This window comes from Xiphophorus hellerii, chromosome 23 (genome assembly GCF_003331165.1).
Source record: "Xiphophorus hellerii strain 12219 chromosome 23, Xiphophorus_hellerii-4.1, whole genome shotgun sequence".
NCBI lineage: Eukaryota > Metazoa > Chordata > Actinopteri > Cyprinodontiformes > Poeciliidae > Xiphophorus > Xiphophorus hellerii.
This window is the reverse complement of record NC_045694.1, coordinates 1201321-1331518: the sequence shown is the minus strand read 5'-3', so window position 1 is coordinate 1331518 and position 130198 is coordinate 1201321. Positions and strand designations below refer to the sequence as shown.

The window sequence follows — 130198 nt, the reverse complement described above, 5'->3', positions numbered from 1 at the left end:
TAAAATGTCTCTTGCATTATGTGACCTGAAAATGTTTCAATAGAGGAATATTTTTGTTTATTGCAATAACTTCTTAGACGATTTATCATCCAGAAACATTTGTTACCGTGACAGACCTGATCAAATCACGGTGCTGTTAGAATGAAAACATATCTTAATCTCTGCAGCTAATCTAGTATTACTGGTATTTGGAGAACATTTTAAGATTATTTTTTGAGAAGTCGGATGAAATTAACCTGAAATCATTTTGGATTCTTACCCAGGTAACAGAGTTGGAGTTAATATCTGATCCTTTTACTCTGATTGGTTTTGTTTCCACCTGCCGTCTTTCAGGGGTTTTAAAGCAAAGTTTAACTCGCTGTGTTTCTCCAGAGCGATGGAAACATCCAGCTTCTCTCCACTCAATATTAACTTGTGTTTGTTTTCTGGCATTTATTGTCCTGTGTGAGCGTGCAGCTCTGCAGCCTGAGCTCTCGGGCAGATTTAACGGCCCGGAGGTCGGCGCTGATAGCAGGTGATGGATGAAGGGAAACCTTGGACTATCCGGGTCATCCCAGATATACAGCCCAGCAAAACCAATTTTCTCCGGCTCTTTCTTCGCCGGCAGCAGAGCCGTGACCGGAGGGAAGATGAATGTGGAGTTACTCAGGAAACGTGTCAATAAGTAGCAGCGTGTTATCTGGGTCAGAGTCTCGGAAACACAATGTGTCACAGACAGAAAGATGAAATAAAACAGCTCAACGGATGCAGAACTGAAGCAGTTTATAAACTTTAGTTTTGCTGTCAACGTGTCTCTGTGTTTAAATGTGTGCAGAGAACAGAAGTCGTTCTAACATGTCTTACGTTTCTCCTCAGCCTATAAGTGCAGATGCACCAGAAAAGGACCAAAGATCAGATATAAGGATGTGCAGAAGCTGGAGATCAAACCCAAACATCCCTTCTGCCAAGAGAAGATGATATTGTGAGTTATTTAGTAAATTTACTGAAACTATTTCAGTCTTTCTTCTCCTTCTTCTCCCTGCCTCCTTCATCTGGTGTCCAAACCTTTTGCTGTAACGACCAAAGTCAATAAGTTGAAGGCAGCTTTTTATATTTAAAAACATTTTTAATGTTTTCTTTTTGTAGAAAACAGATCAATATATCATTGTATGTGCAAAGAAATATAAAAAATGTCTTGCAAGATAACATTAATATAAGACATAGTGATTTTTATTCTTATTAGGTCTGAAAGATCTACTTATGAGTAAAACTGCTCCAGAAAGCCACAGGAGGAATGAAAGGGACAGGAACGAGGGAGAGTTTCCTCTCTGGGCGCTCGGCTTGGCATGCTGAGTGGCGACGCCAAACACAAACACACACTTTGCCTCCAAATGTCTCTGTTCCCTCTGGTTCCTCCTGGTTTTGAAGCCTTCGCGTTCTCCTCCTTTCTTCTTGTCACTCAGAGTTTCTGCAGATAAAACAAGCCTCAGTGAGGAGTGAAGGCGAAGGGCAGCAGACGCATCTCTGACTTTAAGAGTCGACTCCTTTGTCCTGCTGTCATTTAGCATTCAGGCTCTGGCCTGCAGTCTGTGTTGGACTCAATGAACCACACGCAGGCCGACTGTCTCCGTCATTACCGCCGATTAGACGCCTGCAGACACACGGCTGCATTCACTGACTCATGTCACATTTTAACTGTCGGCGCCATAAAGCTGCTGGAAGACGAGGCGCTTTTAACTGTGGGAATGTTGAAGAATATTTAGAAATCTGGGCCAATAACATGTCAAGTGGTCCTCAAGTGGATCCATTCAAACGGCTTCAATGGTTTTCAGCTCCTGTGAAATCTAGTCAAAGTAACGCAAACGCCTCAGGACTCCAGCTGGACCCGGGTTTTCTCTGCATTCGCTTTTTCACTTAAACATTTTCATTAAAAAACAAAAAGAAATGCAGATTTACTTCATGTTTCTGTTTCCATTAAAGGTTATTAATTCACAACGCAGAGGCTAAGAAAAGGAGAATAATAATACCAGATTAAAGTCATAATTTTACAAAAATAAAATCGGAATAATATGAAAAAATCACAATAATACAAGAATAAAGTTGCAATATTACCAAAATAAGGTCAAAGTGTGAATAAAGTCATAATATTATCGGAATAATGTCACAAGAATAAAGTTGCAATATTAAGAGAATTTAGTTGTAATTTTATGATCCTACCTGAAAAATATTTGAAAATTAAAATGAGAATGTTGAGCATCTTTTTTTTCATCAATTTTACAAAGAAGGAAATTTTTAATCTTTTAAAAAATTAGCGTCAAATTGTAATTATTACCAGGACTTTGAAACAATCGATAGAATCTATTTCCACCCACCAGCTGAGCTGATTAGGTCAGATTTTAATAAATATTGAAGCTTTTTTCTCATTAAAACTGTTTTTTTCTTTGCAAATTTTATGTGTTTTTTCTGCTATTATGCTTTAATCTTTATAATATTCATGATTCTCATAGTTTAATGTCTGGTTCTGGCCCTAACCCTCCGCCGTATTTATTCAACCGCTCTTCAGGAGGCTGACATGTTTCTGTCCTTCCCTTTCCTCCCTGCAGCGTAACCATGGAGAACATCTCTCGGTTCAAAGGTCAGGAGTACTGCCTGCACCCCAACCTTCAGAGCACCAAGAACCTGGTCAAATGGTTCCGCATCTGGAAGGACAAACACAGGTAGCGAGCCGGCGGCCTGCAGCAACCTGCAGCAACCTGCGGCCTGCAGCAACCTGCAGCAACCTGCAGCCGGCAGCAACCTGCTGCAGGTTGCTGCCTGCAGCCTTTACATGCCTATAAGAAATGGATGGTATTCATTGGACAGAATCTAATCAATATTTTTGCAATTAATAAATATTCAACATGTATAATTCTTGCATAATTGTAATTATGCAAGAATATTCAGCCATAATAATTGTCATTTTTATCAGTTATTGTTCTGAAATTAGTCCAACAGAAAAAAATTTTTTTATGATGTTACATGACAGACTAACATGAAGACGTTTGTAACTATAAGGTGAAAGAAAAATATTTGAATATTTCTCATTAATACAAATAAAATAATGGAAGAAAATCTGATTTATTTAGTTAGCAAACTAAATATTTACTGCTGAGCTAGTATATTTAGTCATTTAGTTGATTAACTAAATATTTAGTTTACTAATGAAGTATTAAATTTGAAACTGCATTTTATAAATGAATGAATAACATGGTGAAAATATAACTTACAAAAACAAATCCTCTTTTTTTCTCTTATGTCACCAAAATTATTGCTGTTAATTTTGACAGTAACTTTACAAACGGCGCCCCCTGTTGACCGTTCTTTGTTTCCTCTGCAGGGTTTATGAAGCCTGAGTCTCTCCAGAACAACAAGGATCCAGTGAGACAGAACCAGACCCGGACAGAACCAGAACTGTTCTGTGAAGAAATGACCAGAGACCTGTTGCGAACATTAAAATAGCATCTATAGTCTGTAAATAATCTGACGGGATTGTTTTAGTCTCCTGTCCAGGTAGTCCCATTACTCACATTCCCGGCCTCCACGGCGATATTCGTCAGGTTTTATTTAAGGAACCGTCTCGGTTATTTTACCTCCTAGGATTCTACCGACGCGAAGCGGTTCAGGTTCTGAAGAAACACGGAAACCAAGAACATGTAGCGTGAGGAGAAACGTTTCTTCACTGTCATAAAATAAATTAGATTCTTTTTCTAGAAAAGATACTGACATTCTGGAAGAGTGTGTGTGGGTGTGTGTGTGTGTGTGTGTGTGTGTCCAACTAGCACAAGACTTTCCACCATCTTGTTTGTAAAATATTCTCTGGTTTAATCTGCAGGTCGTAGGTAAAGATAAGTGGATTCTGCTGCGTTTATGTGAGTTAATGCAAAATGTATAAAAATGTGATCATATCTGTTATATACGTCTGTCAGTTTAAGATTTGTGTAATGATGCGTTATTTCATACAAACTGTTTTTATAACTATTTGTTCAAAACATCAGTTAGGCTTCGCTCTACTGGTTTTGTTCCTTTAACCACAGACAGAACCTCTTCTTCAATCTTCATCCTGTCTGTATTATTCTTATAAATCATTGAAGAGGTGAAATAAAATCTTTAAGGTCTAAAATGAAATGTAGATGTGAATTTGGTATTATTTTAGTTTTTCATGAATTGTTGCCCCGTCCATTAGAGCCACAAACTTTCATGTGTTTTATCTGGAGTTTAACGTCATAAACACAAAGTAGTGGAAAAAATGAATCATTTTCTGAAAAGTGTGGTGTGGATGTATGTTCAGTTTATTAGAGTACAGTCTGGGTAAAAGGGGGTGAATATAATTTTACACATTTCAGATTTTGTCTTTGAAAATAGAAATGGAAAATCTTTAATTATTTCCCTCCCTCTTCAGTTATGAACTGCTGGATGTTTTCCTGTTTCTGCTGAATAAAGCAACATTGCAAGGCGCTGCATGAACATGGCAACATTTTCATTGATTATGCAGAATCAGGTTTTAGCAACACATTGTTCAGCTTTTTATGGAAAACAGGAAAAAGTCCAGTTTTTCTTTTATATTATTTTATATTATATTTTTTGCTTTTATTTTCCATATCAAAACTGCTGAATACCAGTCATTTGTGTAATTACACTGTATGGTTTCATATTTATAATCCGATCATGTTTTGTTGGCATTAAAGAGATTTCACACATGTGTGCTTATATATATATATATATATAAATACATATATATATCCTTACAAATATGAACATTAGCTGAAAAACAAATGTTCTATTGCAAATTCAAATATATATTTTTGGTACTTCTTTACAATAAGGCTCCCCTTATATATTTCTAATAAATAGTTCATAGACATGTTATCTATATTTACTTAATAAATCATTAATAGCTGTTTATTGTACATTAATTAAGGGTGAGAAGGAGAAATAAAACATTATTCTTATAACGAGGGTTTAAAAGCTTAACAACAGGTGAACAGACTTGGCTCACTATTTGGCAAAAAAACAGTAGCTTTTCTCCCCATCCTTAATTAATGCATAATAAACAATTATTGCTGATTTATAAAGTGTTTAGAGATGAATTAATGACTAATATATGAACTATTCATTAGCCATCTATAAGAGGAGCCTTATTGTAAAGTGGTGATTATTTTTTAAACTCTCTGTATTAATCAAACATGTAACTGTAATTGGTATTTTATAGGTAAATAATAAACCGCTATAATCTTTAATAATAAAACCATAAAGTGGTTAAAGAAGTGGAGTTGTGTAGAATGAGGCCGTTTCAGTGCTGTACCAGAGTATCTCCAGCAGGTGGCGCACTTTACTAAATTGACCAAGCTCACATCGTAAAGAACATTTTTCTGATCATTAAATATTCCAGTTAAAGTTTCACACCGATAGGGAAACATGGATAAACATTTTCTATGCATGAACCTAAAAACTACGTAGAAAATAAAGATAAATGTAAATTATTATAAAATGTTTTGCATCACATACATGCATATGGCGCCATTTCTACGGCGCCATATGCATGTCTTCTTGTGACTGACTGTCACTTTCGTTATATTAATTATTCATTGACTCGAAATCTCCATGGCAACTGTGCAAACTCTGTCTGCTAATGAGGACAGTAAGACGGAGATGAAAAACTGTTGAGCATTTTCTGTCTCGGGAATATTAATGTGCCAACAAGCAGAGAAATATTTCTGAAGGGAATTAAAGATAAGTGGATAAAATAACACCAGTAAAATGTGCAGATATTACATTTGTGTGTATGTAAAACATAAAAAGCTCCTGGAAAATGATTAATTGTGTAATTTAAGTTCTGTTATAAATATATTCCTATGTCATTAACCTCATTTCATGCATTTCAATGCATGACTTTTATATAAGAATAAGCACAGAGCATCAGTGTATCATACACTGAGGGTTTGCATTATATAATGACAACATGCTTTTACAGTATTAATGGGATTCACATATTTTTCTGCATACATTTTAACTTATAATAGTAAGGAACTGTAATGAAATCACCATTTGAATGTTTGGTACAATAAAAGTAGAACAACAAAAACTGCATTCAAACTGTTCTGCAACAATAACTAATCAGTTTTATGTAATTTACATCCCTAGTGCACCGGGAATTTTCTTCACAGCAATACATTTGTGGATTGTCTAAAAATTAAATCAGTTAAACATTTTTCATAGAATAAAAATGACACTAAAATTGAACACTTTTATTCTGGAAGTTGAATTTGATTAATTTAACCAGTAAAATGTATTTATGTTTTAATTCAAACCAAATTTTTCTGTTTTAGTTGTTAGTTTGAGCTCTTCTTGAAGGTACTGATCAACAGGGGTGGTCCAGGGTTTTATGAGGCCCTGGGCACTGTCCCAGTTGAGGTCCCACTTCCAGTTAAGCTCGTTACTTTTACACAGACATGCAACACTCACAAACATTATTGTTTGTGAGATTATAGTTTGAAATATAACGGATGCAACTTTCAAACTGCAACGTTTTTTCCAATCTGTTGTTGCAATTTTTGTATTTCTTCCAATCTATTGCAAATAAAAACTAAAGAAACACATTTACAAATAAACATTACACTAAGTGTGCAACTGATTTAGTAGAATACAGGCAGAAATTATAATAAATGGTTTATAACATGGTAATTTAATTATGTTTTTGATTGGACATTAAACTTTGTCCATCTCTGCCAGTGGAAATTTGAGCGTCAGGGAAACCTTCTCGTGTTTTTGACTATGACTTTTACAAAAATCCAGAAGTAGTAAAACAAGCCATGAATTTAATGTTTTACGTTTATTTGTATAGAACATTTCAGAAACAAAACAGTTCAAAGTGCTTTACAGCATAAAAACATAAAAATATGTCATAAAAACACTAATTTAAATACTATTGGGGTCTTAAATTATGGCTCTTAATTTTATACTTTCTGGAAACAGGGCCGGCCCAAGGCATGTGTGAGTTAAGCAGCTGATTCGGGTCCCAAGCTAGCATGATAAATATATATACAGTACAGACCAAAAGTTTGGACACAACTGTGTGTCCAAACTTTTGGTCTGTACTGTATATTTAAAATAACATTGAATGATATGACCTAAATTCTATTACACATGAAAAACTATTTCTACAAATAAGGATTAATTTCTGTAAGATATATTATAGCATATTTGTTTGCTTTTTTACTGTAAATGTAAAAGCTAATGATACTAATGTTACATTAGCTAATGTTACTTTCAAATAATTAAAAAATATGACAGTTAAATACCACTCTGTGTTTCAAAACCCAAATATTTTTTTCAGTTTGCTTCTCCTGTAATGATAAAATAAACAGCCATAATCGCACCAATATTATGTAAGTTAATTACAAATGATGCTAATTATAGTTACACACTTAGGAATGATAAAGCATCTGGTGTTGTCATGTTGGTATGAGGGGCCCCAAATTAAAATATGCTAAGGGCCCTAAAAAAGCTTGGGATGGCTCTGTTAGGACAGTTCTGATGTAGGCAGCAGCTCATTAGATTGACCTTTGACCCCAAATTTATTCTGTACTATTCTGAAGAATTATGAGGGATTAGTGCACTTGAATAAAACATCGATAAAATAGTTGTAGATGAAAATATTAAAATATAATCTGTCTACGGCTGTCTGCAAAGGCGGGGTCATTATTTGGCAGCCGCCTCCCGCCGTGCGCTCAGTGAGAGGGGCGGGGTCAGTATTTGGCAGGTTCGGCCCCGGAGGGTGTGTGCGAGAAGAGGCGAGTCTCTCTAGGCATCGACTTGCAAACGGGCATCTCAGCCAGTCCGAGCAGAAAAAGGAAAACCAGGAACCGCTGTAATTTCGAGCCTTTTTTGCGATGTTCTCGACGATATTTCTTCGTCGTCTGCTTTGATCCCGTCGAAGTCTCCGTCTGTTCGGACGCCAGCCGCATAAAGAACCGCAGAAATTGATGCGTGTTGCTCCGCGGTGCTGTTTGTTTTGACCTGGTAAGAAACCCGATTAGCTTCCCTGCTAACTGCTCTTCTTCTGCTTCTCAGCATCTCAGACGCTAACTGGTGTTAGCAGGCTAGGCTAACTGTGTCTTAAACCATTTTTTCTTAATATGTAAAACAGTCTTGTATGTTTTTAATATTTTTCCAGCTGTGTTTGTTCTTCGGTTTAAATTCTGACACCGAAGGACTCTTGAGTTTTAAACAGTTTCTGTCGTTTATTTGTGTTGACTGGGAGCTAGCCGCTAGCGGCTAGTAGCACAGAGGCAGTTCTGTCACATCTGTGGCTCCTCGAAGCTAACAGGAAGAGAAAATAAAGAAAACAATTTGAAATCATGACCAGAACAACAGGAGGCTCTGAGCGTCACATGTCCAGAGTTATTATCGGTGTTTGGTGGGATGTTCTCGGCTGAACTGTTGTGTCTTAATTGGAGGGAGCTGCAGGTCAGAATCACCTGTCTTTGCTCAGGTGTTTGATTGTGTTAAAATGCTGAGTAATAATCTAATTAAAATGTCTTATTTAAACTGATATGCGGAGCAACTAGCTGCTGGTTTCGTTTTCTGTTCCGTTTCTGGAGAGCTTCATCTCCGCTGTAGATGCTTCCTGAACGGATGTTTCGCTGTCTGCGCTGGAATGTTCTGGTTCCGAGAGGCTCCGCTGGATGTGAAGCGTTTAGATTCTGCTTTACACGCGTCTACTCAATTATTTCTATAGTTTTATCTGTTTGTTTTTAAAACCGCATTTCTTCTAGTGACGTTAACATTTTATAACACACGGGTTGAATTGACGGAATAACTTAAATGATTCAAAGATCCTGTAAAAAAACAAACACATAAGGATAATCTTCAGATTGGACTGTGGGAGGACAGGGGTGTTTAAAGTGCGGAGTATTAGGGCAATAGTGTGTTTATATATATATTTTAAGTAGTAAATTTCAACCTAAAAACTCAAAAATTTTGAACTTAATCTCAGAAATTTTCTACAAAAAAACAAAAATTTGACTTTTTTTCCTAGTAAATTTCTGAGTAATCTCATTTTCTGAGTTTTTGTCAGAAATTTACCATTATTTTTAAATCTACTATGGCCCTAATTATTGTGAAAGTTCTGGATCTATAATATCCATTTTGAAGAAAAACAAAACTCTGAATACTTTATTTGCTTGATTTTATTTTTACCCCTCAGACTCATTTTGACTCAACAATCTTGGCCCACGTGACTAAAAGTTTAGATTTCCTTGATCCTTGTTTTGCCTTTTTGTTGGTTAGATTAACTGACTTGTAATATGCATTATATTAATCCAAATGGTCTGATCTCTTCGTGTAAAATATGTCCTCCAGGTAGCGGTGGGACCCAGTTAAAACTTTTATCCAGTTAATTACTGTAATTAATTAATTGCAGTTATTGAGATTTTAGTGGAAAGCCATGCGTTGATGAAGTAAGCAACATGTCAGGACATGTTGAGGCCTGCAGAGACGCGTCTGGTTCATTCAGGATACAGAAAACCAGGAATGATTAACGGAGGACGTCAAAGTGCTCAAGACTCATTGAACATCCTGGAGTTTTAAACTTTTGAATGTTTTGAGTCAAAGTGAGGTTTGTATTCTGTAGGGAATTCACACAGAGACTGGGGTCAGTTAGTGCTAATTGTGCTAATGCTAAAATTAAGACGTTAAAAGCCAGAATTCATTGTGGAAATTCAGATAATGGCAAGATAAATTCAAACAAACTCAATAATTTCCATTTGCAACATTTATCTTTTTGGTCTTTTGTCTCTTTCTACCAAAATCTGGATGATAAAACTCTTCAGTCTGGTGCTTTTTTGTTTACACAAACTTCATAATTTATTTTATTTGTTGTTTCTGTTGATTTGTTTATTTATCTTGGATATTTAAAATGTTTTCCAGTTCCAGCGTTTAATGTTTGTTAGCATTTAAAGTTTATTGATCTTTGAGAATGTGACCTTACTTTATTATTATTATTATTATGCCATTACTATAATATTACTTGAAAATGGTCTCCAAACAACAACATTATTGTTTATTGTGATAACTTCTTTATCATACAACACATTTTATGTCAGAAGAACGGACCGACTGAATGCGTTTCATCTGGATCTAAATCGATCCGGTGATTAGAAAATGAGAAGTTGATGCCAGTTGATCATTTCAGGAGAAGGAAAATAATGGCTGAAAAATGGAAAAACATCAGCAGAAATGTTTTTGTGTTGGTCCAGTAAAGATATTCAGACTAATTGTGGCTGTAAATAATTAGAGTTTTCTTGAACACAAAGGTAACGGCGTTTTAGATGAAATGATCTTTTTATGGCGTATCTCTAATCAGAGCTGTAAACTGAACCATAAATGTTGGAGCTGATCTAGGAATATTTTTTAACCAGGATTCCTGAACAGTCGGGAAAATGTGGATTTGATTTCTGTATTTTCCAAAGCTATAGAAAAATAGAAAAACAAATTAAAGTCTGAAAGAATATTTGGAATTTCAGATGTTTATTTTGTTTAAATGATGTGAACTTTTTCTTTCTTTGCTTGTTTATTTCCCCTTCTCAGCATCTCTTCCCCTTATTAATTTCTTTTCTCATTTCTTCTGTCTGCTTTTTCTTTTTTATTCAGTTTTTTCTTTTCTTTTGTCTTTTTTCATACTTTTTTTCTTTATTTTTTTCTTTTCTTCCTTTTTTTCTCTTTTTTCCTTCCTTTCCTTTTTCCATGTAGAGGAGAACATGAGCATAAAAATAAATTATTGTAAACATAATATGAACATTATAATAATTTCTTCTGATGCTCATGTAACAGTTCCAGCCCATCAGTAAAGAAGAATTCACCGACACGCCTTATGTAACTCTCACAGATGAATATTTAATGAGTTGCACATGTCCTGTAAAATAATTATTAGTGTTATAAATTGTAATTGGTATAAAATAACCAAAAACAAAGTTGTTAAATTTAGACTTTTGTAAAGGAATTTAACTTCCATCAACCTTTAAATATTCACTCGTCTCTTTTTCTAAAGGTTGGAAACTGTGAAGTTCAAATATAAACAGAATAAAGTTTTCTTTAAAATATTATTTTAACTCCATGTTTGATCAGAAATATGAATCTGTATCAGATTTGGGAAAATGAAACTTTTTTACTTCCAGTTTAAGAGTTTCTATCAAATAAAAGCCTAAACGTCTTTAATTTAAAGCTCAGTAAAAGCTTACAGGAAGCCTCCAGCGTTTGTGTTTGGTAGTATTGTAACCCCTGAAATGCGGCGCCATTAAAGCCACTGACCTTCACACTCTGAGTGTATCTGCGGTGAACTTGTTGGTCTTTATGTGAACAATCTCACGTATGCAGAAAGCCACAGTGGGGAAGCTCTCCAGCCGCCCACCGTGTGAGATAAGACGTGTAAGATGAGAAATGGTTTTTATGTGGAAGGAAAACTGGCGTGGAATCGCAACAACTGCACCGGCGCTGTAATCCCTCAGCTGCCGGCCGGCCGGCCGGCCGGCCGTTCTCAACAGTTGGTCGGTCAATCTGTGGTTGATTTAGCCTCAAGCTAACCCATAAACAGGCCCAAACAGGAAGTCACCACATTTAATCCCTGTCTGCCACATTGGGTCCTGCGTCTAAAATAACTTTGTAACCTCATTTTTATTCCCATAAAGCATCATTTGTCTTTAGGTGTTAAACATGGATCTAGGATTACACACCTAATGTACATTTATTACCCAGAAATCTTTTAAAAATTATATCCACGGATGGAAATCCACTGATGGGAACCACAGCAAAGATGGAGATATTTTGATACTGAGAAAGAAGCTGTAGGAATCCAGAATCCTGCCAAAACTAGCCGCAGGCGGCTTCCCGCCGCGCGGCGCTGACCGGGCCAGGGATTGTGTAAATGGAGATGGGCTGTCAGGGTGTTGATATAACGCAGGCTTCCACTGGAGGAGAAAATACTCTTCTTTTACTCACATTCTGACATTTTTATCTGTAAATATTAAAGAAGGTTTAAATGTCCTTTTCCTCAGTGAACGTGAGCCTTTTGAGACTCAAGGCAGTGATGAAACAGAGGAATCTCATTCTGTCTGGGACATTTTTATTTGGTCCTTGAGACCGCGAGCGGTTCCTGATCTGAGCCTTCAGTAGAAGTAAGTAGCTTTATTTACTCAGTAATAAAGGGACTAGCTGGAGCATTTATGACCATAAACATTAGCATCAGGATTTAAGGCGGTTGTTTTAATAATTCATTCTAAACATGAATAACAATCGTCTTATTTAGAGGAAGACATTAGTAATTATCTGAAGTTCATGTTTTGGGACCAAACCTCTTCGGTTTTAAGTATTTCTCAAATAAAACAGTTTTGGACAAGAGTCACTGATTGATCCAGATGGAGGAAAAACTCTGTTGCTGTTTAAAAAGTTGCTTCATTTGTTTTGCTAGCAGCTTTAAAAAAGTTGCTAGATTTGTTGCTAGTCACTTTTTTTCAAATAAATTTCTTGATATTTTCACTAGTCACTTTTTAAAAAAACTAGTCTGATTTTTCACTACTTGCTTTTGTTAAAAAAGAAAAGTTGCTAAATTATTAGATTTTTTTTACTATTCACTTAAAAAAAAGAAAAGTTGCTAAATTATTAGATTTTTTTTTACTATTCACTTAAAAAAAAGAAAAGTTGTTAGATTTGTCACTAGTCCCTTTTTTTAAGTTGCTGGTTTGTCTCCAGTCGCTTTTGTAACGGTGTGTAAGTAACCATATTAGAAAAATCTCAAAGTATTTTTTCACAGCAGTTTATTGCAAATCATCCCAAATATTTCTAATTGATTTAGATGATTTCTTGGAACTAAAACTAAAGTTTCCAAATGTAAAATCAGCTCTTTGGGTTTGCAAACATCATCAGTTACTGTTAATATGTTTGGCTTGATAACTGAAGGATGTTCTCTAGCAGGAGAGCTGCTGGCTTTAGAACGATGAAGGTTTAAACCTTTCAGATGACGGACGGAAACCTTTCTATCAAGCAGCAGCTTTTTACTGTTTTACAGTGGAAACGGGTTTGGATGCCGCATCTGGATCCTCTCAGGTCCGAGTCTCTACGTTTTGGTGTGAGTTTCGTCTGACGGCTTGCGTTCCTGAGCAGATGGCTGGATTGAGTAATCTGGGGTGAGAACGTGTTTAAGGCGCTCAGCGTCTGCAGTTACAGACGTCACATGAATTACCTTTAAAACTCATGAGTTAGAGACGTTTAATACCGCTTTAACTTATTAAAAAATTATATTTTATCACAAACTGGGTTTTATCTCATCAATTTGATTACAAATCCTGCATTTTTGGTCAACTATGTAGCTGGAAAGATTTTTCTTATTTTTAATGTAATTATTTGTCAGTTTCCTCTAAAACACTCACAGGAATCCACATTTCTGTTGCATTTTAATTTATTCCAGAATAGCAGGAGGATGTTTATAAATTAGACCGAAACATTCAGATTGTGGGTTTGTTCCGACTGTTTTTGGAAAGTCCCTTTATTAAATATTTCCTCACACGCTCTGCCGTGTTTTCATTTTTAATTAAATAAGGGTTTCAGTGTTACTGAAATAGTTTGACCGCGGCGTAAAAGGTGCCTGCCGTTTCTTCCTGGTGACTGATTTCCTCGTTGCCCCAGCTGACACTGATTCCAACCCGACCTAATGGATCAGGCTGAACTGGGCTCAGAGCGACGAGCCGCTAAGTCGGCTTTCTGGCAGCAGATCGAAGGTTCAGATCCTGCAGACGTTTAGATCCGAGTCGCTGCGTATTCAGATCAATTACCGCAGCACAACTCTGGCTCTCATTGTCCTGAAAAGTTAGAGGAACGTTTCTAACAATCCGCAAACATGGAGCCTGACGTGTTTATTCTGAGGCTGTAGGTGTGTGTGGGGGTGTGTGTGTTAATGACAGCGACTAAACGGCTTCCTGTCGTCCGTGTGAGACGATGAAACTGCATCGTCATGGTTTGCTTGCTCCTCAATCTGCTTCACAGCTTGATTTCATCCATTGTTTACAGCAGCAAAAACTCACACAGACGGTAAAACAAGAGTTTTTCTGTTCAGCTGAAGCTCTCAGCTCTGGCTTCAGTGTTTCCTTATTTCAGTCATTATTCAGCCACATTTTGCTGTTTTCTGTTTTGAGTCCCACTTCCTGCAGGAATGCTGCTCGGTCAGCTCCTCCACAGTTTTAACTCGGAGCTAGCCTGGTTCTATCAGGACTGCAAATATTACTATTCATCACAGACTTCTGCACTATTTTCTATTTTCATTCTTTATTCTTTCATAATAAATTTGAGAACACGATGATCTAAATAACTCCACCTGGTGTTAGAAACTCAAATGTTAATTCTTATTAGATCGCTGATGTTTGTAGAATTAGAAATGCACCGATTAGAAAATTTGGGCCAATATTAATACGGATTATTTAGGTAACTAAATGACTTCAGTTATAGCCCACAAACAAAAACTGCTCCTGAAAAACATTCCCATTTGTCAGGTGCTTCTTTAGGACACCAGTCACAAAAAGACATGATTTATATCACTAAGCTGCACATGGTGACTCCATTTTCAAATTTACTAGTATTTATTAATTATTTTATTGAGCAAACAGATGAGGAAACAATAAAACTATCAATCCTGACTATAAGGACAGTTTTGGGGAGTATTAAACATCATTAATTGTAATTTATCTTGATGAAAATAAATCAAAATTCTTGTAAGAAATTTATCAATGATAATAATATACAATAAATGCCCACCGCTACCCAAGATCCTTTGCTGCATCGGTGTCACATGACCAAACCGATCCTCCTCCATCTTTTTAACCAATATGTTAAAAACTGACAAACATCGGCTGATACCGATGTTAATGCCGATATATCGTGATTGATTTTCATCCTTTGTGTTTATTTCTGTCTTCAGCTGCTCGTTTTGGCCTTTGCATTAAATTTTTTTCCACTGCTCCAATAAATTGATGATTTTCTAAATTTTTCCCGTTTGTGTTAGCTGCTAACATGTTTAGCATTGAGATGCTGTTTTAGGCTTGAATAGTTTAGCTCAGTGGTCCCCAACCTCTTTATTACCGCGGACCAGTCAAGACTTGGCAGTTGTGACTCCTTTCAGCACAACCTGAGCACCACACTAGTCTGTTCCAGGAACAATCGGGTCCGTTTGGAAGCAGAAATTAACCCCCAGTGGAAAAAGGAAGCAGCTCTGTCCTCCATCGCTGCTGTTAGTAGATGTGCGTCAGATTTATGTGCGTACCAGAAACGCAATTCAAAGGTTCCGGGCCAGAACTTATTTAAAAAATAAATGTAATTAATTGCTTTGATGTCTTTTTTACTGGTTAACATGTTAAAATCTAATAAATAAAAATGAACGCATTAAAACCCTGGCCCTAATTTTAACGTACAGTCTAAGTGTATTTTCTGCTCTGACTGAAGCTAATGATGCATAAACTGCCTCATACCTAAAAATATTTCATCTTCAAATCAGTCAGCCATGAGCTGATGTTTATAAAAGGAAATTAAAATCTAGTTCCTCTTTAAGTAGTGCAAAGATATTTTAAGATGTGGCAGAGAAAATAAGGGTTTTGTGAAGCTTTTAGTGGTTTAACCTCCAGTTTTTATGTCCGTTTGTAAAGTTAAAGCGCTGCAGCCCTAACCTGAACTCTGCAGGCCTTCTTTCCTCTCAGTGGCATCAAACCAAACCTGATGCAAATGTTGCAAACAGAGAGCTGCTTTTCCTCCACTCCCACAGAGTGAACATAGAGCTGCGTTTATGTTTCAGCTGTGGGCGTTTCTTTCTGCACAGAATGCTTCAGCATTTTACTGGCTTGACCAAAGCAACTAAAAATGTTTCAACAAATGTTTCTAACAGGAAGGTCTAGAAATTTGGCCTTCAGAAGTTTTTCTTCTTCTCTGTTTAAAATATTTCTCTGAGATTAATAAATTCAGCAACATGCTGTAGATCTAGAGTAGAGGTTTGCAAACTTTACGATCCAAAGACCCGTTTTACGCTCAGCACAGCTAAATAAAACTTGTCTTCTTATTGGAAACCTTAAAACAAAAGGAAGATGGAAACGTTTTCTGCTTTGACTTGTTGATATTTGTGGAAAATTCTGGGAAAAGCCGTGCACATCCTCAACTCTAATCAAGTATTACTGGTACTTCCAGTGTCATTTATTATGGAAATTCAGTGGAATGGTTTTTAGCCCGAGTTATGAAGATCCATTGCAGAAGGTCTGCAGGATGTAGGTCCCTGTTTTTTATCCTGCAGGACTTCCTTTAATCAGCTGTTTGGTTTATGCAGGACAAACATTTGACAAGAAAGATGAACTTTGCTGTATGTTCTCTTCATCTTTAAAATGAATGAGGGAAATGTGATGCATATTTGTGCAAGAGGGAGGCGCTGGAAGCAGCAGCCGGTTATTAATTCATCAGAGACGGGCCGGCAGGAGACGATAAAGTAGGTTAGAGCAGCCAACCTCAGACGGATTTTTCTTCCGGTTGCCGTCTTCTTACCGGCCTGTCCTCATCTTCCTGACACGTCTGTTTGTGCTGCCGCTCGTTTCTCCTCCAGTCTTTGCATAAAATTACTTTTCTTATTTTTTTGCAGCCCAACTAACAAGGTTTGCTGCGTTCTTTCTGTTTAAAGTAGAACCACAGTCATACAGACGGAAACAAATGTTGGCTCGTGAACTAAACATCTGATGTCCTGGTATCCACTAGTGACCTCATTTTTTGTTAACTCTGACTTACTTTAATAAAGTAATAAAGGTTATTGTCTTTGCTGCATCTGTGATGAACTATTTATGGGCTCATTCTGACTCATCTGATAAAAACTTACATACATGCATCCTAACAATTCTTTATCTGGTTTGTCAGAAAATGATGCAGCATTAAATGGGTCACGTTTTTAGTTCACTGGAGAAAAAGTTATTTTAGCGTTAGTTCCTCTTCTGTTTGACTGTACCAATAAGGAAGTAATTACCCCTAAGCTGCGACCTGGTGAACCAGATCTGGTGATGAGTCTTTAGCATCTTTTTCCCAGAAGTCTTCAGGAAACTGGGGGAAACCCTGGACTGCTTTGGTTATATAGACTTGATAATTAATTTTATTTGCTGTTTCCATTGTTTATGTATTTTGGATATTTAAAATGTCTTCCAGTTCCAGAGTTAAATGTTCATTAGAATTTAAAGTTTATTGATCTTTGATCATATGTTCTTGCATTATTATGCCGTTACCTCAAAGCAACAATATTATCGTTTATCGCAATAATTTCTGGGACAATTTATTGTGACAGTTACTTCAAGACCCAACAATGAGAGCAAATGTATTTTTCAGACGTAAAGGAAAGTAAAAGCAGAAAAAATACTTTTTCACCCTGTTGGGTGTAAAGTCCAGACGGTGATAATTTAACGAGGGGAATCTCTCCAACCAGCGCTGCCTGAATCTGTGGGAAGCGTTGAACAGGTGTTGCATTTCCTCTCTTTGTTTTGTTGTGACAACAGAAAGTTGACAGTTTGAGCCTCGTTGCTCAATGTTTGGATCACCGCGGATTGATACACTGAGTGAGCGCAGGTTGAGTTTAAGCTGATTAACGATGGACTTCCTGTTGTGTAGCTTACTGCAGACTGATGTCAGTCTGACGTGTTGCAAAGCATTCGTATTTGTGACATGATTGTAGTTTTGTTGAGCCAAACCGAATCCGTTCAGCTGCCGCTGACATGCCGATGTTTTTGCTCCTCCTGTGATACGGCAGCTCTCCGTCACATGCTGCATGTCGGCGGCAGAGATTCGGATCGGCATGCTTTCCTGGTCATGTGCTTCAGGGTGTGTGGTTGTTTGTGTGTGAAAAGTCAACCTTGCTCTGCTGAAAACAGGGAAGCGTAAAGATGCATGACACGCAGCAGAAATACCTCAGTCACTCTCACCCTGACGGTGTTCCTGCGTTTTAGCTGACTCTGATTCATTAATACTTTAATTTATTGTATTTGTTTGTTTCAATCAGGCTTATTTAAAAAACAAGAAGACAAGTAACCAGGAACAAAATAATTAGATTACGTTTCTGTTTGAAAAGGAGAAAAAGAAGTGAACACTTATCTCAATTTAATATCACTTACTGACTCAATAATTGTCAGAAATGTTTAATTAAAACCATTTTATAGTATTAATATGCCTGTGTTAAAGAGCCAACAAACACATTATATGACATAAACAAAATGATTACAAACTGACTCTCATAACAGACAAGAAAATCTACGGACCCTTAATAATAATTATGACAATTATAAATGACAACTGGACATACAGCATCACAGCGATTACCAGCTCCTTGCCAATGTACATCCTATAAATCCTTCATAATCTGTATTATACAACAACAAATAAAACAAAAACTAATCATAATAATGTTTATCGCTTTAATTTGGGCCAGCGCAGTTAGTTGAGTAATTCCGCTGCTGGAAATGTCATTTCCTGTCGTTTTGCTGTTCATTAATATTTAGTTTCACAGCTTTAATCCATTTTAAGTACTTGGATAAAATTAGTTTCTAAAGCTGGTTCTGAAGGAAAATGCCGGTTCAGATTAACCGTAGCAGGATTTTCCGGCTCCGTATTCACCGGTTCTGAAAGGATTTGGCTGTTTGCAGGAAGGTGACCACCTCACCGATGCGCGGACGTTTTGGGTCAGGTGTGCAGTCGCTGTTTTGCAGGTATTGAACCCGTGACCTTTGTGTTGAAAGCTGCCCCCTGCGGAGCGCTGCTGAGGCTTCACATCTGAATGTGGGCAGGTGCTGCTTTTAGAAACGAGCTGAAACCTGATATTGACTTGGCTCATTTAAATTTACTGCCTCTACCAGTCTGCAGTGGGCAGTTAATGGAAACTAACTGAATCAAGGTAGGTGTGATGGCTGACTTTTAGCTTGTTACGGTTCAGAGACGATTTCCTGTTCGTCACAACAGATCACAGCTTCTCTAAATAGCTAATAAAAGTAGACTGGAGGCGGTTAACTTTAGATGGAAGTACAGAACGAATAACTAAGTGTTTGGGTTGAGATGTCAGGAGGAAGTGAGCTGCTATCAGCTAGATGAATACAAACCCGAAACCATACAAAGACTTAAAGGTAATTAAAGATATTTAGAGTTGTTTCAGCTGTGAAAATGTTAACCGTGCTTTTTGCTGAAGGAAAACTCTTTTCATGCAGTATTCTGATTTTTTTTGTGCTCTTATTTTCAATATTTTTGACTCTGTTTGCGTTCTCCTATCATCACCATCTCAGCCTGATCTCTAAGTTTTATACACAGATTAAATCAGGTTGCATTTTATTCATGAAACACATCTGGAGTGAGAGAGTGAGTTGAAGATAAATTGGACTTAAAGGTGAAAATATTTGATTTTATTATTTAAAGTACCAAGATTCGTCAGCAGTTGGTTATTGTGTCACAAGATTTTTATTTTTTTTTTTTCTATTTTTTTCTCCGAAGAGTTTTTGCGGCGCTAGCGGCTCGTATTTTTTAGACAGTAGGCAGACAGGAAGGAGGGTGAGGAGAGGGGGGAAGACATGCGGTAAAGGTCGTCGGGACCGGGAGTCGAACCCGCGACGTCCGCGCCGAGGACCAAGGCCTCCAAACGTGGAGCGTGCTAACCCCCTGCGCCACCACAGCACGCCCCCTACGATTTGCCGCTGGTTGTTTTTTAAAATTTTTTATTTTTTAAAGTTGACAGACGTATCGCGGGTCATTTTCTGAAGAAAATTTGCTAATTTGCTGCCGGTTACTTTTTTTGGAAGAAAAAAAAAAGGTTGCTATTTTAAAAAATGTTAGTATTTGTTACTAGCTTTTTTTAATTGCTACTTTGCTGCTAGTCACTTTTGGAAAAAAAGTTTCTGGATTTGTCACTAGTAGTTTTTAAAAAAAATAAATAAATAAAATCAGTAGATTGATCACTATTTACTTTTTGAAAAAAACTTGCCAGATTTGTCGCTTGTTGATTTCTTGAAAGATTCCTCAGAGGGTCTGCAAAGTCGCTTAAATATATCGACAAAGTTGACGGTAGTGCTTCTGTTATCCCGACCCAACTCCCACCTGACCTCTCCATTCACCTACTCTTGGCCACGCCCCTCAGTCCGTCGGCTCCGCCCACTTCTGAATTTTTAGAAAATTTGTCTTGGGGGCGGAGTTATGCTGTTTTTCAGCCTCAAGTTCAGAAACATTTGGATCTTCTTGGAGCTCAAATGTGTTTGGAAAGGGAAAACTTTGGGCTATTTACTCCTAAAGTAGCAGAACCAGAGCCAGAATCGGCTCTATTGGCAAATATTTCAAGCAATTTGACTGCAGTTTGACGCCCTCTCATCACACGGATATTTAAATATAATACAGAAATGATGGTGTATACAGCTGCTCTATGTGTGGGAGTTATAATCTACTTACACTATTCAACATGTGTTGGAGTTTAATATCAGCTTAGTTTGCTTAGAACAGAAGGATTTGGCTTGAGAAACACATTTAAGTTCTGCTAGTAAGAGCTTTGATCCAGAACAAATGTTTCCTCAGGAACAGAGGGATTTTCCTTAGCTTTTAAAGAGGCTTACCCACCTCTTTAAAGGTGCCAGTTTAGCTGCTGAAAAGAGGCTGAAGAATGCTTTTTAGTCAGAAGTCATTATGAGCGAACTCCAAACTCCTGGAACCACGGGTTGGTTTATAAGCTTTAGGAAAAACAAGAACCGCTCAGAAAACACTGAACTGCCCTTGAAACCTTTTTATTTCTAGAGTTTTAGTGTATACACATATAATAACTTTCTACATCTCTGGATTGGGAAAATAGTGGCTATCTTTATTAACATGTTATTCACAGTTCATTTGGACATTTACTACGTTGTTGACTATACAAACACAAAGATAACTGCAATTGTTTTCATTTTTTATCTGCTTAATTCTAAAAGAAAGAAACGTAATGTTTATGTCTCAACCAAAATATGTTAACAGGGAAAACACAAGTTTTTTTTGTTTGTTTGTTTAGGAGTGATTTGTTTTTTCCTGGTTGGTACAGGCATACGACAGAAACCTGAACTGATTTATAGGACTTTCTGATTCATGTAACTTTTATTCTAAAGACTGCAATTCATAAGACAGAAAATGTGTAGCAAAGTTGTTAATGTATGTAGAATTTAATTTAATTTATGAATGGAGAGACTACAGATTTTCTCCTTTTATACAGGAAAGTATTTTTTTCTTTAATTCATATCTGATTTTCATTAAACTGAAAAAAGCATTGAGGTTCATGCTTTTGGTCAGTGCTTTACAGACTGAAAAATGTGTGAATGCTCAGTTGAGCAATTAATTAATGGGTCTGCAAGTCACGTTTTTCATTTTGACCCGCTCATCGCCATTCGACAGAAAATCTGTTGACTGATTATTACGTCTCTGACTTTCATAAATTTATTTGCTTTTGTGCTCTTCTGCATAAGCTTTGTGTTGCATGTGATGTTGCAGTTTTGGTATTTTACAGCCTAAAGTATGTAATATTTTCTGAACTGTTCGTGTTATTATGTTTTATTTAAATAAAATTCTCCCATCTTGATGGAAACAGATCTGCAAGGCTGCCAGCACCAAATCTGTTAACATAGAACATTGTCTCTCTGTGAAAATCGATAGCAGAACATGTTAAATGTGATAAGTACTGTATGTTGTTAGACTGAATTTTTTAGTTTTCCTTTGAATGTGTGTTCTCAGTGAAGCTAGAAGGGAATCCTGCTAGAGGATCAGCGGTCTGTCAATGAGGAACTACCGGCTCATCTTCTGCCACAACCTGAAGCAGCCATAGATGGTCCAGTGGTTCACTGGCCAGAGGAGGAGAGGATAGGACACACTGTCACTGCTACACGGTACACACACACACACACACAATTTTATTTATTTACGACGCTGTTTTGTACTCAGTTCTTCACAGACTAGAATGATTATTTTATTACCATGACCTCAAAACTTCATATTTACCTTTTTATAAAAAAACGCATCAGCAACGATGCTCTTATAAACAATCTGATAAATAAATACTGTAATAATACCACTAATAATAATTTTCCATCCTGTTTCAACTACTTTTTGTTTTCTGAGTTGATATATCCTGATGTTTGCTTATAGTTTGAAAATGTAATGTAGAAAATATATTTCTTAAATATCTTTATTATTATTTTTTAAGATTTAAGATTATTAATTGCAGTGCAGTGTCCACGATTTATGAGTGTTTATTTGGGGGGGTTACTGCTGTTTATATTAAAGTTTTAAAAAATGCTTTAATTTTGTTTCATTACAAATGTCTGCACTGCTAATTTAATAAATTCAGTAATCTAATATTTAAATCCTTGCATTAGTATTTAATACACAGTTAAGTAATTATGTAATTAAATTATGTTAAATATATAATTATTTGGGTATTTTTATCATATATTTTGTTTGTGCTATGTTTTATTATAAATAATTTAATTTTCAGATAGTTTGGTTAATGTTAAATGACTGACAGTTCGAATAAATTCATAATGTGTTGCCATACAGACCTAAATCATTTTTATCATAAAATCAAATTTTAGATTATTTCCATATTTTAATTATCTCGTTTAGAAATTATTAATCATAAATAAAGATAAATAGATGTAATGTGTACTTCTAGTTTTGTTTGAAGAATCACATATATGACTGTTTATCTATAAATAATAAAAAGGCTCATTGTTTTAACAATTTACAGGCAAGACACAAATTAACTACTTAGAGTCTCTGTGGATTAGCTTGGATCAGAAAATGTAACATTTTTACATGTTAATAAATAGATTTGAAAACATTGTAAAGAGCTAATATTATTTGAGATTCACCATAAGAGTAGATAAAATCATTTAATGTAAACTGCTTTTATAGCAGATGTGTTTTTTGACAACTTATTTGTTCATTTTTTCCTTCATTAAAATGTTTTGGGGTTTTTTGTTTTTGGGAAGACGTAAGGTTTCAGCTTAATTGTGGTGAGGAGGAGGTGGCGGAGGAAGAGGCCATGAGGAAGAGCGTGTCCCCGGTCCCAGGCAACGAGGGCGAGGGCTCAGCCAGCACCGCTCGGGTTTTTGGCGTTCCTTTGGAGGAAGTGACGCACGTGCACACGGTCAGCGGCCATGAGGTTCCTGCGCTGGTCAAACACATCGTTGACTACATCGAGGAGCATGGTGAGAGACGCAGATGATTTTATTTCTCTTTGTGGGAGAAATCTAAAACAATTTTTTATTTTTCTGTTGGGACAGTTCAAACGTTTTCGCATTCTTGGTTTCCACTGGTTGTTCTGCAAATAAGTTTTCTCTTGGATTTCATCAATTACTTTATGACAAACTCAAACACAACAAATTGACTAAATTTAGTGAACAAGTTAATCTATGAATAAATGACAAATATTTTTTATAAAAATAATTGCTGTAAATCCATTCAGTAATCACAGTGACATAATACGAGGTACTGTTAGCGTTAGCATTGGCATTAACCACACAACAAGTCAACAAGTCTCAGATGTTTTCAGGATCAAGGTTCCTGTTGACCTCTGGTGACCTGTGCTCTGGTATGTTGTGGAGATCCAGACTGTAAGATGAACTCTAATGACTCTGACAGCTCCACCCTTGGCTTTCTTTTTCATTGCATAACAGTTCTGCTAACTTCAGATCCATCAAAAGTCCTGGGCGATAAGGAGAGCAGCAGGTTGAGGTTTTCCTGCAGCCGCCCTTTATTGCCCATTATTCTACTAACTTCTAACTGCAACAACCTCAGTTATACCTTTAAAATAAAAATTTGGTAAGCGGAAAACTTTTAATTTCTAGCTATTGAAATGTGTAAAACAACAGCAAAAAAATAAATAGTGCCTGGTTTGAATCCTCGTTGGTGCCTTTGTCATGTGGTTTGCATGTTCTCCCAGTGCAGGTTTGGTTTCTCGTTGGATCCAAAACAAAAACATCCACATTTTGTATGTGTGTGTGTCTATACTTGTTTACCTATCATTCTGGGAACTTGACAAATCACCAACAATGTGAGGACATTTGTAGTTGTGAGGACATTTTGTCATGTCCACACAATACAGAAACAATATTTGTTTTAGGGGTTAGATCTAAGGTGTGAATTTATGTTGGGTGTACAGACCCATTCAAAAAAAATTAGAATATTATTGAGAAGCCCATTCATTTCAGGAACTTTATCACTAAGTGGATGCTTTAAAGCCTTTGTATTTAATTGTGATGATTTTCCACACACAGTTAGTGGAAACATAATTAAAGTTAGAACATTACATTAGACTAATTAAAAAAACATATCCTTTTAAAACAGAAATGTGGGCTTAACAAACATGTTTAATATCTGCTAAAAAGTTGTCAATTTTCAAAAGGTACTTAATCTGACAAATGAGCCTCATGGAACACATATTTTAATTTATTGACTTTGACTGTATTCTATTATCACTCATAAAGGTAAAGGTACCTATAAAGGTAAAGGTACCTATAGAGGTAAAGGTACCTCTAGAGGTACCTTTACCTCTAGAGGTTGTCACCTCTAGATGACAACAATAATGTTGTCATCTAGAGGTACCTTTACCTCTATAGTACCTTTACCTTGAGAAGGTAAAGGTACTATAGAGGTACCTTTACCTTTATAGGTACCTTTACCTTTATCAGGTTTAGTGAAAAGGTTGGGGTTGGAAGTCAGTGTAAGACCACACAAGTACAGAGAGACAGGAGTCTGTGTGTGGCCTGCAGGGATTTAAAATGAATTAATAATCTGTGGTCCTTATAAAACCTTTTAACCAGATAACATTATCCAAGACATCCCAAGCGCTCTGTGAAGATGACGTTTTGATCTCCTTATGAAAGAAAGCGACGGATGGGCGGTTCTGCTCTAAATCCAGGATGTGGGGTCAAAACATTTCTGCTGTGAAAGTTGAGCAAAATAAGAAAATTTTCTGAAATATGAATTGTCCCAGAAAGTATTGTGATAAACAATAATGTTGTCATTTTGAAACCACCTTCAACCAACATAATGATAATGGCATATTAAAGTAAGTACACCCTCTTGAAAAAACTTTAATTTCTAGAGAACATGCAAACTAACTACTTTGCATTTTCATGTTTCAAAATGGTGGCTTTTCAACAATATTCAAGTGCAACATCTCTTTAAAGAATAAACAAACTACAAAAAAATCAAGCATGTAAATGAAAGTCATCATGCTCTTTTCAATTTATCATGCGATTAATTGATTTATTCCCTTTTGTGACAGCCTTTCTGTGTCTGGTCAGTAGGAACCGTCAATGGGAACACAGAGTTTATTGCAAAATGTGTCGAGTTGATGTAAAGATTGGAATAAAGTGTCCAGGCCTAGTAAGGTGTGGAGCAGGTTGGTGATCCAACAGCTGTTCAGCCGTGTGAAGTTATGTAAGGAGTCTCAGCTGGAGCTTTAATTAGTCATCAGCTTTAATCTGTCCTGCTTTGTGAGTGATACCTCAGGTTTTACTGGCTGTTGCTTACATTTGTCATTTCAGTTAATGGAAAAGAAAGATGAAAAGTCTCCTTTTGTTTTGGTACATTTTCATTCTATGTTGCGGCTAACATGAGTCTTATAATGAACCTCAGTCACAGAAACAGTTCATTTTTTTAACAGTGCTCCCTTATTGTTGTCTAAGCCGCTGCGCTTCATGCGGTCAGCTGTGTGGAGCCAGAAAAGGGAATCTGGTCCACAGGATTCCTTTTAGTCTTCTGGGCTTGAACAGTGGGTTGAAGGCTCACTAATGGATCAGACACCAGGGGGCAAACAGCAGAAAAGAAGCCGATTCAGAATCCTCATGTTACAAAATAGTGACTATATGCATTGCATCTGTTTTTAGAAATTTGAAACAGCTCTAGAGCTACAAGATATCTGTCTTATTTCCCAAATTTGACTTTTCTTTCTTTTATCTTTCTGAATTCCACTTTTTTCAATTTAACAACATTTATTAACTCAAAAAGTATGGAAAATAGCTGGAGGTCAACATTTACTGTTTCACTTTAACAGAACATTTCCCCTCATTTTTATTGAAGAACTCAAACATTGTGCAAAACTAAGAATCTAATTTTTAACCTAAGAGAAAGTATCGCTATCAACATTTTAAGACCATTTTTAACCAATAAAATGATAATGGCATCTTAATGATATAATACAATAAACTTTTATTTCCAAAGAATGTTTAACACTGGAACTGGAAGACATTTTAAATATCCAAAATAAATGAAACAACCAAAACAAAAACTATGAAGTTTAAACAAAACAAAATTACACTTCTAAACATATTAATTATGCTCATACTGGGAAAACAGGCAAATCTGCCAGTTATGACTTTTGTATAAAATAAAATAAAAGTCCAAAGTAAACTGCTTTGTACTTTTCATTTTTCAAAATGGCAACTTTTGCTGAAATTTTTCCTGCTGTTCCATATAATCTGCTGGCACCGAACTTTACAGAGCCAGCAAGTTTCCAAGTCTGTATTTTTATGTATTTCAGAGTTTCTTTGCTCAGAATCTCGATACAGGGATTAAATTTAATAATTTTGGTAACTTTGTTTGATTCTGCAGCAGCTTTAGAGTCTAGAACCAAAGAGAAGGTGGTATATCTGCAAAGAAACAGTCCAAACTCTCAACTTTTATTTGTAATGAACCTCAAACTTAAACATGGCCTCTCTTTGGAAGGTCGCGTAGATGAAGGTCTGGTAAACAGCTGCTGTCTGTCTGTCTGTCTGTCTGCGTCATCAGGTCAGCTGGACTTGGAGGGGCTCTTCCTGGTTAACGGCAATGCGGAGCGAGTAGACTGGCTGCGTCAGCGCTACGACAGCGGCGAGGAGGTGGAGCTGGAGAAGGAGGCTGATCTGGCATCAGCGGTCAGTTTGCTCCGCCTCTTCCTGCAGGAGCTTCCCGAACCCGTCATTCCAACGGCTCTGCAAGGACACATCCTGCAGCTCTACCAAGGTGCGCTTCAGGGACGCAGCGTCCGATCAGATAGTTCGCCTCTCGGTTACATAACCTAACATGAAAAATGATTTGTTGGTCCTTGTCACAGCACGATCCGTCCCATCAGCTAATTTGCACATATGCTAATATAAATAGTTCCAGGGAGGGTATTTTTATTTTTGTTCTTTTTGTATGTCATTGCAATTGTAAAAGTAATATATGATTTAACAAGAATATCAAGAAATGGAGATAAAAACGGTTTGAGTGCATTTTGCTAGATTGCTACTGCTAAATTAATTCTTTGGCCATGTATAAGAATCAAATATTAGGAAAAGATAGAGGGTAATAAAGTTGAGTCTCCCACAAACCTGTCTGATAAACCATTAGTTAATCTCATAGAAGATGTGATTATTATAAAAATAAAGGTCTTTCCTTACCTGGTATGAGTCCACCAGAAGGCACATTGACAGTAGCTAAAAGGATCCAATATGCAATTTTCTACTGACTTCAACAGACAAAATCATTACAATTATACATTAAAATAATTATAACACTGTCTAAGAAAATAGGTCCTATTAACTAATATAAATAAATATGTTACACTTTTCTGATGTACGTTTTAAGAATAACTCTGAATTGAGCCGACGATACGGTTCGTTCAGTGACTGTCCTCAACCAAAATGTTAAAGTTTCCATTTGTGATGAATTATGATAGAACTGAAACTTAATCATGGGATTTTTCTGAATGGTTTAATGCATCTTTAATGCTCATAAAGGTTCATTTGTTGCGATTTAAAGGACTAAATCCTCCATTTTCAGATTTGCTCTGTTTCCATTTATGGTTCACCTCTGTACAGTGTCCTTTTTGCTGCTGTTTCTGGCATAGATAATCTCCTCTAATCCTCTTTTCATTCATTTTGTCGTCATGCAGATCATTGCTGGCGGGCTGTTTTGGGTCATAAATCTGTGTGTGAATACTTTTTTCCAGAACTCCTGCTAGTTGCACAGTGAACATTTGCAGGGATCTCTGGTCTATTGAATGCAGATTACAGCAATGAGGAGGAGCTGTGCAGAAACCTGAAGTACCTGCTGCAGCAGCTGCCCCATGTGAACTACGGGCTGCTCCGCTTCCTGTGCCGCTTCCTGGCCAGCGTGGCTTCCCTCCAGCCGGACAGCTGGACCGTCGGGGCGCTGGCCGCCGTCTTTGGACCCGACATCTTTCAGTAAGAAGCCTCTCACATGCTAACCACCAGCCTGAATTTGGAAACCTGACTGAAATGTCTCGTCTCATCGTCTGTTTTCAGTCTGTCCGCTGAGAGGGAGGACATTCAGGACCAGGAGTCGGTTAGCAGAGTGCTGGCCGAGCTGCTGGACAACCAGGAGGGACTGTTCGACTCGGAGGATGATGACGTGTCCACCACCAACGACTACAGCTCCATCAACGAACAGGTTGGCTTCTTCTCACCTCGTAATAATGCTCCAATAAAGTGGAATATTACAAGACTAAAGTAACTTGCCAAATTAGGAGAATAAAGTCATAACAGTACAAGAATAAAGTGGTGAAGTGCTTGAACAAAGTCCCAACAACATGGAAGAAAATTATAATATTACCAGAAAATAATCATACCAAACAACTTTATTCTTGTATTATGTCGACTTTATTCTCCTTATTCTTTTTTTTTAGCCTGACCCTGATACCTGTTTACTCGTGTCATATTTGAGTGTGTTTGAACAACCACAGAAGAACAATCCTAGCTAAACCACACACACACACACACACACACCCCTGACCTAAAGTCAGCTTAGAGGAATGAATAAACCCGACAGTTGTGCTTTTGATGGAGGAAGACAGTAAACAGGTTCACAGGTTTCCCCATGCAGAATCCCTTCAGGCTGGGATTCAAACCCTAATGCATGCCAACGTTGCTCCTAACTCTGCATTCTTGGGTTTATCAGAAACCAGACGGTTTCATTTTGATTGTTTACAGCACTGATTAACCAGCCCTGGCCCGAGTTCCCCTCATTAATCAGTAACTTGACAGTAAATGCTCAGCCTCAACAGAAATAACCTTCTCCTTGTTTATGAAACACATTTCTCTACCTGGGAACTAAAGGATCTGACCCTTCAGTTACTAATTACCCACTCCGTCCTGAACACACAAACGCACCATCAAACAATCAGGAAGCCGAGCCACCCAAACATCTTCTGAGAATGTAGACGAGCCTCGCCCAGACACACCCACACACAACGCACACACCGACACACACACACTCACCCACACCGACACACCCACACCGACACACACACCGACACACACACACCGCCGCTGCTACTGCTTTCCACTTACTGGACGATCAACAAAGTACAGTTAACTTTTAACTTTCCTCAGAGCCACTGTTTGATAATTTGTTTTATGATTTAACAACCTAAACAATGATTAGACAGATACTAATACTAATACTGATACCTAAACAGATACGGTGGAAATACGGTAAGGAACAAAAACAGTTTTTTCTACTTATTGTGGGTAAAGTTTTACCCTTTTTATTGCTTACTTTTTCTACTTTAGTTTGTTTTTAATTTGTAGTTTGGACATCTGTTTTATCCTAGGAAAAACCGCAATTATCTGTTGTTCATTTTAAATATCCAAAATAAACATCCTCCAGTTTCAGTGTTAGATGTTCATTAGAGTTGAAAGGTTATTGATTTTTGAGAATGTGTTCTTGTCACCATATTACTGGAAAATGGTCTGAAAACAACAATATTATTATTTATCGCAGTAACTTCTGGGATGATTTATTATCTATGTTATCTATACGTCAGTTGACTTTTTCATTACTAAAGTGATTTATTAGAAAATGGATTTGTTCCAAGACTTTAGTCATATTAAGTAGATTTGATCACACAGTGATATATTTCTAACACTTATTGTTGTTATAGTCTCCAGAAACAGACCAGTAAAAATTATTTCTAATATTTACTTGTGGGTCTGGACTCAGCACTTCGGATTCCTCTTAAAGTTTCTGTTACCTACCACACTTTTTCCTTCCACTGAACTTTCCATCAGTTTATCAGCCTCTTGGCTTTGACTTTTTGTGTCTTGTGTCAGCTGGACAACTTTCCCTTCACCCTACAGAACAAAGCATTAGAGCTCTATATAACAATTGTTTTAGTGATCAATTATTTTGATGACTAATTGATTAATTGCATAACAAATTCTGCAGATTTTTCACTTGCAGTGCAGGGCTGATCTTTTGAGTATTTTTTGGATAAACTGATTAATAATTGGAAACCAAAGTAGCTTAATAGAAATGTTTGTTTACCAGGTGAAGCTAAAGCTGCCACTTGAGTTCTGAGTAGAACAGATTTACAGGCAAAGAAGAATTTTTCTTAATCCAAAATGCAAAATATATATATTTTATACAATTTCGGTTTAATTACAGCCAAAACAGAAGTAACTCTTTCTGAGATTTGTTCTCTTCTATCTTGTGTCTTGGAGTTTTATTTGAATAGAAGAGCAGAGCGATCTGTAAGCATACATCTACGCTGATCCACGTGTCTTATGTAAGAGGGCAGAAAAGTGGGAGGTTTGGAGGAGGAAGAGGATGGGGAGAGGAAGCAGTGAGGAAGGCAGGGGGAGAAATGTCCAGAGGAAGAGATGAGGAGCTTGTGATGACATAACCGATCATCTCCCAGCTGCATCGGACGCTAGACTGCGCTGGGGGTTGGAGTCTGCAGGAGCCATGCAGCGAATCGGCTCCCACTCGGTGCACAGAGGGGCTCCGGTTCGCCGATTCTGTCAGGATCTTCTGTCTTAATGCTTTTTAGCAGTAATGACACAAAAACGTGCGACTCAACATGTTTCAGTAAGCGATAAATTTATTACTCGCATGATGAATAAAAACAAGCTCATTAATTTGATTCTGCATCATTTATCTTTTTTCTCTCGTTCTGCCAAAAACTGGTTGATAAAAGTCTTTGGTCTCAACTCTTTTCTTTTGTTTTGTTTACAGATTCTTCACAATTCATTTTATTTGTTGTTTCTGTATTATTCTAGATTTATACTGGATTTAAAATGTCTCTCCAGTGTTAAATGTTTGTTAGATTTTAAAGTTGATTGACCTTTGAGAAGGAGTTCCTGCTTTGTTAATCTATTACCATTATATTACTTGAAAAATGATCTCAAAACAACTTTATCGTTTATAACTTTTGGGACAATTGGATGATCAACTCACTCTCAAATGAAGGCCAAATAAATCCTTTAAAAGAGATTAAAAAACAACAAACTGTTTTCTACCTGTAAAAAGAAATGGAGTAAATAACTGAATAAATCTTCAGTTCTCCCCAAGTTTATTACTGTTAACAAATTAACAACATCTAGAAGTGAAAAAACATTCGAACTAATTGAAAAAAAGAAACTTTGCAAAAAACAAAGTGAAACTGTTGCCTTTAATTTTGTTACTTTGAAGTCTAGTTGTTGCTTTTCCTTGCTGTGCCGCATTCTGCCAGCAGATGGCGCTGTGAAAGTCAAGTGGTGTTTGTTAATGCTGGTTTGTTTCACACCAGGCATCATGTTCGCTAAAGTCAGGAGTTTTTTATAGTGGAACAAAATAAAATCTGAACCTCCTAATGGGTAGAAATTACTTCTCCTCTGCCTCTAATTGCATCATTTCATGACAAAACCTGGTGGCGCTAGAGAGCTGCTGAAGATTGATGTTTACGTTCCACGATGGAGTAAAATCACAAAACACGTTTGTTTGGTTTAGGATTTCTGTAAGGGAAAAAAATAGTGTCAAAACTGAAATCAGTGAAGTGGAAATATTTGATGAAGGTCGTCCCACCTTAAATTATCTCTGCAGTATCTGCCTGTCAGCTGGCTGAAAGTAACACGCAATGCACTCTTAGAAAAAGCTGCAAGATTTTCTTGTTTTTATTATTTATCAGATATTATCTAAACAGCAAATTAAATTGTTAAATCGTTGTTGTTTTTTAATATTGTGCTACAGTAAAACTTGTATTTTTATCTTTTCTTTTTCTCCCCATAAATGTAAAAATTCTCCCACTGCTGAAAATGTTGGATATTTATTACAACAGCAGAATATTAAACTTTATTGGTGTTTTCCAGTTGAGTGAAATCAGCCATGAAAAAATGCCTGGGAGCAAATCGGTTCGGTTTGGATCGGTTTGGATGGCGCCGGCGGTGCCAATCAGCCGTTATTGTTCTCTGTTCTTGGCCCACAATCGGTTCAATAGCCAAGTTAATGATGTCAGCGCTGCCAAACGAGGGCCAAGATCCCGACCTTTTGTTCCACCGCGCTCTCCGGCTCGTCTTTTTTCCCACTCAGGCAGACGCAACACGAACACGGCGCTTCTTGTGTGTAAAACCCAGAGCCTGGTATTTATGCTCTACAAACCCACACACACAACATCGGCTTCGGCGTCTGTTTTTAAACGGATTTGTGAGTCAATGTCGTTAAGATTTCCCAGAGTCTTAAGTGAGGGGGGATAATATTTTCATCCACATGAACGAACTTGCAAGGTCAACCTGGCGGGGGATTTAGCTGTTCCTATCCTCTAATGTTGTTACGTCAGCTCAGAGGCTTTCTAATGACTTACTCAGCACAGCTGCCATGGCGCTCATAAGTCAGTTTAGGCTAACTCCGTTAGCCACGGAGCGCTTACACAACCGGGTTTCATTGTTCATTATGTCAGCCGCTGGAGAGCGGTGCAGAAAAACAAGGACATGTTTCTGTTTAAAGACGCATTCAGTGGTTTTTTCCATGTCACTGAGCAGAACGGCAGTAATCCAAGGTTTATTCTGCCTGTTCTGGAATAATGTTATCGCTGTAACGTAGCTCCGCCCCTCATCCATTAACCTTACTGACACTGAAGTGACTCATGCTTAAATTTAATTATATAACAGAGGATTAAACAGTTTTTGGGTGTTTCAGTAAAGTGAAAAGAACAAGTGGAGCATAAAGTTTGAGCAGCTGCAGCCGGAAATATTCTTTATATAACACAAAACATTCTTCTTTTGTTTACTGCTGCTGCTGTTTATTCTCTCATCTAATTGGTTATTTGTTTGGTAGACTAAAATAATAGTCTGTAATACCTGTTTTAAATTCTCTAATTGGTGAATAAAAATATTTTATTAATATTGGACGAAATAACTGAGTCTGATTCATGTGGAAAAATTAAGTTGATACAAATCTGAATAAAACTCAATTAATGATTATAACAGTAATATTGGATAAGATAAGATAAGTCTGATTTACCTTGAAAAATTCAGCTTAGAATAAAACAGAAGTGTAAAAATAATAACATTGGATAAAATAGCTGAGTGCAATTCATCTGGACAAAATTAAATTCATGCAAAACACAAAAAACTATAGAAAAATGGGCAGAGATCAGTTAAATTTGTGTCTGTACTTTGACTAGACCATTGTTTGATCAAAATGGTCCCATAATATCCCTGGATGGATCCCAGTTTCAGTTTTCTTACAGACTTGTCCTGTATTTAGCTCCATCATCCCATAGCATGATGCTGCCACCACCATAAAAATGTTGACCCACATATTATTTTCTTTCTGCTTAATTTTCTACTTTTCTGTCACAAAAAATCCTAATAAAATACTCTGAGTGTGAAGAAGTTGGAGGTGTGAATGCTTTTGCTTGAAATCTGAACAAAAATGCACAACATCTTGAATTTTATCATTTTTAATGTCTTTTTCACATCAACTAAATCTCAGATGTTGATTCTGTTTCTGGTTGAATAAAACCCTCTAACTCCACTTTAAAAACTTTTAATGAAAGTTGATCCAGATCAACCAAGCAGCTTTTGAGTAAATGTTTAGTGGAATAAGACGGAGCCTGTCCAAACAGCGGACGTCTTTATTCGGCGTCTCTCACGCGCTCGTTCTCAGTTTCATGACTCATCCTCCCTGATCCGCTCATGTGACGATGCAAGAATTCCCCGACAGCCAATCAGAAGCTTCTAAAGCGGTCGTTTCCATAGCGACGCGACAGTGACAGCAGCAGATGGAGGTGTTGCTGTGAAGAGAGAAATGGAGGAGAGGACAGACACACTGATGTGGCCAGTTTAACCTTTAACCCCGTCTTTCTTCCCTGTTTGGATCAAACCAACTCAGAAGCTTGTATTAGAAACGCAGAGCGACGGTGACTCGGCAAATTCGATGTAAAAGCTGTTCAAACAGAAGATGAGTCGTCGTTTCTGGGTCCTCAGATCTCTGGTAGCTTCATTACCAGATTTTCCCGTCAACTCAAAGTCCTGCCGTCAACGCCGTCTCCGTTTCTCCAACTGGAGGTGAAGATCATCATCACAGCCTTGCACTGGTTGGCACCGCTAGCTAGCAAGTTAGCTATACTAACTGTAAAGCACTAATCATAAACTATAGTTCTACTAGCTCTAAATCGCTTTACCAACATAATATTCTGCAGAAGCTAATGTTAAAGCAATTTACCAACATGAAATTTGGCAGAAACTAACAAAGTGCTATTTCAATATATTTAATGGAAGCTAACGTTAAAGCTCCATACCTACATAACACTGAAAACAGTCAGTCATTCACCCATTCATGCACACGCTCATGATGGTGGCAAGCTACTGGGTAGTAGCCACAGCTGCCCTGACAATAAAGGGCTATACCAACATTATAATTAGCATAAGCTAACAATAAAGCGCTATACCAACATGGTATTTAGCATAAGCTAACAATAAAGCGCTGTACCAACATGGTATTTAGCATAAGCTAACAATAAAGCGCTGTACCAACATGGTATTTAGCATAAGCTAACAATAAAGTGCTATACCAACATTATATTTAGCATATGCTAACAATAAAATGCTATACCAACATGGTATTTAGCATAAGCTAACAATAACGTGCTACACCAACATGGTATTTAGCAGAAACTTACAATAAAGTGCTATACCAACATGGTATTTAGCATAAGCTAACTATAAGATGCTAAACCAACATGGTATTTAGCATAAGCTAACAATAAGGTGCTATACCAACATGATATTTACTGAAAGCTAAGGTGCTACACCAAGATATTTAGCAGAAGCTAGCATTAGCTTCCACCATGTTGACACCCACCCGTTTGACAGGAGAGAACATGAGGAGGCCTTCAAAACAATTCATGTGATTTTACATGTCTGTTTATTTAACTACCTTAGCTGCTTGTTCATGTAAAGGTCGTAGGAAGGTCAGTAGGTTGTTTGTTAACCAGATTGTCATGTTTTTCACAGAACCCAAAGTAAGATAATAATTGCTTCTCATGTCTTGTGGTTAAATAAGGTGATATTATTTAAGCCCAGTTTGCTGTGTTATGGTGGAGCAGGTCTTTAAAATGACTTTCAGAACATCGCTAAGTCAACTTGAAATCAATATCTGACAGAACCCGGCTGTCACCGCCTCAGACCAACACTTTCCTGACTCCCTATCACCTGTCCTCTTGAAATTAATCCTTAATTTAGTTTGTCTCTGTCGCGTTGCTGCACTGTCACATGACACCAAACTATATTTAAATGACTGGTAGAACAGACAGACATGTTGTCTTACAGAAGTATCAACGCTTCTATTTAAAACATCTGCTTTCGTTTTTGCAAAACAAATGTTGCAATTAAAAGAAGTGTTAGCATTTTCAGATAAGGGAGTTCTTTTTCTTCCTTTTTTGCTACCAATTTTTTTTTATTTCACACCATTTCTTTACAGCTGCACCACAAAATATCCTGACGAATCTCATTGTCTTTGCATTTATGTTGTCTTACAGTGAAATCCTTTCCTTTGGTTGGATTTGGTCTTGAATCTTTTCTCTCGTTTCTCTCCTCAGATCACAGAGTTGTTGGATGATGAGAAGTGCGAAGCAGAATGTGAAGAACTGCCGCAGGACGGGGAGGAAGGACCCGCCGCCTCCGACTCACACAGCCACACCGACGACGACCGCACAGCCAGGTGAGACTGAATCTAACAAAGAGCCGAGCATCAAACCCTGAGGGACGCCACAGAGGAGTGAAGCGTTAGAACAGAGCGCTTCATCCTGTAAAAGCTTTTTGTGCTCGGTTATGATTTGAACTACAAATCGCAGCTTTAAGCAACAAACAAACCATACAAACTTGACCTTCATCTCTATAAAATAATAATTTTATTCCTAACTTTTAATTCCACAGTTATGGTAAAAAAAAAAGGTGACCTCAGATCAATTTCCGGGTTTTTAAAGCTTAAACAACGTGTTCCTTACCAAGTTCTAAAATTCTTTAAATCTAAGATCACATAAAAATAGATGTTTTATGTAAAAAGACAAATGCACACCATAAACCCTTTATTTGTATAAAAAGCTGCTCTTTTTCTTATTTTGATTGGCTGTTATTAATTTCATATTCTAAATTTGAGATTTTCACCATTAACTGAAAATGAGTTAATATTAACCTTTTGTATGTTGTTTAATATCAAATCTTTTATTTTGAGGTACTTGTTTATTTCCTTAAGCTCTTTAAGTTCTGAGGAAATATTTAATTTCTGTCTCCATGCCAACGCAGAAAAGCTAAAAAATATTTCCATTTAAACCCAGAGGTGTAAATATTTGGTTATGAGTCAATTTTAGAATCTTTATGAGAAGTTGTAGCGCTCATATTTGGCCTGTAGGTGGCGATGATATTGGCATTAACAACACTTTATTTAATCTTATCTAAATCTTAAATTTAAAATCATCTATTTACTTTTTTAAGCTTTTTTCACCAAAATCACAGTTTTCTTTTAGATGAGAGGTGGAAAAGCAGCAGAAAGTGTTGATTCATCAGACACTGACTTGCCTGATGAATCGAACAGATGTCTGAATTCCCCGTCAGAGGAAGTCTGCAGCAGTTCAGATGTTATGTCAGCCGGCAGGTTGTCTAACGACACCGGAGGACTAACTTTCTCCAGGCGGTAAAAAATGAGCTGCAGGTGGATGGAAATAAAAGTGACCCGCTGAAGTTCTCAATACTGACACCGCAGTTCTGAGCTGAAGGCGGTCCAGCACAGTTAGGCCCTATTTTATAAATACCCCAGAAAATTTCAGATTTAGCAAGAAGTTTCTGACAGGAAATGAGGGGAGCGTCTCTCTACTAGGGTTTCCAAAATAACCCGTCTCAAAATAATCAATACTATAAAAAAATAAAATAATTCTGACACTTATTTGTGTCAGAAATCAATAGAAGTAGATTTATTTTAATAAAGCTGCCTTCCATTTCCAGGTGTAATACAGACATTTCAACTTCTGAGTCGGAAAAACCAACTGGGCATTTAGCCGCTGTGTAGCCTGACCCGATCAAAACAAAAAGCTTTAAACTCTGCTTACATGGAGAGAAACCCCCATTAGCCTGCAGTTAGCATGGTCAGGAAGTACTTTCCCTCTGACGCAGACAGACAGGAGATGCTGAGGGATGCTGCATGCTAGCTGTGCTAACGCTACAATCTAAAGCTACAACTCTGAGGTTTAAATCAACTTAAAAAGCTTAGAAACTCCTGAATCTGCAGAGGTGAAGCACAATGCTTCCTGGACGCTAACAGTTTAAATATTAGCTTCATGGACACAAAGAGCTTATTGACGGTCTGAAAATCGCTCCGCTCCTTTCTGTTACACTACGAAATGCTAATCAGTTGGCTACTAAATAATGAAGCAGCAAAACAAACCAGAGCATCCTACCTGCTGCTGCAGGTGATCAGTAGAGAAAACATTCTGACAATTACTGTAAGGCAACAGTTGTACGTCTGAATACATCCGCATGGACCAGATCCATTAGTTAGCTAATGCTACAAGCATTAGCTAAACCCAAAATTCATGTCTGCTTTGAAACAATTTATTTCAGTGCAGAATGATAACTTATAATAAATAATTGCAGAACAATCAATAACCCTTCTGTAAAGGATTCAATTAACACTCAAGACTTTTTATTTATTTGTGTATTTAAAATAAATAATGACTTAATTCTCACCTACTTAGTGTTTTTTCTCTAATGATCTGGTATCAAGTATTTTTGTTTTAGTATCTGAATTGTTTTGAAATGTTGGTGTGATGACAGAAAGTGCAATAAGTTTAATATTTTAAAGTCTTTGAGATCGTTGAGTCTTGGAGTGGCTGACCTTCATCTCAGATGAAGTCGTCCTCCAGTGACTCAACATGTTGTTTGTTGACTGTTTGACGGACAGCAGCGCCTGCCCTCTTCATCGCCTGCAGTAATAGCCTCTGACAGCTAACACACGCGTTAGCGCCTGAAGGCCTTCGCTCCTTTTACATCTATATATAAGCGCTGGTATTTCTTCTCTGGTGACCGGCCTGGAAGCGTCGCTGTCTGTGGAAAGTATTGTTGAGGAAGAATCCCAAGAACAGGAGAAACAAAACTCCCAGTGAGGAAGAGGAGCGGATGAAACTAGCCATCAGTTTATTGATTTGCAGGGTGAGTGGAGGAGGCGCCAGTAAACCGTCTCACCAGGCAGATATTACCCATCATGCAGCTCGTAAAGGCTCTTGATCTGAGATAATCTGCACCTTATTTTTATGTGGGTGTTTGTTTATTGGTCCGTACGTCCGCTCAGGCTTTTTGCAGCACCTGGACTAAACAGGAACAAACACAGGCTGGCGTCCCAGGCATGTTCAGGATTCACTTGTTTCTGCCTCCCGTTCACGCATCCTTGTTTTTCCTGTCAAAGCAGCAACAGTTGGGTCTCTAAACAAGATGGCGCTAAGAAAAGATTAGCTTTTTGTAGCTTATGAATTATGGTCGTTTATAGTTTATAGAAACTATAAAACAGATTGATGGGGAATCTTTTCGATTCAAAGCCATTACTCATGATGATTTCTGCTTCAGTCTCTCGGTGTTTGAACGATCCTCCTGATCTGTCCCAGTCTGAACGACAAATGGAGACGTTAAAGAGTCTTCTCCCCTCCCTCCCTGCATCCTCCATGTTTTTATGAAGTGGTCCCAGAGAGAGCGCCACCTGTCTGCAGACAGCGTCCTCCAGCGTTGACGTTTCCATCCATGTTATTTGGTGGAGAATCGTGAAAAATGCAGATAAACTTTATGTGGCCTGTGGATACAGAAACTGGATAGTGGAAGCAGAGGAAGCGGCGCATCGTAACTTTCCTTAACCTTCAGGCTTTTAGAAAACAGCCAGATCCTGAAATCACCTCAGAGAAACGACCTCAGCTCAAAATCACAACATTTAAAAGTTTTACTGGAGACTGAATGAAGTTCAGATTCTTCTTCTGGGTTTATTAAACTGCAGCTTACATTCTGTGGCTGTGATTATTTTAGTACTAAATTTAATTACTGTCATGTTTTGATAACTTTGGTGATTTGATTTTCCTAAATAAGCTTCATGATTCCCACGCAGAAACTCACATTTATCTGCTTCGTTTTTCTTCTTACCTTTTGTTTAGATGTAAGTAAAAAAGATTAAATGGCTCCATAAATGCTGGATTTGTACAAGTACAAGCTTTAACATATTTAAAATCACTTTGTGTTCCTATTGTGAATTATTTTATTGTACATTTCTCCTGATATTAATGACAGAGTGTCTCTTGGTGGCCACAGAGGAGATGTTACTATAAAAACTATAACTATTGATTTTTTACTAATTTTTCTTCCTGCTGTGTTTTTGTGATTATTTCTGCCTGGATTTACTGATATTTTTTTTTTTTGCAATTTAGAAAAAAAATGCTTTTAAAGTTGCAAATTGTATTATTTGCTTTCACCATGACATGGTTTTATAGAAAGGTTGAAATTGCTGCACATAACCTTAACAGAATTATAACATAACTAATATTTAAGGTTCAAATAATATTTTTAAGTAACTTGTTGAAATAGATGCAAATAAAATAATATTGTGAGAAGTTTTTAAAGCGCAAAAGAGGATTTTAAGTCAACATTAACTGTATAAGCAGTGCCAGAGCATAGATTTTGAGCTGCACACAACATGCTGAATATTCCCATTTACATGTTGAATTAGTCTGTTTTTAATAGATTTTTGTATCTTTTAGTTTTTTTGATGAGTCATATAATTAAACTATGACTCAGGTCTGAACACAAATCGCTCTAAAAATAAAACCCCGTAGCTTTAAGCTGGAGAAGAGTCATATTTACTGAACAAAGTGTTTTTTAAATGATTGTTTCTGTTTGTATCTTCCTTCCTCTCTTTGTCTCGGTGATCTCTTGTTGTGCGTCTGTCTCTGTCTGCTCTGTATTTTATTAAATCTCTTAATGCATTTGATGATCAGTCGCCGGTTAGAGGATGAAGGCGGTTTGGTTCTGGTTTAGTGTGTATTTTAAAGCGGCTCTACTCCGCCCAGCGGACCCTGCAGGAACCGCTGACTTTCTATTCATCACTGACAGGAAGCCCCTCCCCCTCTGCTTCATCCCTCCTCCCTATTGGCTGCTGGCCCCAGCCTCCGCCGTCCCATTGGCCCTCCTCAGGCTGTTGCATGGTTACATCAGGAGCTCCGGCTGTTTACTGCAGCACTTTTCAGAGAGCAGACTGAGACGACCTCTCTCTCTCTCACACACACACACACATTCGGGCCACATTATGCACCCAGGTGATGCTGTGGCTCTGCTGCTGGACCTGCTGGTTCTGACTCTGGCGCCGCAAAGTGCTCGGCTTGGATAACCCAACAGAAGAAACCAGAAGTCGGGTCGGATCGGATCGGGTTCGACTCCAGAAGAATAAAAGCAGACAATTTTTTTCTAAGCCGGTCAGCAAAAAAAAAAAAAAGGAGCAAAGAAACTTCGAGAAACGAGCCGAGTCTTGACATTGACACACCTACAGGGTGGACCCGGTTCTGGCATAAAAGGGCAGATCAGCCTGAGAGGAAACCCGGCTGGAAACATGAGGATGGCCTGTGACGTCCTGCTGCAGAGGTAAACAGCAGCTTTACGTAACTCCTCTGGGTTGGATGGATGGATGGACGGATGGATGGCTGGATGGATGGATGGATGGATGGATGGATGGATGGATGGATGGATGGATGGATGGACGGATGGATGGATGGACGGATGGATGGATGGACGGATGGATGGATGGACGGGCTCACAGAAAGTCGGTTTGTTGATTCATCCGGATGAAAAGGAATTTGAAGCAGAACCACAGGAAGTGAACCGGTTGTGGTCGTTGCTCCAGTGAGGCTCTTCTTCTCTCAGCAGCTCCATGTTATGTAAAACCGTTTGAGATGCATCATTTATTATTTAACATTTTCATGTCAGACAAACTGTGAATAAATCTCTAATCAGCTCCAGAATCTGCTGAAATTAAAAGCTAAATCATCACCAGACAGTGAAGCAGAGAGTTTCTTACATTCTTGGTTTGGATTGTGTTTATATAATTTCCTCCTTTCAAATCCAGCTTGTGGATTGTTTAGATGAATTTTTTCTCGTTTCTGGGAACAGACTTCAAGGTTTGTAGCTGTTTATGGAAACATTAAGTTCTGCTGACGATAACAGTGCAAGCAAGTTTGAGTTTTTGTCAACTGCAGGAGTTCAGGAGAGAAAAGGAAAGACATTTTGTTAAATGCGGTTTGAAGGAGGTTGGGATGAGCAGATGGGATAACCAAGCTGCGTTTTAGGCTAAATCTGCCCCAGGAGCTGCTGGGTAAACGTCGGCATCACGTTTGTTGGGTTGAACGCAGAGCGAGCCGAGCGAGCTGTGAAAACGAGCCGGTGTGTTTCCTGGGCTGCAGCCTGGCCGTGTGTTTGGTGAAGTGCTGCAGTCTGGTCCCGTCCAGCCAGATCTCAGCAGGCAGATGTTGTGCTGACAGCAGCACTTCTGCAAATTAAACTTCCTGCTACCGCGCGCACGCACACACACACACACACGCACGCACACACACACACGCTCTCTCTCTCTCTCTCTCTCTCTCTCTCTCTCATTCACGCTGCTCCCTCTGTCCATCCATTGAAACAGTAACTCTCCTCTTTTCTAAATGTTTCTGAAGGAACTAAAATCCTCTGCAGATGTTTCCCGTTTCAGTAATTTGTGTTTTTATTGGTGTTTTTCTGACTAACCTGCTTTAGGTGCAGCTGCTGCTGCTAGACGGGTCCTAAATGTTGTTTCCTTTTAATCTAGTTTAGTTTGGTTAGTTGTGTTTGGACCAAACATGGTGGAGGTTTGTGGTTCTGATCCATTTATTGGGCAGGAGGAACCTAAAGATCCCTGATCAGAGCCGATCGAGGGAAAACCGGCTGATTTATTGTTAAATTGATCATTTGATCGATCGGCGCTCCCTCAGCATTCATACTGTCTCCAGACAGATGAAGTCAACCAGAGGCGTCCAAATGTTTTGCCTTGAAGGAAAATGTAACATTTTACTGATAACATACAAAAACTGGTTTTGGTGCCTTTTTAAATTTTATCTGCTTAATAATAAACTAAATAACCTAAATGTTATTAAAATTAACAAAATAGTCATATTTTTGTGGAAAACTGACATTTTTGTAAGATTTAAGGAAAAGTAGGATTGTGGTTCTCAGAAACATCGTTAATAAATGGGAATCTAATTTTGTACCACATATTTTTTTAAGACATTACTATTCTGTAAAAAATATTTAGAGAATATTTCCCTGAAAGATGGAAGCGTCCAGGCCAGGTTTGAACTCAGAGGACCGCGCAGAATGCTTCAGAGGGCCCCCGTTGGCCCCGGGGCCACACTTTGGACCCCCGATATAAACATAATCCATATGCTGATGAGTAATCTGGTGAAACCTCCTGAATCTGTTCAGATGAAACTTAAAGGAAGCTGTTGATGGTAAAAATGGCTAAAATGGAGAAAGTTTACTCATTAGAAAGGACCTTGAAGGAAAAACTGACCCAGTAACTCTGATAAAAGCAGATTAGCTTCCTGTTGGGTTCCTTCAAAGCATTGAGGTGTGATTCTTTAAGATGTCACAGGATCTTATCTCTGTTTCTGATCTCTAATCCGATTGCTTGGCGTTCGTCTGAAGAGCGGCTGCATGTTTGCTAAAGCACGGTTGGTAGTTTTAGGTCAGCTTAAAGTCGGGTGGACATGCAGTCTGCTAGCTGAGCTGCTAGCCGTGAATGTGCCTTGAAGGGGCATTTACCACCGAATGAGCTTAAGGATGTGGCAACACCTGGATGCAGGTTTGACCAACCAGTTGGACAGAAACTGGCTCAAAGGCTCAAAGGCAGCCACAGAGCAATCCAGGCTAAAGCTTAAACCAAACTGAGAGCTGCTGCAAAACCAAGTTCACTGAGAAAGAAGCTTGGAAAAGTCAAACTTAAGGTTTTTCTACCAATCCCGACAGGAACCTCAGAGACCGTAACAGGAAGGAGTCTGTGGAGGATTGTTGCTGAACTTATTAAAGAAACCCAATGAAGTCAGAGTACATGGAGTAAGTCAGGTTTCTGCAGCTGTTCCAGCAGCTGGCGGTGAAGAGTTCTGGGTTCATGTAACGTACCGGATGTCCAGCAGGTTCATGTGGCGACTGATGAGAACAGCCAGCAAAACCACTTCATTCTCCACCACCATCAGGTTTCTGCTGCATCCAGTCATGAAACGTGCAGCTTTCCTTTTCCCGCAGGAGCAAAACATTCAGATCAAAATGAATCTCCTGCTGGGAAAAACTCTACAGCAGTTTGGCTGAAGTTGAGTTTTACAATGAACCGGGTTTTTATCTGTTTCCGAAACACAAGTCTAAAGAAAAGTTTGAAACAGTTGTAGAAACAAACAGTGAAAGTCAGTATCTGTTTTAAGAGCGGACTAGCAACGCAGAGTGAGTCAGACTTCCTGTGGCGCAGCGTTAATTTCTCCCAGAGTTCAGGACCGATCCTGAGAAAGTCTCCTTCGAGTTTCCTCTTTGTGTTGGTGATTTAACTTCCGCAAAAGGTCGTCTCTTTATGATTCCACTTTAATCTTTCCAGCAGTTTCTGTGTGATCTGATCTGCCCTTCAGCGTCCTGCAGAAAGGTCTCTGGTGTCCGAGAACATGGAGTCCGTGTTGCGTAAGAACGCAGCGGCTTCGGCGGCGTTTGGTGGGAGCGGCAGGAACAGCCGCCTTGTTCAGGCTCCCAGGGACACGATGGTGTAAGATTAGATCAGAACGGGCTGCGGCATTTATGCAACATCCTGAAGGGCCTTTCAAAGATCTGTTGTTGGAGACGGAGTCCCTCAGGGCGCGTCTCAGTCAGATGTTATCGGCCCGTCGCAGGGACAGCTGGTTCTGTCTGAAGGATGGGTCAGCACGGTGACCAGCAGGAAGAGAGACGCACACAGTGGATGCTCGGTCTAGTCAAAGTTCTGACAGACAGAACTGAATTACTCAATTACAGTAACTTTTTGGAAAAAACAAAAAAACTTTTACTACGCTGTACTTTTTACTTTTACCTGAGTAATTTTACTATGAAGTTTTTCTACTCTTGAGTAAAATTTCTGGATTTTCTTCCCACTGAATGAAAACGAAGCAGAAATCCACCAGACAGACTCACACCTGCAGCTTCGGTTCAAGTTTCAGAAGTTTTTATTTAAAAAGTTTCTTTTACCAGATTCTGTTATTTATTGTTACTTATATAAATTATTTGTCCTTAAAATACCAAAATTTCCACTTAACTTTATATTTTTGTCCGTCTGATGATGTAATTTTTAAATATTAGATGATTGATAATTCAGTACTTGAGTAACTTTTTACCAAATACTTTTCATTCTTTAGTAAAATTATGTTGAAGTAGTTTTGCTTTTACTTTAGCAACATGTTTGAGATTTAGATGAAAAACAGTCGAGAAGAATAAACATAAAAGTTATTATCGTTCTCCACCTTTTTGTTTTTCTCTTTTGTGGCTCTAGTGTCCCTTATATGTAAATATGCTGACAGGAAAGGGAAAGGAGAGGGGGGAAGACATGCGGTAAATATCGCCGGGTCCGGGAATCGAACCCGCGCCAGCCGCGTCGAGGACTCAAGGCCTCCAAACATGGGTCGCGCTATCCTCTACGCCACCACAGCACGCCCCACGTTGTCCACGTTTTAATAATTCAAATTATTGATCTTTCTGCTGCCCTTGAAGTATGTGATTGTGTCTTACAGCTTCTCACACACACACACACACACCCCCACACACACACACACACACACACACACTCTCTCTCTCTCTCCTGTATCAGATCCAGCAGAAGTCCAGTCTAAATAACCCAGAGCGGCGGCGCCGTCTCATTTCTGTTACCTTCACTCGGTCCAAGTCGGATCCGTTTCTGACCCGATTCTCATCAGATTTATTAGCGATAGTTTCTGTTTGGACTCGTTGGGTCCACGGCTGCTGCAGATTCTCCAGAGGAACTTCCTGTCCTAACCTCTCTGTCCTTCCTCCTCTGCAGCTCCCACCTCTCCCCCATGTCCATCCTGCCTGCTGACTCTGCTGAGTAAGTCCGCTCTCCACACTCACACTGTTCTCTGCAACCTGACGTTCTCACCTCCAAAGCTCTGACCAGGTCACAATATTGGTCCTCTGAGTGATGAATGAAAGTGTCTCCAGAGATGAAGGCAGGCGGCAGGATGTGAAGGAGGAGATGAGGAGGCTGCTGGCTGCTGGCCTTGTGTTTTCTTTCCAAAGCTCAACTAAAGCGTTTTGCACAGCTTGTTAGTTTTTAGCCTCAGGTTGGTGGCAGGCAGATTCTCCACTGCATGGGATTATGGAAAACATTTTCTGTGATGAAACAAGCTCATATTATGGGATATTATTTTAATAATCCAAACTTAGAGAAATTAAACGCACATTAGTATTAATAATAATAACAGAGTTATTAGAAGAGCTTTCTGTGTCCAATAATATTGGGTTAAGTGTTACAGAGAAGTGGAGCCATCAACAAGCCTCTGGTATTTTTCTGGTTGGATATTTGGCCCCACAGCATGATGCTGCAACCACCGTGCCTGATAGTTGCACTGCAAAAACACAAAACCTTACAGCATATCTTTGTCTAGTTTCTAGTGCAAATATCTTAATAAACCTGAAACACAACAAAACTAACTTACAAGTAACTTTTCAGCAGATATTGCAGTTTGTTTAAGTCAATAATTACTTGTTCCATTAGCAGATTTTCTCACTTATAACAAGACATTTTCCTACATTATAAGTAAATTAATCTGCCGGTGGAACTAGTACTGGTGTCTTATTTCAAGTGTACTAAAATATTTACAGTAGAAACTAGACAAAGACACTTGGTAAGATTTTGTGTTTTTGCAGAGTTACAAGTAACTTTTCATCAAGAAATAGGAACTTGTTTTAAGTCAATAATTTCTTAATATTGATTAATAATTACTAATTCTACTGGCAGATTGTTTCAGTTATAACATGGAAAAATATATATATTTTTAATTTCCCCTTTGGGATCAACAAAGTATATTTGAATTTGTTAAAAGTGAAATAATCTGCCAGTGGAAATAGAACTGGGTTGCTAGGTAGCGGGCTGGGCTTGGCGGGAGTTGCTAGGTAACAGGGGTTGCTAAGTAACGGTGCAGTGCCAGTTGAATGTGAAATAATCTGCCAGTCAAACTTGTACTTCTTGGTCAACATTGAGGGATTATTGACTGAAAACAAAAACTCCCACATCCTGATAAAACTTTACCTGTAAATCAACTTTGTCTTATTTCAAGTGTAATAAACTAAACAGAAACACTTGGTAAGGTTTGGTGTTTTCCAGTGAACTCCAGCAGTTTCAGGTTGATTTAGCCGTTAGCCCGGATCGTTTCAGTTTCCTCCCATCGGAGACGTCTGGCTCAGATTTTTAAAGCTTTGTTGGCTCTGGTGGCTTTTATTTGAAAGTACAGGAAACGGGGTAATGAGAGAGGGGGAAGACATCGCCGGGCCGGGAATCGAACCTGCGACCACCGCCACCAGGACTAAGGCCTCAATACGTGGGTCGTGCTTTTGCCGCTACGCCACCACAGCGCCCTCAGTTTGGCGTAGTTAAAGTAAACTCACATGAAGCCTCTCGACCTGCAGTCCCGTTTAAATTGTCTTATCAGAGAAAACGAGAGAAACTTCAGATAAAACTACAACTCTGCTTCCATCTGTCAAATATAATTCAACATTCATACAGTGAACAAAATTAAAGTTTAAATCACTGAAAAACTTGCTAATAAAAGTGATTTTTGTGTTTTTCAGGATAATTCAGAGAACCATCAGGGCTGCGGTGGAGCAGCATTTCTTTGAGCTGAAAACCAACATCAGCAAGAGGTACGAGGCAAGCTCTCCATTATTTTAGTAATTGATTATTAAATCGATTATTCTGTTTAAAAAATGCCACGTTCTGCAGATTTTTTATTTAAGCACCTTTGTTGTTTTCATACGATATTAGAAAAACATTAAAAGATGAACAGAAGGAAGCTCATGGAAACACCAGGCCTCGTCTGGAGAAAAGCTCTAGGATCAGATGAGACAGAATTTGGCATAAAATGATTTAAAAAAGAGAAGCTAGACTGTGAACACTGTGAAGCACGGTGATGGCAGCATCATGCTGTTAAATGATGATTAAAGTTTTATTCATTTATTTATTTATAACTAACTTTTGCTTCCAGTTGAACATTTTTTATTGTTTTTATTCCCAGGATGAGTCCCTCCGAGCCTGAAGAGCAGGGTTGCCATGACGACGAGGAGGAAGAGGAAGAACAGCAAACTGACGCCGAGGACAGTCCCTGCGACGCAGAGAGGGAGACCCCGCTCGAACAGAGCGAGCAGCAGCCGAGCGAGAGCGACGCAGAGGTCAGCATCGTTTTCAGTTTGACGCCAAAAACAGAAAATCTCCTCTGGACTCAAACTGGAATTACAGGAAAACATACACACACACGCCCACACACCCACTCACACACACACACACACACACACACAGAAAACCACAGCGTTATTCCAGCCGTCAAACATCCAGACTCCGCCGGTTCACCTCCAGTCCTTGACTCCACAGTTCAGATAGTTTGTAGATAAATTTAGAGAGAGGACAAAGTGTCTCCGCTGCCTGGACGTCTCGTCCTCTCGCACATTTAAAGCTCAACGTTTCTCTGACCAGCTTTTATGCGCTGCTGGCCCTTTAAATCCCCATCTACCATTTTTATTTCTTACTGATATTACAAGGTTACAGTTGCAATTTTAGGAGAATAAAGTAGTTATTTTACGAGAACTCCTACATGAAAACTAGCAAAAATGAAGTGAGGAATGTTGAGCATCTTGTGAAGTTACACTTTATCTTCCAGAGATTAGAAAATATTTCATCTTTTAACACATCAGCAACAAAGTATTACCAGCAAACTTTTGGTAATACTGTGAAACTTTTATTTAGAAGAAAGGATTTCAGCCTGAGCTGCTCACAGCAGATCCAGTTTTAATGACTGCTTATACTTTTTATGATTATTCTGTTACAGTTTCCTTGTTTTGCATTTATTGTTTCTGTAACCTTTGTTTTTAGCAGGATAAATTAAACATTGTAAAAAGACAACAGATGAAAAATAGCTCATTCTGGACATTTACAGAAATGTCATTGTGCATTTCTACCAAAAACAAAAAGATCTTGACAACATTTCTTATTAAAATGATGTCTTTCTTTTAGTTTGAAGACATTTTTCTGGTAAAATTGTGTATTCATTCTGCTAATGTTACTACTTTATACGGAGAATTATCTTGCAGCTCAAAGAAGGGATTATTGAAATAAAAGCCACTTTGGAAAATATTTGTAATTTCTATTTTTCAGGAAAGAGAGCGAATTGGATCTGATATAAAAAAATTTAATTCTTAAGCCATATAAAATACACATAATTATTTCACTCTATATTATTTTATTTAAATAATAAATACAGTGACACAACCATGCACATTTTTAAATGAATAAGTTTTTTAATTTGATTTTATAAAATTTATTGGTACATTAATTTCATAATACATTTGGATTTGATTATCTTATGATAAAGCTACGTTTAGTCTTTTTCTGTTTTGTGAGGATTGTCAGAATCATCTGTCGACCCCCAGCTAGCGTCTCGCGACCCACCGGTGGCCCTCGACCCCCATTTTGATTTGCCAGCATCAGCAGAACAGATGATTTCTGACTTACAGGTTTTAAAAAGCAGCTAAAGTTTAAATCATAACTGACGTCTTTGTGTTTTTCTTGACAATGTTTCCAGATGGTCAGTGTTTCGGTTCGTTTCAGTTCGTTTCGTTTCGGTTTGTTTCGGTTTGATTTGGTTCGTCCCCCTCCGTTCGGGAGGAAGTGAAACGTCTGAATTGGGATTCACCCAGCGATGGTGGACTCCCAGCAGAGTCTGCTTTCTGTTCTTCACTTCTCGCCTCTTCTGCTTCTGGAAAGCTTCGTGATCAAACCGTCGCTGTTTGTCGTTTTTCCCCCAGAATTCAGTGGGAGCCGGCGGCGTGGAGGAGAGCTCAGGAATGGATCTGGATCCAGAAGCTGCCAAAGATGCTGGGAAGAACTTCAACACTGCCAGGTGACCAGATCGAGTTTCTACTTCCTGTTGCTGCTTTTAATGCACCAAACGTCTCAGCATTTATGTTTTTATTAGAATTACAAAACTGTTTTCATTTTTAGCTGATCAACAGTCACAGTTCTCTAGACATGATCTGTAAATTATTGTAGATTTAAAACAATAACAGATTTTACAGGAAAAAAGATTAAAACACCAATAAACCATATCCTACACTTTTCATTTGATCGTATTTTTCTAGATTTATTTTCTTTATATCAACAAAAATTGTGTTGCTGATCAATAAGTTATTGCAGTAAACAATAATGTTGTTGTTTTGACACTATTTTCAAGTAATTTTATAATAAGGGCTTAATAGTAATTATGAGAACACATTCTCAAAGATCAATAAACTTTAAATCCATCGGAGGAACTGAAACTGGAAAACATAAAAAAACAAAACAACAAATAAAATGAATTATGAAGAATCTGTAAACAAAGTGGTCCTTAAAAAAAAGGTTTAGTTGAGACCAAACTGAAGACTTTATCATCCAGTTCATGGAAGAAAAGAGAAAAACGATTAACCAAGGAAATGTAAGTTATTGTGCTTTAATTTATCATGTGATTTATTGATTTATTGATTATTCTGACAGGCCTACCAAGAACAGTATATGGCTCATTCTTGCATCATTTTGAAAAGTTTATTAAACGTCTGCATTTTAGTAAAACTGGTTATGATCAATTTGACTAATAAATTAAATGAAAATAAAAGCAAAATATTAAAAATGCCACCAAATGTAGTTTTTTCCTGAATTAATTTCTCTGAACTAAATTTCTGAAGCATTTTCCACCTGCTGTGTTTGTTTTTAATCTGTGACTCTTCCTCAGCTGGTCCAGTCGGTCTGGAGGCGAACATGTGACGGGTCGTCACACGGAGGAACAGAAATCACAGCTGAAGTCGTTTTTTAAGTTTTGTTTTTGATGATTTGTTTGGTGTCACCCGTCAGGCAGGACAATCAGCCGCTGGACGCCATGGAGCAGACGGTCACCATCCGCTGCGTAAGTAGCAGGAAGACGTTCAGGTTTCTGGGAACGTTTCACCTCCACGGCTGGGAGATAAACTTTCTCATTTTAATCAGACATAAAAGATGTTAAAACTGGATTTATAGAACCAAAGATACCATAAAAACAGCAACATCTCTGCTGTGGTTTAGTGCTGGAGCCTCCAGCAGATTCTAGCCAGTATTTTTGTTTAGTTTCTAGTGAGAATGTTTAGTATTCAAAACTAACTTATTAATACATTTTAGTTTGTTTTAAGTCGATAATTCCTGAAGTAATATTTTTTTAAGTCTTAGTTCCAGTGGCAGATGTTTTTCTTGTAATGTGGTTTAATTTCAATTTGGGATAAATAAAGTAGTTTTAAATTTCAATTTGTTAGAAGTGAAAAAATCTGCTGCTGGAACGAGAACTAGGGTTTGGCTGGGGTTGCTAGGTGACGGTCGGGGCTTGGCTGGGGTTGCTAGGTGACGGTCGGGGCTTGGCTGGGGTTGCTAGGTGACGGTCAGGGCTTGGCTGGGGTTGCTAGGGTACGGTCGGGGCTTGGCTGGGGTTGCTAGGTGACGGTCGGGGCTTGGCTGGGGTTGCTAGGTGACGGTCGGGGCTTGGCTGGGGTTGCTAGGGTACGGTCGGGGCTTGGCTGGGGTTGCTAGGGTACGGTCGGGGCTTGGCTGGGGTTGCTAGGGTACGGTCGGGGCTTGGACCGAGCCAGTTGCCTGTTGATTGTGAAATAACTGAAATAATCTGCCAATTGAACTAGCTCCATTTTATCCATATAAAGGAATTATTGGATTAAAAGAAACTATTTCATCCTGTTGAAAAGTTTCTTGTAAGTTATTTTTTTACTTATTTCATGTTAAGATATCTGCACTAGAAATTAGACAAAATTACTTCCTACAGTTTGGTGTTTTTGCAGTGCATTTGTTTGTATAGATACATATTTAAATATATATTTCTATTTAAATTTCAATGTTATGTCTTTAAATACACAATATAAATCCAACATTTAACAAATTGATAAAAGGAGGCATAGAATGATGTATTTCAGTCAGAAATAAACAGATTTGGTGCTTTTGCATTTCAGTTATTTTATATAAATATATATAAATTAAAAGACATTATTTCTACTGTGTGTTTAGGCAGCTTCTTTATTTCAGTTGTATTTTAATCATGTTTGAATAAAAAGTAATGGCTTAATAAAGGCACTGATATTAAAAAAGTGATAATTTTCATAAAATACAGAAATTGTAACATAATGAATTTTTGTTCATTTCTGACTAAAATTAATTATTTTCAGCCTCATTTTAACAATGTGTTACATATATTCATGTTAATCTAAATTTAAAGACACAACTTTGAATTTCAAACAGACTTGATGTCTTATTAACCTCATGACCCCTGTCAGGAACCGCCATGCCCGCTGTGAGGCCCACGACCCTCACTTTGAAAACCTCGGGTTAAAACCAAAAACTCTGTTGCTGTCTTGCTGCTCCTGAATTCATTTCCAAGCTTCGGCAGTTAAATGTTTCCGTATATTAATTGATTTATTGATTTATTCTGTTTGTTTCTCCTTCCTGACTGGCTCTGTGTTCTTGGTTCTGATTGGTCCGTCTCTCCTCCCAGGACTCTGATTCGTTTGGCTGTGATCAGAACGCCAACACCAGCGAGGCCAACAGGAACCGCCTGTCGCCGTGCCAACCAAGCTCCGCCCCCCACAGTCCCCACCTCCAGCTGTTCCCAGATGACCGGTGGGAGGGTAGGTTCCCAGAAACGCCCCGGATTATTAGTCTAATCCAGATTTTAATCCAGTTTGATTATCATGAAGTTCAGAAACTCCTGACATCATTTGTCTGGTTTTAAAGTGAATGGAGTTTTAGTTCTGATCCTCTTGCATTCGGTGACGCTCTGTGTCCACTTTGCTCATGAAAGTCCAGATAAACAGAGGACTGAGTGCAGAGCCCTGAGGGACGCCTCCTCCAAACGCTGCTTTCTGTAACTCTGATATGATTTTGTTGCATTTTCTGAATCAATAGGTAAAGATTTGATCTCTGGGATCCTCTTTGGTAGAAAACAGCTGATTTCTGCTGCTTTGCTTCTTCATGGAACAAAAGTTATTTTCAGTGATTAATTTTTACGTTGAGTTTTTGGACATTTTCTGGTTAGAAAGGTGTGAATCCTGACATTTCAGTTTGTTGAATGAATGTCGCTGTGTGATGATCTCACGGCTCCATCTCTCTTCCTCCTCCTCCTCTTCCTCCTCCTCTTCTTCTTCTGCCCGTCCGAACAGCGTCACCCCTTTCCCATCTCCACCTCCCTCCCATCGACTTCTCATGTATGCACCTGCAGAAAGAAGGCCAAGGTAAGTTAGCTGCTTCATGTCCACCGATTCACCCACCGCCCTCCCCGTCACCGCCTCTCAACGGTTGCCATGGCGACCGCACAGGAAGCATGTTCAGAGCCTTTCTGACGGTTGGGATAACGCCGGGCTCCGCTCTGCCTGCAGCTGCCACTTTAACGGCCTCCTCTTCCTCTCAGCTTGTTAGCTTAGCGCTAACGCTAGGTGGGCTTAGCGTCAACCTGCACGTCGCTGAGGAGGAGCTACTCACGGTTGTTCAGATGTAGCTCGCCACGCTGGTTGCTGTAGGAGAGAGTTAGAGGTTTGATGTTTCCATAAACGTTTCTGATGTTGACCCGGATTCTCTTCCAGACCCGGTTCCGGCGTTCAAATCCTGGCAGGATGACACGGACAGCGGCGAGGCGCAGCTGTCGCCGCTGGCCGGACGCATGGTTCCGCTGCCGCTGGAGGACGACGGCGAGGAGGACGACGGCGACGGACTGCAGGACGACTCGCCGTCCTCTTCGCGCTCGCACCCGCACATCCTGGCCCGCCGCTTCCTGGACTTCGGAGCGCACAGCACCCAGCGCTTCCTGCAGCAGGACGCGGACGCCGCCTCGCCCTGCAAGGCGCAGCGGTACGACCAGAACCGCCGCTCCTGTTTGGACCCGTCAAACATGGCGGCGCTGACCCAAACTTGTCTCTTCAGGCCGCGGCGCGCGTCGTTCGGCTCCAGGGAGGCCATGAGGGGAGATTCGGTGACCCATCAGCTCAGCAAGAAGCTGCAACATCTGAAGAAGAAAATCAAACAGTTTGAGGAGCAATTCGAGAAGGAGAGGAACTACAAGGTAGCGTTAGCATCGCTCCGTTTAGGCTTTGTAATCCCCAGAGTGACCTTTCCTCTGCGCTGACCGGACCCGGTCCAGAAACACAAACAGAACCGCCTTACTGCCGCTGTAGCTCCTGACGTGACCTCTTGACCTTTCTCTGCAGCCGTCTCACGCAGACAAGGCAGCTAACCCCAAAGTCCTCAAGTGGATGACCGACCTGACGAAGATCCGCCGACAGATTAAAGGTAAAACGGAGCTCTGTGTGTGTGTGGGCGTGAGTGTGTGTGTGTGTGTGTGTGGGCGTGAGTGTGTGTGTGGGCGTGCGTGTGTGTGCGTGCAGGTGTGTGTGTGTGTGTGTGTCGAGTTCGTCCCCTCTAACAGCAGCATGTTGCCGCTCTAACGTGAGCAGCCATGTTGGCGTTGCCGTGGCTCCCACCCTTCAGTGTGCCAGTGCGTCCTTGTGAACCCGTGACCTCTGGGATGACCTCAGCGCGGCGAAGCAACAACCTCTGACTCCCACACAGTCTGGACCCGGGGTGTACAAACTTTCTGTCGCAGGGACCAAAATCATCGGCTCAAAATGACATTTTGAAAAAATAAAATCACCAAAAATGATTAATTTTTCTGGCAATAATCTAAACATGAACTGTTTTTAATTTAAACGGATCAAACCCAGAAATAATTGTTAGTCACTGAAAAGGAAAAAACTTTAATCTGAGAATTTTGACTTTAATCTACAATAACCAAAATTATTTGCAGAAATGTTGCTGAGAACTTTATTGTTTAACTTCCAGGTTGAGTGTAAGAAACATTTCAAAACAAAATTTTGTTTTATTTTATTTTGTCCCTGTTGTGGAGTGTAGAATAATATCACATTATGTTATTAATAACAGTAATAAATGTTGTGTTTAAATCCTGTTGTTGTTTCGGACTCGACTGAACAAATATTTCATCTTTTCTTGGCCATAAATCTGGATCCAGTTCAGCCTTCGTTTGAAAACACTTCCTGTTTTCTGCTGGGTCAGCGAGTCCTAGTTACCATGACAACGCTTTGTGTGGCGTCTAACATCTTTCTAAGCAGATTTTATTTTTTGTCCTAATTTATTCTTAAACTGAAAAGGGACCGCAGAAACTGAGTCCACAAATGTCCCCGGCACCGCGGTTTGAGCACCCCCCGGTCTCATTGATTGAATATTGATCGTTTTGTTGCTTTCGCCGGGCTGATCAGATCCCAGGACCCTCGCACGCCGCTCCTCCGATCACGGAGGGCGCAGAGGCTAAAAGCGTTTCTCTGTTTCAAACCAATAAATCGATCAATAACTCGAGCAACCGCTCTCCACTTTCCTCCTTCCATTGCCCAACGACCGATTGATTGATTGATTGGCCACCAGGACGCCAGCACCTCCTTTCCCCCAGAAGTTCGCTGAGGCACCAGGCTTTGCTCCATTCACACAGACGCCACGCTGCCCCCCCCTCCTCCTCCTCCTCCTCTTCCTCACCCCCCCACCTTGCTCCCTCCCTCCCCCTCCACCCCGCCTCAGCCTCTAGACCGTGTCACCTCAGTAAGTACAACCCCCCCAGTAAGTAGACGTTCTGAATACTTCCCACAGTCACGGCCTGGTGTTACTGGTGTTACTGGTGTTACTGGTGTGTTTGCCATCCAACCAGCATGTTGACTTGAGTGACGAATGGAGAGATGAATATTTAGTGAACTTTAAAGGAAACCGTCTCTGTGACTGAGGAAAGGAAAAACTCTTCAGTTTCTGTTTTTAAAAATCTGAAAAGTGTGGCATGCTTTTTATTTCAACCCCACTTTGAGTCAGAACTGTCTCAAACTTCCTCTGAGTTTATCTCCAGTTCAGTCAGGATGGATGGAGAACAACAGTTTTCAACAGCTGGACTTTAACTAGGCCGCCCTAACACAGGATCTGCTTCCATCAAGCGTCAGAACCGACTTTCAGCTAATTTAGATAGATAGATAAATCTTTATTGTCATTGTCACAAGAACAACGAAATTTAAAAGTAATCCATTAATCATTAACTGATGACAGAAAGGCTATTTGCTGAAAGAAGAACATCATTAAGCCAAAACTACAAAAAATATAAACATTTTTCATTTAAGATGAAATAAAATCTGTTTTAGCATAAACTCCTTTAGTGCAGCTTTAGCTTCAGATTCAAATTCTGGGAAAAAAAAGTTTGTTAATCACCTTTTACTCCAATTATTAATAAAAAATAATCATCCAGGGGCGTGCCGTGGTGGCGGAGGGGTTAGCGCGACCCACATTCAGGCAAACGTAGCCTCGACGCGGCCGTCGCGGGTTCGACTCCCGGACCCGACGACGTTTGCCGCATCTCTTCCCCCCCCTCCTTCCCCCTTTCCTGTCAGCCTACTTTGAAAAAAGGGACACTAGAGCCCACGATTAAAAAAATATATATATAATAATAATAATAATAATCATCCAATCAGCTCTACAGATAAATGATCAAACGTTAACTAAAGGATTCTATTTTAGTTCAGAATTAAAAAGTGATTCTTTTCACATCATTTTTGTACTAATAATAAAATGAACTTAAGTGGTTAAATAAAAAATTGCTGAATTTTATCCAACTAATAATCATAAAATAATCGTTAGCTGCAGCGCTGATCTCTCCACACTTTTCAGATTTTTTAAAACATTTTAAGTTCATAATTTTTAGAGTAACATCGGATCCTGTCCAGTCAGTCCAGAAAACGGTTCCAAGGTTCCCATGTGGATCCTAACTCTTCTTCATGTGTTCTCGTCCTCCAGACGCCAAACACTGTGCGGAGAGCGAGCTGGGCCCGCAGACCCGTCCCCGTAGCAACACCCTCCCCAAGAGCTTCGGCTCCACGCTGGAGCAGGGCCACGACGCGGCGGGGGAGGTCCGGGGCCCGCGCCCCACCAAAGAAGAAACACTGGAGCTGATCCAGCGCCGCGTCAAAGGGAAGCGGCAGGAGGACGGCTGGCCGGACGACATCAAGGTAACCAGCTCAGCATATTTTATATGAACATGTTGCCAGTTCATGAAAGAGGTGGCATCTTTTTGTTTTGGTAATTTAACAGGATTAAAGGCTGAAACGATATTAAATACGTTGTAGTACCGAGTCACACCACAGGGTGGCGGTGCTTCAAAAAAATGATGATATTTGCAGAAATTAACACATTCAGTGAGAAAACATCTGTTCATTATGTTAAAATAACAGTTTGTTTTACTGGGTCATCATGTCTAACGTGAATTAAGATTCTTTTAATAACTAATAAGTTTATAAGAGTGGAAGATCCTGGTTTAAATGGTGTTTCTGCAGAAGATGACCAAAGAGCAGCTGTCCTGTGAGAAGATGGTCCTTCAGAAGAACTTGCTGCACTACGAAGGCCTCCATGGTCGACCCGTAAGTCCGTCCTGCTGCCGCACCGCCGCCGCCGCCGCCGCCGGCTGCTGCTGCATGACGGCGTGTTTCTGTGATCAGGTGACCAGAGAGGAGCGGCTGGTGGTGAAGCCTCTCTACGACCGCTACAGGCTGGTCAAGCAGATGCTGGCGAGAGTCAGCATCAGTCCGGTAACGGTAAGGCCGCCTCCGACCGCCGACGCCCGTCAGCGCTCCGCCGCTAACGCCCGTCCTCCGCTCCAGGTGTCTCCCTCCAGCAAGAGGCGCAGCCAGACCCTCCAGCCAATCATCGAGGGAGAAACCGCTCACTTCTGGGAAATCAAAGAGGAGGAAGAGGAGGAGCAGAAAGGCGGCGAGGAAGAGGAGAAGGAGGAGAGGGAGGAAGAGGAAGACGACGAGGAGGAGGGCGAGAGCAGCGGCGGAGAGATGCAGAGCTCCGAGGTCATCATGGCCTTGGAGGCCGTGACCCCGAGCGGCGAGTCGGTGAGGAGCCAACCGGACGGGCTGAGCGACAAGATGGAGGAAGGATCCGGGCGGCTGGCGCTGGACCTGCGCCTGTCCAGCTCCAACGCCTCGTCCATGTAAGGACCTGCTCGAAAAATGGTTTCACCTTTTTATGAGATTGATCTCCTCCAGCCAATCAGAGCCAGGAGGCGGGGCTTAGCGCTGTCCGTTAACCACATGCTATGCTAGCTGCAGTGTAGCAAGGAGCTACGTTTTTTCAACAAATATGTAAAAGAATCTTTTTTATGAAAATTACAATGAGAAAAACTTTTCAAATACTAAAATAGTCTGAATTACTTAGAGACTGTTGGTTTAACCACCTGCTGACTCCATTTCCCATGATCCTCCAGGCCAGAGCTGCTGGAACAGCTGTGGAAGGCCAGATCAGAGAAGAAGAAACTGAGAAAGACGATCCGAGAGTTTGAGGAAGATTTCTATCAGCATAACGGGAGGTAAGTGAAGCGACGCGTCCGTTCGTCGCCCGCACCCGCAGGAAGAGCTGAGCGCCGCCATCTTGTTTTCCTCCATCCTGCAGGAACGTTCAGAAGGAGGACCGGGTGCCGATGCTGGAGAAGTACCGCGAGTACAAGCGGATCAAGGCCAAGCTCCGCCTCCTGGAGGTCCTCATCAGCAAACAGGATTCCTCCAAGTCCATCTAAGTTTCTGTCGGATAACCGCTGTCATCGCACACGGCGCCACCTGCAGGACGCCACCATGAACCCTTCATCAGCAACACTTCACATGTTGAGGGAAAAACAAAACATTTTCAGACGTTATTTTATGGTTTGCAGAGAAACTTTGGGAAATCTTCCTGTTTGTTCGTGTTCTGTTGGGTTTGCTTCATCACACTGCCGGCGTAGCGGGGAGGGGAGCGACTTCCTGCTGGCAGGTCGAACGAGACGCAGGAGGAACTTCTCCGAGTTTCAGTTTGTTTGTGGCGCAGAGTGCTGGGAGGGGCAGGAAGGGTTAGATGTAAAAAATGTTATTTGCACAGCATTCCCAGAATGCAGCCCCTCTGTTGTTTCCATTTGTATTTCTAGAAATTAAGCACTACTTCTATACAAATATCAATATACTGTACATAAAACCAGAAAAAATGAATGTCAGACATGTTTAAATTATTTCACAGTTGGCCCCTTTTAGGTTTATTATATGTGTGATGTTTTTTTTATTATCCATACTGCTAATGTTCCTACATTAACCTTTTGTATGTAACCCCAACATGTCGTCGCTCTGTGTAATATAAGCTAATATAGCAGTACTGTAGTCGGCTTGCATGGCAGCACAGATCTTATCCAACACCAACTGTTCTCATTATTTGTGCCATGAAGAAGCAGCAATAATAAAAGTTTGCATCAGACATATTTTAACACGTTTCAGCTCCGTGTGTCAATATTTTCCCACATTAAAAAGTGTTTTTGACTCGTCAGAAAACATTCTGGTCTCTTAAATGTTTCTTTCTCACCACAGCAGAGTGGAGAAACTCCCACGCTGTTTCACACTCACCGGTTTCTCCAGAAATCCACAGAAAATATTTCTCTGCAAAGGTTACACATTTAGTCAGCTGTTAATATTCAATACTTTACTTTTTCTTTAGCTCTCACATTTTTTAAAAACAATAAAGGTTTAATTTGTGGAAATAAAACGTCTAGCTTGCTACATAAGTTCTGCTGTTTTCTTTTTTTTACCTCTGAACTGTTTAACATTTGATACTTGTGTTATTGCCCTCTGGTGGAGAAACGAAGTACTGCATTTAGACTTAGACTTGTACTTTATTGATCCTTTGGGAAGACTCCCTCAGGAAATTGAAGTTACCAGCAGCTCCCAGGCAAAAAACAAAGATAACACACAGTAAGCAAAAGTGCAAAAGAATACAAAATACAAATTAAATACTAAGGTACACACCAAATGTGAGTAACCAAAACCTTAAATTATGCAAGAAAAACCTTAAATTATGCAAGAAACAAGAAATAAGAATATAGAATATAAGAATATAAGTAAATATAAATACAAATACACAAAAAAATATAAGAATTTGGCGGATAGATTGACCAGTGATATCGTATTGCACTATGTGGTTTGACCTGATAAGTATGGAGAAAAATACAAGGGGTCACTACTCCTTCTACCCTCTGTCCTGTGTCACCTCCCCCCCCAATGAGGAATTGTACAGTCTGAAGGCATGGGGGACAAAAGAGTTCTTAAATCTATTGGTCCAGCACTTGGGAAGCAGCAGTCTGTCACTGAACCGGCTCCTCTGGCTGCTGATGACGGCATGTAGAGGGTGGCTGCTATCGTTCATGATGTCCAGCAGTTTGTTCAGTGTCCTCGCCTCTGCCACCGTCACCAGAGAGTCCAGCTTCATGCCGACCACAGAGCCGGCACGCCTGGTCAGTTTGTCCAGTCTGGACATGTCCTTCTTGGATATGCTGCCTCCCCAGCACACCACGATGTAGAAGAGGACACTGGCAATCACAGACTGGTAGAACATCCAGAGCAGTTTGCTGCAGATGTTAAAGGACCGCAGTCTCCTCAGGAAGTACATCCTGCTCTGCACTTTCCCATACAGGTGGCTAGTGTGTTTTGACCAATCCAGTTTACGGTCCAGCCACAGCATACAAAGATACAAAGACTAAATAATACTTTAAGAAATGCTACAAAATATCTTTCCAATTTTGCTGACCAAGATGGAGAACAAAAGATGATACAAAAGTTGTGAAAACCTGGGAGATGTTTCGACTAAAATAATCGTTTTTGTCAGAAAAGGGTCAGTTTAAAAATATTGTATAAATTAACGGCATTCTGGTGTTAGAAAAAGTTCTGATCTAAAACAATGGAAAAGTCTGTTGCCACTTCTGTAAACATGGCGGGTTAAAAACTACGAAAAAACATTTAAATACACAAAATATTCAAATATACCAAACGGGGATTTAGTAGATCTGAATGATTTTATTAGTTATATTGAATGTGGAACAGGAAAGTCGTGTTAATGCCGTTCAGCTTGAACTGAAACCCTGTTGAGAACTGAACGGTTCTTCGTCCCTGCCACTCACAAAATGGCCGCGACGTTGACGTACGATTCGGACATCCCCATGAATTTGGTAGCTTCCGGTTATTGTTTTAAAAAATTAAAAGCTACGTTGAACTTTGAGGCTAAAGCATTCAGCATAAAATGATAGTTCACTGACAAATAAACACAGTGAACATTTTTCATTTAACTTCATTGTTTCAATGAAGTCCGCAGTTATTTTTGTAACGGAAGTGGATTTTTAAAACAAACTTAAAACAGGATAACGAAATAAACCGCTGCTTGATTAATCTGGCAACTCGTTTGAATCGACTGTGGAAATGTTTCTAAAAAAACCCAATCCTTTCATCTTTTCATTTCTGCTGAACTTTAAGTTCCGATTCTTCCGCCAACATTTGAACGGATCTTTGGAAAAGCAGAAAACTGTTTTTCCCCAAAAGATTAAAACATGAGCAAAATGAGAATGTTAATATTAATCAGGAAGCAATCTTATGTGTTGCTGCTAATTTAGCACTTAGATTTATAAGAAAATAAACAGGACGAAACTCACCTGGAGTTGTTTGTAATGGTTGGAGGTTTTAGCAGCAGCTGCTAATTAGGCTAATTACACCTGATGAAGGCCACGCCCACCAGCTGAGGTACTGCTCTTTATTTTTCTAAAACAAACTAAAAATGTTTTTGATTTAAAAAAGAAGACTGTTTTCTACTTTTAGAAACTTGTGTTGTTTCTTTAAATTGATTAACCGTACAGCACCAAACGTTTGGAGACATTTTCAAGTAGATGTCAGTAAATATATATTTTCCTTTGGAGAAATGGAAATAAAAGCTGACAGGAGGAAGTTTTGTTAATCTTTCTCTACATTTTTGCTGTGAAAAATGAACCAAATCCAACATTTTGTTCACAATGTTCATCATTTATATAAAAAATATAGCAACTGCAGTGAGAAAAATGTCCATCTGGTCACTTTAAACAATCACATGATATACTTCAAAGTCCATTTAGTGTTTCAGCACAGATTCATTTTAAACATCTTCACAAGTTCTATAATAATAAACATGAAACTGTATGTGCCTGAATATTAGAGTTATTTTATCTTAATGATTATTCCTCTTATTTTCAGGCAGTTCCTGTTTCCCACCACAGGTGGTGCTGGAGAGTCTTACCTACTTGCAGGTGTTTCCACCTGAAGAAGACCGCTCCCAGTTTTCTGTAACATAACAGAACATTAAATCCAACCAGATGAAATGAAAATCAAGTGACTTATAAAACAGGAAGGTTATATTTAAACTTTATGTGCTTTTATAGAATAAACTAAGATCCAGTCCGGTAAACATGGTTCTGTTTCAGGATCCTGTTCCTGAACGCAGTGGCAAATGAGTCAATAAATAAAGTCATGATGTCTTTCCAGCTCATTTTTTACAGTGCATCATTTTCAGCTCCAGTGTCTCTGATCTGATGTGTGCGGCTGGCAGCTTCAGAATGAGCAGCAGCGTTCAGTGCAGAACATCAGTAGTGTTTAGTCCCAGAACCGAAACACCAAAACTGATCCCAAACTTTAAAAATCAACTCTCAAAAATACTAAATCTGCTGTTTTTGTTGCATATAATTTTAACATTCTTCATGTTGCGGCGCTCCGGTTTTGGGCGTTTGGGTCGAGGAGGAATACTGCTGGTCACCACCAGGTGTCACCGCTCCAATTATTGCAACCGGCTCCTTGGAGTCCAACCATCAAGCCAACAGAACCGGCGGCTCGGTTTGGTGGAATTACATCCGTTTATCCTGGAACCCCAAAGGAAGCGGATCAGAACCAAACATGGAGGCTCTCGGTGGCCCATAAAGTTCTGGTTCTGGGTTTCTGGCCGGGTCATAGCGGCTTGTCGATCACTGCCACTCCTGAAAAGAACAGGTCCGATTAGTTCAGCAGTTCCTGGGAAATCTAAAATTGATTCAAAATGCTCAGAAATTATTTTCTGAATAATTACTTCTTTTTTTTTATCTAAGAAAAAGCCAGGGTGTCCAAAGTGAGGCACGGGGGCCATTTGTAGCCCTTGGAGTGACTTTGTGTGGCCTCCGAATGCAATTACAGAACTTTTTATTTTTAATCAGAGTAAAAAAAATCTCTGACACAAATTATTTGTCTTTTTATAACCAAGATTTTACTGAATTTGCTAGACTTGGCTAAATATTGCAAACATTTTCAAAGAAAGTGACTCAATTTTTTTCTTAAATTTGTTCCATCAAGCCCAAAAGAATTTGAAAACTATTTACAATTTCTGTCACTTTAAAGTTTTGAATCTATAATGAATAACATCCTTTTTCCACAAAAAACAACAAAATCAGATAACTTTAACTTCTTGATTTTATTTTTCTATTATAATTATTTAAAAATAAAATAAAACATTCTTTAGTCCTCAAGTATTTTTTACCTGTTGATTTTGGCAAAACGTTTGGACACCCTGAGCTAAAAAAACATAATTTTTAATATTTAATTTGGGTTACTGAATTTTATGTACAAACCAATTTTGGTTTACAATAGACACGTTGCAGCGTGACGCAAAAAACCTGCTAGCCGACAACAACTAGCATTGGTTTTAGCTGCTAGGTTGTCAACATAACGAACTAAATCTAGAATCTATAAAAGAAAAAGGGATGCAGTGCTTTCCTAGTAATTGCCAACACTACGACAATTAGATAAGAAGTACCAAAAAAAGTTTTAATTAAAAAGTAGGGCGGGAGAAAGTAGGGAAGTGGGCCAGATATGCTAGCTTGACTATGACAACCTTAACATGTAGATGTGCTGCAGAATTCTGTGTTTTGTTTCAGTAAAAAAACAAAATAAAGCTAAAAAGTCGACCCACACATCAACTCTGACAGATCATCAGTAGAGCAAGTGTCCAAATTAGCTAATCAACCACCGCAGTGCTAGCTTAGCTAATAGCAGCGGAAGCTAATCTACCAAACCACTCACTTAATAATCGCAAAATAAACATGCAGCTTAAAAACATAAACTGTAGCCCACTGAATGTTCTGCTCTTTGAATGTGAAATGTTTGCGAGGTTTTTGCTGTTGAATCCTGAAACGTATAGTGGCATTGTTATCAGTCAGTTGCTATGGTAACGAGTCTGTGGTGTGTGGTGCAACCTGGAACCTTGTAAGTTTAAATGTTCTGTTTGTTTACACTCTTTCCCTCTCATCAGTCACATCATTTAAACAGAATCTCTGGTCCGTTTGGGTAGAAAACGGTTTGAACTAAAACTGGAGTCAACATCTCCAGGCTCTGCTGGTCGTACCGGCGTAGCTGCGGCCGTTGCTCATGTTGGTGGGAATCAGGCTCCACTTGTCCGTCATCGGGTTGTAAAACTCCACAGACGACAGGTTGCAGGACCCGTCGTCACCGCCGATCACGTACAGCAGCCCGTTTATGGCACAAACACCTGCAGGAAGCAAAAAACAACCTTATTACATCAGAGATGTTTTCATGTCAATCTGTAAACAAACATTTAAATGTGTGATTTTAAAATCCACATTTTCCAGCTTGGAACCAGGAAGTGAGGCGTATTTAATGCATTTTATTTGTGACGTGCCGACCTGCGTTCCTGCGACACATGTTCATGTCGCTGACCAGACGCCACGTGTTGCTCTGAGGCTCAAACACCTCAACGCTCTTCCTCACCAGAGGACCGTCATGGCCGCCCGCTGCGTACAGCAGGCCGCCCAGAACCCCGACTCCTGCAGGGAAACATCATGTGTTCATCACAGGCTCCATTAAGCCATTCACTTTAGTTATCAGTATTTAACAGTATTGAATGGTTGACAAAAACGTCTGTGTTGCCGTTTCATTCGGTGTCCATCAGGGGGAGCTGTTGCTCAACATGAAATAAAGTTTAATGGTCCGAATGAGAAGAAGATGATTTTTACGCACATTTTTATCACAACATCACAGAGATGTTGATGTTTTTAAATGATGACAGTAAAGTCAGAATGTTGGTAGAATATAGATGCAATATTACCAGGAGAAAGATGTAAAATTACAATAAATGTAATTTAATGAGAGTAAAGCCTGGATGAAGTCATTCAGATTAAAAGATGAAATATTTACTTATTTTACTTCTCAAGGTGTTCAACTTTCCTTATTATATTTTTATAAAATTGCTACTTTATTCTCCTAATATTACAACTTTCCTTTAGTAAAATTATTCTGACATTATTTAGACTTTATTGTTGTATTGTTACATCTTTATACTTCAATTTATTTGTTGTACAACTTTATTCTGGTATTATTACTTCCTCTTTTTAATACTAAGGCTTTTTTCTCGTAATAATATGACTTTTCTTACATTATGATTTTCTTGTATTATTATGACTTCTCATATTTTTCTCAAATTATTGTGATTTTCTTCTTGTGTTACAAACTTTCTTGTAAAATACCAATAATTTTATTCGTATATTACGGCTTTTTTTCTCATGTTATTACAACTTTGTCAAAATTTATGTATATTAAACTCTCATATCATTAAGACTTTATTCTTGTAGTATTACAACTTCAGTTACTCTTCATGTAAAAGCTGCTCCCAGTGTGTGTGTGTGTGTGTGTGTGTGTGTACCTGCTCCACTTCTCCGTGTGCTCATGTCGGCCACGTAGCACCACTGATCAGAGACTGGGTCGTATTCTTCCACCGTGCTGAGGCACTGACGAGATGCTCCATCATAACCTCCCACAGCATACAGCTTCCCTACACACACACACACACACACACACACACACACAGTGGGTCCAATAAGGCATGTTTAGCTGCGATCTTTTGGTCTAAATTCTCACGGTCTTACCGTCGACCACGCCCACGCCCACGCTGCTGCGCCGGGTGTTCATGGACGCCACGACGCTCCACTCGTTGGTCTTCGGGCTGTAGACCTCCACGGTGGACAGACCTGCAGCGGAAACACGCAGCCGGTCAGAGGAGAAACGATTCCTGTACGTCATGTTTGCTAAATTAACACTTTAAACTATAAATTGAGGTTCATGTTTGACTTTCTGTGGTTTAAATTGGGAGCTGATCCTCGGTTTAGATAGAAAGACAATAAATCAAGAACAATTTCTATCACAATGGACACGTGATCAATATCAACAGATAGTACATCTGATGAAATATTCACTCAACCGCACAGCATTCTGGGAAACAGGCAGACGCTCAGCCTGTCAATGTGAGCTAAGTTAGCTGGTAGCATCAACCAACTCACTAACTCTATGGTTGCCTAGCAACAGCCTGCTGGGTAACAAGCAGCAGCAGTTTCAAGTTTCCCTCCGTTTGTTAAAACAGCTTCAAAATAAAAAACAGCTGAAAAGCCTCTGGAACGTCGCCTCGGTGTGGCGGCATTTCAGACATCGTCACGTTCCGGACGATCCGTCCGGCGTACCGATGCTCCCGTTGAAGCCTCCGACGGCGTACAGCAGCTCGCCCAGCACCGCCGCCCCCAGCGTGCTGCGCCTCTCCTGCATGCTCGCCGCCGCGTTCCACTGGTCCCTGGCGCCGTCGTAAACGTCCACGGTCCGCTCCCGCAGCGAGCTGTTGAAGCCGCCAACGGCGTAGACCCGGCCCGCCATGGAGACGACGCCTGGAGGAGACAGAGACACAGGCTGAGGACGGAGACACAGGCTGAGGACGGAGACACAAGCTGAGACACAAGCTGAGGACGGAGACACAAGCTGGGGATGGAGACACAAGCTGAGACACAAGCTGAGGACGGAGACACAAGCTGAGGACGGAGACACAAGCTGGGGATGGAGACACAAGCTGAGACACAAGCTGAGGACGGAGACACAGGCTGGGGACGGAGACACAGGCTGAGGACAGAGACACAAGCTGAGGACGGAGACACAGGCTGAGGACGGAGACACAGGCTGAGGACGGAGACACAAGCTGAGGACAGAGACACAAGCTGAGGACGGAGACACAGGCTGAGGACGGAGACACAGGCTGAGGACGGAGACACAGGCTGAGGACGGAGACACAAGCTGAGACACAAGCTGAGGACGGAGACACAAGCTGAGGACGGAGACACAAGCTGAGACACAGGCTGAGGACGGAGACACAAGCTGAGGACGGAGACACAAGCTGAGACACAAGCTGAGGACGGAGACACAAGCTGAGGATGGAGACACAAGCTGAGACACAGGCTGAGGACGGAGACACAAGCTGGGGATGGAGACACAAGCTGAGACACAAGCTGAGGACGGAGACACAAGCTGAGGACAGAGACACAAGCTGAGGACGGAGACACAGGCTGAGGACGGAGACACAAGCTGAGGACGGAGACACAGGCTGTGGACGGAGACACAGGCTGAGGACGGAGACACAGGCTGAGGACGGAGACAAAAGCTGAGGACGGAGACACAGGCTGAGGACGGAGACACAAGCTGGAGATGGAGACACAAGCTGAGACACAAGCTGAGGACGGAGACACAAGCTGAGGACCGAGACACAGGCTGAGGACAGAGACACAGGCTGAGGACGGAGACACAGGCTGAGGACGGAGACACAGGCTGAGACACAGGCTCAGGACGGAGACAAAAGCTGAGGACGGAGACACAGGCTGAGGACGGAGACAAAAGCTGAGGACGGAGACAAAAGCTGAGGACGGAGACAAAAGCTGAGGACGGAGACACAGGCTGAGGACGGAGACAGAGTTTGCTGACTTCCTGTTGAGTTATTTTATCGATACTGCGATATTTATTGATATATTTCTTCCTCATAAAGTATCGATTTTAAATCTACTCAAATACTTCGTGTTCCAAGTTGCACACTAAAACTGACATGTAAAGAAACAACCAGCTAAAATTTAAATAATGAAATACATCACATCCTCTAATATGTAATTTTAGATGATATAAAATCATCTAAACTTTTGGTCTTATAAGTCAATAAGACAAAAAAGGTTTGATTTCTGCCTAACCAAATATACAAAGTCACATAATTAACATTTAAACAAATCAAATGTATAACAGAAACATTTATTACAGTTTTACACCATCAGTTCCATTAATTTAATCCAAGTCTGTGGAATCGTCTCAAAACGTCACAAATCACTGAAATCTTTCAGAAAATCTTACAAACATATCAAATTGTGCCGTTTGTCGAATATCGTGATATAAAACGTATCGTGAGCATAATATCGGGCGTCGTATCGTATCGTGAGATTAGCTTATCCCGGGTCACTGAGATGAATTTAAGTTAAAATCAGTATTTTAGTTGGTGGTCTGTAGGACAGAACTGGACCCGTCTCTGCTTCTTCCTGCTCACTTTTCAAACAACTTTAGTTTTACAAAATATTTTGTTGGAAATTTTACTTTTTCTTCCAGTAATTGTTTTGCTGAAATGAAAAGAAAGAATGGAAAACAGAACCAAGTAAAAAGTGGCAGAAAATCAGACAGAAATCAATAAAAACAGAAATAATATGAAATAAAACAAACTCTGTGCCAAGCATGGTGGTGGCAGCATTATGCTGGGGGATAATTAGCTGCCAGTCATACTGGAAGAATGAAGGATGATTGAATCTTTGGCCCATTTGGACCCATCAGAACAATAATTCATCTTTCATGTAAACGGACCAGAACCGGACTCATGCTAGCTTAGCGTCCCGGGTTCTGGTCCGGACACTGACCAGCCCGGCAGCGTCTGGAGGGGAGGTCCGCCACCTGGTACCACCGGTCCTCCTGGAAGTCGTAGCACTCCACGCTCCGGATGGCCTTGGGGGCCTGCCCCCCCACCACGATCATCACCTGCACAGAGCGACACTCAGAACCGGCAGAACCCGCGGCTCTGCGCCCGGCCCGGCCCGGCTCTGCACCTTGGGGATGCTGACGGGGGTCCGGGGTCGGGTCCGGTCCGTCTTGATGAGGTGGCGCTGGTCCGCCGGCAGCAGGTGGTACTTCATGGCTTCAATCAGGAAGTCCTTACAGGTGTTGTTGTTCTTTATCAGAGGTTCTTCCTCAACGATCTGAAAACCAGCAGCCATTTTGTTTGAGACGAGGTCACCGTAAACCAGCAGCCATTTTGTTTTTAACACTTTAAAACCTTTTTTTTCTACCTGCTGCTGGTGTTACCTCTGAATTTTCTCGTTGTTGGACAATAAAAGTTTTTTCAATTAAAACTTCAATATATTATAATGAAAAAACCCAAAACAAAGTCATGCAGAACTAAAATAAATGAATCTCATGAAGTCTTTGAACTTCCAATTGAACCACCAACTGTATTATGTTTTATGAAATAAACCCAGACAAAGTCATGTATAATTGTGCTGAGGAATGAAAACTGATGCTTTATGTTATTATTATGAACATTATAACCCATTATCACCAACAGTTTGTAGAAAAAGTAAGAACTTCTTATCCAGAGCGGATGAAGTGGATATTAATCTTGCAGGTTTATTGGTTGAGTTCATGTTCAGGGATGCGGCCGCACCTTGACCAGGTAATCCCTGGACAGCAGCGGCAGCCTGACGTGCTCCATCAGTTTGGGCATGAACTCCAGACGAGTCGGTTTGTCGTATTTGATCCAAGATATCATCGCTTCAAACACCTGAGCAGAGCAGAGGGAGCGGCTTAGCATTAGCTTCTGCTAATGTTTTCATGCATTTAGTGCTGCTAATTGTTTATGTTTAGCACTAGCAACTGCTAATGTTTTGTGATTACCGATTTAGCATTAGCTTACATACAGTATATTCTCCATTACAATCACAGCAGCCATTCGTTCTAATTCACATTCATCTAATTGGAGATTTTAGAGTAAAAATTTATTTTCTGTGACAACTATGGCAGCCATTTTGAAAAATAAAATAATATCAGTAAATATAATTTTTATGGATTTAATTATGTATAATTTGACAAAAATACGAGTCTTGAATAGATTTTGGCAAATTTAGGGTAAATTCTTTGACGCCCACGGCGGCCATCTTGTTGGTTCTTCAACATCTTGGCAGAACATTTGGACCAGAAACGAGCCGGTAAGAAAACCTTTTCCTCAGTGGAGACGGTGAGCCGGTCACTGGATATCAGGCTGGACACCTGCTGCAGAGACAGACCCAGGAACTCCTCACTCTGCACCACCTCGGAGAAATGCTGCTCTGAGACACAGAGACCGCCCAGGTTACAGACGGCTAGCTAGCACACTAGCCGTTAGCTCCTCAGTACCACGCGTCTGACCTGGTAGCTGGTGACCGAGTGAGAGGCTTACCGGCGTATGCGTGGGCCTGACTGAGGAGCTGTGTGCAGGTGTGCAGGTCAGCGAAGGCTCTGATGCCCAGGCAGTTGGTGGGATGAAGCTGAGACTGCAGGAAGTCGCAGCAGACCTGACGAACATCCATCAGCTGCAGGAGGCTGGCTGCTGGCAGGAGAACCTGGAACCAGGGAACCACAGACTGGTTTGACTGGGACGAAGCAGAGGCTGTCTAGTTTTCACATATTTCCCTACTAGCTGCAGGTAAATCCAGTTCACCAGTTTAGCATTAGCTTTGAATAATATTTTTATGTGTTTAGCTTTAGCTAATTGTATTATGCATTTCAAAACTTACTGTTGGCTCCCACTAAATTTTTTCATGCATTTAGTGGTTTAGCATCAACTTCTGCTGTTTAATGGCTTAGTTTCCATTAATTTTTTATGAATTTAGCATTAGCTTCTGCTAATTCTTTCATGCATTTAGCAGTTTAGCATTAGCTTCTGTTATTTTTTTGTGTGTTTATTTTTCTGGGTTAAAATTTCCAAACTTTCTTAATTGTTTTAGACATTTTTAAAGTCTTAAACATCCAAGGTGAATTTAGAGAAAAGATCTGATGGAGATAGCAGCAGCAGGGAGAGAAGAAGAAATAAAATGATGAAAAGATGGAAGAAAAACATTCATTTGCTCAGTATTGTTAAATAAAAATGACTCAGTCAGGTTAGTTTAACACCATGTGATGATATGATCAAAACCTAATGAACGGCAGGCAGACAACATCACAGGTTTACACCAAAGATAAGGAAACACTGGAGAGACTGTGTGACTCCGGAGCAGCTGCAGTAAACAACATCTAACCTTGGGTTTGCAGCCCAGACAGAACCTAACACTTAAAGGCATAACATGGTCATCACATTATTAAAGTCAGAATGAAATACTGGAAAATTAAACTTTCCAGACAGATGAGTCTCTCAGACAACGGGACGAGAAATCAAACTCATTTCATTCTCTGACACTTTTCCAAATGATCCAGAAAACCATTAAATGAAGCTCAAGCTCTGTAAAAATCCCTACAGACTATCCAGATGCATTTTCTTCACGTAAAATAGAAAAATGTTTTCATCTAAACAGATTCTGTTGTTAGCTTGATCTCATTAAAGGATGAGACAAAATGATGATGAACAAAACGCTGCAGCACTGTGAGCAGCTTCTTTTCCAAAGTCAGTTTTGCCGTTCAAGTTGCTGAAGGAAAGAAGAAAAAAACAAAGAAACACAGAAAGACGAAAACAGAGAAGGAAAATGGACAGGATCTAATCCTGAAAAAAAATCCCAATTTTAATCTCTTTACCAGCTGAATGTGGGAACTAAAAGGCAAAGAATCCTAGATTAAAATTCTAAATATTTATATTTTCAGACTGTAGCAGCGACTGGATGATCGCACAGAAACATGAAGGAGAGGAAAACAGAGAGCAGCTCCCTGCTGACAGCGGGAGGATTTCCTCTCTCTGCGCTTCCTGCGCTCAGAATAAGAGGAAACCGGGCTTTGAGCAGAACTGCGCAGCTCTGGAGTTAAAACCAGGGTTTAAAAAAACAGAGTTAAAACCAGCCAGTCTCTGCTTCTCAACTCACAGATCCGTCCAGGAGCAACTTTCCTTAAATCCTGAATCACATCCAGTCATTTCTGACGAAAACAACAAAACGGATCACTAAATCCGTTCTGTGGTCAAAATAAGGTTTTAACAATCACAAGAAAAGTCAGAGAAATAAAATAAAACTTCTGAACTTCTTTCAGGCAGCAAGAAAGAGAGCGAGACTTTCAGCAGATAACAGGAAGGCTAACTTACAGCGACATTAATCTGTTTGATTTACTGTCATTTTGAACTTTCCATTTGAAAAACTCAGCATTTTAAAAACTTTAGAGTTAAGAATCATCTGAAGTTGTACAGAAACAGCTAGCCATGCTAACAGCTAATGTAAATATGCTAACATTAGATGTGCCAAAATATTCATTGGCATAAGAATCACTACACTCATTTACTGAGATCCAGAATCAATTTAAAATCAATTCTATGAAATGTAAAAATAAAACAAATCTGCTGTCTGTCAGGATCCGTTTTGTAACTGATGTCGCCATGGAAACGGTGCTACAATGTACTGCGCTAAAGTCACCACAATAAAAACGGAAAATGAAAATCAGTTTTGAATCTAATTGAGAAATAGTAAAAGATTCCTAGTTCTACTAAATGCAGTTTCAAATAGAATCAGAATGTTTTCATCTTAAAGTAGAAACAGCCACTGCTCTCTCACACAGTGTGACGTCACCTGTCTTACAAAAATACATCTTATCTTCATTTCAGTTTTTAAAGACAAACTTAAAACAACAAACGTTAAAACCAGCAGATAAAACAGATTGAAAATTTGCCAAAAAGCTGCTAATTTTATGTTATTTAAAAGTAATGAGCATAAAAAGAATCAATAATCATGTGTCTGAAATCGATTAACAGTTTAGAAAAGTGGTTGGAGTCGTTAACACCAGCTGGTCGCTCTGACCGGACCGAAAGTGCTGAACAAAACAAAGAGGCAGACAAAAGGAAAGGTCCGGGCAGCGGTTCTGGCTTCCTGTTCTGATTGACCCAGAGGCATTCCTGACCGCATCACACCGTAAATAAGGAAAAAACAAAGAAAACAGAGAAACACAAGAGTCCAGAACTCCAGATCTCCTGGAAGGAGAGGCTCTGCTCTGAAAACCAGAACATAACAAATGAAATATTACTGACTGGAGGATTTACTCAACTAAAAGCAGAAATTCAGATTAAATTATTATTAATGGTGAGACTTGATTAACATTTTTAAGTGAATTGCAGGATTTGTAGTTAATTACGTTTTAATGGAGAAAATAAGCAACATTTTCAGTTCAAAACATTTTTACTGCTAAATTGCTGAATAAACAGACATGTGAGCTCAACATTATTGTTTTTAATCTTTATTCAGGTTCTTCAAAAATCAGATTCTTCTTTGGAAATGTGGAGGCTGACATTAGCATCAGCTGCTACATGATTAGCAATGAGTTGCTACTTAGGCTAGCATAGCTTCTGATAGGCTAACTCCTCTTAGCACAACTTGAACACAACATTAGTTTTTCCAGCATCCAATCAGATCAATTAAAAAGCAGAAATTTACCAGAGAGAAGCGACTTTGTCATCTACTGTAGCTTGTGCGTCAGATTTACGGTTGTACCAGAAACGGTTCCAGCCGGAACATATAAAAAAAAGTTTAACACATTAAATGTGTTAATGTCTCAATAACATTTATTTCATACTAAATAAATACAAACAGTTGATGAATATGACTGACGTTTATGTCTCATTAGAAATGAATTTTATTTGTTTTTCTTTTGGATTTTAAAGAGTTTATTAGAGGTTCTGTTTCCGTTTATTTAAAAATGGATTCAATCTGTGATTGGTTGTTTCTAGTTCGCTCTGGGAGAAGGCAGAGGAGATGGTTTTCTGTCTCATACATACTTAATGAGCAAAGGAGTAAAACTATACATTTTTATAATAGTTCAATAAAACCAGAGCTGAAACCCCAAGCAGCTGGTGGTAATCTGGATTATTCCCACTCACCTGGACGTTGTCCTCTGTCACCTCTATCTCTGCGGTGTAAATGTAATCCACAAGTTTCCTCAGTGTCTGACCATCAACCTCTCTGATCTCCACCTGCTGGGCTTTGCTCTCACTCATATCTCCTGCACACAGACACAGTTTACCGCCTGGAAGCAGCCTCACTCAGGCCCAAACGGGTCAGAACCAGTACCTGTGAACATGGCACAGAAGTACGGGCTGCAGGCTGCCAGGACCACCCGGTGAGCCGGCACCTCCACGCTGCCCGCCACCAGCTGGACGTCACACAGCATCTGCTTACTGACAGAGAGGCCAATCGTTAGCGTAGCATCGATAACGTGGCATCGTTAGCTTAGCATCGTTAGCGTGGCAGAGTTAGTGCAGCATCGTTAGCGTGGCAGAGTTAGTGCAGCATCGTTAGCGTGGCAGAGTTAGTGCAGCATCGTTAGCGTGGCAGAGTTAGCGCAGCATCGTTAGCGTGGCAGAGTTAGCATAGCATCGTTAGCATGGCAAAGTTAGTGCAGCATCGTTAGCGTGGCAGAGTTAGCGTGGCATCGTAAACGTGGCAGAGTTAGCGTAGCATCGTTAGCGTGGCAGAGTTAGTGTAGCATTGTTAGCGTGGCAAAGTTAGCATAGCAGAGTTAGCATAGCATCATCACCGTGGCATCGTTAGCTTAGCATAATTACCGTGGCAGAGTTAGTGTAGGATTGTTAGCGTGGCAAAGTTAGCGTAGCAGAGTTAGCATAGCATTGTTAGCGTAGCAGAGTTAGCGGGGCAGAGAATTCCTCATTTCTTCAGTATGGTTTTGAATTCTCATAAAATTACAAATTTACTCTCATTTAAAACAAAGAAGTAAAAAAAACAACAACTTTGCTTGAGAAAAAGACGGAACTGTTAATGCAAAATGTTATGCACTTTTCATTTCTTCTGACAAGTTGGAAAGTAAGCAATATTGTTGCAAATTTTGCACAAAAAATGTTTAAAAACTATAAACCTTTTGAAGGACAATGATCTGAGGAAGCTGAAGAGTTTAAAAGGTTTTAGTGTGTAGCTGCAGACAGGCACCTGCGCAGGTCGTTCATGAGCTGGAAGGCCTTCCTCATGTGCGTCTGGTTGAAGGTGTGAATCCCTCCGTTCGCCGCGTCCTCCTCTGAATCCGCGGCGCAGTTGGGACGCGGCGAGGCCGGCGCCGCCACCAGACTGGTGAGACATGAGAGGCAGTGTCTGGATCAGCGGAGACACACAGGCCAGACAAACGGCTCGTTATCCTTCAAATCAACTTCTTATTTAACATTATTACTATTATTCCCTTTTTTAAAAAGGTTTTTTTCTGTCTGCATTGCACTAATTTATTGTATTTATGTTGTTTGTACAGATGAAACTGTGGCTAATCCTGACATGTTTAGTCATATTTATCGTCTTCTGAAATTAATGGCACACTGATTAAATGTCTGAAGCAACAAAACGTCACATTTCAATCTACATTAAGAAGAGATTTTCACGTTTTGTCAGTTCAGAGCTGAATTGTTTCGTCGTTTTCTTTGCATCCCAATTATTGAAAACTATTTTTATTACATTTCCTTTATTTCCCAGCTGATCTTGTATATCTGGTTCTCCAGATGTTCTAGTCCGACCCACAGAGCTCAGTAGAACACTGTTGATTACAGAATGACATTTAATTGTGATAAATAGATCATTAATAAGGACTTACCCTAAAGCAATAATTTTTATGATGAAATAGGGTAAAATCTTGTAGGACAGAACAGTAAAGGGATCTTTCACTATTCATGTATTTAAAACATTGTAATTATGAAAAAGCAACATTACATTCCTCATTAGCATCATAGCTAAATTTACACTAACGGTAGGTGAAATGTTCGGATTTATAATTTTATTAAGTTAACATCTGATTGAAAGAAAAACAAACACCTGTAATAATAATTTTTATACAACTAGAGATAAATCCAGACATTAGGGGGAAATTAGATGCCTACAATTACTTTAAAATGAAATTTAATTAATCCAAAAAGTATGTAATGTATGTGGTTGAACTCAGTCCAACAGACTAAATCTATTTTAACACCTGAAACATAATAGCAAACATTTGTTGCATCACAAATAGTTCACTGCAATAATAATATTAAACACTGGGATGTGAATACTGTATTTTTCTGACATTTTACAGCTCTAATGCTTGTTTTTACAAACAACTAACTATAGTTTGGGATTAAAAAGTTCTGTTGACCTGAAGCAGGTCAGCAAATGTAAGTTCTTAATAAAAAAACAGAAAGAATGTTGAAATAAAATGTGTCCAGTGTGTAACAGGCTGGCTAGCGCCTAGCATCGCTTATCATTTCAACATAACGGGGGCTTTTACCAGCTATTAATCACCATAAACCTTCATTTTAACTGGTTATATGATTCAGACAGCTTTGTTTAATGTTTGTTTGCAGTCGAAATGACAAATTTTCCGGATGTCAGTGAGGTTACTTTGGTTGAAATGTAACTGCAAACTGTCAGCGATGCTAACAAACTAACCGAGGCTAGCCACGGCTAGCCTGTAGTTCCCTTCCTGAAGACGAGCCGTGGGGCCCGGCTGCGGTGGATTTGTGGGTCATGTGGACTAAAATGTTCTCCAGCAGATGTAGAAGCAGCGTGAAACGCAGCTTTGCTAAATAATCCCCCCGCGATGAGCCAACTCACCCTAACGACACACCGTCCATCCTCCCGGAGTCAGACAGCACAGCAGGCATGAGAGCATCCAGCGCAGATCGTCTACAGGCGCGAGGAGCCACTCCGACAACACCGCTGCGGCTTTTCACTCAAAGCTCGTATATTTGCGAGATGGGTCACTCAATCTACCTAAAAAGCTAAACAACGAGAGTCTTTGTGATCAGGCCGCATCGTTTGGTAGTAAAGGTTCCAGATTTTTCACGGAAAATAATTTGAAACCCTCAGCGGCACAGAGCTCCAGCTAATACAGCTAGAAACTACTGATCGGAATCAGACCCAAACAGGAAGAAGCAGCATTCTGGAAGTTTCTTCCACAAAAAAATTATGAAACACTGGGCATCTTTACATCGAGACTGGAAACTATTTGTTTAGAGTCGCCCTTGGTTAACTACGAAAGAAGATTAGGGACACTGAAAAAAAATCATTCTTACTTATTTCTTAGAATTTGGATTATTATTTTCAGAATTCCGACTTTAATCTGCCACATAAAATATCAATAAACTTGACATGTTTCTCTGGAAAATAAGTTCTTCTCTGGCACAACTCACATTCCTGTCACTCAAGCTGGTTGCTCCCAGATGTCCATTTGGATTGAAGTCAAAATTCTGGGATTATAATCAGAATTCTGGGATTAAATGTCAGAATTCCCTTTTTTCCAGGGTTTCTATTCCTCTGGTAATTAACTGGAATTTAATTAATTTCCATCTGATTTCCAAATTTGAATTATCTTTCTTAATTATGTCACTGTAACATAATGTTTCTTGTTTGTCTGATGTTTCATATTTTCATCATGTAAAGTATTTTGAACTGTTGAAGTGTGCTATGCTGTTAAACTTAGCTTGATTTAATCATTCTGATTTTCCTACGGTGCACTGTAAATATTTTTCATCTATCTTCTCTTTTTATTGTCAGTCACATAATGGGAACTTTTAACAAAAACCTTGTATGTAGTTTAAATATTCCCTCCTTACTGAACAAAATGCATGTTTGTTCAACAAAATGAACTAAATTGTTGGCAGGAATGACAACCGTAACCATGCAGGTGTAAATATTTAGTGTAAACTCTACAGAGCAACTGGAAAGACTTTCCACATTTTATGCTAAAGATGTAACTTAAAATGTGGAAAAATGGTTTACATCCATGTTTTTCTTTAAATTACACAATTACTATACCATATAATGATTTTGTTAAAAATGTTCTTTTTGGAATTTTTGCAAACTTAAGATAGAATCAGATATATTCACAGCCGCACGTTAATCAGTTTTAATCTCACCTGTTTTCAGGTATTTTCGTCCACTCTTCGATAGAAAGAAAAACTGTTTGGATTTAACAGAAATGGACCTTAAATAAGCCAAAAATAAATAATTTAAGACAAAGTTATAAGAGGAGAATTAAATGGCTTTGTGATGTCACAGGGTGTGTTTGTAGGAAGTTAGATTTGATCTTAAATAATTAACATTTTACCACAAAGCAAGTAGAAAATCTGAGCATGACATGTCAGATTAACATCTAGCTATCAGATTATCAAATCTTTTGGGGTTTTAGACATTTCAATTTAAAATTTGAATTAAACCATTTTTAAATTAATACTCTTTACTGTATCTGGAAAGCATGAATAATATTGCATATCTTGTTCCAAAATAAACAGCTCAGTCTAAAGAAAACTGTTGTAGCCTGACCTTCAGGAAAAGCCTGCTGACCAGTTTTACCAGGAAATTTAATTTCTTTAACTAGAATCAGTTCAACATTTTAGTGGGACTAAACCAGGAATTAGGAGTTTCTCCATCTGTTTTTTTTAAAGCTCTCTGGTTTGCTGAATATTTTTGAAGTGTCCAAATTTATTATAGAAACAGGAGACCACATTTAACTGTAACCTCAGCTACTGCTTTTAAATTAATGAAAGTTGAAGTCCTGACCGTTAAACATTCTCCATGTTTAGTTTCTTAGCGGTCATTTCAAAACGGCTAAAGCTTAAAAAATAAAAATCTCAGTAATAAATGTTCTATAGTTTAAATGGGCTAGAGAAATTTAAAAATGACCATTTTCTACCTGTAGATATTGCCCCCTAGTGGAAGTTTTAGGAATACAAGTTAATGAAAGAAAAAAAGACGAAAAGCATAAATGGATTCAAGTCATTAAAAACTTTTAATAATAAAAGCAGAATACAACATAGGGATGAAATGAACACATACACTCAACAGTATTTATTCTTAAAAAAAAAGAAAAAAAAAGCCTGAAACGGACGGCAAAAGATGTAATTTTAGGTGAAAATAGTCCGTGACACGTTCAATAGGAACACATTTTAAGATCCAGGAGGCTCGAATGGAGCCCCACGCTGCCAACACCAGCTCCATAAAACCCTGAGTTTATGATGCAAAAGAAAGGAGTTACATCCGACTGGTTTTGCAAGACAAACTCAATTTTTTGACTTGAGAAGCAAAATTACACATATCTCACTTTTTTTTAACAAATGGTTCAATACACGACAACAAAATATATTCACAATCGGTATGTTTAGAGTCCAGAATGAGTGGAACAAAAAGGACAGATGGGATCCGAGTGGAGGAGGCGGGTTTCATTCATTCAGAGTGGGTGATGGGCTCGCTTTAACCGGACAAAGAGCGCGCAGCCCCCCACCTGTGACGGTGCTGTAAATGTAAAGTTCGTTTCTAATGTCCCCATGAACATCTCGGCTTTCCAATGGCCTAATAACCTCCTCCGAAGCCGCCGCCTCTGCCGGCGCCGCCTCCCCCACCGCCCCGGTACGGAGCCCCGCTCCGGTAGGAGTAGCTGCCCCCCTTCATCGCGCCGTAGCTCGACTGCTGCTGTCCGTAGCCCTCCCCGAAGTCCCCGTTGCTGTAGCCTCCCCCCATCTGGCTGTCGTACTCGTTGTAGCCGCCATAGCCTCCGTAGCCGCCGCCGCTATCGTTGTTGTAGCCGCCGCCATAGCCATAGCCACTTCCGTAATTCCCGCCGTAACCCCCGCCGTAGCCGCCGCCATAACCGCCTCCATATCCTCCTCCTCTCCCGCCGCCGAAGTTCTGCATTCCTCTCCCCCGGCCTCTTCCTCCGCGGCCGCCGGTGGTGATCTCCTGCTTGCTGAGGGCTTTCTTCACCTCCACCTTGTTCCCGTTGATGGTGTGGTATTTGGTCAGCGCCGCTTTGGTGGCCGAGTCGGTGTCCGTGAAGTAGACGAAGCCGAAGCCTCTCTTCCTGCCGGTCTGCTTGTCGGAGATGATCTCAGACTTCTCCACTGCGCCAAACTGCGAGAAGTACTCGGTCAGGTTCTCCGCCTCGATGTGGTCCTTCACTCCGCCGACGAAGATTTTCTTGACGTTGGCGAGGATGTCCGGGTTGTTGGCGTCCTCTCGGGCTATGGCCCTCTTCAGCTCCACGTTGTTGCCTTCGACGACATGTGGCTTAGCCGCCATTGCAGCGTCGGCCTCCCCGGGCTCAGAGTAGGTGATGAAACCGAAGCAGCGGGACCTTCCGAGCTGCTGGTTCATAACCACGACACAGTCCGTCAGAGAGCCGTACTGCTCGAAATACGCACGGAGGCCATCGCTGGTGGTCTCCACGTTCAGCCCTCCAACAAAAAGCTTGCACAATTTGTCCGTCATGTTGGGTTTCGTCTGGAGGATGGGAAATGGAGACTTTCCCTGTCCTTCTTCAATGAACAAGGTCTGGGCGGGGCGTGTGACGTAGTGCACTCTGATTGGGCCATCTTCAGTTTAAAAAAAAGAATCACCACCCACACGGCTTTGAAAATCTTCCGTTCTGTTGAGATTTAAGCCAAAATTCTTCACCTTTGTTGCCGTTTGTAGTTTTATCCCCCTTTCTAACGCCATAATAATAAAACAGATTTAAACTATTTAAAAACTACACGCCATTAGCCCAATTTCTTCCCTGACCTTGACGTGAGGAATCAGTGACTTGCAAAGACAAATGTAGCAATAAAAATCCAGCTTCACCGCAGCATTTCATCAAATCCCCATAAGATAAACACGACTAATTTAGCTTATTGTGTATTTTAGGTGAATGTTTACAGTTCAGATAATTTCTACAATTTTTGACCTCATTTGATCCAGGCCCTTAAATCACAAATTAACTATAATATTCACATTTTTATACAGTTTAGTAGTCACAAGAGACGGCCCAATGAATTAGCAAACTAAGCAGCTGATTATGATTGAATTTTAAGAGACCATAGATGTTGAATTTCATTATTCAAGAATGAGATTATTGAATTTGATTTCATGCTTCAAATTTACAAATTTATGATTTTAATCACTCAAACAGAACCTGTTTGACAACATGAAGTAGGCTAAAAGGTGTGAAAATGCAGCACTGTAAAACCTGAGAACATTAGATAGTGACTCACTGACCTCTATCAGTCTGGAAATGTTTAAATTGCCCTTTTGTACTCTTCCATCGTCCGCTTCGGTTAACATTAACTTATTTATGTTTTTTTCTTTTCCTCTGAATGTCGTGTAGATTTTGTACATTTCTTTTGGCACAATTTTTAAAAACAGCTTCTTTTTTTATGCAATAAAAAGACATGGTACTACTAACATTCCAAAAGTTTTGTTTTTCTTATGTGCTACAGATGACTAAAACATGTTTTTAATCATAATCCCTGTCAATTAGATTGATTTGATCTATTCCGTTCTGGTTTTTGTAACAGTCTGCTCGTTTTGTTGCTCAGGTTTCCTGCAAAGCTGCATGAAGCTCCCATGTTTTGAAGATGGATCGTTAAAATCTGCCTTATCTGATGTCACCTATGTAAGCTTGTTTTTATAGATTTATCTTCACATGCAGCAAACTATCTAAACACTGCAGAAATCAGTTGCATTTCTGTAAAATGACTGATTTTACAGAAATGTTGCTAGCTGATAGCTTTAACAACCAGTATTATGCCTGATTGTTATTGTGATCTTCATTTCACATAGCTGCTAAATTAACCAAATACATTTCACATTTAACACGAGTTTTAGACCAACTCTTAAGCGATGTTCTCAAATAATATAAGTGTGCTAATATTAGAAGCATATTCATTAAAGTTTGGTATAAAATTTTAGTTGCATTTTACTTATGTTTAAATATTAGCTCTAGTCATTTTGCCCCAGTCACTAAACCAATGGTAATCACTCAAGTTTTTAAAGGTGAAGTTCTTAATCTAGTCATTTTCTCCGAGTCCATCAGCAACTAATAATCCCATCAAAGTTAAAACTTTGCATTTTGAAATGATTTAATCAGGAAAATGTGAAACATTTAGCCAATAGGTTATTTTTAGCAGACTTAATGACCTGCAAAGGTTAAGTAAACACAGCCCTCCATTTATGAACATTTTTAAACATGACCTGCAGTTATATCCCAACTGCTTAACCAACGTGAAACATTTGATAAATTGCCCAGAATTTTATTTACATTTTGAATTTTCCTTCATTGTATTGATATTGAAAGTAAACATCTGCCGTCAGTCAGGTAACATTTTATGTATTTAGAGAAATTTTGTGCAGTGCAGAAGTTTTCACCAGCTTTGGATTCTATGACATTCATCTGAACCCCACATTAAAAACTGACACTTTACCTCCAGAAAATATAGAAAAGTAACAAGTCTTGTGGTATATCAAAATAAATATTTATTGTGCATTCATAAAAATATATACAGCCATCAGTACAGAAGCTCCTCATCCTCAGATGATCTGAAACAGGCAAGCATGAAAAATAACCTACAAGTAAGAGAATATAAGTCGGTAAAACAGTTTAGTTTCTAAATCCAGACATCCTACTGGATCCAGTGTAGGAACAGTTTTAGGTTAAATTATGTATTCATATTTAAAACTAAAGGTTTCTCATGAACACTCTCATACAATTCTTTAAGATTTCAAGCTAACAATTATTTAATAACTCACCCATTTAAGTCAAAACCCTGCTTAATAGATTCATTTTTCATCCATTTAGTGTCTTTGTAATAATGAATATTTTAATATTCAGCCTAAAAGCAGCCAACATAAGTGGTCAATATTTTTCTGCAGTAATGTCACCTGAAGGGGAAGAAGGTTCAGCCCTCCTCGGTTCCGTCAGCTTCCAGGTGAAGCCCTACAGGCCAGGTTACAGAGGCAACCTGGAGACGGAGGAAAACACAGCAATGAGAAACAGAGCAACGCAGGATTATTCCAGGAGACACCAGTTAGAGGTTCCACCGTTCAGTGGAACAAACCCGTGTCTCCTTTCACCCACAAAAACCAAAATTAAGCAACAAAACTCCCCAGTTTTACTTATGTTTAGCTACATAAAAAGACGCAGTAATCTGGTAAGATTAAACAGTGGTACACTTGTGCACCATCGTAAATATATTCCATACATTTTTGACCAACACAGAGTGAAGACAGGTTGATTTACATACCTAGTTGGCTGGATGTGGATATCCTAAAGAGATATTTCAGACTCCTATCACAACCGACCCCAGGTAATCAACAGGGTCCTGATGTAGCCTACAAACAAACTGCTACGGCTATTTTGGCTGGGATAGCCTACAGGAATACGAGTAAGAACACCTAAATGTAGGAATAATCAAAGATAATTATCAGAGCCCTCAGGTCCACATGTAGTAAATATGAAAGTAAATAAGTCAAATCTTAAAACCACAGTTAAGACAAGGTCTCACCCTACAAAGCCTACATGCTTTGGCTGTGGGTAGACTGCATCCATTTCACCCACCTGAGTAAAAGATGTAACTAAGATGATCTCATAAACCTGTGGATAAACTGGAAGCCTGGTTAAATAAGTAAGATAACTAAGCTAAGTGGTATAACGTTTTATTTAAAATGAACATACATGAGCATACCAAAATGTTTCAACAATAAGTTTTTGTTCTCAACACATGAAAGTACACAATATACAATAGATATTGCTACAGGAAAAAATGAACAGTATTTAGACTGAATCTAGCAATATGCTCAGAGGAATTTAAAGTACAATATGGGGAGGGAAACTAGAGTCCTGCAGTAGTGAATTTCCTTGGATGACCCGGAAAATTATACAAAAATTTATAGTAAGAATGACATCTATGAACCAGAAAAACATTCTCATCCTCACATTGAAAAGAAAATACACTAAATTTTTATCTAAATTTAACAAAATCGAATCCAACTGCTTAAAATGCAAATATTAAAAAAATAAGAACTTATCAGGAAAATAATCCTACATCATTTTTTTCCAAATACAACGACGGAACGCAAATATAAAAAAAAATAATCCAACTCTAAAGACAACCTCACACTGGTGGCGTGGGTACATTAAAAAAGGGATCATTGAACGTGTAATTCTTCAATTGTGTGTCCTAGGTGAACAGCAAGAAGTGCTGTTCGGGTTAAGCAGGTGTTCAGGGAAGTGACCTTCCTACCTGTTTGGGGGGTTCAGGTGGGGGAGGGGTGTCTCTGCGGCTCTGCCATGGATGGGATTCACGGCAGACGCCCCATTAGTGACTGAGTTTTGCGTCCAAATGCCTGGGAGTAACGAGTAGCGGGGAGTGGGGGAGGGTTCTTGTTTCAGGGTGTCGCCTTTCAGTAGCCGCCGCCGCCGCCGTAGCCCCCCCTGGGGTATCCGCCACCACCACCGCCTCTGGCGTAGGGAGCCGCGCTCCGCTGGCCCCCGAAAGGTGGCCCCTTCATGGGACCGTAGCCAGAGGACTGCTGGCCGTAGCCGCTGCCAAAGTCGTTGTAGCCGTTGCCGCCACCGTAGCCGCTTCCCTGGTCGCCATAGCCGCCTCCGTACGGTCCACCGTACCCTCCGTAGCCGCCACAGTTGTAGCCGCCACCGCCGCCATTTCCGTAGTTGTAGCTTCCGCCATATTCCCTGCCTCCGTAGCCATTTTGATTTCCTCTCATGCCGCGGCCCGGTCTGCCTCTCGGCGCCATTGTGTTCCTGCTCGCAGCCTGCATTTCTTGTTTAGTCAGGGCTTTCTTCACCTCCACTTTGTGTCCATTAACGGTGTGAAACTTCACCACCACGGCCTTATCTGCAGAGTCATGGTCGGTGAAGTACACGAATCCGAAGCCCCTCTTCTTCCCCGTCTCCTTCTCGGAGATGACTTCAGACTTCTCCACCAGGCCGTACTGCGAGAAGTAGTCGGTCAAATGCTGCTCTTCAATGTCGTCTTTCAGCCCACCGATGAAGATTTTCTTCACTTTAGCCAAAGCTTCGGGCTTGTTTGCGTCTTCTCTGGCCACTGCTCGCTTTACCTCCACCGAGTTACCGTCGACGGTGTGCGGCCTAGCAGCCATGGCGGCGTCGGCCTCCTCCGGTGTGGAGTAGGTAACAAAGCCGAAGCAGCGGGAGCGCTGCAGCTGCTTGTTCACGACGACCACGCAGTCGGTCAGGGCCCCGTACTGCTCGAAGTGCTTGCGGAGGCCATCGTCGTCGGTGTCCACGTTCAGTCCGCCGACGAAGAGCTTACAGAGCTGGTCACTCATTTTCAAAAAGGGAGTAAAAATGGCGAGCAGGAGCTGCTTGAATTCAACGACGCGTTGATCTCAAGATGGCGGAGGAGGAAGAGTGGACCTTTTTATAAACGAATAGCAGTGACGTCACATTTATAACGCCTTTTCCGGTTTCTTTGCGGGACAACGGACATCTTGAAAAGACGTACAATGTTGACAACGTATTAAAAATTATTTGCTTCGTTTTAACCTTGAGTCGCATAGAATTATCACAATCTTTAATGTCGTTCTTCAACCAGACCTTTTAATGTAAAGAATAAAGCAGCTCTAAATTCTGATCTTTAAAAAAATAAGAACTTATCAGGAAAATAATCCTACATCATTTTTTCCCAAACACAACGACAGAACGCAAATATTTGCTTTATTTCGAACACAGAACATTACAGAAAATGAATGTCAGAGGACTAAATGTATATAACAAAATATTTAACAAAAAATGCCATTTTTGGTGCTACTCAGGGGTCAAGCAATGTATTTATTCAATATAAATTCAATTCAAAAGTGACTTATTGATCCCAAAGAAAAATTAAATGTTGCAACTCATCACCCAAGTTCCTTCAGAGTTGTTGATGCTAATGGCAAGAACGATCTCCTGTAGCAGTCTGAATTACAGCAAATCTGAAGAGGCCTCTGACTTAAGACACTCTTGAGGAAAATCTTGTGAAGAGGAACCTCAGAGTTGTCTGTAATCCTCCTTTCATCTCCACAGGTCCCAGAACAGAACCAGAACCAGCCTTCTTTGTCAGCTTGAGCCTTTTTGAATCCTCAGTTCTGATGCTGCCACCTCAACAGATGAAGGCAGAAGCGATTACATTCTCAACAACCGACTTCCACAAACAGTGAAGGACCCAACTCTCCTCAAAAACAAGCATCTTCTTTAAATCTGGGCAAAGCAAGAACCATTCAGAACAAGATTGTTTAATTTATTTAACAGACTACATAAAGAAATTAGACCTGGGACTTTTGGGTTTTCTGAAAGTTTGAACAGATTTAATTCACTGCTTGAATATGTTTTTAATGCAGTAATGCATGGTTTAGTAACTCTGTATTTACACTTCTGTATATAAAATCTGGCCATAATAATTATCAGATTGGTAATATATCCTAATTTTTTTAAATAGATCTTTACAGTTTTCTGTAAGGCCAATAAAACAGAAGTATGAGTGAAAAGCACCTGAATGTATATAACCACCACAATTTTCATAATTTGATGTAAAAACTAATGAAACCATCTATTTTTGTTCTATTTCTCATTGCTAAGATATCCTCTGTTGGTCTATCACATGAAATCTGCTGATAAAATGTAAATGATGCATATGGACAATCATGTTGACCCTTGAATTAATTTAAATCTGCCTCCAGTTTCTCATCGTCTGGCCCAAAACTACCAGACGATAGTCAATGGTAATTGAGTTTCATGGGAAACGACAGAGCACTTTGGTGGATTTTCATGTCAACAGAACCGCAGCAACAAAACGAGACGCTTTAAATAAAGAGTGAAATCAAAGTTTCATTGAGATCTTTATGAGGCACACAGCTCATGAAACACTCCCCATTTCTAATACTACCAACACAAACACACAGAACAGAGGCATCGTCACAAATACACTTCCAGATCACAGACAGACACAAATGGGATGATTTCACGTGGGCCGATCAACAGATGGGAGAATAAAACCTGCATTAAATCAGCTCCTACTGAGTTAGTTTACATGTGAACAATATTAAAACATGGTGAAGCATTAGAGGCCTGCTGTTGGTGCCAACAGAAGGTAAAGGATTTTATCTAAAATTTAACCTATAAATGCACCATCAGATATTTAAATCTAATGAATCCAGAATGGTGGAACAAAATGAAAATGAGTCAAATAAAAAGTTTATTTAATCAGAAAAAACAAAAACAGATGACCCAGAATTTAGCAGGACCTGAAACAGCGCCTCCTGTGAACTGAGGAGTTATTGCAAGGTAATGATGATGTATTATGGGATGTGCTGCTGGGCAACCAGAAGGTTTCAGTCAAAACGAGTTCCTCAGCCATCATAAAAAAAGGAAGAACGGCTGGAGACCAGCGATGCAGCCAATCACATTTATAAAAAAAAAAAAAATTAGTAAAAAGGAAAAACTCAGAGCGATCCTTTACAAGTTCTTTTTTTATTTGTTGTAGTAAAATCAAACATCTAACTAACAGTTTCACTCAGTCCTTTTTCCTCTAGGCTCTAATATTCAGAGTAAAGGCCTTTAAGATAATGAAAATGTCGATAGTCTGTGTGCTTGAATGGATCAGGTCAAACAACTCCTAGTCACATCTAAACAGTCTGAAAGAAGAAGAAGAGCCCAGCTGTGTGTGAGGAAGAGGAAGTCATCTACTGGGGTGAAAGGTCACAGCTCCACTGAGTCGTCATGGTGGAGGATGTGATCACATGATGTAGACCTTCTCTGCCTGAGAGAAGCTGAACACCTCTTTGGTTCTGGGACAGACCACTTTGTCGTCCTGGCGGATGGACAGCAGGGACTGGAGGACAGCAGCAGGAGAACATTCTTAAAGATCAATAAACTTTCACTTCTGATTAGCATTTAACACTGGAACTGGAAGACATTTTAAATATCACAAAAACACACAAGGCAACAAAAACAACAAATAAAACGACTTATTTAGTCTCTGTAAAAATAAAGGTTCTCCAAAAAAAGGATGTAGTCGAGACCAAAACAGCAGACTGAATATTTTATCATCCAGTCTTTGGTAGAAAGAACGATGATGCAAATGGAGCTCATTTTAATTTATCATGATTTATTGTGACTGGCCTGTTTGTGCTGCTATCACTTAAAAAAAAACATTTCCAAAGGTCATCAGAGGTCATGTTTGTGCAGCAAAATATTTTTGTTTGTGCTGCTTTTGCTTTGAAAATATTGATGATGACTTCTGGAAACTTTTTTTATTAATATCTTTAAACTCTAGTGGCTCAAACCAGGTTTTTGCTGCCCAAACGTTTGATTCCAGGTCTGTCAGCTGTGACTGGACTCACGTTGTAGCCGTAGACGTATCCGTTGGGCAGCATCATGGGCGGGTTGTTCTCGTTCATCACCTCCCCAGAGATCTTACACACCAGCCTGGAGTTGGCGCAGTGAGCCATCGGCAGCGGCTGCGCCAACTTGTTCAGAGACTTGCTGCAAACGGGGCAGTCTGGGTTTTTAGAGGAGCCGTCCTCCTTGTAGCACTGACTGAAACGACGAGTTAAGGATCGTCGTGGTGTGAAGAGGATTAAACTGGTTCTGGTTTAGATAACAAAGCATTTACTAAATAAACACCACAAACTGCACTTTAAAGAATCTGTTTTTCATGTTGGAATGTCTTAGTAAGTATTATTTTGATCACTGAGAAACGAGCCGTTACCAGTCGAGTGAACTGATAATCAGAGTGGAAGTTTGCAGGAAGCCAGTGGGAGTGAAGGATACGGAGTCTTGATGGCGGACAGCCCGGCCTGCAGGGTGATGGTGAACACAGAGTTGTTTCCCAGCTGGTGGAGTCTGTAGTTGTCGTATCTGAACTGCTGGATCAGCATCTTCCAGCGAGCCGGGTCCAGAAGATCCTGATGGGAGCAGAAACAAGACAAAGTTTCCCCTGAAGTTACCAAAAATCAGACGTGCTCTCAGTGAGATGAGCTCAGGCTGCTGCAAGGAGACGAGGTTCTACTTCATCCTCATCGATCACGGATCAGAACCAGGATAAACGGAAACAAGGTGAAACAAAAAGAGTTCAGATAATAAAATATTTTAAAATTATGTGAGTTTTTTTTCTACTGTTTATCTCAAACTGGATGTGGGTCAAGATGAAAGTAGATTTTTAACAACTTTATGATGTCTGACCTGAAAACAGGACAAACCTGATAAAATGTTTCAACACTAACAACTATGGAGGGCCAAAAGAGACAAAATTAAATAACGTTAATAGAAAATTAATTTCTTGTGTTTTAAATATGTCAGGAAATCATTAAAATGTAAATCATAATAGATAAAGTTGTGTAAAAAAAAAGAATCAGGCTAAACTACTGGAGTTCAGTTTTAGCCCCTCGGCTTTCATGCATGCATACATAAATTATCTGCATCGTACATTATACATTTGCATTTTAGTGATATTTAATAAAGTAATTTTCTACTAAAATTATTTATTTGAACATTTATTATTTTTCCCTTTTTCTATTTATTGTATTTTTTTTTCATTCCTGCTGTGGACCAGGACATTGTGTCTTTAATAAAAGCTTGAATTGAAGATGATTTAACTGTGTATTCATCTAATTTGGCCCTTTTGGTCCTCCATAAAAACAGATCATTAAAATGTTAATCCTGTTTTTAAATTGTAAATTTTGACAAACAGATTTCTTAAATTATAAACTGTGTTTACACTAATCTGTCATTTACTGTAGAATAAAACTGGACTCATATCAGGTCATTGAAGGAAGCTGTGACAACTGTTTACTATTTTCACTAATTTAATTTAAAAAGTTTGACAAAGTGCACCTAATTGATTCTGTCATGATTATAAAATAATAAAAAGCTCATTTGATTTAAAACCAGCGCCAATCAAAGTTAATCTGTAGTCCTTAAATGCATTTTAATCTTATTAAAAGATAACAGGCGCCCACTGGTGGCAGGAAACTGGTATTACAGTAATTTGCTTTACATTTTTGCACCTCTGTTGAAGCTGCAGAGTGTTTATCAGCTGGTAATGCTGTGATGAAGCAGGACTGCTACCTTGTAGGGGGAGATGTGTGTATCTGATGGGAAGGCCAGCATGCCCATCACCTGCCGGACCTCATCCAGCTGCCCTCCTTCTGCCTGACTGAAATGCTTCCTTGCATGTCTGATATAAACACATAGAGAGTAAACATAAGGGAGACAGTTTGAAAAACAGGAAAACAGCCCATCAATCATGGTTTGTTGTGATAAAGTGTGGGAGTTACCGCACTGCATCCATGCGCTTGTTCTGTCTGATGAGCTCAATAAACTCCTGAATTCTCAGACTAAACTCCAGACAGCTCTGCAAAAAAAAACCCTATTATTATCATTAGAAACATAAAACAGTTTTAAAAAGTTCCCCAAGCTTCAAAAATCATTAAATAAACATGAGGAACAGATTATTTTAGACAACTGGGTCACTCAGCCCACTGCTGCTGTGGTACCAGGTTCTACAGAGTAAAAAGCGTCTTTCTTCTGGACCGGTCCAGACCTTCAACCCTGATAGAAGCCAGAAGTTTGCTGATGGCTACAGAGCATCTGTGTGTATGTAAATATTTGACCCTGTGAGGATTTGAGAAATCTCAAACATAAATTCAAACCCAGTTCTAAATTTTAACATTTCCATCAGTAGATCCTGAATAAATCATTAAAATCCCAACCTTACTGTAACAGTTTCGTCTCTAATGAGACTCCATAGACCTCAGGTCCCTTCAAAGCTACACTTTGTGTCCATTTCCATGTTTAAAAACATAATTACTATTTAATTTTTTTGACAGCATCTAAATGAGAAACTTTATTTTCATGTTTTGATTCGGTATTCAGAGAAAACTAAAGCATCCTCACTCCCACCCTGCAGCAGATCTGAACATCAAGGTTTCTGAGTATTGCTGTTAAATGCTGCATGCTAGGTACCTTCATCTTGCGGAGGCGGGACTTGTTGTCATGGCACCAGGCGAGGCAGGTGGCTGTTTCCTGCCTCTCCAAAGACTCCTCCACCTCCTTTGCTGTGAGGAACATCTCGATGTTCACCAGATCCTGTTAAGGTGGCAGAGTTGGTCCTTTCAGATTAAAGTCAGGATGAGGAAAATGAAGTTTGTTTCATGAGCAAATGCAGAACCTCTATGCCGCTCTGCCTGGCCAGCTTGACGGCGGTGTTGTAGTAGCCGCAGCGCAGCAGATGCTCCACCATCATGCGGTCCATGCGTTTCTTCTTCCACAGGTTGACCGAACCCGGCTGGTCGCTGCTGTGCTCCTTCAGGTGCTCGATGCGCCGTTTACACAGCTTGGCGCTCTCATCCTCCGCTTGAATCGACTCAGCAGCCTTCAGAAAACAGACCGGAAGCTAAAGGTGAATTACAACAAAATGCAGCCGGTTTTCTGAGCTGAAAAATGGCTTCCTATTATCTGATACGTTAAACAGAAGATCCATGTTAGGTCTGAAAGTGTGAATTAATGCACTCAACTTATCTAATGCAACTTTAAGATTCTTTTCCTTCACAACGTCAGGCTTCCTAATAACAAGGGGCGTCCCTTGTTTTGTCCCCATCAGGTTTTGTTGCTGCTGATTCCGTTACCGATCATCCATGAGGCCGATCTCTGATAATCGATCACTGATCACTGCCGATCGCCTGGAAAGGCTGTTAGTTTTTCGCTTTAGGTATAAATGATACCATGTTATCTGGCAAAATGGAAAAAAAAAATCTGGCAATAAATTTACCTACTTTAGACATATTTTAGTACATATCTAAAATCTATCTTTAAGCTACATGCTGCAGCTTTAAGCAGCTGTTCGGTGTGAGAGTTCACTGTCTGGTGGAGGTTGAGCGGCTCCGCCTGTGAAATATTACTACCACTAGCGCGTAGCGGCGGTCCGACAGCGGGAGCAGAACCAGAGTTCTAATACTACTAATAATCTACTAATAACCAGATTATTAAACACAATCATGACATCATAAGAAAGCTTCTAACAATATTTCACAAGAGGAGGGAGAAAAGAGGGAAAATAAGGATGAAAAAAATTGCTTTCTGGTCTTTTAGGAAGCTAATCAGAATAGAATTTGTTAGGATTTGTTCAGATGCTTTATAGTAAAACCACATCAGAATTCTTGAATGTTTCTCCTACTCAAGAATAGTAAAAGTTTATGAAAAGCTAAAAATAAATAGAAACAGAAAAAACATTGCGAAAGACCTGATTTTACTTGGCTAAATCAAAGCAGTACAGAAAACCTGGAGAGTCATTTTAATATCTCCCTGTTTGACATTTATTCTGCATAATGAGCTTGATTTCTAATTAGTAGCAAACAAAAACAAGAATATTTACTTCGAATGAACGAACAAAACCGCTGTCTGTCAGCGCAGGACGTTCTGACGTCGCCATGGAGACGGTAATGGAACTTACGCATGCGCAGGAAGCACTACAATAAAGAGGAAAAAACTACACAACTGAAAAAGAGAAATTCAACCCACCCGGTCTTCATTTATAAGGAAAACACATGGACTAATTTTGGTTTCTATAAACTCCCGGAAACACAGCGGCTGAACATGAGCTTAACCGCGTTCAGGGGTCTGAAGTTGTTGAAGTTGAAGTTATTTTTCAAACTAATGCTGAATTTGGCCAGTAGGACAAAGTCTCACGGCAGTAAAAACTCACACTGGACACAAATGACGTCAAAAATGCTAAGCGTGTTTTCATACCTGATATTCCTGTAGACTCGGTTCGATTGGGAGCAAAACTGCAACATTCGGTTAGATTTTCACACTGCACTGCGTCAAACGCAGCCAGTTTCCCTCCTCACATGTGGGGGCGCTGCAACCATGAACCACTGAAGGAAACGATACAAAAGCTTCCGGAGATACCGAGCGCACAAAATCAAAACTAAAGAGTGGCGGTAGGATTCCTCGTTTGTCTTGGACTAAAAATCGCGAGCCATTTCTCCCGCTAGCGCTGGGCTTTCAAGTTTGTTTTGGCTGTATTTACCCAGAATGCCCTGCGCTGTAGTCCGCTTCCTGCTTTCGGAGTGGTCTCCGGCTTTTGTACCGCGCTAGAGTCGACTTCAACCGAACCGATACCGAGGTTTGTAGGCGGACAAAAGTTTCGATTCAAACCTAACTAAACGAACCGAACCTACTGGGAAAAACAACTGGAGTTCAAACAAAGCGGCCGGCTGGTTGCCATGACAACAACCACCTCTAATTGGCGATATGCCTTTTAAAAATGATCTTGATGCTGAATCTAGAAACCACATTTAGTTAGAAGGAATAGAGCGACTTTTTTTTTACAGTCTCATAACATTAACCCTAAATAGATCCGGTTCGGTTCGGTCGTTTCAACCCGACCGGATCCCTCACCTTCCTCTTCAGGGCGCTGAGTTTCTCCACCACTCCGTCCAGCAGCGACACCACGGAGTCAACCACCGGGAAGCTGCTGAGCGTCTTCTCCAGCTCCGCCACCACCATGGTCACGTGACTCGTCTCCCGGTCGATGTTCTTCTGGGCCGCTCGGAACCGCTTGTTCAGGGTCTCATACGGAACCTGGAAACGCAGCAGCCTTACGTCACGGCTAAAAGGTCAAAGAACCGGTTCAGATCGTTCATTTAAAAACAAGCATGAATGACAAACGCGCATAAACAGGTCGATCAGAAAATTTACCGATACATTGACGATACATTTTAAAAATTGTCTGCAGGAAATTAAATTAAAAGGAGCTCGATTCTCTTCCACAGATTATTTGTCAACCAAATGATAATTCTAAAGTAAAAAACATTTTTATTATAAAAGTTACAAACTGCAGCTGTAATTCTAGTAAATGTCACCAGACGTTACTGCTCCTTCTGTTAACATTCAATACAAGACAAAATATTATGTTGAAATAATTTTAAGAACATTTTAAGAGTGGAAGACAGATTTGTCCATAAATGTATGCAGAGGACGGCGCTGATCCACTGAATGAATGAATCCCTCCTCTTCAGTTAATTTCACAGGGAAACTGTGCCAACGCTCCAGCAGGAACTAATGGATCTCATTCAGAAATCTGTTGAAGTCCGCCAGCAGAGAGGGAGCGTATGCTTCAGCCATGAAGCGTCTGTTTGTCCTCACAGACTCAGAGACGTCTGCTGAGACGAGTTGGTTCTGTAACAGTCATCCAGCTTCATGTCCGTCTGCTTATTGCTTCATTTAGGCCCAGAAAGTTTCCACAAAGTGCCATTTACAGCACAATCAACTGTCTTACCATCAGTTATTATAACAATGCAACAAATATCAAATATGAATTAAAGGAATATGGCTTTGTAACTTAACATCTAGAAATTGGGCCTCTGTCTCTTTAAAAACTTCTGCTCTGTCTGAAGGAAGTCGTCCAACATGGCTCCTCTGTTAACCCTTTAACGTTTTCACCAAGCAGCAGCTCCTACAATGAGCTCAGCAGGTGTTTGCTATTTGCTGCTGGCTAGTCTAGAGGAGCTGAGTGGGGAGGAGCTGCGCCTCAAAGGCGGAGCTAGGTCCACAACTAAATGGTTGCCATGAAGATTAAATAACTTCTCGAACATGTAAGGAAGAATTAAGATGACAGTTCTTTTTTGTTTTTGATGAGAGAATAACTAACATGATGGGCAGATTAAAAAAAACTTGATTTTAGATGATGCTGCTCCTGTAAAGAGGTAAATAGGATGAGGCAAAAAATATGTAAACTACGATAATTTATTATTATTTAAATATAGTCATAATATTAGCAGAAGAAAGATGCACTTTTACCAGAAAAACATCTTAAAATTATGAGGAAAAAAGTTGTTTTAATGAGAGTTATCAGGATGAGCTCTGGATAACTGGACTGCAAGATGTCAGAAAAATCTATTTTTCCTCCATCATCCATCTGGTCAAATAGAAAACTGGCATACAGAATGAGCTGCTATGAGAGTCTAATTGTTTATTAACCCTTCAGAAAAAATACAACAGTCTCCTTGTTTCTGCACAAAAAACGTAAATGATGCAAAACCTGATCTAATTACTTTAAGTAAACACAGAAAAATATTAATTCAATTGCTGCTGAAATAATAATAAGTACTAATAAGTCATAAGAATGTTATACACAGAATTTAATTATTATTATTCCTTTAATCCACAAATATAAACAGAAAAGATGACAGATGGTTTTGTAAGGTTATAAAGTGATGAAAAATGGGAATTAAACAAAAACATTTTATTTAAAATCAAATCTCAGTTTCGAGGCAGAATATTCTGTTAGTTTTTAACTAGGAGAGAATCTTATTCTGCTGTCAGGCGGAAACGATTAATCTGATTATTGAAATAATCATCAACTAATATAGTAATCGATTAATCACTAACTGGAGTATATAGAGTCAAAATAAAACATTATCTGAAGGAACAACACAGTTGGAGCCTAAATTAAACCAACATTTTACAGTAAATGATTTTTTAAAATTGTCTTTGTACATCAAACCCAGAAAACCTCAAGTGGCACTTTTAGTTTCACCCGATTCAAATTCTGCGTAAAAAACCTCTTAACTCCTTTGGCATCAAATAATTGATCCAAAAATTAAACACTGGATCAACCCTCACATGATTTTAGCTGCAGATACATCTTTTGCTACAAATGATCAAGCAGTTCACTCAAACAATGCTGCTATTGCATTTTAGGAAATAAAAAGGAATTGAATTATGCATTTTTATAGTGTAAAAAAATAAGCTTAAGTGGTTTAATGAAAAACATGCAGTAATTTTGATCAGATTACTGGATTAGTCGTCTGAATAACTAAAATAATCGCTCTATTACACTGTAACAAGCATAACCTTTGGGACGAATTAACTGATATTTATTCTGGTTCTAATAAAAGCTAAACATGGAGAAATGTTTGAATTTTCTTTGTGATTTTTGGATAGAAACGTAAAGATAAGACCTCAGTGTCACTAGAATCGTCTCTTAATGCTCCTTCATGGGAAGATCGCTGCTGCCACACCTAGAGCAAGGAGATAAGATCCAGTTTGACGCGTTTAGCTGCTGATGGAGGTTATTATGGAGACATCTGGGGTTTCCTGCAGCAGCAGCATCACTGCTGCGCTGCACAAAAAGCCTCTTCTGATGCCAATTAGAGCATCAGCCTGGACCCAAAATGGAGCCCATCGTCTCCCTGCAGCGGAACCACAGCGGTCCATTCCAGCTCGGTTTCACTGAGCCGGTACTCACCGCGGGTCTGGGTGTGGAGGCGCTGTCATTGGACCGGGTCCGCCGGTGTCGCAGTCCCGCTCCGTGGGATGGAGGAGCGGTGCGTGTGTGCGGCAGCCGGCGGCGGTTTCTCCTGCTGGCCATTTTGAAGCGCACAGAGGCGGCAGGAATCTGATGACACTGCGCTAACACGCCGAACCGCTTCCCCAAACCCCCAACCGCCCAGAACCACCCCGAACCAGCTCCACGGACCGGGTCGGCTGCTGGGTTTAGGTTCGCCTGGTTTTCACCCTTAGCAGGCGAATCACGTCTGCTCCAGAAAGGAAGCGCAACCATATTGTTTCAGCCTCTATTGGTGATCCGAACCCGTCCGTTTAACCCGAACCGGGTCGGGCACCAGTCAGAACTTTTCACCTTTTACCAAAGAACTCAGATTTTGGGGGTACCGGGACCGAACTAACCCGGAGCGGGTTCAGTTTGCCTAAAACTGAGCCAGAATTTGACATTTGGAGGGATTCAGTCCCAACAACCCGAACCGCGAGCAAAGCAGATCAGCACCGAACCCGTTAAGTGTAAACGGTTCTGATTCTTGCCTTTAAACCCATCAGGCTGATGTTCTGGCCATGCTAGCTTAGCTAACCTTAGCCACTCTCAAATTAACCACCAACCAACCTCTTTAAAACAGAACCGAACCCCCCGGGAACCTGGAGCACCCCGAACCAGGGACGTGTACCGGTGTGTGCCGTGTTTACCTTCAGGGTGGGATATTCCTGGACCTTCAGAGCCATGGACAGCTGGGCTGCTGTCTCCTGCACCGCCATCTTGGTTCTGTGCTTTTCTGCTGGCTGTTTTTGTTGTTTTTTTTCCCTACAGCTCAGAATCGTCTGTGTTCACTACCGCCACCTATCGACACGGTGCCGATACTGACGCAGATTCTGATGTTGCGTTCCAGTTGTAATCGAAACTGGGAAAATCAATTGAAAGGCGAACGGATGTTGGATTTTCCACTGGGAATGCGGGAGCAGCTCCGATTTCCCCTAGTTAGAACTTGTCAGGCCGACGCGTTTCATTATGGCGTCTTCTCGCATTATTTTACAAGACAAACATGTAAGAGTGTCTAAAATCAATGTCATTTATAACGCCTCAAACTTAAACAAAAAAATTATGTTTTATTTTGGAAAGTACAGCTTAAAAATATGTTTGTCAGAGATGCTGCAAACAATGTCGATGAGCGTCGCCATGTTGAAATCCGAACTCAATTTGAACACTGTTACTTCTGAAGTAAGACTTCGGTTTCCCGGACGCTGCCCGGCGGGTCATGGGAATAACGCCGCCGGATCGCGCTAGTCGGTTTATGGTCGGAACTACGACGGAATCTGATCGTCTTCGAACCTCCGACTTTCGTTCTTGATTGGTTGGTGCGTTCTTGGTTACTTCTGAAGTAACCTGAACGCACCACAACTCTTCTTCCCCTTTTTCTTGACTCCTAAACTACGGAAGAGGATTAGGGCCACGGAGAAAAGCAATTCTGACCTGAAGGTTCTTTAAGGCTTTAAGTTTCTGACTTTTATGAAGTGGAAAAAATAGAGATTAGATCAGAATTCTGACTTTACGATTAGAAAAGGTTTCTGGTAACAATCAGCCTTTACTGCATCGTTTCAGACAATTTCATCACTTTCCTGTTTGTGGTAGCAACACTCTTCGGTGTGAAAGCCGTTTCTGGTGATTGAAAGAAATTTCAGGGAGGCTTGGAGATGTACCTGTTACAATTCCAAATTGTTTGAACATTTCACTCAGGTTGAGGGAGAGAAGAAGATTTTTAGCAACTAACAGGAAGGCTGAATGTTTTACAGTTAAGTTTTATCGCTTTGAAATTTTCCCTTTTTTTTTCAAGTTGAGCCTTGAATGTTAATAGACACAAAACATGAGTTAAAATGGCCATAAATTAGTCTTTCTTTTGAAATAGTTGCAGAATTTATGGCATTTATTAATAATTAATTATCACTCGAATGGTAGGAACATGTTTTAAATATTTTTCTGTATTATATTTTCTGAAAGATAAAAGCGATTTTGGCAGCAAAGGAAAGTAAAAATCCTTTTTCTGTAGACTCTCATTTAATCTCTAAGTCGTACTTTGATTTGGTTTTTGGTTTAGTTTGTGGACCAGCAGCCATAAAAGCAGAAATATTCCAACCCCATCATGTTTCTGTTCATCACATCTCTTCTATGAAGCGCCAAAACAAATAAGTTAAAATAAACACTATTAACTTATCAGTTACAAGAATTTTAGGCAATAAAATGCAATAACTTGGCAAAACGTGATAAGACCTGAAATGGGAATATTTTCTTATTTATAAAAGGATTGAATTGTTTATTTGCATCTTTTAATGTATTTCTAATATTAACCAAAAAAGGTTACATGGAAAATATCCAGACTGTGCCATTTTAAAAATCCAACTAATCAATTAAACAATCTATTAATAAAATAATCATTAGTTGGAATTTGAATTAAAATAAAGAAATTATATTTTTCTTTTTGTTTCTGCTGATTGAAACATATTAATCAGCAATGTTTACTCTAATTTAAATGTATATATATTGAATATTTGTCACATTTTTACACTTTCTCCTCACTGCATGAACAAGAAAATGGAAGAAAAGGGACAAAACGTTCCAGAGTGAAATCCTCTGACAGATGACATAAATCCTGCTCCGCTCTTCATCTTCATCTCCAAACGGCTCCGTCCGGAGGATCCGCCTGCGCCTGCAGCGCGGCGATGGACGGCGCTGCAGCGTCTGAGGCATCCTCTCTGCTCTGCAGCTCATGGATTCCTGTTTGTCTCCGACGTTCAGGCCTCTCCTGCATGCTTCTTGTGCAGCAGCTGCAGGTTGTGTGGACGGTTTCAACGGCCTGGCTGTGTGATAGCTCTGGGTTTGGCTGGTTGTCGGTTCTGCTACGGCCGGCGCTGATCGGATCTGCAGCAGAACCATTAGACATGCTGCAGTGGAGATGGAGGAAGAGGAGGAGAGAGAATCAAGACTGGGAGGGAGGGGAACTTCAACTGGCTCTTAAAAACCTAAAAAATTATAAAGAAACTGATGAAGATTTAATAATAATAATAATAATAATACATTTTATTTGAAAGGCGCCTTTCTGGCACTCAAGGACACCGTACAAAGAACGAAAAATAGCAAAAACAATAAAATATAGCACTTAAAAGTAGGTAGAATAAATACACAACAATGTATCTATATAAAATCTATATGTAAATCTATGTAAAAATCTATATAAAAATCAAGCAAACCAATTGTGTCATGTTGAAAAGGCAGATCTAAAAAGGTGTGTTTTAAGTTCGATTTTAAATTTAGGGAATGAATTTATGTTTCTAAGATGAGGTGGTAGGGAGTTCCAGAGTTGGGGGGCAGAGCAACTGAAAGCTCTGCTCCCCATGGTAGTAAGACGGACAGAGGGGACAGACAAATGGATAGAGGAGGATGATCTGAGGGAACGAGAGGGAGTGGCAATATGAATAAGATTGGAGAGATATAGTGGGGAAAGATTGTAAAGAGCCTTAAAAGTATACAGAAGAATTTTGTATTCTATGCGGAACTTGGTAGGCAGCCAATGAAGTCTTTGCAAGATAGGAGTGATGTGGTGCATGGATGGGGTTTTAGTAATGATACGGGCAGCTGAATTCTGGACCAGTTGAAGCTTATGAAGAGATTTCTGGGTGAGACCAAACAGAAGGGAGTTGCAATAGTCCAGGCGTGATGTCACAAGACAGTGAACAAGAATGGCAGCGGAATGGGAAGTAAGGGAGGGGCGAAGACGGTTGATGTTGCGTAGATGAAAATAAGCTGAGCGGGTAATATTGTTAATATGAGACTGGAAAGAAAGGGTGCTGTCAAGAATAACACCCAGACTCTTTACCTGAGGGGAGGGGAAAACGGAACAGTTATCAATTTCAAGACTAAAGTTTTTGATTTTGGCCAGATTAGATTTAGTACCAATGAGAAGGACCTCCGTTTTATCACTATTAAGCTTAAGTAGATTAGAGGAGAACCAGGATTTAATTTCAGTCAAGCAATCAGTAAGCGAGGATGGTGGAAGGTTGGAGGCGGGCTTACTGGAAACATAAAGCTGGGTGTCATCCGCATAACAGTGAAAATCAATGTTATATTTACGAAAAATATTACCCAGGGGAAGAAGATAAATAATAAAAAGAAGGGGCCCTAAAACAGAGCCCTGGGGAACTCCTGATGTAACAGAGGAAGGCTGGGAAGAAAAGGTTTTGATCCGAACGAACTGAGTGCGGCAGGAAAGATATGATTTAAACCAGTTTAGAGGAGTCTGAGTGATACCAATGGAAGACAGTCTATTAAGTAGGGTGACATGACAAATAGTGTCAAACGCTGCACTCAAATCAAGTAAGATAAGAATGGACAGCAAGCCAGAGTCAGCTGCCATAAGGAGGTCATTAGTGATTTTTATGAGAGCTGTTTCTGTACTATGGCGGGGACGAAAACCAGACTGAAACAGTTCATACAGGTTATTGTTGGATAAATAAGTGTGAAGTTGCGATGCTACTATCTTCTCAAGAATTTTAGAGATGAAAGGCAAGTTGGAGATAGGACGAAAATTATTCAGATTGTAGTAATCAGCACCAGGTTTTTTTAAAATAGGAGTTATGGCAGCAATTTTAAACGATGCAGGAACTTTTCCAGTGGAGAGAGAGGAGTGAATAATGGTAGAAATAAGAGGGATTATGGTTGAAGCACAGGCTTTAACCAGCACTGTAGGAAGAGGATCAAGCAGACAGGTGGACGAGTTGGACTTATGTATTAGACTTGTAATTTCTGAAGTTGTTGGGAGCTGGAAGGAGGAGAAGGAATGGGCTGGAGGAGAAAGTTCATTTAGTAATAAATACAGAAATAAATGCAGGTTTTAACTATTTTTTCAGCTTTTACATGTATTTTTCTTATTAGGATGGAAATTATGTGAAAATATCAACATTCCCTGTATGAAAAAGTTGCTATTGTCTTATTTTGAGGCTGCAGTCTGTAACTGATGTAAGGAATATTCTTTATAAATTTGTTAAAACGGTTGTTATGGTTTATGTTAACAGACAATCTGTTAAACATATTGATCTCCTCCACCTCTTCCCAGAGCTGCTATTGGTGCCTGAAGAAATGCCCGACCAAAAACAACCAATCAGAGCCAAGAGGAGGAGGGGCTTAGCGCTGTCAATCACCTTAATGTACATGCTGCTAAATGTGCTAATGGTGAATAAATGACTTACAGCTACAGAAAAACTGTTTATCTGCCATCATCAATGGCTATGCTAACTAGCCTTAGCATTCACAACATGCTATGCTAGCTGCATTCACAAGCGGCTGTGATTGACAGCGCTAAGACCCGCCTCCTGGCTCTGATTGGCTGTTTCTAGATAGCACTGGGAGAAGGCAGAGTTACATACTGCAGCTTTAAAACCTAAAAATAGAAATAAAATAGCTTCTTGTCAAAATTACAACAGATTTCCTGCAGTAGATATTTATCACAGATGATAAGTTGTTGTTTTTGAGCTAGCTGTGTGAAGAAACTCTGGCTGCGGGTCAGAGTCATGATGTAAGAGATGCTGACAGATTCTGTCTTGTAGGCAAAGAAGCCCATCTCTACCGCTCTGTGTCAGAGTGTGTGTGTGTGTGTGTGTGTTATTGTTTTAGCTACAGGGAAGAAACCAGTTGCAGCTAAACTTTATTCAGTTTTGCTAAAAACAGGTAGAACTAAGCAGCATGTTGGAGATGTGAAAACTTTTCCACCAGTAGCATGTTGAGTTTTCCTTCAAGTAACAGCAACTTAACGAGCTGCATGGCATCATTAACTCACTGATTTTAGTAACTGTGCTCAAAATTCAATATGCTATGTATATGCCATATACAGTACAGACCAAAAGTTTGGACACACAGTTGTGTCCAAACTTTTGGTCTGTACTGTACGTGTTTAGCATATTAGCATTAGCTTCTGCTAGATTTTTAAGTTAGGGATTTAGAGTGAGCTTCCACTTTTATTTTTGTGTGTTTAGCGTTAACTTGGGGTCTTCGGGCAGACAAAGAGCAGCCCGAAGACCCCAATGATGAAGGAAAACTTTGGACTTGGTGTTCCCTCGCCCGGACGCGGGTCACCGGGGCCCCACTCTGGAGCCAGGCCTGGAGGGGGGGCACGATGGCGAGCGTCTGGTGGCCGGGCTTTTACCCATGGAGCCCGGCCGGGCTCAGCCCGAAGAGGAAACATGGGCCCCCCCTCCCATGGGCCCACCACCCGTGGGAGGGGCCAAAGGGGTCGGGTGCAGTGTGGGATGGGTGGCAGCGGAGGGAGGGGACCCTGGCGGTCCGATCCTTGGTTGCAGAAACTGGCTCTTGGGACGTGGAATGTCACCTCTCTGGTGGGGAAGGAGCCGGAGCTAGTGCGTGAGGTCGAGAGGTTCCGGCTAGAAATAGTCGGTCTCACCTCGACGCACGGCTCTGGTTCTGGAACCAGTCTCCTTGAGAGGGGCTGGACATACTTCCACTCTGGAGTTGCCCAAGGTGAGAGGCGTCGGGCAGGAGTGGGCATACTTGTTGCTCCCCATCTCGGCGCCTGTACGTTGGGGTTTACCCCGGTGAACGAGAGGGTAGCATCCCTCCGCCTACGGGTGGGGGGACGGGTTCTGACTGTCGTTTGTGCTTACGGGCCGAACGACAGTTCAGATTACCCACCCTTTTTGGAGTCCTTAGAGGGGGTACTGGAGAGTGCCCCTCCTGGGGACTCCCTTGTTCTGCTGGGGGACTTCAACGCTCACGTGGGCAATGACAGTGAGACCTGGAGGGGCGTGGTTGGGAGGAACGGCCCGCCCGACCTGAACTCGAGCGGTGTTCTGTTGCTGGACTTCTGTGCTCGCCATGGATTGTCCATAACGAACACCATGTTCAAGCATAAGGGTGTCCATATGTGCACTTGGCACCAGGACACCCTAGGCCGCAGTTCGATGATCGACTTTGTCATCGTTTCATCGGATCTGCGGCCGTATGTCTTGGACACTCGGGTGAAGAGAGGTGCGGAGCTGTCCACTGACCACTACCTGGTGGTGAGTTGGCTCCGGTGGTGGGGGCGAAAGCCGGTCAGACCTGGCAGGCCCAAACGTGTTGTGAGGGTCTGCTGGGAACGTCTGGCGGAATCCCCTGTGAGACGGAGCTTTAACTCCCATCTCCGGCAAAACTTCGAACACGTCCCGGGGGAGGTGGGGGACATGGAGTCTGAGTGGACCGTGTTCCGTGCCTCCATTGTCGAGGCGGCCGATCGGAGCTGTGGCCGCAAGGTTGTCGGTGCCTGTCGCGGCGGCAACCCTCGAACCCGCTGGTGGACACCTTCGGTGAGGGATGCCGTCAGGCTGAAGAAGGAGTCCTATCGGGCCTTTTTGGCCTGTGGGACTCCGGAAGCAGCTGATGGGTACCGGCGGGCGAAGCGGCATGCGGCTCGGGCGGTTGCTGAGGCAAAAACTCGGGCGTGGGAGGAGTTTGGAGAGGCCATGGAGAAAGACTTCCGTACGGCTTCGAGGCGATTCTGGTCCACCATCCGGCGTCTCAGGGGGGGGAAGCGGTGCAGCACCAACACTGTTTATAGTGGGGATGGTGTGCTGCTGACCTCTACTCGGGACGTTGTGGGCCGGTGGGCAGAGTACTTCGAAGACCTCCTCAATCCCACCAACATGCCTTCCACTGAGGAAGCGGAGCCTGGGGACTCTGGGTTGGGCTCTCCAATCTCTGGGGGCGAGGTCGCCGAGGTGGTTAAAAAGCTCCTCGGTGGCAAGGCCCCGGGGGTGGATGAGATCCGCCCGGAGTTCCTTAAGGCTCTGGATGTTGTAGGGTTGTGTTGGTTGACGCGACTCTGCAATGTCGCATGGACATCGGGGGCAGTTCCCCTGGATTGGCAGACTGGGGTGGTGGTCCCCCTGTTCAAAAAGGGGGACCGGAGGGTGTGCTCCAATTATAGAGGGGTTACACTCTTAAGCCTCCCTGGCAAGGTCTATTCAGGGGTCCTGGAGAGGAGGGTCCGTCGGATAGTCGAACCTCGGATTCAGGAAGAGCAGTGTGGTTTTCGTCCTGGTCGTGGAACACTGGACCAGCTCTACACCCTCGGCAGGGTCCTGGAGGGTGCATGGGAGTTCGCCCAACCAGTCTACATGTGTTTTGTGGACTTGGAGAAGGCGTTCGACCGTGTCCCTCGGGGAGCCCTGTGGGGGGTTCTCCGGGAGTATGGGGTACCGGGCCCTTTGATACGGGCTGTCAGGTCCCTGTATGACCGGTGTCAGAGTCTGGTCCGCATTGCCGGCAGTAAGTCGGGCTCGTTTCCGGTGAGAGTTGGACTCTGCCAGGGCTGCCCTTTGTCACCGATTCTGTTCATCACTTTCATGGACAGAATTTCTAGGCGCAGCCAAGGTGTTGAGGGGATCCGATTTGGTGGCCTTAGGATCTCATCTCTGCTTTTCGCAGACGATGTGGTCCTTTTGGCTTCATCAGATCGTGATCTGCAGCTCTCGCTGGAGCGGTTCGCAGCCGAGTGTGAAGCGGCCGGGATGGGGATCAGTGCCTCCAAATCCGAGGCCATGGTCTTGAGCCGGAAAAGGGTAGAGTGCCTTCTCCGGGTCAGGGGGGGTGTCCTGCCCCAAGTGGAGGAGTTTAAGTATCTCGGGATCTTGTTCACGAATGGGGGAAGAAGGGAGCGGGAGATCGACAGGCGGATTGGCGCAGCGTCTGCTGTTAAGCGGGCGCTGTACCGGTCCGTCGTGGTGAAGAGAGAGCTGAGCCAAAAAGCGAAGCTCTCGATTTACCGGTCGATCTACGTTCCCACCCTCATCTATGGTCATGAGCTTTGGGTCATGACCGAAAGAACGAGATCGCGGATACAAGCGGCCGAAATGGGTTTTCTCCGTAGGGTGGCTGGGCTCTCCCTTAGAGATAGGGTGAGAAGCTCAGTCATCCGGGAGGGACTCAGAGTAGAGCCGCTGCTCCTTCACATCGAGAGGAGCCAGTTGAGGTGGCTCGGGCATCTGGTCAGGATGCCTCCTGGACGCCTCCCTGGTGAGGCGTTCCGGGCACGTCCCACCGGGAGGAGGCCCCGGGGAAGACCCAGGACACGCTGGAGGGACTATGTCTCTCGGCTGGCCTGGGAACGCCTCGGGATTCCCCCGGAGGAGCTAGAAGAAGTGGCCGGGGAGAGGGAAGTCTGGGCCTCCCTTCTGAAGCTGCTACCCCCGCGACCCGACCTCGGATAAGCGGAAGAAGATGGATGGATGGATGGATGGATAGCGTTAACTTCTGTTATTTATGTGTTTAGCAGTTTAGCATTAGCTTCTGCCAGTTTTTTATGTTGATCGGTTTAGCGTGAACTTCTGATCATTTTATGTGTTCAGCGTTAGCTTCTTCTATTTTCATGTGTTTAGCAGTTTAGAGTTAGCTTCTGCTAATTATTTTGTTACCATCTGTTAGTTTTTAATGCTTAGAAGTTTGAAATGAGTTTCCACTGATATCTTTGTGTTTATTGTCAGCTACCGCTAATTAACAAATAACGCTAAACAGTTTATTATGTGTTAATTATTTTATACTAATACATTAGCTCATGCTAATTATTTTATGTGTCTAGTGGTTTAATGTTAGCTTCTGCTACATTTTTATGTGTTTAGCATCTTGTTGAGCAAATTAGTGATTAGTGAATCTAAAGTTTTGGTTAGCTGTGCCCACCTCACTTTTAGTAAGACATATGATAAAAAGCTATACACTGGCTAATTTTTTCACTTGTTTTTCCAATGTTATGAGTAAAATAATCTGGCAGTGGAACTAGTTTTTTAAATCAATCACAAGAATTATTTACTAAAAACAAGTGTCTTCATCTTCCTGTTAAGTTTCTTGTAAGTTAGCACACCAGAAAAATTGAGAAAACTAAACTGTTTGAGGCTAAAACATTTGGTTATGATTTGGTGTTTTTGCAGTGCAGTGAATATTCTGTATTAAATATTACTTTCTGACAGTTACAGTTGTTTTTTTAACAGCTAATATCAGTAGAACCAGTTTGTTCCTCTTCGTCGCCTTCTTCTTGCATAACGTGACTTTTTTTTCCCTCGTCGGTTTTCAGGAAACAAAAGATGAATTTTGGCCAACGTTGGCTCCTCCCCTCCCTACACACACACACACGCACCCACACACACACACCCCCACACACACACACTCTGTGACTTCCCCCACCGTCTCCTTCACTCTCCCGCCTTCCCGTTCCCATGAATGCAGCACTTCCTAAACTCTTCACGTTTCTCCTCTTCTTCTTCTTCTGCATGTGAGACGGAGGACGATTCTCTGTAGCAGGAAGGAAGGGAGGAAGGAAGGGGCGGGAGGTAAGGAGGGAGGGGTGAGAGAGCGGCGGCGAAGGGAGGGGACGGGAGAGAAAAAGGGGGAGCACATGTGTATGCTTGTCACTGAGGGTCTGGGAGGACGGAGGGAGGCCGCCATATGCTGACTGGATTCCTGTTCCTGTGTGCAGAGCGCTGGCCGGCCGGGAACACGCCATGGGAAGCTCACATCTCCTCAACAAAGGCATGCCTCTAGGTAAACACCCTGCTTTTATCCGGCTCTCTGTGTGTGTGTGTGTGTGTGTGTGAACATTATTCTACCTTCAGGCTCCCCTCCCCCTTCGCTCTCTTCCTCTCTTCTTCTGTCTCCTCCTCCTCACAAGTCTTCCTCACACTATTATCTATTTTATTGCTCAGAAGGGGAACCGTTGGCCTTTTCTCTGAAGCAGCGTGTATGGGTGTGTGTGTGTGTGTGTGTGCGTGCGTGCTTGTGCGCTTGTGTGTGTTAGGGGAAAATCTCGGCTCGAACACCTCGACAGAAATAGATCTCTCTCTCTCTCTCTCTTCTTCGAGGGCGAGCAAGGACATGACACATATTTCTCTCTTGTTGTGCGTCTTTCATGAAGTGTATTCACACACATTCACACACGCAAACACACACAGGTGCACAAGTGTGTGCACGTGAGCGGCGCTGGTGTGCGGACGTGTTTACACACGAGTGATGGATGCACCTTGTGATGGTGGCTGGAAAAGACAATTCTAGAAATCCTTGGATCAAGGTAGAGCTGCTGGGGAGGAGGAGGAGGAGGAAGATGAAGAAGGCTTTTAGTTTGAAAAGAATGAGAAGAGCTTTTATCAGAGATCAGAGTCACATCTTCTCACTGGAGAAGATCTGATCTGGTTCTAATGGGAGTTATGGATGGACAGACAGACGCCGTAATGGGTGGATGGATAGTTGGTTGGTTGGTTGGTTGGATGGTTGGATGGTTTGTTGGTTGATCAATTGGATGGTTGGTTGGTTGGATGGTTGGTTGGTTGATCGATTGGATGGCTAGTTGGTTGGTTGATCGATTGGATGGTCGGTTGGTTGATCGATTGGATGGTTGGTTGGTTGATCGATTGGATGGTTAGTTGGATGGTTGGTTGATCGATTGGATGGTTGGTTGGTTGATTATTGGATGGTTGGTTGATCGATTGGATGGTTGGTTGGTTGATCGATTGGATGGTTGGTTGGTTGATCGATTGGATGGCTAGTTGGTTGGTTGATCGATTGGATGGTTGGTTGGTTGATCGATTGGATGGCTAGTTGGTTGGTTGATCGATTGGATGGTTGGTTGGTTGATCGATTGGATGGCTAGTTGATTGGTTGATCGATTGGATGGTTGGTTGGTTGATCGATTGGATGGTTGGTTGGATGGTTGGTTGATCGATTGGATGATTGGTTGGATGGTTAATTAGATCAAATCTGTAAAGTTATATTTTCCATAATCTTGTTTAGTTTTTCCTAATTCAAAAACTTTCATCAAATTCCAGAGTTTTCCAGGCTTCTCCAGGCTTTTCCATAGATTGTCTGCATGCTAACCTTAGAAACCCAGGAACCGTGGTAACCGTGGTAACCGTAGCGCGATGCTGGCCTGTTGGATGATCTGTTTAGTCAGAAATGGTTTCCTGAAACGCGAACAGGAATATCGCCGTCTGCTGAGACAGAAACGTTTCTCATTCCCTCTGCAGGCAGATTACCTGAGTCTGAGCTGCTGCTGATTTACTCCAGGTGAGTCAGAGTCAGCAGGTAAATAATCAGTTAGCAGGAAAACCTTCATTTATAACATAACCACTGTTTTAAAACGGATTATTTCCATGGATGATAGTAATATAAACCTTCATTTAAATGACAGAAACACACTGGTAATCACAGTCTCGTTACTACGCAGAACTTTTTACTTTTACTACGGTAATATTATCAGAAAGTGTCACTACATTTACTGAAAAGTAACATTTCTGGATCCTGGATGAAGAATAAACAAGTTTTAATCAAAATTATGTGAGATACAGATCTGCAATTTATGTTGAAGTGAGACCTCCTGTTTCTACACCAGCTGTGCTCTGCCAGTAATTTAAACACTGGAAGTACTTTATACTGATATATATATATATAGATACTGCGCAGAACCCTCAAGCTCCCAGGCCTCTGGTAGAGGACCCGAGCTCAGAGGATAAGAACCACCCGCGGTGGGTGAGAAGGGAATTTTTTATATATACTGTATATATATATGAACTGCTGGATGATCTTCTGGCCAAATGTTTTATTTTGTAAATATGATATTTATTTGTAATTTTTGTTTTTAAAATACCAGAATTTGTGCAAAACTTTATATTTAGTCTGATGATATCTTTTTAAATTATTAAATTAATATGTTTAGTTACAAAATAGAGTTTTGCTTGAGTTATTTCTTGGACTTTTTTCTTCTACATTCTTTAAAACTGTGTCCATGTAAAAATAGTTTTAATGAAGCAACAATAATTTTAGATAAGAAAAACTTTGTTTCAATAAAATATTAAATATTTACATTTTCAGCTTTAATTTTTTCAGACAATAGTGGGCCACACATTTTTTAACCATTATATATAAATATATATTTTATATTGTAAAAAAAAAAAAAATCATTAAAATAGCTTAATTATTTTAAAATCAATAAACTATTTTAATAGTTTAATTAAACTATTAAAACTCTTTTAATAGCTTAATAGTTGTAATAGTGCTGTTTTAAACTATTTTAAAAGTTTAATTAAATTTTTAAAACTGTTTAATAGCTTAAACTATTAACCTATTCATATATTTATATGGTTACATAAAATACATTAGTGAATTTTAATTTCAGTTACATGTATTTATTTTTTATCTCAATCTGAATCTGTAGTTGTGGTTAATAAATTAAAAACTTTGTATGTAGAAGTGAGTATGTGTAGTATACAGTACGTATTGGTACGTATTGGTAAGTATTGGTGCGTATTGATACGTATTGATACGTATTGGTAAGTATTGATACGTATTGGTAAGTATTGGTGCGTATTGATACGTATTGGTGCGTATTGATACGTATTGGTAAGTATTGGTGCGTATTGATACGTATTGGTGCGTATTGATACGTATTGGTAAGTATTGGTGCGTATTGATACGTATTGATACGTATTGATACATATTGGTAAGTATTGGTGCGTATTGATACGTATTGGTGCATATTGGTAAGTATTGATACGTATTGGTGCGTATTGATACGTATTGGTGCATTTTGGTACGTATTGGTGCGTATTGGTACGTATTGGTGCGTATTGATACGTATTGGTGCGTATTGGTACGTATTGGTGCGTATTGGTGCGTATTGGTACGTATTGGTGCGTATTGGTACGTATTGATACGTATTGGTACGTATTGGTGCGTATTGATACGTATTGGTACGTATTGGTGCATATTGGTAAGTATTGATACGTATTGGTACGTATTGGTGCGTATTGATACGTATTGGTACGTATTGGTGCATATTGGTAAGTATTGATACGTATTGGTACGTATTGGTGCGTATTGATACGTATTGATACGTATTGGTACGTATTGGTGCGTATTGGTGCGTATTGGTACGTATTGGTGCGTATTGGTACGTATTGGTGCGTATTGATACGTATTGGTACGTATTGGTGCGTATTGATACGTATTGGTGCGTATTGATACGTATTGGTGAGTATTGGTACGTATTGATACGTATTGGTGCGTATTGATACGTATTGGTGCGTATTGGTACGTATTGGTGCGTATTGGTACGTATTGGTGCGTATTGGTACGTATTGGTGCGTATTGGTGCGTATTGGGACGTATTGGTGCGTATGGGTTGTGACTGGACAGTAGGAAGTAAAGATCAGCCGTTTTGACCGCGTGGTTTCATTGATTCATGAAGCTACAGACTCACTGAGCTGCTTCACCTTCACAGCATTTCTGTTTAGGGTAAAAAAAGCTTCTCTGATTTCTATAGACATGTTGCAGCGTGACATCACACCCCCGGCTTCCTGCTGGAGAGCAAAACTGCTAGCTGATGATAACTAGCATTGGTTTTAGCTATTAAGTTGTCAATATAACACATTCGATCTTAAACAATATAAATAAAATAAAAAGGGATGCAGTGCTTTGTTACAAATTATCAACACTACATCAACTAGATAACCAGGTTAGGAAAAAGTTTTAATGTAAAATGGTGAAGGCGAAGGCACTATGTCAGCTATGCTAGCTTGACTATTACAACCTTAACATGTAGATGTGCTGCAGAATTTGGTATTTCGATTCAGTAAAAAAAAACAGCAACCCTAACGCCAACTCTGACAGATCATCAGTAGAGCGGGTTTTCAAATGAGCTAAGCTAACACACTGTGTTAGCTTAGCTAACAGCAGCAGGAGCTAATCCACAACAGCAATCACTTATTAATAAACGCAAAATAAACATCAAGCCTGAAAACATAAAACTGTTGCAGACTGAGCTTCTGTTCTTTGTGTGGGAAGTGTGTGTGTGTGTGTTGTTGAATCCTGATGTGTTAGGGAAGCTGTTGTCAGTCAGTTGCTATAGCAACGGGTCTGTGTGTAGCACAGCCAAAAAAGAGTGAGAAAAAAGGATAATACGAGTAGTTTTCAGTTATTCTTTGGTGGTTTCTCTGGTTTTATTTTCCCTATTAAAGACGCAGCTATTAAATTAATAACACCTTCATCTCCAAGTTTCATTTAATTAATGGTTGCAGCAGTGCCGCTCCAGATGACAAGTAAAAGAATCGTCTTCTTCCGCTCCAGCATTGTGAGCATGTCTAAAATTTATCCAGCGGCCAGTTTGATTTCTCTGAGGGCCACATAAGAACTTAAGGCGGACCGGGTTTGGCCCCCGGACCTCAAGTTTGACACATGGCTCTAGAAGTGGAGGCGTGTGAAGTGGAGCCGGTCCTCCAAGGTCATCACCAGGCGCTGGAATGACAGTTATTTCCTCCCTCAGAAATGCCTGGAATCCAGATCCAGAGTTTCCAGCAAACCGCAGAGCTCAAACTGGGCCTCCTGCTGGTTCCGGTCGCTCCCAGCCTGGTTCTGGTTCTGCAGAAATCTGCAGCTTAAACCAGACTCAGTTCTGCAACACAGAGCAGGGAGCTGAGCTTGATCCACGTTGGAAAAAGAAAATGCGTTTGCCAACAGAACCGGACCAAAACCCGGTTCTGTGATTAAAGTCCGGTTCTGCTGCAAACGGAGCCGAGAAATGCAGAAGGAAGTCCGACCGGCGGCGTTAAAAATAACTCCTAACTGAAGATAAGAGAACGACTTGAAAACATGAACAAATGTGATTTCAGTTTGAGCAACTTTTATTTAAATGAAGGAATTATTGACTGAAACCCAAAACTGGCTGAAACGTTGCTGGTAAGTTAGTTTCATCTTGTCTCAAGTCTACTGAGACATTTGCAACAGGAACTGTTGCAAATATCGGAAATATAACGGAAAATACTTTCCGTTGCTCTCAGTCGTACGATGGCGTATTTGGGTCATTATAGATATTTAAAAAAAGGAACAGTAAATAAAATTTTCTAGAAACAAACATGGAAAAGTCAGAAATTTTAATATTTTTTATGGAAAATTCAGAAAATTCTGTTTAGCAAATTTTCAACATTTTAAACTCAGAAATTTCAAAATTTCCGATAGTAAATTTCCGATATCAAAATTCTATAGATTTTTGAACAAATTGTTCGACATTTGAAACTCTGAAATTTCTTCTGTTTTTCTAGCAAATTCTCAAAAATTCTTTGTTTTTTGGTGAAAATGTACTCTTAGTTATTAGAGCCTTCTGCAAGGCAGTCTTACTGTCGCTGCATCTCTATGCAACGTCCGAATCCCATGATGCATTCTGACACCAAGCGGCTCCGGATGTGTCCGTCTGGATTCTCTGGAGCCTCCAGGCAGAAACTCAGAGCAAAGTGACAGAAAGAGTCACTTATGTCAGGCTGCATGTCAGAGAGGAGACGAGTCAGCAGATTTCCTGCTGACTCAGCAGAAACAGTTCTATCTGGAGGGAAACCAGGAAATGTTCCTGGAGAAACTCCTCTAGATTTAATGAAACCTCAGATGTAAAAGTGACAGGAGGTCTCACTCCTACCTGATTGCTGACCCAATACGTTCTGATTTCTGATCAGTTAGAGATCAATACTTCAGAAAATATCTGACTGAGATATCTCTTCCTGGTTGTTCTGCTTTATTGCTGTAAAAAAATCATCTTTAATTTATTGCTGAGCAGGAAAAATAACTTTTTATGAATATTATTTCCCCTAAGCACTTTCAACTTTCTGCTTTTGGTTCATGGTTCAAACACAAAAAACACAAAAAGTATTTCTGTTTAGTTTTAATGCAAATATTTTATTACACTTGAATTAAGACAAAACGGACTTACAAATAACTTTTCAGAAACTTGTTTTAAATAAATAATTCCCTAAAATGTATTTTAAAAAGCACCAGTTCCAGATTATTTCCCTTGTAACATTTTATGGTTTGAGATTATGAGTGAAATAATCTGTACTTTTTTAAACCCAGTATTAAGGAATTATTAAGGAATTAACCTTATTATTGAAAGGTTTCTGTGATGCTGCGACAGAAGAGTAAACATCATGTTGAAACATCGCTTCACACTGGCAGCCTCTCCAGAGACAAAAGGTGTTCACTGTAAAAAGTATTTACTTTTAATGCGTATTTTATCTACTATTATGTTTATGTGGCATAGACGTACAGTAAGACATTAATGGAAACATTGTGAAATGATTAGTTGTGTGGATTTTAAAGCTACTGAATGGATTTGCTTTTGAAGGAATTAAGTCTCATAAAAGCATCAGAAAAGCTTCCTGTTGTTTGGGATGATTCATTTTGAAAAGTCTAAATTTTACTACAAAAAACTCAGAAATTTGCCAGAAAAAACAAGAAAATTTTTAGATTAGTTTCAGAAATTTTCCGTAAAAGTTTCAAAAGTTGAAAAATGTTGACTTTCAAAATCTGAAATTTCCAAGATTTAAAAAAAAAAGAAGAGATTAATCTAAAAATTTCTAAGTTGTTTTGGTGGAAATTTAATTACTTTTGTCTTCAATGTCCCTAATACGGCTGTGAGTGACGGAAACTTTTTCTAAACTCGTTTCTGGCACAAATATTTTATTCCACTTGAAATAAGACAAAACTAACAAGTAACTTTTCTTCGAGGAATAAGAGATTTCAGTCAATAATTCATCAAACTTGATGAAAAGGTTCCAGTTATGAGTGAAAAAGTCCAGATTTCTCCCTTATTGTTAGCCAGGTGAAAGGTGCGTTTCGTGCATTCAGAGCTCATCCTCCTCATCATCAGGCTTTGTTGTAAGTTAGTTTTATTTTATTTCAAGTCTGCTGGGATATTTGCAGTACAAACTACAGACTGAAATCCTTGGTAAGGTTTTGTGTTTTTGCAGTGTAACGTGGAGTTTGTTGGAGCAGTGAAGGTTGTAGAGTCGACCAACTGCTGGGAGGAAGGATCTGCGGTTACGCTCCTTTGTGCACCCAGGATGCAGAAATGTTTGAGTGATTGCAGTTAAACACTCCTGAGTGATCCGACTTCTTCTTTCCTTCTGTTTTTAGGCATCAGACCTCCCATCATGAACGGGCCGATGCACCCGCGCCCCCTGGTGGCGCTGCTGGACGGCAGAGACTGCACCGTGGAGATGCCCATCCTGAAGGACGTCGCAACCGTGGCGTTCTGCGACGCTCAGTCCACACAGGAGATCCACGAGAAGGTAACGTCCGCAAGCTGACGATGCAGCTGTAGAGAGCTTCTTCCTGCTGGAAAAGCCTCCATGGAGTCTTCAGTCGGTCCAGATCCCTTCCTCCACATCAGGGTCAAACGGTTTCAGGCTGAGGAACACGTCGCACTCACAGACCATCTAACCAACTCAACCTCTTAATATGTACAACCTGAAGAGAAAATATTAATGTCTTAACTCACTTATTGTTGTCTTTTTTGTTCGTTCTTATGAGAAAAATGTTGTAAGTTTACTTTGAGTTATTTACGGGATTTCCAATGGAAATCAAAAGTGAGTTGTTCTTTACTATGAGTGTTGTGTCCATTAATAACATTTTAGTGCTACTTATAATTCAGAAGCGTAATAAAGGGAACAAATATTTTCTTACAGCTTGAAGAAAGCGAGACGTAAAGATGCAGTTAGTCAACGCGGGGCGTTACATATCTAAAAACAAAAATTCTGCAACTCACCCTGAGAAACTGAAAAATGTTCCTGCAGACACAAATTCTTCTGATCAAGAAATCCTGGGATTGTTCCCACTTGTATCCAGCTTTTCTTTTTAACCGCTGTTCTTAAGTTACTTCTGCAATGTTAGTCAAACAGAGTCCTGTGGAAAGCCAACTGTATTTAAAGACTCAAGACGTAAAAGCTACTAGGACTTTGTTACTTTTAACACAGACGATAAGTTATCAGGATATTTTGGTTCCTGGGCAAAATTTGATCCTCACCCCTTACCAGTTGGTGGCGATAATGCTCCATCTAGCTGTTTGACAATCTCCATTAAACAAAAGACAAAGAGAAACCAGTGTGACACCGTCTCCCTAACAACGGGCTCAAACACGCCTAGCAACGGGGTCAAACACGCCTAGCAACGGGGTCAAACACGCCTAGCAACGGGGTCAAACACGCCTAGCAACAGGGTCAAACACGCCTAGCAATGGGGTCAAACACGTCTAGCAACGGGGTCAAACACGCCTAGCAATGGGGTCAAACACGCCTAGCAATGGGGTCAAACACGCCTAGCAACGGGGTCAAACACGCCTAGCAATGGGGTCAAACACGTCTAGCAACGGGGTCAAACACGCCTAGCAACGGGGTCAAACACGCCTAGCAACGGGGTCAGCATTAGAGAAATAATTCTGCTTTGAATGCAGCAAATAATGTCTTGATTTCGCTGCACCTGCTGCTGTTTTCTCTGACTGAGGTTGTATTTTCAGGATGGATGTTCGTTCTGTGTGCAGGTGCTAAACGAAGCTGTGGGGGCGTTGATGTACCACACCATCACCCTGATGAGGGAAGACCTGGAGAAGTTCAAGGCGTTGCGCATCATCGTTCGCATCGGCAGCGGCTACGACAACATAGACATCAAATCCGCCGGGGAGCTTGGTACAAACCACAAACACCCTGAACTAACCACAGACACCCTGAACTAACCACAAACACCCTGAACTAACCACAAACACCCTGAACTAACCACAAACACCCTGAACTAACCACAAACACCCTGAACTAACCACAAACACCCTGAACTAGGCGCACAAATACATCAGCAACTGCTGAACTGCTAGTCTAGAGGGACTCATGTTGTAGAGACAAAGAATATGCAACACTTAAAAGTTGCAACTAATAAAAAAATGTTTTAAAATAAATAATCCCTGGCATAATTATTGGTAACCCTAATGATGCCTTTAAACCAGGGGGGCCCAAAGTGGGTCCTGGAGGCCCGGCATCCTGCACGTTTTAGTTCCCTCCCTGGTACCAACAACCTTTTCAGCAGGTTGTTGGTACCAAGCAGGTAAATGTTTTTCTTAGGCCTCTAATGAGCCATCATTTGATCCAGGTGTGTTAAACCAGGGAGAGACTAAAACATGCAGGATGCCGGGCCTCAGGGACCCACTTTGGGCCCCCCTGGTTTAAAATCTATGAAACTGAAGGATTTGTTTAGTTATGCTTAATTTTTAACTCGATCAAAGTTTCTCCAAGAATCTATTTTTATCTGTTCCACCACAGAGAAGGACGTCAAACATCCAAAAATCCTGATCAAGTTAATTGCCGAGTCTAATCACATTTTAATCACCAAAATAAGCAACACGTTCAATTCAAAAACCTTTTGTTGCTAAATTACTGAATAAATAAACAAAATGAGCTCAACAACAAAGGTATTTATAGCTTTTAATCTGTTCTTCATATTGGAGCAACGTTCAGCTTTCCAAAGTCAGGAGCTTCTTTAGAAATGACATTAGCATTAGCTGCTACATGTTAGCACTGAGATGCTATTTTAGGCTAGATTAGCTTCGCTGATAGGCTAACTCCTTTTAGCACAACTTGAACACAACAACAGTTTTTCCAGCGTTCGATCCGATTGTTTAGAAGCAGAAATTAAAACCCAGGAAGCCGAGAGAAGCGGCTTCGTCCTCCGTCGCTGCCGTTAGTGGTGTTAGCTAACGGCAGCTGGTGCGTCAGGTTTATGGGCGGAACAGAAACACACAAATACAAAAGGTTCCAACTTGGGACTTTTGTGTAAAAAAAAACCTGCATCTGTGACTAATCCAAATTAATTGATTAAAATGCACAAAAATATAATTTTTAATAAATGTCAAAGTGCAATCTGTCCCAGGGTGATAAGAATGTGATGACGTGTGAGGGAGAATACACAGGGGGCAGGAAACAACTTGACCTAACAACATAGAGCAGCTAGAAGTAAACTAGAATCACTAAGAAGGCCTGAAGTAAAATAAACAGAAACAGGAAAACAGAACAACAAACAAACCTCCAAACAAGCGAGGACTTACCAGAGAAGTCTGGTTGAAGCTCGTCTTCCTCCCAGCAGCGGTAAACTCTGTCAGCTGGATCTCCCTCAGACCTCACCCTGCTTCCTGCTCCGACAGGTATAGCTGTGTGCAACATGCCGGCAGCGTCGGTGGAGGAGACGGCAGACTCCACGCTGTGCCACATCCTCACCCTGTACCGACGCACCACCTGGCTGCACCAGGTTTGTAGCTCTGCAGCCCAGACAGCAGGCAGGGAACCAACAGTCACTGGGTTTGTTGGAGGTGTGCGTCCGCTCACCGCCATCATTATTTACACTGTAACAAATAATCTCTGCCAACTGACATATAAGCAAAATTGAAACATTTCATTTTCTTTAGAATGTGGCTGTATTTGAAAGACGTTGATGTAAAGTGTAGAAGGTACAGTAAAATGATTTGTTCCTCAAATCATTGCTTAGACTCATGTGTTGTAGTCTGACAGGATTAGCTTGTGGTGCAGAGTGAATTACAGCTGGATCACCGTGCGTCTGCGCTGTCCGCTCCGTCTGAAGTGACGATGCGTCTTCACTCCCGCCAGGCTCTCCGGGAAGGGACGCGGGTTCAGAGCGTGGAGCAGATCCGAGAGGTGGCGTCAGGCGCGGCCAGGATCAGAGGAGAGACGCTGGGACTCATTGGGCTCGGTGAGAATCCAAACTGGTGTCAAACTGGTCCACATCGGTCCAGGTCCTTTCTTTTCATACAGGACAACTAATCTGACCGAGCAGAAAGGCATCGCTGAAGGAAAGTCATGAGAAGTCAGATTAGTATAAGATTCGTCGGAGAGCGAAATCAAACTTTTTACCTCCATGCTAAAAAGCTTGTTGCTCAGCAAGACAATCCTGCATAAGACTACATACAATCTAGACGTAACAAACTCGATGTGTTTGTAGGCCGGGTCGGCCAGGCCGTCGCCCTGCGAGCCAAGGTCTTCGGCTTCAACGTGATTTTCTACGACCCGTATTTGGCCGACGGCGTAGAAAGGTCCCTGGGGCTCCAACGGGTCACCACCCTACAGGTAAACCCAGCTGGCCTTCATGTCTACCTTTCAGTGCCTTCAGATCAATCAAATGGAGGATTTCACTCTGAAAACAGAAATGAAACCTCATTTACACTTCTGGTCAGAAAGCTTTAGAAACATCTGAAAGGCCTGCAAGCAGCAGGTCCTGCAGCGGAAACGTTTCCATCTATTATTGAGTGATGAAAGCAGAACTAGACGACATTCTGACGGGGATTTATCATCTTCCTCCTCAGGACCTTCTCTTCCACTCTGACTGTGTCTCTCTGCACTGCAGCCTCAACGAGCACAACCACCACCTGATCAACGACTTCACCATCAAACAGGTACGCTGAGACCAGAGGCTGGCAAAGCCACCAAGGAAGCTTGTAAAGTCATATCAAGCCTCAGCTGAACGGTGTGTGTGTGTGTGTGACTGCGTGTTAAAGATGCGGCAGGGGGCGTTCCTGGTGAACACAGCCAGGGGGGGCCTGGTGGATGAAAAGGCTCTGGCTCAGGCTCTGAAGGAGGGCAGGATACGCGGGGCGGCTCTGGACGTCCATGAGACAGAACCTTTCAGGTATTACTGAGCAAATGCTTCATCAAGTTGTAAGAGAACTGGCTTCGTTGACCACCAAACCAGACGTTTGGGTTTTCCATCTATCCAACAGCAAACTGCAGTCCAGCTTCTTCTGTTCATATCCTCTCAGTCCATGTTAAAGTGTTTTCTTCACGGTGGGTTGAAGTGCCGCTGTTCCAGTTTCTGATTAACTTGATCCTTTGGTTGTTCTTGAACTTCCTAAACAATCTGAGGGTGACGGTTTGGGTCAGAGGTTTGGGGGTTCGAACAGAACCGTGATCCAAAACAAATATCTGACCTGGATAACCAAGGCCAACATTGAGCCACCGGGCCAGCACCAAGAAACCATCTGATTTAAGTAAACAGAAACATTTCTGTCCAGAAAGATGGCGGAAGCTTGCTGGTTTCTCTGAAACTTTAGGGACATTTATACAAATGTTAGTAGGACTGAGTGTATGTAAAGTTTTGACCCTGTGTGGATTAGAGAAAACCCACAACAAATTGTTGCTTTAAAAGTATTATCATCAAAAGTCCCAGATCAGTATCACACCTTTTGCTGATGACGGTTTTCTTTCTGTGCGAATCCCAGTTTGTCTTCTAAGTTTGAGTTAAATGATAAATTGGACAGAGTAATTTCCTGCAGCTGAGCTGAACGTACCGTTTGTTGCTGTGGCAGCTTCAGTCAGGGTCCACTGAAGGACGCTCCCAACCTGATCTGCACGCCGCACGCCGCCTGGTACAGCGAACAGGCATCACTGGAGATGAGAGAAGAGGCGGCGAGGGAAATCCGGAGGGCTGTGACAGGTTGGTGGACAGAGTCAGTGACCAAAGGAGACACTTTAGGACAGAGAAACAGATTTGTTTTGTTGATCCTTATTTGTTCATTTTCAGGTCGGATCCCAGACAGTCTGAAGAATTGTGTGAATAAAGAGTTTCTCTCACCCAACAACCACTGGGCCGTCGACCCGGCTGCGGTCCACCCTGAGCTCAACGGCGCCTACAGGTACCGGCCGGCGCCGAGTTATCAGCAAGAATTAGAGATGATCCAACATCCAGCTTATCAACACATATAGCTGCCAGGTTGCGTGCTTTGTTAATGTATTTATACACTTTACTGTATTTTACTGGATTTTATGTGACAGATCAACAAAACCGAAAGTGTTTTTACACCTGATAGTCCAGTAGACTCGGTTCGATTAGGGACCAAATTCGCAACATTTGTTCCACCTCCGTCTGCTGCAGTTCTCTTTCTCACTGCAGTCAAATGATCCAAACTAATTGGGAAACCTGTTCCCCTCCTGGCCTGTGAGGGCGCTGCACCAAGAACCACTGAAGGAAACGACATAAAAACCTCTGAAGGCACTGAGAGCAACTTCCTTCTTCACCAGATGGAAACAAGATGGAGGCGTCAGATTTTAGTGTTGGAGGATTTCTCTTTAGTCTTTGGCTGAAGACCAGGAGCCATTTCTGATGCTAGCACTAGGCTAGCACGTTAGCTTTGGTTGTATTTACCCAGAATGCCTTGCGCTGTAGTCCACTTCCTGCTTTTGGAGCGGTCTCTGGTCTGCATGAGGTTCACATATGCATTTGAAAAGAACCAGAGTTCACTTCAACTGAACCCAGACCGAGGTTTGGAGGACCAGAGGTCAGAGGTCAATTAGCATTCACACCTCACCAACCGGACCAGAGTTTCCAGGCAACCGGACCAGAGTTGGGTTAAAGCGGACTGAAGAGGAATGGTGTGAATCCACTCTTAGTACATACAGTATATGTGAAGTGGAAGGAAACAGTTACATGGTTTTACAGTTTTTATAGATAAAATGCAGAAAATGTGGCATGAGTTGACTTGATACTTCACAGGCAGTAGAGACCCACATGTTGGACTTTTGTCCTTTGGGATCCATCCCATAATATCTCTGGCTGCATGTTTAAGGTGGCTGTCCTGCTGGAAGGTGAACCTCCAGTCTCAGGTTCTTCTCAATCTAAAGTTCTCCAACCACAACAGCTGCCGTTAGCTGAGTTAGTTTAGTTACTTCCTTCACTGCTCTGTGCTGGTCTGTCAGCTCTCTGTAAAATCCACTGAGCTGTGTGAACAATTTTGCCCCTCCTGCCCCTCAGGTACCCCCCCGGAGTGGTGAGCTTGCCGGCCGGCGGCCTCCCTCCGCCCGTCGAAGGCATCGTCCCGAGCGCCGTGCCCATCACGCACACCCTCCCGCCAGCTGCCGCACACCCGCCCCACGCGCCGTCTCCCGGACAGAACACGGTGAAGCCACCAGAGGGCGACAGAGAGCAGCACCCCAGCGACCAGCTGTAGCCCTTCTGCACGCCGACCGCCGCTCAGGTTCCACCTGCTTCCCAACAGACAGGTCTCACTCCCAGCCGGAGCAGGACTGACGCTTTACTCAACAACCCAGAAAGTTCCTCTAAACCAACATCTGATCGTTGGTGCCTCAACAGAAAAAAATCAAAACAAGTTTAAATTGATTTGGGGAAAAAAGAATTAAGAAAATCTTTAGGCTGTTGGTGTCCAAAGTTAGAGGTTTTCATGTGTTCTGTGTCTTTTCCTTAGTTTGATGTGACATCGAAGTTATTGGGTTAGAAATGAATGTAACCTGCCTGTGAACAGATTTTAGAACATGATGATATTCGTATTCCAGTCTTAACAAAAACTGGTTTAAAGATACAATATCTCGTTTTCTTTTTATTTGTCCCTAAATTAGCAAGGCCCCAAAAAAGAGGCAGCATTTTGCACACCATCTCAGGAACCTACGTTTCCGCAGGTGGTAATCTAGTTTTTTCTAGCATTTTTCTTTTCTAAATAGTTTTTATGCCACTCAGTGCTTTTGTTTTTCTACCTGCTTGCCTTTCCGTGTCCCGTTGCGTTAGAAAAGAACAACTTTAGTGAGATATAAAGTTGATCTAATGCTTGTTTCTGTTGGTTTTGTTTAAGGAGCATGTCACTTTGCTCTGGGATTGTGTAAATGTTCGAACCGAAGGCGTAATGAGAGGAACGTTTAGGAGAGGTGGTGAAATGGTAAACATGCTGGGACCTGCTGATTCTGACGTTTTCATTCATGAGCTGACGAGGCGACAGACTGAGACACGTTAAAAACATGGTTTGTTTTTAATAATTCACCTATTCTGGCTGCAATTTCTGCTCCTGTTCTGACCAGCATTGTAACTTTGATAAAGGAATGACATTTGTGTCGACCAGAATGACCAACACTATGCTAGGCTACGTTCACACAGCAGGCAGATGTGACCCAATTCAGATCCTTTCACCCCAAAAATAAAATTTGTTCCACTTACACATGTGGATAAATCTTTACTGCCGTAGGCAGAGCTCCGTGGAGGCCATCTTTACTGCCGTAGGCAGAGCTCCGCGGCGGCCATCTTTACTGCCGTAAGCAGAGTGCCGCGGCGGCCATCTTTACTGCCGTAAGCAGAGCGATGCTGGGTGACATCTGTCTTCTTCTGCGCATTTGGATTATCATGCGCAAATAGAGTCTGACTTTGGTCACTTTTAATTAGTAGAATGAATAATCATGCAAAAAAAAGTCAGATTTGAGCATTGAGACCTGCTGAGAAAACGTAGCCGTGGCGATCTGTGCAGGTCTCATTTTTTTTCACATAATGGATCCATGTTTTACCCCTGAGGGTTTAACTCCATCACAAATCAAACTCTGAATCAGTTTCCACACAACAACACTTAGCTTAGCTTTAACTTTCACTACAAGCTAATAAAGATAAAGGTAGAACACTCAGATAAAGGCGAACGTTCTTCATTTGGCTCAGACACAAAGAGAAAAACACAGAGCCAAAGCTGCAGCTTGAAGAGAGCTGATACTCTTAACTTTAGTAGATGTGAAACGTGCTATAAAAGAAAGCTTTTTGCTATTTGATTGACTTTATGCTCACAAACAACTCCTTCTCCAGCTTTCTGTCCTAGCTGCGTCATGAACAGCATTTCGTTTTCTCTTTTTAGCTTTCAGTTGGTTTTTCTCTTGAATTCGGAAGCAGAAAATGTTGCAAACAATGAAACTTTTTCTGAGGAATAAAATCTGCCTTCTTGGCTCGTTTACATCTTCACCCCACACCTAGCTTAGCATATTCGCCTTAAATAGTTTGGTTTTCTGTTACAACAGAAAACAACATCATCCATATATGGAAGTGCTTCCTGTTTTACACAAAGGGGTAGGTGTCGTTTTTTAAATTACTTTTATACTTTTTATGAACAGAAAAGGCCAGTTGTGATTTATTTCACGTCTTTTATTTTGTATTTTCGGGTTTCCTGGCTCTAAACCTTTACTCTGTTATGCACTTTAAGTTGATTCCTCCATCTTCAGGTCCTGGGACGGTTACGACAGTAAAAACGGTTAAACTTGGGTAAAGATGAGACTCAGATGATCTCTGAAGATTGTTTTAACGTCTCGAGAACAAACGCCTCCCGCTTTCCACAAACAGACATGAGCACAGAGAAGCGGCGGCGTTTCCCCCGAGCGGCCTGAGATTTCCTGGAGTCCCTTTAACATCAAGCCGGGCCCTTCCCGTTGCTACCATTTAACCACCTGCTCTCTTCATGTGTACATACAGTGTTCTGCTTGCCTGTGTCAATGTGACTTGATTGTTTCTGTGTCTAAAAGCAGCGCCAGTAGGGGGAGCAGTAAATTACCCAGAAGTCCTTTCTGCTCCCCCTACCTGCAGCTGAGTAGTAAAAGCTGTTTCCTGTTGCCTACCTGGTCTTCTTCATGGTGAGGCAGCGATCAGGGATGGACATTTCCACCGCAGGGCGTTTCAGGCTAAAATGTTTGATTACGAGAATAAAGTCAAAATAATGTAAGAATAAAACAAAAAGTAGAAATAATACGAGAATAAAACTGCATGTCAGTCATAATATAATAAAACCAATAAAATTAGGAGACTAAAGTCATTAAATGAAGTTATAATATAAACAGAATAAAGAAGCTATTTTACCTCAAAAAGGATTAAAAACACGAGGAAAGCTGAGAATCTTATACTTTATTATAAGGAATAAGGAAAAACTTCATTTTTAACACATCAGCATGAAATTATTATCAGTGGCTGAACTGAGTTTCGAAGACAGAAGATTTTAATAACTATCAAAGTTTTACCTAAAAACTTTCCATCTTTCTTCTGGTATTTTTGTGTCTTTGTTCTCATAAAATTCTGACTTTATCCTCGTAATTCTGAATAAAATGATAAAATCTGGTCGTCTGGCTGTAGCAACGCGCCGCCGCAGACCGAAGGTTCTGGGCTGATATTCTGACTCGGTTCTGGTTCTTCCAACCCAAACTGCAAACATTCCTGGTCCAAACTGACGGATCCGGCGGTTCCCCTGAAATGCCATCCCTGGCGGGAGCGCCCCCTGCTGCCGCCCTTCATGGTGACGTAGTAGGCGTAGCAATATTCAGTACACACATTAATCTATATTCTACAGTAAATATCATTATTTTTGGTCAAACGATGACAACTGAAAAAGATGTTTGTGACTGTATGCATTTGTATGAATTATTTTAAAAGGAAATAAACTGTGGAAAGGTGACGGCTGGGTTTCTGTTTCTGTGCTGCGTTTAGCTGTTAGCATCATTTAGTTTAGATCATCAGAAAAACTTTATTAAAATGCATCTCCACTGGGAAGGATTTTCATTTTTCTGCTGTTAAAAGCAGAACAGACCATTTGTGAAGCTCTAGAGATGATGCTGTTTGGATCAAAACAAATTTGAATCTTTGTTTCCTTATTCTGTTGCTAAATTAGAGCCAATAATTTACATACAAACAGATTTCTGTCCAAATGGAGAAAACGGTTGGATCTGGATAAATAATTTCAGAACTTGCATTTTTTAATTAATTTAGTGAAAACATGAATTTCTTTAGATAATATTTTAATTTGTTGTGCATAGCAGAACCGAGTTTGAGTTGAATCATTTGAGGAATAATTGATCCAATAACGTTTTAAATCGTAATAAATCCTCATTAAATGTAAACGTGTCCAGTTTCCCCTCGTTAGTTCTGTGTCTCCACCAGGGGGCGCCGTTCCTATGCAGCAGAACTGCAGATAAAACTTGTGAAATTCTGATTATTGCTCCTATAAACACAAAATAATTAAAAACATATTAATAAGTGATCAGATTGTATGTGTAACCCACGTTAAAATCTGACAAATAGGAATAAATAGCTGCTCAGTTAAAATCTGAATAAATAGGAATAAATACTTGCCCATGTTAAAATCTGACATAAATAAGAATAAATAGCGGATTAAAAGTCTGAACAGAGAATAACGTCGCTGCCCCTTTAAGGAACCAGCGTCACAGACGCGACGCCTGGGTGACGCTGCGGTGCACAAACCAGAGGGAGAGAGCAGAGGAGGAATCGGAGGAAAAGAGCAGTTGATTGATTAACGGAAAAAAAAAAAGTTAATATTATAGTTAAGAAGACATAATTTACCTGGTCGGAAACTGACTGGGATTTTATGAGAACTGAGTTACATCGGTTTTGGTGAGTTTTGTGTTTATTTTCTTACGTATTCACCGTGTTGTACTTTTCCTTTTGGCAGAAAGCTAACGCTTAAGACGTAGCTGTTTGAAAGAAATGCTCCGTTATAAACTGTGATCAGGTTAATGTATAAACGGTTATCCAGTTAATATGTTGAGTTTATGAAGAAGAATTTATTTGTATAATTTAAGGATTTAAAAAGAGTTTTGTCGTGTTTGTGGCCTGTTACACAGGTCAGGTTTTTTGTTCGGTTGGAAGCTCGGTCGGAGCGAAGATTGGTCTGCCGTGTGCGACGTCCACATTCACAGACGGGATTCAAGATGGCGAGCCAGACCTAGACCTTCAATTCATCTTTTCCATCATATCAGGGAAGGACTCTCCTGCGTATGATAATTCGCTGCCGGAGCGGTAGGAACTTCAGGAACTGGTTCAAACCGAACTGAACAGGATTAAGAACTGATTTAAGAACTGGTGAAATTATCATTATTTTTTTGGACTGAATCAAAACCGAAGCTTTTCATTGAACTGAGAACCTGAATTCACATTTGGACTTGAACTTGAGTTTAAAGTGGCATACTTGGCTTTTCATATGTTATGTCTCTGAATGTGAATTGAATAATTGTGGTCCACTTTGATTTGTTTGAAGGTATTTCCTTACCTGTGAAAGGAAAGAAAAGCGAGTTAACTCAGAGAAAAAATAGGAATCCTAAAATAGGTGCAACCTAAGAAAAGGAGACTGGTCTAACTAACTTAAATTAGTTTGACTAAAATAACCTAGGAAAAAGAGACTGGTCTAACTAAATTAGATTAGTTTTACTGAAATAAGCTAGGTGAACTAGTGAGTAAAAAGAAGTGATACATTCTTCTTTTTCTTCTTTTTTTAGGGGGGTTTTGTGTATTGTGTTTCATGTGTGTTTTGCATTCAGTAAATTGCCGGCTTTTTGCATTTAAAGCAGCGGTCTCTGGTGTTGTTATTCTTGCTTCCCCACTCCTTAGAGCCTAGAACTGGTCCAGTAGCGCAGTTAGCCGTGTGATACCGGTGCTACATATGTCCTGATTAACAGCATAATAAATGTAACAAACCAACAGATGATTTGACCTTCTACTCATTTAAAAGTTAATATTTTTTGTTTTGTTGGTTTAAAAAGCAGCAAATTTCCTGGAAGTCACTTTGAAACTCCAACCCAGCATTAGAGGTCTGCAATCCAACTTTCCTTTTCAAATCACAACCAAAAATCAAATTATGAAGAAGTCAGAAAGTGTTTTATTGTTTTTTATAGTTTCATACCGAGAACAATAAATGAAAAAATGACCATCGGACAGAAAAAGACATTTATTAATCAGACTGGATGCGGTTTGGTGAATTTATATCCAGATTTCCAGTTTATTTTGCAGAAACTTCCTGTAAACATGCGACAGTCGGGAACATCAGATCCGAATCTGATTCATTTCCACAGAAATAAATCAGATATTTTTGCAGGGAGAAAAAATGGAAAGTAGGAAAACAGTTGGATTTGGGCAGAGCCGTAAAGTAAAAGATAAAAGTACTACGTTAGATTTTAGTTAAATATTTATCTTTCTGAGGACTTTCTACTTTTACTTCCTACTTTTAAGATAAATCTGTATTTTTACCAATTACATTTTCACATATGGCTAAATGAGAGTTGGTAAGAATAAAAACTGGAACGTATCAGTACTTTGTAAAATCTCTATTCATGTTGTCAGCAAAGATTAAAATGTATTTTTTATACCTAGAACTTTTTACGTATTTTATTGAAAGTCTTTGAGTTAAACAGTCCAACCTGTTTCACTTTGACTAGAATATAAAAGTTTTTATAAAAGTTTCTGTAGGTAACTGCAGCTGTTCCTGATCATTTGTTTTTCAGAGATGCATGTTGCACCATTTCATTTTGAACACGTTCAGTTTGACCAATCATGAGGCTTCATTTGAAACTAACTGGCCTTATCTATGAATAACTTTCATAAAACAAAAAGGTGGCAGCTGAAACAGACTTTAAATCTGTTCATGTTTTCACCTTCAATCAGCCGACTTTGACCAGCTTTAGGTTAAATTATTCTGCAGGATTCAGTCACATGCAACCATATTATGTGTAGAAAAGTGAGACCTGGCAGAGCTGCATCAGCGTGAGAATGCTGGTCAGAACAGGAGCAGACGTTTTGGTCCACCGCCGGGCAGCAGAACGGGTACGGCGCCATATTGTCTCCTGAATGCCATGATTTCAGCTCCACCTTCACAGAGCTGCTCTTCATCCTCACCTGCTCTGTGCTGCTCCCCATTTAAACAGCTGATCGTCACCAGCTCAGTGACAAATCGTCTGGTGCTCCTGTCACAGCCTTCAAGCCCCGATTCATGTCCAAGGAGTTTCTGGTTTTCTGATCCTGCCTGTGTTTGACCACTGCTTTTGTCTAGTCCCTGCTGCCATCAGAGGAGTTTCTGACCTCCTGTTGCTGAACCCTGCCTGCCTCCTGTCTACTGGATGTTGGATTTTCCTTGCCTGGGACTCTCCTGTGCCCGACCCTGGACCGTTTTGCCTCTCTGGCTGGTGGATATTCTGAGACTCCAAACCCTCCAAACCCAGGCTGGATTCTCGGCCGTTGTGGATCCCGGTTCTTGGTAAATCTCTTTGTGTTTTCCCTGGTTTTCATCCAGTCACGACTCTCTCCTCCGTGTTTGTGACCGAACCCTGTGGATCCCCTTCCACACCATCTCACTACTTCTAATAAAACGTGTCGTAGTATCACTTGTCTTGGCTGCGTTTTGGGTTCTGGCTGATTTTACTTAAACGTTACAATGAGTCTGTTTTTTGAGAAATGTAACTAATGCATAGTTTCAGGTTATAACTTTTTCACATTTCTGTATGAAATGTATTATGATCTTAACATGTTTCAGAAACTTTAAAGAGAAGAAAACAGTTTGCACCTGCCACTCCTCCACTTAGTGATTAACTGAAAAGGCAGCTGTGATTTCCGCCTCCATCTGATGAAAGGCAGAGTTCACTAGATTTACTGAGTCATATTTTACCAGCCAGAAGCAGAAAACATCAAATAATTGTGTCTTTCTGTGTGATAGTCGTGGTTTTTACACATTAACAAAATAAAAGAGGTGACTTTTCACACGTTCTCCTGTTTCACCCTCTCAGCTCTTTTCACGAACCCTCTCACTTCCCTGCGGTTTCTCCTGCAGACGTCGACTCGCTGCTGTTCTCCAGCTGACGGAGCGTCATGCAGACCGACACCGACAGGGAGTTACTGTCCAAAACCAGGCGGGGAACACGGTGGCTGCCCTCACCCCGACAAGCTGGGGTTAGGAGCTCACATCGCCCCTGACTCCACGTGTCCAGTGGTTTCTATGGAGAGCTTGACTGCAGCGGCTCCGTGTCTGGTTTAACAGGCGGCTCCGGCCTGCCAAGAAAAACGTCTGGAGCTTAGTAAACAGCAGACACGTGCTGCAGGAGGCTGGCTGCTGCCTGAAACGTGCAGCTTCTGCAGGTGACTCCTGATTAGTTCAAACTGTTAGTCTCATTTTAATTTTTGCAGAAGTAAGGGTTTTGTTGATATGCAGGTGTTGGAGACTTCCTCTTAAATCCACGCAGGTTTAACAAGTCAAAAGTCCTGGCTGTGATTCAGCTGCAGGGTCTGTTAAAGAACAAAATGTTATCTTTGGCTCAGTGGGTTTTCTTAGACCCATGCAACGGCTCCACTGCTGGAGAACAGAATAAAATGAATATAAAACATTTAAAAATCCTCTTTTTCCAAATATTCCACCCAGTTTCACCATAAAGTCTGTTTATTTTCCCACAATCAGCGGTGTTTACTTGTTCCCCCAGAATCCCTGACAGAGCCATGACCCAGTTTCTCCCGCCAGGTTTCGATGTTTCTTGTGTTTCCTGTCTGAGTCGGACTGTGACCGAAGCCACCTGAATGTGGGTCAGTGAAATCTGTTCAACTGCGGCTCAATGCCACACAATGCACAACCAAACCTGCAGCAGACACGTTGCAACATCACAAGTGCAAAAAAACTGCTAGTCGACAACGACCAGCATTGGTTTTAGCTGACAAGATGTCAGTATAACCCAGTAAACCATAAATGAACGTCTGATATATAAAATAAAAAGGAACTCAGTGCTTTGCTACTAATTATCAACACTAAGACAACTAGATAACAAGGTCAGGAAAATGTTTTAATTAAAAATAGAGAGGGAAAATAGGTCAGTTATGCTAGCTTGACTTTGACAACCTTAACATGTAGGTGTGCTGCAGAATTCGCTCTTTCAGAACCAACAAAATGGCGACGTACACACCAACCCTGACAGATCATCAGCAGCAATAGCAGCAGTAGCTAATAGAAGCGGTAGCTAATAGCAATGGTAGCTAATAGCAACACTAGCTAATAGCAGCAGTAGACAAGATGTCAGTATAACCCAGTAAACCATAAATGAACGTCTGATATACGTTAATTTATGGTATATCAGACGTTATATAGCAATGGTAGCTAATAGCAACACTAGCTAATAGCGGCAGTAGCTAATAGCAGCACTAGCTAATAGCAATGGTAGCTAATCTACCGCAGTGATCACTTATTAATAATCGTAAAATAAACGTCAAGCCTGAAAACATAAAACTGTAACGAACTGAATGTTCTGATCTTTGTGTGGGAAATGTTTGCGTAATTTTGGTGTTCAGTCCAGACACATTATTGGGGCTGCTGTCAGTCGGTTGCTACGGCAACGGGTCTGTGTGTAGCGTAGCCGACACAGAGAGCGAGAAAAGGGCAGAACACGAGAGGTTTTGAGTTATTCTCGATTCTTCTCCACGGCTGCAGGTTTCAGCCAGAGCTGTCCGGGTGCTGCCACCTGTCGCCCCGACTCAGCTGGAAAGAATCAGAGGTTTCACACTTCAGCTGGTTTCATTTGGTTGGAAATGTGCACTTAGCTACAGCTGCCACTTCCGCGAGTCCAACCTGAGGAGACACAGACGACGGTAATGGAAGAACAGCAACGACAAGCGTTTCTGCTAAAAACGTGGGTTTTTTAAACTGATGTGATCACTCCGGGTTTGTCTGAGGATCGAAATAACACCACTGCCTCCGTCCAGGAAGGCAGGTTTCAACTCGGTTAATTCAGTTGTTATAGAAAGAGCCTTGCCTACTTTCAAGTAATTGATTTCTGTTTGACAGACAGGTTGCAGTCTTGCCAAAGAAAAGCCACATTAGACATGGAGCTCATTTCCACGAAACATTTCACCATCTGCTAATGTGTCCAGCATCGCGCTGAAAAAATCCAGAGTTCCCCCGGACCTTTTCTAGGAATACCTTGAGAGGAAATCCAGACCATGTTGCAGTGCTTAATTTCATCATAGATTAACATCAGCCCTTTTTTCCTGTTGCTGAATCAGGAAGTTGCTTCATTTATCCATCTATTTTCTG

General features: G+C 40.6%; 8 protein-coding genes and 3 long non-coding RNA genes across 19 annotated transcripts in view; 6 read left to right on the top strand and 5 right to left on the bottom strand.

Moving 5' to 3' along the window:
- cxcl14 (chemokine (C-X-C motif) ligand 14) overlaps positions 1-4715 on the top strand; it is a 5417-nt gene extending 702 nt beyond the window's left edge. Inside the window, exons 2-4 of the mRNA XM_032555467.1 lie at positions 856-961; positions 2583-2696; positions 3356-4715. Of these exons, the coding sequence (XP_032411358.1) occupies positions 856-961; positions 2583-2696; positions 3356-3371 (236 nt within the window). The 3' untranslated portion in view covers positions 3372-4715. The remainder of the gene's footprint in view (positions 1-855; positions 962-2582; positions 2697-3355) is intronic.
- Positions 4716-7797: 3082 nt separating this feature from the next.
- fam13b (family with sequence similarity 13 member B) lies at positions 7798-59078 on the top strand. 4 transcript variants are annotated; one of them, XM_032554481.1, is made up of 24 exons: positions 7798-8037; positions 21793-21944; positions 23049-23267; positions 26854-27066; positions 28094-28271; positions 28353-28497; positions 35906-36027; positions 45427-45471; positions 47214-47285; positions 47657-47810; positions 49440-49534; positions 50518-50569; positions 52190-52322; positions 52854-52925; positions 53274-53538; positions 53611-53749; positions 53895-53976; positions 55123-55293; positions 56524-56735; positions 57060-57143; positions 57222-57317; positions 57384-57721; positions 57995-58096; positions 58180-59078. In XM_032554481.1, the coding sequence occupies exons 3-24, from the start codon at positions 23102-23104 to the stop codon at positions 58301-58303; spliced, it is 3060 nt and encodes a 1019-aa protein (XP_032410372.1). In that variant the 5' UTR covers positions 7798-8037; positions 21793-21944; positions 23049-23101; the 3' UTR covers positions 58304-59078. The 4 variants fall into 4 exon arrangements, with proteins under 4 accessions (XP_032410372.1, XP_032410374.1, XP_032410375.1 ...); XM_032554482.1 differs by lacking the exon at positions 7798-8037 and adding an exon at positions 18940-18958; XM_032554483.1 differs by lacking the exon at positions 52854-52925.
- A 2364-nt stretch (positions 59079-61442) lies between these two features.
- Positions 61443-76316, bottom strand: klhl3 (kelch-like family member 3). 4 transcript variants are annotated; one of them, XM_032554509.1, is made up of 15 exons: positions 76208-76310; positions 74570-74704; positions 73697-73803; positions 73507-73628; positions 69904-70066; positions 69684-69793; positions 69133-69249; positions 68519-68668; positions 68333-68450; positions 66089-66286; positions 65501-65602; positions 65278-65406; positions 64262-64402; positions 63964-64107; positions 61566-62566 (listed from the first exon to the last, which is right to left on the bottom strand). In XM_032554509.1, the coding sequence occupies exons 1-15, from the start codon at positions 76255-76257 to the stop codon at positions 62538-62540; spliced, it is 1815 nt and encodes a 604-aa protein (XP_032410400.1). In that variant the 5' UTR covers positions 76258-76310; the 3' UTR covers positions 61566-62537. The 4 variants fall into 4 exon arrangements, with proteins under 4 accessions (XP_032410398.1, XP_032410400.1, XP_032410399.1 ...); XM_032554508.1 differs by having other exon boundaries at positions 74570-74728; positions 76208-76305; XM_032554510.1 differs by lacking the exon at positions 73697-73803 and having other exon boundaries at positions 76208-76316.
- A 2044-nt stretch (positions 76317-78360) lies between these two features.
- On the bottom strand, positions 78361-79934 carry LOC116714160 (heterogeneous nuclear ribonucleoprotein A0-like). The gene has a single exon (XM_032554515.1). It carries the CDS (start codon positions 79856-79858, stop codon positions 78944-78946), a length of 915 nt encoding a protein of 304 aa, XP_032410406.1. The 5' UTR covers positions 79859-79934; the 3' UTR covers positions 78361-78943.
- A 1928-nt stretch (positions 79935-81862) lies between these two features.
- LOC116714161 (heterogeneous nuclear ribonucleoprotein A0-like) lies at positions 81863-84797 on the bottom strand. The gene is made up of 2 exons (XM_032554516.1): positions 82286-84797; positions 81863-81970 (listed from the first exon to the last, which is right to left on the bottom strand). The coding sequence occupies exon 1, from the start codon at positions 84713-84715 to the stop codon at positions 83807-83809; it is 909 nt and encodes a 302-aa protein (XP_032410407.1). The 5' UTR covers positions 84716-84797; the 3' UTR covers positions 81863-81970; positions 82286-83806.
- LOC116714165 (uncharacterized) lies at positions 84797-86249 on the top strand. Its single transcript, XR_004338017.1, has 2 exons — positions 84797-84903; positions 85452-86249. It is a non-coding gene; the product is annotated as an uncharacterized LOC116714165 (long non-coding RNA).
- Positions 86250-86815: 566 nt separating this feature from the next.
- On the bottom strand, positions 86816-96670 carry maea (macrophage erythroblast attacher, E3 ubiquitin ligase). Of its 2 annotated transcripts, none has more exons than XM_032554513.1 (9): positions 96408-96670; positions 92826-93008; positions 90595-90798; positions 90390-90512; positions 89702-89778; positions 89493-89601; positions 88197-88330; positions 87767-87962; positions 86816-87255 (listed from the first exon to the last, which is right to left on the bottom strand). In XM_032554513.1, exons 1-9 carry the CDS (start codon positions 96474-96476, stop codon positions 87160-87162), a joined length of 1191 nt encoding a protein of 396 aa, XP_032410404.1. In that variant the 5' UTR covers positions 96477-96670; the 3' UTR covers positions 86816-87159. The 2 variants fall into 2 exon arrangements, with proteins under 2 accessions (XP_032410404.1, XP_032410403.1); XM_032554512.1 differs by lacking the exon at positions 96408-96670 and adding an exon at positions 95677-96336.
- Positions 96671-96673: 3 nt separating this feature from the next.
- LOC116714166 (uncharacterized) lies at positions 96674-98544 on the top strand. The gene is made up of 2 exons (XR_004338018.1): positions 96674-96762; positions 98302-98544. It is a non-coding gene; the product is annotated as an uncharacterized LOC116714166 (long non-coding RNA).
- Positions 96947-112373, bottom strand: LOC116714162 (uncharacterized). 2 transcript variants are annotated; one of them, XM_032554518.1, is made up of 2 exons: positions 111910-112373; positions 96947-98654 (listed from the first exon to the last, which is right to left on the bottom strand). In XM_032554518.1, exons 1-2 carry the CDS (start codon positions 112053-112055, stop codon positions 98381-98383), a joined length of 420 nt encoding a protein of 139 aa, XP_032410409.1. In that variant the 5' UTR covers positions 112056-112373; the 3' UTR covers positions 96947-98380. The 2 variants fall into 2 exon arrangements, with proteins under 2 accessions (XP_032410409.1, XP_032410408.1); XM_032554517.1 differs by lacking the exon at positions 111910-112373 and adding an exon at positions 105934-106268.
- ctbp1 (C-terminal binding protein 1) lies at positions 106232-123802 on the top strand. Its single transcript, XM_032554514.1, has 11 exons — positions 106232-106290; positions 113695-113849; positions 115097-115241; positions 116744-116847; positions 117204-117306; positions 117556-117680; positions 117917-118006; positions 118109-118239; positions 118916-119043; positions 119131-119242; positions 120358-123802. The coding sequence occupies exons 1-11, from the start codon at positions 106251-106253 to the stop codon at positions 120551-120553; spliced, it is 1329 nt and encodes a 442-aa protein (XP_032410405.1). The 5' UTR covers positions 106232-106250; the 3' UTR covers positions 120554-123802.
- A 607-nt stretch (positions 123803-124409) lies between these two features.
- On the top strand, positions 124410-129976 carry LOC116714163 (uncharacterized). The gene is made up of 3 exons (XR_004338016.1): positions 124410-124755; positions 124986-127387; positions 127958-129976. It is a non-coding gene; the product is annotated as an uncharacterized LOC116714163 (long non-coding RNA).
- The last annotated feature ends 222 nt before the right edge of the window (positions 129977-130198 follow it).

What these genes read in the sequence shown, in the direction of transcription:
- fam13b (XM_032554481.1), top strand. Translation starts at nt 23,102, where the DNA reads ATGAGGAAGAGCGTGTCCCCGGTCCCAGGCAACGAGGGCGAGGGCTCA. An exon ending in CTCTAGACCGTGTCACCTCA is followed by an intron (nt 55,294 to 56,523) that starts GTAAGTACAACC and finishes CTCGTCCTCCAG; the next exon opens with ACGCCAAACACTGTGCGGAG. An exon ending in AAGGCCTCCATGGTCGACCC is followed by an intron (nt 57,144 to 57,221) that starts GTAAGTCCGTCC and finishes TTCTGTGATCAG; the next exon opens with GTGACCAGAGAGGAGCGGCT.
- klhl3 (XM_032554507.1), bottom strand. Translation starts at nt 67,424, where the DNA reads ATGAGGAAGAAATATATCAATAAATATCGCAGTATCGATAAAATAACT. An exon ending in CACACGGAGAAGTGGAGCAG is followed by an intron (nt 64,403 to 65,277) that starts GTACACACACAC and finishes GTTTCCCTGCAG; the next exon opens with GAGTCGGGGTTCTGGGCGGC. An exon ending in CATGTGTCGCAGGAACGCAG is followed by an intron (nt 64,108 to 64,261) that starts GTCGGCACGTCA and finishes TGCTTCCTGCAG; the next exon opens with GTGTTTGTGCCATAAACGGG.
- LOC116714160 (XM_032554515.1), bottom strand. Translation starts at nt 79,858, where the DNA reads ATGACGGACAAATTGTGCAAGCTTTTTGTTGGAGGGCTGAACGTGGAG.
- LOC116714161 (XM_032554516.1), bottom strand. Translation starts at nt 84,715, where the DNA reads ATGAGTGACCAGCTCTGTAAGCTCTTCGTCGGCGGACTGAACGTGGAC.
- maea (XM_032554512.1), bottom strand. Translation starts at nt 95,991, where the DNA reads ATGGTTGCGCTTCCTTTCTGGAGCAGACGTGATTCGCCTGCTAAGGGT. An exon ending in TCAGCGCCCTGAAGAGGAAG is followed by an intron (nt 90,799 to 92,825) that starts GTGAGGGATCCG and finishes TGTTTTCTGAAG; the next exon opens with GCTGCTGAGTCGATTCAAGC. An exon ending in AAGCGCATGGATGCAGTGCG is followed by an intron (nt 89,602 to 89,701) that starts GTAACTCCCACA and finishes TGTTTATATCAG; the next exon opens with ACATGCAAGGAAGCATTTCA.
- ctbp1 (XM_032554514.1), top strand. Translation starts at nt 106,251, where the DNA reads ATGGGAAGCTCACATCTCCTCAACAAAGGCATGCCTCTAG. An exon ending in CAAATCCGCCGGGGAGCTTG is followed by an intron (nt 115,242 to 116,743) that starts GTACAAACCACA and finishes CTGCTCCGACAG; the next exon opens with GTATAGCTGTGTGCAACATG. An exon ending in AACGGGTCACCACCCTACAG is followed by an intron (nt 117,681 to 117,916) that starts GTAAACCCAGCT and finishes CTTCCTCCTCAG; the next exon opens with GACCTTCTCTTCCACTCTGA.
- LOC116714162 (XM_032554517.1), bottom strand. Translation starts at nt 106,252, where the DNA reads ATGGCGTGTTCCCGGCCGGCCAGCGCTCTGCACACAGGAACAGGAATC. An exon ending in GCGGGAGAGTGAAGGAGACG is followed by an intron (nt 98,655 to 105,933) that starts GTGGGGGAAGTC and finishes TCTCCACTGCAG; the next exon opens with CATGTCTAATGGTTCTGCTG.